This window comes from Diuraphis noxia, unplaced genomic scaffold, assembly GCF_037042655.1.
Source record: "Diuraphis noxia isolate RWA-SAM2 unplaced genomic scaffold, SU_Dnox_SAM2 contig0003, whole genome shotgun sequence".
Classification (NCBI taxonomy): Eukaryota; Metazoa; Arthropoda; class Insecta; order Hemiptera; family Aphididae; genus Diuraphis; species Diuraphis noxia.
Window position 1 is genome coordinate 34,579,066 of NW_028301713.1, and position 144,179 is coordinate 34,723,244.

At 28.5% G+C, this 144,179-nt stretch overlaps 10 protein-coding genes, 1 long non-coding RNA gene and 1 pseudogene across 31 annotated transcripts in view; 5 read left to right on the plus strand and 7 right to left on the minus strand.

Moving 5' to 3' along the window:
- Positions 1–17,110: 17,110 nt before the first annotated feature.
- Positions 17,111–19,439, plus strand: LOC107167844 (enhancer of split mgamma protein-like). Its single transcript, XM_089224215.1, has 2 exons — positions 17,111–17,435; positions 18,021–19,439. The coding sequence occupies exons 1-2, from the start codon at positions 17,376–17,378 to the stop codon at positions 18,660–18,662; spliced, it is 702 nt and encodes a 233-aa protein (XP_089080341.1). The 5' UTR covers positions 17,111–17,375; the 3' UTR covers positions 18,663–19,439.
- Positions 19,440–29,583: 10,144 nt separating this feature from the next.
- Rpn11 (regulatory particle non-ATPase 11) lies at positions 29,584–34,532 on the minus strand. The gene is made up of 6 exons (XM_015517067.2): positions 34,332–34,532; positions 33,984–34,228; positions 33,709–33,925; positions 31,063–31,175; positions 30,768–30,968; positions 29,584–30,694 (listed from the first exon to the last, which is right to left on the minus strand). The coding sequence occupies exons 2-6, from the start codon at positions 34,224–34,226 to the stop codon at positions 30,533–30,535; spliced, it is 936 nt and encodes a 311-aa protein (XP_015372553.1). The 5' UTR covers positions 34,227–34,228; positions 34,332–34,532; the 3' UTR covers positions 29,584–30,532.
- Positions 34,533–36,069: 1,537 nt separating this feature from the next.
- LOC107167843 (uncharacterized) lies at positions 36,070–41,492 on the minus strand. The gene is made up of 6 exons (XM_089224900.1): positions 41,111–41,492; positions 40,919–41,040; positions 40,667–40,778; positions 39,193–39,308; positions 36,805–36,999; positions 36,070–36,723 (listed from the first exon to the last, which is right to left on the minus strand). The coding sequence occupies exons 1-6, from the start codon at positions 41,232–41,234 to the stop codon at positions 36,598–36,600; spliced, it is 795 nt and encodes a 264-aa protein (XP_089081026.1). The 5' UTR covers positions 41,235–41,492; the 3' UTR covers positions 36,070–36,597.
- Positions 41,493–43,419: 1,927 nt separating this feature from the next.
- LOC107167848 (COX assembly mitochondrial protein homolog) lies at positions 43,420–44,400 on the plus strand. Its single transcript, XM_015517046.2, has 3 exons — positions 43,420–43,831; positions 43,903–44,007; positions 44,073–44,400. The coding sequence occupies exons 1-3, from the start codon at positions 43,756–43,758 to the stop codon at positions 44,276–44,278; spliced, it is 387 nt and encodes a 128-aa protein (XP_015372532.1). The 5' UTR covers positions 43,420–43,755; the 3' UTR covers positions 44,279–44,400.
- Positions 44,300–45,972, minus strand: Tsen2 (tRNA splicing endonuclease subunit 2). Its single transcript, XM_089224899.1, has 3 exons — positions 45,551–45,972; positions 44,731–45,235; positions 44,300–44,665 (listed from the first exon to the last, which is right to left on the minus strand). Exons 1-3 carry the CDS (start codon positions 45,734–45,736, stop codon positions 44,364–44,366), a joined length of 993 nt encoding a protein of 330 aa, XP_089081025.1. The 5' UTR covers positions 45,737–45,972; the 3' UTR covers positions 44,300–44,363.
- Positions 45,973–53,941: 7,969 nt separating this feature from the next.
- nSyb (neuronal Synaptobrevin) lies at positions 53,942–66,633 on the plus strand. Its single transcript, XM_015517066.2, has 6 exons — positions 53,942–54,438; positions 56,582–56,702; positions 56,768–56,846; positions 56,923–57,002; positions 59,744–59,795; positions 63,053–66,633. Coding segments are annotated over exons 1-6 (354 nt in total). The 5' UTR covers positions 53,942–54,436; the 3' UTR covers positions 63,073–66,633.
- A 960-nt stretch (positions 66,634–67,593) lies between these two features.
- LOC107167855 (facilitated trehalose transporter Tret1-like) lies at positions 67,594–77,110 on the minus strand (annotated as a pseudogene). Its single transcript, XR_016191243.1, has 6 exons — positions 76,987–77,110; positions 76,555–76,639; positions 76,250–76,367; positions 74,793–74,984; positions 73,583–73,878; positions 67,594–69,230 (listed from the first exon to the last, which is right to left on the minus strand). The product of XR_016191243.1 is annotated as a facilitated trehalose transporter Tret1-like (transcript).
- LOC107167852 (facilitated trehalose transporter Tret1-like) lies at positions 76,989–89,987 on the minus strand. 17 transcript variants are annotated; one of them, XR_016191242.1, is made up of 8 exons: positions 84,970–85,045; positions 84,823–84,910; positions 84,653–84,734; positions 84,449–84,566; positions 82,810–83,025; positions 82,431–82,726; positions 80,031–80,890; positions 76,989–77,110 (listed from the first exon to the last, which is right to left on the minus strand). XR_016191242.1 is itself a non-coding variant. In XM_089224887.1 (8 exons), the coding sequence occupies exons 2-8, from the start codon at positions 85,034–85,036 to the stop codon at positions 80,147–80,149; spliced, it is 1,611 nt and encodes a 536-aa protein (XP_089081013.1). In that variant the 5' UTR covers positions 85,037–85,045; positions 89,846–89,987; the 3' UTR covers positions 79,678–80,146. The 17 variants fall into 17 exon arrangements, 16 of the variants coding, with proteins under 16 accessions (XP_089081013.1, XP_089081019.1, XP_089081021.1 ...); XM_089224887.1 differs by lacking the exon at positions 76,989–77,110 and adding an exon at positions 89,846–89,987 and having other exon boundaries at positions 79,678–80,890; XM_089224893.1 differs by lacking the exon at positions 76,989–77,110 and adding an exon at positions 89,846–89,987 and having other exon boundaries at positions 79,678–80,890; positions 84,823–84,923.
- LOC107167853 (synaptobrevin-like) lies at positions 89,343–95,261 on the plus strand. The gene is made up of 6 exons (XM_089224901.1): positions 89,343–89,485; positions 89,908–89,996; positions 90,094–90,172; positions 93,357–93,436; positions 93,534–93,585; positions 94,728–95,261. The coding sequence occupies exons 2-6, from the start codon at positions 89,913–89,915 to the stop codon at positions 94,748–94,750; spliced, it is 318 nt and encodes a 105-aa protein (XP_089081027.1). The 5' UTR covers positions 89,343–89,485; positions 89,908–89,912; the 3' UTR covers positions 94,751–95,261.
- Positions 95,262–100,806: 5,545 nt separating this feature from the next.
- On the minus strand, positions 100,807–107,336 carry LOC149057261 (uncharacterized). Of its 2 annotated transcripts, none has more exons than XR_016191244.1 (3): positions 107,216–107,336; positions 104,262–104,376; positions 100,807–101,312 (listed from the first exon to the last, which is right to left on the minus strand). It is a non-coding gene; the product is annotated as an uncharacterized LOC149057261 (long non-coding RNA). The 2 variants fall into 2 exon arrangements; XR_016191245.1 differs by having other exon boundaries at positions 107,122–107,324.
- On the plus strand, positions 103,613–141,161 carry ClC-a (chloride channel protein 2). 3 transcript variants are annotated; one of them, XM_089224883.1, is made up of 18 exons: positions 103,613–103,836; positions 130,125–130,383; positions 132,936–133,064; positions 133,136–133,269; positions 135,476–135,758; positions 136,746–136,830; positions 136,969–137,070; positions 137,188–137,290; positions 137,355–137,486; positions 137,576–137,738; positions 137,827–137,942; positions 138,035–138,149; positions 138,231–138,368; positions 138,461–138,720; positions 139,074–139,213; positions 139,408–139,549; positions 139,657–139,884; positions 139,970–141,161. In XM_089224883.1, exons 1-18 carry the CDS (start codon positions 103,780–103,782, stop codon positions 140,096–140,098), a joined length of 2,715 nt encoding a protein of 904 aa, XP_089081009.1. In that variant the 5' UTR covers positions 103,613–103,779; the 3' UTR covers positions 140,099–141,161. The 3 variants fall into 3 exon arrangements, with proteins under 3 accessions (XP_089081009.1, XP_089081008.1, XP_089081010.1); XM_089224882.1 differs by lacking the exon at positions 103,613–103,836 and adding an exon at positions 121,588–122,065; XM_089224884.1 differs by lacking the exons at positions 103,613–103,836; positions 139,657–139,884; positions 139,970–141,161 and adding an exon at positions 121,588–122,065 and having other exon boundaries at positions 139,074–139,209.
- A 1,595-nt stretch (positions 141,162–142,756) lies between these two features.
- Positions 142,757–144,179, minus strand: part of RpL34a (Ribosomal protein L34a) — a 3,352-nt gene continuing 1,929 nt past the window's right edge. Inside the window, exon 4 of the mRNA XM_015517068.2 lies at positions 142,757–142,905. Coding sequence (XP_015372554.1) covers positions 142,809–142,905 — 97 coding nt within the window. The 3' untranslated portion in view covers positions 142,757–142,808. The remainder of the gene's footprint in view (positions 142,906–144,179) is intronic.

Sequence of the window (144,179 nt, forward strand, 5' to 3'; positions counted from 1 at the left end):
AAATCGTGGGAAGTATTTAAATTTTTAATATAGCTAGCTACTTATAAAACAAAATGGAAATATAAGTTAATGATATTTGTACATAGCCTATGTAACATAGGTAATGTAAGGTAGGTACTATATTGTTAAATAGTAGCGATTATAACACATTTAAATATTTATAAAATTATTAATAATATAATATCATTATCTTAGATGATATTATATACTATCATAAGTCGTAAAACTTCAAATAACGTTATAGCTTTATAATATTTAACAATTGATTATACATCAATATGGTAATAGATAATAAACGTACGACCAAAAACCATACGTGGGCATCAATAACATCAAAATATATTTTATGTCCATTATTATGATACTTTTGCTTTTTTTAGTGGTCTTAATTTGGTCTCTTATCGCATTCGAAATTCTTGGAATGTTGGGATGTTATCTACGTTTATTATATTTTTGTTTCATAAAATGGTTCTAAAAAACACACGAGCTGTGACGATAATAAAATACGTATATCACAACAGCAACTATAAACCAATATTATATGTGTGCCAAGGTATTGTGCCGTCAATGAAATTCGGGCAGGAAACCTTTCGGCGAATTTCACGACTGTAAAAAAAACCTCGGTTGTCCTTGACTATAAAAGAAAACGCGCGTGATGGCTAATGGTGTACCTACTGCAGCATTATTTCAGGCTCGAAAAATTTGAATTAGATTTTACCATTATATATTTTATTCGGACGGAAAAAAGCAAGATTCGGAATAAACAATCAGTTTTTTATTATCTATATACCTTATATATACCTATATGAAATGTTATGTCAGTGGCTTATAATTATTATTATCATAAAACCCCAATATATAAACACCACACGTGTACTACACGTTGTGAATATTATATAATAATATTGTATATATACACGTCGGCGGCGTTTATTTAATCGTTTGCGTTTTGTTTTCGTTCCGGAACATTTGGCGTCGGCTTATAAAAAAAATAATCGCCGACGGCCAACCCGTGCGCGTTTCTCTGGTGGGTCGAACGGATAAAATCAAAAACCTATTGTCTCTTCGCGGGTCTCTCAATACACCCGTGCACAATGAGTCGCCATTTATTACCTATAAGTATGTAGTATATATTATTATGCTCTGCAGTGATCGTTCTACATTATACACCTACTTGAAAATGTATTAAATTATATTATAATATTATCAGCGAGACAGAAAAAGAAGATATGCGTGCAATATCTGTATGTACTATACCTAGCTATACTGGCTATACTGTTATATACTATATACTAATACTATATTGTAATTGTTAAGTCACAGAGATCCGACAAGTTGAATATTAAGGGTAAAATATACGGTTTCAGTGGTTTCACGCACCAATCAAACAACTCTATAAATTCATAAAAAAATTTTTTCTTTGCAAATGCAAGATAAATTTTCGAGATTTAAAATTCTTATTTTTCATAGAGGTACTCTCTGCGTGTATAGAGATAAAAAATTGAAGAAAATCGTGAATAATAATTCATTTTACTTTTTCCACATTATAATATTACATAATATTATGATGGTGTATCCAGTGGTGGCGTGAACTATTTTATTTCATCATGAAGCAAGTTTAGATGCTCGATCACCGCCACCTAAATATTATCACACATACGTTTCATAACTCATATTTTATAATATATTAATAAATAATAACAATACAACTTTATAGTGTTTCCGGTTTCGTGCAGTTACCACGATACCACGTTATTGTACACACTACACATAGTATATTTCCAGTAACCGTGAGGTACAAATTATCCTAATTATTATATAATTAGTATAAATAGTATTAGTTGACCACTTGACCATATGTGTATTTTAATATTCATTCAAGGAGGTACCACCACATAATCGGTCGATAGCCAATTGCCTCATGAAACACCCTATCACGCTACCACTGGGTGTATCCTATATATAGATAGGTACTATTCACTTATGGCGGGGAGTGCTTTCGCATTTCTTCCGCTGCGTCGTCGGTTGAAAACCGAAAAAAAAAAAAAGGTACTATTCACTAATAATCAATATGTCCGTATTTATATAATATAATATAGTAAATAATTATACAGTAATATAAACTATATAATTATACATGACTTTTATAACTATTTACCACACAAAAGTAGTTCTCCAACCGGTAAATTTAATGATATTTTTTTATTTTTTCTATATTAGCTATGTTCAATTTTTTTTCTTAACACCGGTTTTCGGTATTGAGAACTGTGAATTAACTTTTTTTTCAGTTGATGCACTACATGCACCAATAGTTTATTATCTATTCTATAGCAAAGACGATCTATCGGAAATTCGTATAAAAACACACATTTCACACGACAATGTTCGTCAAAATAACGACTTGTATAGCTACACGTTTTATCAACATTTTCCTCTCAGTTATAAAGATGATTTTCAAAAACTTTATAATTTAACTAATAAGTCGGTGTTTTATAATATATCGCAACTTAATAGCTTAACTATTAGTACTGTTATAATGTAAATGTGTTATGTGTAATATGCTTAAACCTCAGATTTAATACATGGATGCATGCGAATATTACGGATGAGTGATAAGAATAAGAATAATAACGTTGATGCTTTTTTAACGAAATGTTTTTTATACTTAAAAAAAAAAAATTAAAAGTTGCTAAGCAGTCATGATGACTATGCTATAGTATTATGTGATCAAGGTGATATAAAAACAACTATAACTGACTTCATTTTAATCGAACAAAGTTAGGTCTTCGTTCCGTAAATATATAATATATAGACTTTCAACTTTTCGAGTTAAAAGTTTATTGTTTGTTAAACGCATTGACAACTATTAACGTTCTTATCGGACTTGATGTATTGGCGACTCGTGTCTAGTAGAACATAACCGACGACCTGCAGTTAATCCACTCATTGAACATCATAATATAATATATCAATCATAATATACATAATTTATTAGGTAGGTAGTGTAGTGTTGTTGCCACTGCATATCGCGATCGCGACGACGCGTAGGCGATATACCCGTGGAATAAATCGAGAACGTGCAGCGCCGAGCGGAAAAAAAATCCGAGAAAATAATAAAGTCACGGGGGGGATCGACGCGGACACGCGTGCCCTCCGGGGTGCTACGATAATCATTATCGTAACGCGTATACACAGAACAACAATAACAAACACACACACACACTCGCGATGTACATATTATGTGGAGTAACGGAGCAACGGAGAGGGAGAGAGATACATTTGCGGATAATACTGCAGAGAAGGAAACAGCTAGGTATATAGACAGATAATATGGACGGAAAGAGAGAGACAAAGACAGAGATAGAAGAGAAGCGAGAGGAGAGGAGAAATCACAGAGAAAATAATAACACACAACATTATGTATATATGTGGTGTGCGGTGTGCCGCCGGCTCGTTGTCGTCGTCGTCGTCGTGATCTCAGTGAAGGGCGGCGGCGAGAAGAGAGAAACGGCTGCTGTCTGTGTGTATGTGTGTGTGTGTGTGTGTGCTCCTGCTGTTGCTGCTGCTGGTGCTGCTGCTGCTCGTTGCTTCTGGTCGGCGGCAGCGTGGGAAACGTTTTCGGAAAGAGAACCGGTGCCCCGTGCCGTCGTCGTCGTGTAGTCGTTACCGTGGGAATGCAGCGGGCTCCTTATAATAATCGTACACCTTCCCGCCACTCCTCCCGGCCCGCATAGCCCGGTCGACCGACCGCGCGCGCGAGCGCGCGCAATCTCCTTCGCATAATATTATATTATACACATTATATTATTATTATTATTATTATTATTGTGTGTGTGCCAGATGTGCACGTACCTATATTACAGTATACACGTTAAGCGCGTGTGTGTACTCACACGAGTGAGACGAAGACAAGAGTTGTTTTTTTTGTTCAGCGCACGTACCGCGCGTGTATAATATATTACAATGTGTGTGTGTGTGTGTGTGATGTGTATACAACAAGCGCGTGCGAGACCGGCTAAGATTCACACGACCCGACGACGCCGACGGTCCTTTTAAGCCTTTTCACTTTTTTTCTCCATCACACATATATAGAGGATATATTATATTATTATATTATCATATTATATATTTATATATAGGCTTTTCTTCTTTCTTTTTTCCTACCATAGTTATATATAATATTATATTCCGTTCTTTATTTCGATTGTTTGCATATAATATACCTGTATAATATCGCGCGTGTGTAGGTTCTGTGTAATAACAATCCCCAAGTCTTATTCCTACAAGCCGAAAACACTATAATATTACGCATCACGTACCATTTCTTTATTTATGTACCTACCTGTTCAGTTTATTGCACTTTTGATGCAGCTGTGTTATGCATTTCTAACAAAACTCTGCGACCTAATCGATTATATTTTGCAGTACAATGGTGCTAATTAGACACTATAATGATGTAATATTTATATATGGATGAAAAACAACAGTTTTCAATTGTATCGTAATCCATTCTCTATAGAAGAACACGATACATAAGTGGCTTATTATCGTATCACACGGATTGGCAGATTTACTACAGCTCTACACAAGGATGCTGTGAGGGGGGATTCCTCAATTTTATTAAGATGAAAATGACCTATGACCATACATATGTTTTCGACCTGTAGCCTCATTGCTTACGTTTTTAAATAATTGAAATTACACGTATTACACATCGTTGTTAGAATTAATTATCTGGTAGTGCAGTGGTCTTCCATAACTCCGCGTGACTAATAAATTACTGTCGTCTATCATGGCCATCGAACAAACTTTAAAATATATTATCAAATATTATTTATGTTATTGAATTATCATATTTTAGTGATTTATTAAAATTATGCAGTGAATATTGTCTGCAGAAATAAATGTCTGCCACTATACACAATAAATTCGTTCTCTGCCCTTTTCGAACTATATACGAATATTACTCGCATAGAAATAAACACTGGTTAATAATATTTCTACGATATTTTAACATTTTATACGAAATATCGATTGTCGAGCATATTGTTGTCATATTTTTTACTCGTAAGATAATATTAAAGCCGAAATCCACTCTCGGGATCGTTTTACTTTTATATATTATTTTATTTTCACTGCTGCCGCTTTAGGATTTTTAATATCGCCGTGAAAAACCACACTATAGCCCGATGCTAGCCCAAAAATGCACGCGCGAGACGAGACACAGTGACTTGGTATTCTTGTCTGTACATATAGCTACTACACTCGATAATCGTTTGGTATATTATAATATATTGTACATTATTATGTGTGTGCGTATAAAACGTCCTGTCTAGCTGATATTTTTTTTTTTGGCCGTCACTCCACGACGACGGATGCGAAAACTACCACGGTTATTCGAACTACCATCGCTAATTATGATAATATTATACTGTATTCAGCGACGCGTGTATCTCGTTAAAATATTATTGCCGATTATGTTTCACGACATACAAACGACGTCTGAACGTATAGAACGGTTCGCCGCCAAATATAAATATCTAGTTTCGTGACTATATAAAAACGCGTTGTTCTCGTCGCCTTATACACATAGTAATATCACGTAGGGTATACGCGTCATGTACCTTATAGTAGGTACCTATTGTATACTCGTATATATTGTATATAGTATAATAATTTAACTGGGTCACGGTTGACGATATAATATATAGTGTCCGAGCCGCGATCTAACCGCAAAACCGCAGAAAAAGGAATTATACGTATCGTTGACATTTTTATAACACAGTAACATACATTAAATACAAAAATGTTTATATAGAATACATACGCTAATGGCGTAGATAGAATCTTCCTTTTTTTCAGGGGAGGGGGGGCGACGATTTGCTATACATGTGGGATGTTCAAGTTATATGCCACTAAACTAGGTCCCCAAAATCCCAAATAAGTTTATTAGTGTATGCTATGGGTAGTGGGGTACCTATAACAATTTAACATCCAAGACTTTTGCAGTAAACTTCAGTGGAATAAATACACTTTTTCAATGAGAGGTGTTAAATATTAATAAAATTATATTTTATACATTCTTATATTGGGTGTATAGAAAAATATATCATGAGGACCAGGTTCATACATCTCCATCCCCTGTGTGTACGGGGTTTACAATTTGATTAGGTACATGGTGTATTATGTTATACATGACCACAGAGCACTGAAGCATTTTTAAACTTTGCCGAAATTTCGGGACGTCTGTACAGGTTACGCTACTGAGTTATATACGCTTTACAAATGTTTAGTTATATGAATAATAATAGGTTTACGCCAGCGGTTCTCAGCGATCGCAATTCATTTAACTGTGACGTGGAAGATATATAGTTCGAGCTATAGTCTCTAGTCGTACGTGTAAATACAATATAATCAATCAAATTATTATTATTATTATTATTATTGTTATTTGTTATATATTATATATAGCATAACGATAGGTACAGTAGTCAATTATTATTGTAATATACCTTTAGGCAAAATTATACACAAAACTAATCGTCGTATATATTATATATTATAACTTATAACTTATAAGTATGGTAATAAATAATAATATAATAACAATGAAAACTCAATATTTCGATCATCGTAAAGATTCGAAAGTTTTATTTGTTTTCAAACTATCAAACAGTACAGGTACCGCATTATTATTATACAAGAAAAATTAACAACATTTTCGAGGGCGTCGCTTTTTTTCTATATACCTATATATAGTACCTACTGTTGGAATGTATTGACTCTAGGCTATCGTTTTATGATTCCCATATATTATATATAGTTATTACTAACAAAATATGGGCGCTGTGCCGCTGTTCAATATATAGTTCATCAAATCTATATGATATAAATTATTCGCAAGATATTATTGATTATCAGTGATGCTTATTAAGTAGATTTTCTGGAAAAAATTAATATTATCGATTAGATTGTGTAAACGTCAAATATATGTTAAAAAAATGCGTAGCTATGTAAATATTACAAAATAATAAAAAATATTTTGCGGTCAAGACTATTTCATAATCGATTTATTGATTATATTATATATTAATTTAAATACACATAATTAATTATATCTTGCGAACACCCACGAAACGTGCAAATTAAAACGCCCACCGCGGATATGTGCAAACTGTATATTATATAAATTGTGCTGCAACGATAATTCCTTAGTATAATGAGCAACACAGAAAAATTCCACTATTACGTATAAAATCGAAATTATGAGGTTTATGTTATATGTAACATTTTAACAGTTTAAACAGTAAACATCAATTATGTTATTACGGATTTTAAGAAGCGATTATTTTCGAGATAATGTCACATCCTTGTAAAATATTGCCTAACTTAAGTATATGCTGTATAGATAAGTTTACAGAGATTTACGTTTATTTTCATAATATGATATACTATTTTGACTACGGAATAGGATATTATGAATTTATGACCTTATCTCGAAATCATTAGGTTATTTCAGATACAATCACAAGCACGCCCGCAGGATAAAATCCCACCTGAGGCAAGATCAAAATAATTCTTAAACCAAATCAAAAAGATTATTTTAATTTTAATATATTTCTAGTGTCTTCATTCTAAAATATCGTATAACCTAAATAGAAAAAAAAAACAACATTATATCATCACATAAGTCCCTTATATGTGTAGGTTTACAATAAAATATTAATATTTTTTGAATACATGTTAATATAGAATGTAGATGTTACAAATTAAATATATTTATATTAATTATCAAATAAAAATTGTATGATGCGTTCCGGTTGCTTAAAAAATGATTCTATATAAAGTCTTCAATAATTTTTTGTTTTTGCTTTTTAACAATGTCTTTAATATGCGTGGCATTCATAGATTTTAAATATTCCCAGTATGGGTAATGGCCCCTTTGCCTCCTCTGCGGGCGCCCTTGTACGACCACCAATATGATTTATAAGTAGGTACGAAATGTGTTCTGATATAATATGTTCCGATGATATGATTGGTCTATATGTTTTAGTTTTAATCATAATATACTTGATCCTGGACATAGAATATATCATATTGAAATTATATTAATGTATAAGCTTAAGATTCTTATTTCTTTGATAGTTGAATTCATCTTGATCTTGAGATTGTCAAGGAACATTTAAAGCAAATAATATCTTTAGGTATAATATATAATCAATATTTATCGCCCTATTATTGAATATGTGACTGTCGTATTATACTCATACGATAAATATACTCAAATATATACAGTGCGAGACTGAATATTTGGCCATAAGCACGTTCACATACATTTTTAATACTCGCTGAATAAATGTCCAAATATTTATCATTTACCATGACCCAGTCGCTGCGAGAGACTTACACGATTGATTCATTGGCCGAAGATAAATGTGTTGAATTCTTAAATAATTTGTTATCTGCAGAGTGAACATTATAATCACCAATATCTATACTGGCTACTGCTTTACTTTCTCTCGTCAATTTAAAAAGTTCCCGGGTATGATACCCATTTCCAAGTCTCCTTACACACACACGCACCTCAAATAATTTGAAAAACGAGCCAGCTAGACATCTAAAGCGACTAAAGCTGTTGTAGATGACCGCATGATTATAAATTGATTGTAATATATTATAAGCCCCTATATAGTTCTTTTCCCATTTAACAATTAAACGGTTATTATAAATACAATTATTGTTCAATTTAACGAGAAATTTTATTATTTTTCCTGCAGAGGTTCGTTTCCGCTTATGGTATGATAATATTATTAATTATTATTAATATACCTACTGTTGTAATAGAAAAATAAAACATTCTGGTCATCGAGTATATGTGGCATTATTACGAGTTCAGCGTGTTAAAAAAAAACCTCTAAGCTCCGTACACGGCGGTTATTTTTATCATAGACCTTATACTAAGCATAAGTAAAAGTTAAGTATAGTTAAGTATAGTATAGTATAGTATAGTATAGTTAAGTTAAGTTAAGTTAAGTATAAGTACTTAGTATAAGGTTTATGATTATTATACATAAGGCTGAATGGTGCAGAACGTATATATATTATTACAGAGGATTCTTAAAATTATAGCCAATCGGAAGTACAGAGGAGCGCCGCGGCGATGTGCGCGGGGAGAGGCACTCGCGTCGAGTGTCCGTTGACGTCAAAACGGCCACGGAAACCCGAGTACCGGAGCGTGCTGGACACGTGCAGGACGCGCGTGAAGCAACAAGTATCGGTTTACGTCATACTTACTCCGCCGTCGAGTGCTCTTCGGTATATATATGTTATACATTATATACCAATCATTAAATTAATATTACTATTTTACTGCCGTGAAGACTGAAGAGTGATGCGTAAATTAACGGGCGCGCACATAATACTAATAATAATAATAATAATAATCATATATATCTATATGATCCTGCACGGCGTTGTCCGTGACGGATTGAATAATGAATTAATGACAGACGATTCACCCTGTCCCATGCCCATATTAAATGTATTAAATGTATGCTAATTTTCATTTTCTGCGCACAGATTTTTAACACTACAGCAGTTGTTTGCTGTTTGCAGAGTTGTTTTGGAAAAACAGGTCTAAAATAAAATTCAATAAAAATAACTATATTTCATTTTCTGTACCTTTGAACATACAATATTATCTGACTACAATATACAAATTTCAAAAAATATGTTTGTTTTTTTTTAAATCAAGAAATCAAGTATGTTATTCTACTCAAAATGTATGTGTTGAAAAGTTATAAGTAAGACCTATTAATAGAAAGTAGTTTATGGCGACACTACCAGGAATCGGTGGATTTCCATAAGACTTAATAGGCTCATCCGATTTCGATTTTAAAATGTACCTAGATATGTTTATTAATTAAATAGCTGATGTATCATAGCGTTGCCAGTGGCAATTTGAATGCAAAATTTTAAAAATAAGCTCCGAGGTGCTGAGGTGCACATGCTCGAGTATATAATAGAATTTTGGATAACCTAGGATCTACCAAATTTCAGGACCATGAATGCAATGGACTTGACTGTGGGTATACAGAACGCATAAACAAATATTTCCATTTATTAACTCCGATTATAAAATATATAGATAAATCATAATATAACGTTTATTAATATTAAGACAATGAATAATAATAATTATAACATCATCACGTTGTCATCACATGGACGTCTCCAGTTGACACAGTTCGCCGTACAAATAAGTAAACAACAACAATAATAATATTATATTATTGTAACGCACGTTTCCTTCGACTCGCGGTATTTGTAATACTCACACATTTTGGTGCGTATATTATACTGTATAACATACCATGTGCCATGCGTGGATGAATAATATTGTCAACGCTCCCATGATTCAGTTAATAATAAATGATAACTATAATATATAGGTACCTGCGAATATATTATTTTGCGAACCTATATAAACGATGTCATAATAAAATATCTAGTAGCAGAGGATTTATCGTCAAGCCAAGTAGATTGCTGCTTAGAGCGGCACATTTTTAGGGACGGCAATTTTATATTAAAATAATATTTTAAATTACAAGGTTAAGTCATGAATTTTCATAATTCAAAAGTATCTAATAATTTTATGATTTTATATGTAGATAGTTATGTGCCTACTATAAATACTAGCGTGAAATATCTATACGACTATACTTTCATGTTAGTTACATTTACATAACATATATTATCGTGCATAACTTATATGGGGTATTAATATTATAAATGCAGTTGCGTCAAAAAAATAAATATGTTTCTTCATTATGGAATATAGGCATGCCGTATAAACCTACTTATAAGTATAGTCTATAGGTACTCGTCTTCTCTGTGGTAAACTCGTAAGACGACACTTCTACCAGTATACTCTCCTAGCCCAAGCGCTGCCTACTACAAATCATGATTATTGAATTATTTTACGTATGTTTGCTTTCAGAATCGTAAATATGTTATCATCACAACTTGGAATACCATAGATCTTACACCTACAACTCTTATCGCGTGGAAAAATTCGTAAGACGCTCACTTCACAATATACAAAATGATGTGTCGTAGTTTAATAATTATTATATGTACTAATATATTCGTCTCCGTATAGATGCGGGTATCCGTCATATACTGACAACAGTTGAAATTCATTCAACAAATAAAGGGGCCAAACACATCGTTTGTAGTTTGTATACACTGAAATATTTCATAAACGCGTGTTGTTTGTTTGGTTTTCGTCCTAATATTCACTTGTAGAATTATATCATATTATTATGTATAGGTGCAGTCATCGTGTCAATATTTGTACCATTATAATATTATGTGTTATGGGTTATTACCGTTTTTTCGTACAGGTATAAATCTATTGGTTCTGGTGAAAATAATACATAGTTGCTTGAAGGTATTGTAAATGCTATTAATTATTATATTAAACAAAATATTAATAGTACCTACCTAACCTAACCTACCTATACACACTGAGATCATGACCAAACTTCCGTATTTCCATTTACCTACGCTCCATGTAAAACAAACATCACGCGAGTAAGATCACCGTGGGTTCCAAATAACTATATACCGACCCCGTCGACTATCTCTTGTACTGAAATACGAATAATGAATATTGTATACTATTTTTATTTTATCAAACGAGTCATTTCGATAAGACGGTATCTCAAATATTGTATAAAAATAATTTTGACTTGTGAAATCATGAGTCATATCATATTATATATAGTGCGAATAATATTATCAGATACATTTTCATGGGAAATGTGAAAAAAATTCAGTGATCGAGACGCGACTGTTAAATTATAATTTACTGTACCATGTATTTTTACATAACAATATTAATGCGTTATACGTAAATAAAAGAATAAAACAATTTATACAATAAATGACACAACGACATGTCACTGAATATAATAGACGACGTATCGCATGTGTGCGATGGTGACAAAGTGTAATAAAAATAAAAATATATATAGAGTAGCACGCGTATTATTAAACTCTTTTTTGTACTCGTTTTTTTTTTTGTTTCATTTCTAAAGAGAGGCGTGAACGTATACGGAAAAGAAAAGACAAAAAAAAAACGTGGTTAACATCCCCGTCGCCGTCGTCGCGCTCGGAGGGTTTGGTGTGAGAAATTTTTTCCTCGAAAACTAAGGTATGCTACGTATTATAATATATTATTATACGATGTACACGTGTGCGAGAGACGCGTATCTGTGCAGCCAGTATATAATATTATAAATTATATGTATATATTATACGTGTTATATAGTTTATGTTATACACACACACACACACACACACCACTCATATGTAATACGTAATCACATAATATGTATTCCTAATAGCCAATAGGACGTATATGGCCGTCGTACCCTTCAACGTGCAACACGTGCTCGTTTCTCGAAAATTATATTATGTGGCACATTAGGGGTCGTCGTCGGTGGTTATACTCGCTTTATTTTATTTTTTTTTCCGGGGAGGTTTTGACGGCCGAAAAAATATGTTTTAATGTATACACGAGCATATAGGAAATATAATAACCGTCGCCCCGTTAAACGCGTATACCTATGTATCACTATACTTACCATAATATATATTATTATACATATAATATTTGGTTTTTATTTTTCCGGCGGCACCGGCTGCTGTCCCACGTCACTCGTCGGGTCGCCGAGCATTGCAACACCATATTATTATTATTATTATGAATACCTAATATAATATACACTGCACAGTGCGCATATGTGTGTAGTGTGTGTGATGTGTGTGATGTGTCGACTCGTTAATAATTGAATTTACGAGTGTCGTCTCGTCGACCGCATTGGCACTTGGCAGACCATATACTCGACGTGGTGTATATACTTATATATATATGACACGCCGTACGCCATAACCTCCGTAAACAAATCGAAAACATATTTATTATAATAACTAATATAATATAACATATGATTCTGATGTGCACTGTGCACGCGTGCGGGCGTGACACCGATATTATTATTATTATTATTATCATCATTACAATATTGTTATTGTTCATGTTCAATATTCACTATCATTATTGCGACATTATACCGTGTGTCGTGTCGTGTGCATACTGCACGCGAGCACGATGTACTCGGCACAAACGTAATCTTCTCCTCAGCCACAACCACAATTTACTTTACTTAAGATAGTTATTATTATATAACTACTATATATTACGCTATCACTGTAGTCTACAAGGAGTATAATAGTAAATCTATGGCTTTATTTATATTATATCTCAGTCCTTAAATAATTATAACATATTATTATACTTAGTTTGCAATACTCGTGTAGGATCAATAGCTGCCACTGCCGTTTTCATTGCCTGTCTATCGCATTTATTCGGACACTCGAATGAGAGAACTAATTGTGCTTCGAACGGCAAACACCTCGTCGGTTTTAAAAAAATATGATTTGTTTGTTTTCGACATCATAATCGCCACTCATCAACTGCATAAGCGTTGGAAATTGCTTCGGCTTTTATTATACCATTACCGCGTCGCCAACTCGACTCCTTCGTCAATTTTTCCGCTGCCACCGTTTTAAACTCTTACAATAATATGAGTCTATAATATTAAACTGTTATCACTGAAAATAAATGTCGTGATACCGATTTCGGACGACAATTTATACTCACGCTTGCATTTTTGCGTTTTGCGTTTTAGTTTGACATAATTTCGACATCATAATTATCACATCGACCGCGAGACATGCTAAAATACAAACACGTGACTGCTTAGCACTATTATAGCAGTACACTACCAATACATTATATATTTATATATAATTATGTACAATATACATAGTACTAGGCGACAGGCGCAGATTTCATGCCACCCCATTATCAATTTAATTATTATCAGAATCTATCGAGAGAATCGTTCAGTATATGTGCCCCAGTGCCCCCCAAGGCTTAAACAAACCGTGAAAATCAGTAGTTGAATATTTCAACAGTTCAACACAGAGTGTTTATATCATTGCAAAGTCTAGACATTTTATACGTTATTGTACAAAAAATATTTTGACAACTAACTCATATTAATAAATCGATATTGTAATATACGAATATATAATATCGTCCCGTTCATTTTTAGGTGCATATACAGTTACAATATAATATTTGATAATACATGGACGCTGAAAAGGACTTAGATCGGAGCTAATATCGTGAATAATACTTGCGATATAAAATAAAATTTAAAAACTTAGGCCTTTATCCGTTAAAAAATATTTCACTTGCACTTATATAGTTATATATTATGAAATTATATATTATTAGTCATATTGCCTTGCCGTTATTTCGACGCCAATATTGACGATAATGTGTATCCGTTTAATAGTCTAATATTAATAATTATAATTGCTAAATTATATACACGATTGGCATAAAACGTCTGTGTACGTACAACGTACATTAAAACAATTATCGTGATACGCTGATCGACTTTTGCCTTCGTCTACGTTTTTTTCTCTTCTCGCTCATAACCTTGTGAAAATTGGTTTTTTTTCGCTCCACCGAGTAATTAATTATTTTTATCTATTTAATCGGTTTCTCAATTCACGCGCTGGGAAAACAAACCTATTATGCCGACGACATGCACGCATTTAATATATATAGGGCGTAAATTATTATTATTATCGATCGTTTGAACTCGACGATGCGTAGAAAACGAAAACGAGCCAATTTGTCGGCCGGTCGTGGTAACTCAGAACCACTCTACATACGTTGTACATGGGTTAGTAGTTGTATAATTTAATAAGTACCCATCACGCTACCCATCGTTGTCAAAAACACACCGCGCCAACGATCTCGTGTTCAGATAAAGATGTGTATGTTGTATGCCCCTATGGATGTACGGTAAAAATGACAAAATAATAATTATAAATAAAAAATATTTTACTTATGGACATCGAGCAGATTCATTCACGAAAACCGTAAAAAAAAAACCGAAAATCTTACCATAAAACAACAACAATAATGATGATATGAATAAATTGTTGTTAGCATTCAATAGGACATCACATGGCCACATGGGCATTAATTATTGTCTCTATCTTACAAACGTACAACATGACAAATTTTGAGTTCACTATAATACATTTTACTCGGTAATTTCTAAAATTAAAGTAAATTTACTTCTTTCTTATAAAATTTAAAAGCAATAATAATATTATCCAGAGATTCTCAAAAATAATAATACCAATACAATCATCCGAGATGCTCCAGATAACAATATGTTTGTCTTTAAGCTTTTAAAGAGGTAAATTTTAGAAATTATAGAATAAGATATATTATTGCGAACTTAAAATTTGCTTGGGTGTACGTTTATGAGACGGAGACAACAAATTCCCAAGTGGCGTCCTCTCTTATACCTAGTAATAATTATGAATTGTGTAACGGCGTAATAATAGTAGCGGAAAAAATCGAGAGTATCAGCTATTATAGAATATATTATTAAAATATTATAATCGGTGTAATTATAACTGTTATACGATAACGAACAATCCAAGTATTATGTTATTGTTATAATAATTTCATTATTTATTATGCTATTCTGAAAAATCATTGTCGTCGACGGTGTCGATGCATTGTAAAAACAATTACTGCGGTGTATTGTTACCATACAGTAATACAGTATGTATGATACGTATTATTATTGTTCTAATGTTATATCAAGAAGTATAGTGTGTGCCCATACAATAACATAATGTACAATAATTATTGTCGGCGTCGTATATTATACAATATCGTAACGCGCCTATGTAATATTATTGTGTACAACAGGTAGGGCGTTAAAATGATAATAATAATATCATACCAATGTACGATCAATTATTATTATTATAGTTTTGTCTTATTAAATTCTTAGCGACGATCGATGACGTGAGCACACTCAGTGGAGTATTTACCGGAGGCATAATATTATGCTGGATGTCCTTTCCTTCGTATGAGCTAGATAAAAATATATTGTAATACTTTTAGAATCGATTGGAAGAAGCTTCGATAAATTTTTGGTAATCGGCCGCCTGCTTAGGTCGAAAAACTACGATAAAATGTTATACAGAGATTATTATATCTATAATTTAAAAACGACGAATTGCAATAAATAAATGTTTATGGTTCTGCATTGATACAAAAATGTTCCACTATTCATATTGTTTTGTTTTGCTTCATTTGTATATTGACGATTGTACGATAGGTTTTCAATTAATTATTATTACAATTATGTCTCTATAGTGTTCCGTTTAGGTGTTGAAGAATTCATCTACCTAGATAATGCAATTTTATTTAAGTTTAACGAGTTATTACGGCACGGTCGTCCAGGAAATTGGGTGTAAATTTTGTGATATATCCCTGTATCACTCCCGCGAATATGAGGTGATCAGCCAACACCACTCGATGCATGACTAATAACCATGGTATTGAATATTCGAAAAAAATGATTAAAAACGCGATACCGATAATATTATTATAATATAATAAAAAAACGATTAATAAATCGTTGATTATCGTGATTATTATTTCAGTATTAAGTCGCAGGTAACGCATAGCTAATGATAATATTATTATTATTATTTACCGCCGAACGCGCGCGGTAGGTCGTTGGACAAGAAGGAGTGGCGGCGGCGGCGGCGGTAGTCGTGCGGTCGGCCAGAAGGAATGGTAGTGGCGGCGGCAGTGGTGTCCGTCGCACGTGCACACGTACCTGTACGTCCCTATTCCGCGCGCGCGAGAGTGTGTGTGTGTGTACACGAGGCGCGCGCAAACGCGTGTAAATTCGTGTGTGCGTGTGCGTGAGTACATTATACAATATACACGCGCGCGCGCACACGCACACAAACATGCGCGCGCGCGCCCGCCGCGTAATAATATAATACGGTTGAAAAATGCCTATGGCCTGGCAGCTGGCTGGCTGCATCGTCATCCGTGTCCGCCGCCGCCGCCGCGTGTGTGGGAACGTCGCGCTGTCCCGAGTTCCCACGGGCCGCGCGCCTATATAACGCCCCACCCGGTGCTCGGCACACCGCATTCCGACACTGTCCGCCGGCACGCACACGTCTCTCGCGCTCTCAGTCGCTGCGTACCGTTCTGTTGCTACTGCTGCTCTCGTCGTCAACGATAATAATAATATTATTTTTATTATTATAGTGATTATTAAACTTTTATTTTAACTTTTATACCGTTCGTGTTACGATCAGTGCGATTTTGTTTTGGATCTACGACAGTGGTTCATTACACTAATACATTATAATCTACATCCGTATCTCCGCCAACAGTCGTCATGTCTTCTGTCGCCACTGAAATGCAACAACCCGTCTCCAGGACTTACCAATACAGAAAGGTAATTACGATTTTCCTATATTATACTATTTTTTTATTGCTCTTCCGCAAAATCCAGCTTAAGATCTTTATATATATTTTTTTTTACTCGCTTCTCCTCACCGCCGGAAATTTAAATACCTCAAATAGAACATACTTATTTTTTTTATACAATTTTTATATAAATGTTTTTTCACAAAAAAAAAATCTAACTTTTCAATTTATAAACATTAAATATAAATAAAAAAAATCGAAAAAAGTATGCCGTTTTATTTTATTTTTAATTTGTAAAAAAAAATCAAATTCAGTACAATTACCGAGTGAAAAAAATCAGCACAAATTAATTTTATAAGTTAAAGAACGGGGTAAAACGGGGTAGGCGCGTAAAAAGGTATAAAAAATAAAATAACGTAAATTATTCAAAATAACCGTCATTTACGAGGAACCGTGTAGTGCCGAACGCAGAGGCGCACGTGTATAGGCAACACAACGCGCGGCCGGGTACTCCATTAAATCGTCCCAAAAAACTTATTAATATTGTATAATATCTTAATAATTTTATTCGAACATTTTAACTAACGGCAATTTTTTAATTTTTTTTAATCAGGTCATGAAACCAATGTTGGAACGCAAACGCCGTGCCCGCATCAATCGGTGCCTGGATGAGCTCAAAGAACTGATGGTGGTCGCCCTGCAGTCCGAAGGCGAGAACGTCAGCAAACTGGAAAAGGCTGACATACTCGAGCTGACTGTCCGGCATCTGCACAAGCTGCGCCGGCAACAACGGCTTTCCGGCAACCCGGTGACCGAGATGGACCGATTCCGCGCAGGTTACACGCGCTGCGCCTCCGAGGTGTCGCGTTGCCTAGCCGCCACGCCCGGCCTAGATGTCACTTTGGGCGCCAACCTCATGACCCACCTGGGCCACAGGCTCAACTCGATCCAACCGACTGGATCGGCAACAGCCACGGCCACATCACCAGCCACGCCATTGACGCTCAACACCGACACATCGTCGTCCTCGTCATCGGCGTCCTGTTCGTCTTCATCGTCGGCGTCGTCGTCCTGTTCGTCACCGCCACCACCCCAGTCGCCGACCGGCAGCACCACCTCCTCGTATCCGATGCCACTGACGCCCAACTCGATGGTCAGCACTGGATGCAGCGTGGACGGTACTTCCACCGGGCTCCTACAAGTGGTCGACATGTCCCTGAAAAACGACAACGCCTCCGTGTGGAGACCTTGGTAAAACGACTGTCGTGTAACCCATACACACCCACACACACACGCACGCGCGCTTGCTTGCGATATTACCAATTATTTTATTATATAAGTACATATTACGATATTATTATTTGACTCGATTTCAACTTTTTTTTTCTTGTTATTGCCTACACTTTATATTGTATCGTTTTTCTTGTTACGTTATACATTCTCTGGAAAAAAACAACCAAACTCCTGTATAACGGGACGCGGACGCAAACGGGTTTTATCGAACTTTTTACGCTTATATATGAACGAAAAGATTTTTACATACGTATAATATATCATTATAATATCATAATTGTCTATGTACGGTTTTTGATAAATAATTATTATAAAGCATTTTTTTATTCGCACGCGTTCATATATATATATATATATATTAATTACTATATTTGAATATATTTATAAACATGTTTAATTTTTTTTTAATTTTTTTAAAATATGATCCTGTGATATACCATCGTTTAGATATAGACTATAATATATTATTATATTATGACGACTGTATAAATGAAAAATAAATGGTATAAATATAAATATTGTAAACGGTAGTCATCCTACCTCATCATATCATTATAGATGTATTGTATTGTGTGATATCGAATGATATTATTCATTATTTTGATTTGTGACTAAATGCATTGTACACGCATTCATAATATTATAGCGAACGTGTATATAGTTATTATTTTTTTTTTATATAGACTGTGATATAATGATATAATATGTTTTAGTAAATACTATGATTATTTACCCATAACACCTGTTTGTTTTGATTTACCCATCAATATTCACCATACTCGCATGTAAAATATGATAAATAGTAAATACATATAAAGATTTAAGTAACAAGATGAGTTTTTCGAGGCGATGGTTAAGTATATTATAATAGAAATTGCACTCTGCGATGGTACTATAATATTACATAATATGCAATGGGCGAAAACACCTGCAGTGACTCTGTTTTGTAATTCTAAAAGTATGCAATTAATAAGTGTTCACTGCAATATTTACACATTTTCTGGGTATGAACATGCAAAATTAAGTGTCGTATGAATTCGTCTGCAGTGAATATGACGGATAAAATATTTGGTGAAGTCGGACAGTTCAATTTATTACAACAATGATATTATATTTTCTTCCTCGTCGTCTGCACTGTGTACGAATTAGGAATAATATTCCATTAAAATTTATATATTATGTAGACATAGAAAAATATTGCTCTATGATAGATGATAGTATGGATGTAATTCGATTTGGAATAATTTTAATCCGCTTATACGATTCCGCTACCGTCGTTGTAATAATTTGTTGGATTATAAAACTTATCGTATAGTTCTTACGATCAATAAATATACCTATAAATATTGAATCGAAATTAATTGCAAATAACTACGATATTGAATGATGGCTATAATATTGTTACTGTCGTCGTATGAGCTCGTTATTCAGACTTTGCGTATACCTTTATATTCATTTAAAATAAAACCAAAGAATAATTAAAATATGATGTAATATTATGTGTAGGTATGCACGATAACTAATATATTAATATAGTTAACGGTTTGCTTTGAACAGTTTTAAAAAAATGATGATATTATTATTATTTTCTCGATTCGATTCATTAAATTTATTAACAGAAAAAGACGTGTGATAAACACATTATATCTATGTGTACCTAATTTATCTACCGCCGAGAAGGCATTTCAAAGACGGCGAAATAATAGTGCTTACGATTTTTGTTGTGCGTTCGTATGAGGTATATTTGAATAATAATATTATTGTAAACAAAACAAAACATTTAAATACAATAAGACAAATTCTTACTCGTACATACTCGTTAAATTTTTACGCACATTTTATGAAAACAAAAAGTAATATTATTAATTGATTTTTGAAAATATGTATAATAAAACGAAATTAAGCTTTATTTTTAAGACAATTTGTTGCGTACAAATAATACATTCCGCTTTAGTGTATTATGATGGTATAATATAATACTCACACTTTTAATATTTTTAGGATAGCTGTCTCATGTATATGTGATTGCAAATTTTCTGCAATCCATAGCCATTGCTTTTGCTGGTGCAATCGACGGCTATTTTACGTTCTATGTAATAGAAATTGTATGAAAAACGCAATATATTACATTATATAATTATATTATATTTTTACATCCACGCTGACTGCTGAAAAGTAATCACAGGAAAAATGCTTACAAACATCAAAAAAAATGTTGCAATGTTATAACAATTGTTATAACATTGTCAATTGTTTTATTTTATTATTTTTTCACACAGTTGTACCTAATAATGTTAATAAAAAATACTGCTGACCGAAAGGGGGGCCGCTCAAATCGACAATATTTTTTAAAGGTACCTAGATACTAGTTCTCTCTAAAAGTGTTAAAATCTTAGGGAATATTTTTATAAATTTTTACTTAATAAGAATGATAAGAAACCAAATTTTTTTTAAATAATTGTATTTTTTACTCCGAAATATTGTTATCATATGAATAGTTTTTAATGACAATTAAACATGAATTTTAAACATGTTTAATATCACTTTTTCATTTTTCTTACAATTTCAATTCATACATTTATTTTGAACGAGGATTTTATTAGTTATATGTTATTCTAACTCAATTTAAGTTTTAATAAGTTGAGTGGAGTTGTGCAACGGACACAGTAAAATGTTTGTCCATTATACATCAATTCCACTCATCTAAAATTAAAATATACATATATCAATTGCTTTTAAATTACAGTCTAACATATTATGACTAATTCTCGATATTCGATGAAAAATCGATTTTATACATTCAATTTTTTGGGAAAATGTTCTACTTATGAATGTGAAATTTAAAAATGTGTGCTGTCTATCGAAAAATCAAATCAAATTATAAGCCATAGAAAATGATAGAATTTATATTTTTTACTACAATTTTGTTTTTTTTGACTTCAAACTAAGTATGTATGAAAATTAAAAAAAAAACAGATCGCCACAACTTATTTTCAGTAAACACAGATTATTAATGCAATACCTGAATATATATAATAAATGTAGGCATAATTATAAAAAACCGCTTATAATTTTATTGACAATATTTAATTGAAATTGAAATCAAAGAGATCTGACAAAAAGACCGACAAGATTTTCCGATACCGCAATTACAATAATAATATTAATAATATAATCGTTTTATTGTTACACTTCCCGCAAACCGCGTATTTTGTTATACGAGTGTGATATAATGACATATTAATATAGTATTAAGTATTTAATAGATTAGTATGTTATATATACTTAAGCGCGTACAAAGTGTTGTTTTATTATAGACTTAAAAAATGTGTTCCTGTTAGAAAACTGATAGTAATGTTTACTTACATTGTGACATATACCTACTAGAACATAATCGCGAGTATTAATAATTATTATTGTTAAAATCTACGACGGTAGTGCGTGCTCGCAGACACTAAATATGATTATGTACTTCGTAGACATCAAACGAGTGGGTATATATATATATATAGGATAGGTATATATTATATATAGGATATGTATATATTAAATATATAGATAAGAACTTATTTAAATATTGAAATACTCGTGTACCTACGTACGTTAAGAGTAGGTAGTTAGGTGTTGAATAAATTTACACTGGCAACACATTTTTATACAATGTGTGGACATTCAAAATTATCCTTAAACCTAAGTAAATTCGATTAATAACACCAGACGAAGACCGTCTACATTATAATATCGTATACCTATTATATATGCATGACATATTATGTAAATGAGTCCAATCTCAATTGCCGTTTGTCGTATGTATATACGCGTATACGTGACGCGCTTAACGTGTTTTATCGACACATATTATTTTATCCGTCTTTACCTATATTATGTATAAAACAAGTTACAACACAACACGTGCATGTACCTATGTAGGTACTGTTGTCGCGATTCGATTGGCCAAAACGTAAAACTAATACTTTAATAAAACATCGTTAAAACCAATCGACGTATTTTTCGACGAATCAAAAATAACCGATAAACCCAAACTTCAAGAAAATAATAAGTTAGGCAAACTACTTATGAAAATAATATATAGCTGCGGTATTTAGTCGCGCCACACGTCAACCCAATAATCAATATTTATAACCATAATTTCTTAATATACAATATTAATATACATACACAAATACGACTCTAATATGCAATAATACAATTTGAAGTATATGATCATTTTTTTTACACACGAGTAGTATATAATATGTATACTGTATAGGTTAGGTACCTGTTGCAGAACCAACACGTTTTATCAATAATATAGAACCTATATATGATTTTATAACTTAAATAATGCTGATATTTCAAAACGTGACAAACACATTAATATATGTAGGTATAAGGTATTATTATTCAATTTTATCCACTGCATTTTCTTACAAATAATTTTCTTATGTATGAATTAAACTTGGCTATTTCATGTAATAATAAACTTCACGTAAATATACTGTTTCTGGTTTAGGCGATATTTCTCCAATTATATTTAAACATATCCCCTCAAATGCCCTAGTTTCTCTATAGTTATTCTTAAAAATATATTAACAACTTAGCAAATACCTACCTATTGGATTATCTGACTTTATCCCATTTTTAAACTCTACCTATCTAATCTATGGTCTTCCTATTGGTATAACTTAACGGCTGACTCAAGATATAGATATACAACACCCAATGTCATTAAAATAACCTGGTTTAACAACCTAAACTTACAAAGATCACGTATTGATCAATTTAATTGTTTATGTATAGCACATTCCTTATTACCTCTTTCACTCTTTCAAACTTGGACTAAGCTACTCGCCGTTTAGTACAATTCATTTAAATGTGTGCATTTGTGCCCTCATATTTTATTTAACTGCCATGCCCAGCGGCTTAAATGACAAATTCTATTTAACACTTTTAACTCTCTTAATATTCCTCTCAATCTTTATTCTATATTTTAAACAACAAATCAGAAACAGCTGTAAAAATGATAAATCAAATTTATATTGGAAGCTGGCTTTATAGTATAGTATATAAGAATTAATATATTGTTAATCTAAATTCGCATTTTTTTTTTTATTTTTTTTTTTTTGTAACTGTTAGGTTATTATTGTACTAGTGGCTTTAAAATAATAATACAAAGGGAGTAAGTCGTAGATGTCACTTTGCTGTACAGTAGGTTATAAGTGGGTTACTATAATGGATGAAATTAAATTTGAATCCAATGATATTTGATATTTGATATCATTGTATACGAAAAACGATTCTGAGCGGAGCTTAGATCATATACTATGGATGTAGCCACTCGGTATATGCTTGTGTATCAGATTTGAAGCCAAAATGACTGAAAACGCTAGAGCCTTGGTTATTACTGCGCATGCGTAAATGACTGATAATAGTATAGTATATGCGTAGACATTGTTTTATATGTCTATGAGTATATGATATTATAATCATATTATTTTTTGTGATAATTTATTAACCAATCAGAATTACGTGCATGCGCACAAACAGTCGGGGCTCTGGGTTATTCTGGCTTCAAGAATTAGCTCGATGGCTTCGTCCATTGTATATATGATCTAAGGAGCAGATACGGTTTATCTGTCTAGGATATATTATACATTATTTAAAATTGTATCATATCTAGGCAAGGCTAATATAAGTAAACAACCCAAATTTCAAGTTTTTACGAATTTTTTTAACAACGAATTATAATAAAAAACTCCCAAAATTAAAATTTCTATAAATAGCTCAAAAATGGCTAAAATTTTCCGAACTTTAAACCGTAAGGAACGAAATCCAAAATACAATAAAAAAGATCTCTTGTTATTTTTCATTTGAAGCAATATTTCTGGAAGAAACATCGTCCGTAATTATTTAATATTATAAAATCGTGAAATCGTACGTTTATCTCCTTTAACCGCTTTTATTTCGAGTACCGTTTCTAAAATCTAAAAATTATCTGTTTAAAGTACCAGCTCAAAAATATTACCTTTCAGAAAAGATGCTACACTTGAACTTTTGAGCAAGTTTAGAGGGAGAAAAAATGTTTACAGAATAAAAAATAAAAATAAATAAACATCATCATTCGATCAGTTCCTCGCTCCGCTCAAATTCTTAATTCATATAACATAAGTATACAATCAGGAAAGCCTTGCGAAAAACACCGTATAAATATACGGTCGTTTGAATTTCATATATACATGTATTATTATGAAATTAAATATAACGGTACAAACTATTTAAGCGGACAAACCCATTTACTCCCCAAATCATTTAAAACAAGTCAAATTATGCAATGTTATTGTCATTTATTGGGTAGCTATAAAATCTAAATTGATGCTTTATCCTAGCTAGTTTTATGAAAAGTTCATGATCTTTTAATTTTTGTGTCAGTTGCATCATTACTTAGTAGTTAGTACCTACTTGTGACTCTGTGACTTTGTGAGTATCAGAATACTGTTTAGTTATAATAGAATTCAATATAACTATTTCAATTGTCAAGTTACAAAAAACCTTGATTAGTTTTTCGTAATTTTAAAAATGTTTAAAAGATTGAAACATAAGACCTTTATTATTTTTCATTGACGATAACTGACGGCAACGTTGCATACCATTATACATAATTCACGGTCTCTTATGTTTTTTATCTGCATTATTAATTTTTTGAACATTTAAAACACAAAAAAAAAAAAAAACGATAAATTGTCGATAAATTTTCGATTACAATTAAGAATTTATTGTAGGTATGTAGTTGTGGACTGTGTGTAATATTATGTGGGAATATAATATCCAAATAAAACCTGGATAAAATATTAAAATATTCAACTACGACCTAATAGAGTTAATCATCAAAAAATAATTTATAAAATCTTCCCTAAACTTCAAAAGTCAAAATTTAAATAAATGAAAATAATTTAAACTAAAATTGACTAATTATGCAAAATGGGGGCGCGAAGACTCTGAATCCACACCTTCATTTTCTAAAATGTATGATAAAATTTGGGTTTTGTAAAAGAGCTGATGAAAGTTTCATATGATTTAATATTATTATTATAATACATAATAGTAAGACGGCGCTTTGTATAGGCAATTTAGGGGCACAAATATATTTTATTTTGTGCAATATTATTTTTGTAAAAAAGAGAATGCCTACAGTGCAACAGCTACACCCGGATGTGTTGTCTCAGCCTTACTAATGTTTAACTTAGAAAAAACCGTTTTCCAGGAGATAGAACCGCTGAGTCTGTAGAGATAGTTATGATTCCTAATTGTTTTACAATATTTTTTCGAGAACATTGTCTGTGAAATAAAATTTTTATTTTTTTGGTATCGTTTATCATTTATACGAAAAAAGTTCTTATTGTTTCAAAAACCATTAATTTTGTATTTTTCATACTTGAATAACTTTTTTTTTTTAGTTTCGATATCGAAAAAATAAAAATCATATTTTACAGAAAAAGTTTTTATGTGGTGAAAATTTCGTTTCTTAGTTATAGCCTTCTCGGTTCTTTCCCGCACAAAACAATTATTACCACATTTACATATTTAGTAAAATGATGGAGATCACTTATGTAGGTGTAGCGTCTTCTTAATATACATATTTTTCAGTGAATAATAGAAGACCATTATGAATTTACCTACCTATGTTTTAATAAATATAAATTATTTAATTATATAAACCCATAAATGTGTTACCCGCGTTTCCATCTAAAATGTACCGATTTTCTCCACCATTGACCATATTTCTACTAAAAAAAATTTCTTTACAATTATAAATTTATAATAATAACATATAATTTACACAGGTCGGTTGGTGTGTAAAAAAAGTAAGTGTCGAAGTAATTTGTTGACCAGTAAAGCATAATATAATTTATATTCTCGTCCTGTTCAGCTGTTATAAATTAAGTTTATTAAAAAAACTTAATTTTTTAAAATATTGAAAACCGATATATTAGTGAAAATATAAATATAAAATTAAAATAACTTGTTTGACAACAACAAAAAAACTACTGTCTTGCACTTGCTCGTTGCCCGATACATGACATATTTATTAAAACTATATTTTTTTTTTCAAATTTGGCTTAATTAACTAGGTATATAACTTTATGAGTTCAAATTTCGAAATGTAGATAAGTTTGCACAACTATAGGCAATAGTCTTTATGATTAACTTAATAAAAAGTTAAAATAATAATTATATAGGTACTCGCACCATTGTTTTAGTTTCTGAGCAGAACGGTTTAATACATTTTACGATTATCTATTTGGTAAATTTAGAAGAGAGGAATCGAGAAACACCAATAAAAAACCGAAATCATTACACAAAACTAGTCTTTGTCAAAATCGATTTTCTTATTTAAATTTCTTTATCTAATATATTTTACCTCTTTTTGATCTATAAGATATTTAAAAATTGAACCTTTATTAGTTTCATTTCTATTAAAATCGATGGAAAAAAAGCATGCACACTAAAATAATTTATCCATGATTCACGATTTACACGATTCACATAAGCACGAATTTTATTTTTATTTTATTAGAATAAGCCTCGGCAGCAAAGGCCACTGACTGAAGTAAGATTTTTATTTTATATTTAAATCAAATAATTCTTAAACATGAAATATACAAGCTCAATGTTTTATAGTTAATAGATAATTTTTTTAATTTTAATTTTAATGAACTTAGGTTGGTGTTTATATTTATACTAAAACAAAAATATTTTACTTATTTTGTTATAAAAATAATTTTCTTTGGTATTTGAAACTTTAATGTATATTATTATATTTTAATATTTTATATAGGTAGGTACCTAACCTTTAAATATTCTGACATTTAGATTAATTTTATGTCAATACTTACCTATTTATATATTGAATTTATTTAAATTGTTCTTCGGTAAGTTGATACCTAAAGACTTTAAATTCAAAATAAATTACGATTTAAATAACTAGCTTTTATCAGTTGATTTAAAAATAATCTATTAAGTCAATGCAAATTTTAAATTTTTCGTCTTAATGGTTTTATATGCAAGTATTAATAATACAATTTATGCAAAATGAGTGGTTCTTTTGTTGAATATTTTTCTACACAAACAGTTTATAAGTAGATTTTTTTGTAATTTCCTTTTGACATTGCCAAGACGATGTATTACGTCATTTGGCCGGACTGCTTTCATCAATTTTTTATTTAAAAATATCTTTTAAGTTTTAATGATTTGCAACTTAATGCTTGAGCTGCAAGTTTTAATTTTTTTTTCTGTTTTTTTCAGCGCCTCCTTTTTTAAAAATATTATTGGTATCCATTTTAAAGAAAAAACTCGAGAACAGATTCTATTCAACAGGAACGATTCTTTACTCAATAAAAACTAAACTTCGATAAACGTCAAACGATAACTATTAAGTATTGACGGTCATCATCCACAGAGCACATTACTAAATCTTAGTTCAGCCACTACGGCGGCACCGGAATAGGTGGAAGTTTTGTGCACGCCGTTTGACGAAACTATGTAATGGTGAATAATAGCCAACTTAGCATATCATAAATTCATAACAATATGATTTCATCTGCTTTTATTTATTTATTTATTAGTATATAACGGCACAATGCCCAAATGCGCAATTACATTTTACATACATTTAAATACCTAATCTAATATATGGCTATGGCAACAGAAAGTAATTAAGTTAACTTGGGACAGTAAGGACTCCTTCCTCCTATCTTTTTTAGTAGTGACCATATCTATACTTGCGCCAATCATTGAGTATGCGTTTATTATAGGTGAACGACTCATAGTAAAATAGATAGACTTACATTTGTCAATGTTATATTGTAACCCAATAGATTATATTATATTATAGGTATAATTATAGTAGTTATTAGTTGTATTAGTGTGTAAAACACTAATTTAAAAGAGCAAATAAGCTTTTTTAAAACTTGATTAATTCTTATTTTTATCATATCAACTTTTAACTGTTAATTTCTAAAACTCTTACTTATCAATACATTATCTCTCAACTTCACTATTTTTATTAACTTATCCAACTTTTCAAACATAGTTGCTTCGTCATTTTATTTGATTAAAAAGAACTTGAAAATGAGGATTATTTAATATTTTACTTACTCACACAGCACAAGGATATTCACATCCATGATTAATTACAATTTAATTAGTTTGCGTGGGTATATTTTTTATTTACCATAATAAATTTATTATTATTGTATTATTTGAAATATCAACACCACCAATAATTGATCAGCCTATACCTAAATAATACGTAAAGTTGTATACATTATTTATGTTAATATAACAGATTTAGTGCATTGCGTTTTTACCGAAAAACATTATATTTTATTAACTAAATTACAAAAACTTTTGTGTCATAAGTTCAAAACATCATTCAGTATCAAACAGTATTCCTTTTCAAATACATAGTAATAAGTAGTAAAAACTATGAATGATATTGTACATGTATGATTTATTTGTACTATAAGTTTAAGTAGTCATTAATAACGGTCAAGATAACAAAAAAAAAAAAAAAAAATGTTTTTTTTTTTCTTAAATATTTAAATACTAATAATAGTATGCAAATTTCAAGTTTCATCAAAGCAATTATTACAAGATCTATTTCAGGAATTAAACAACTTAATTATTTTAATATCTATTCATTATGAAGAAACTGAAATACATATTTGTACAACAGGCGTTTAGAGGATTAATTTTAAACATTTCAAACAGAAGCAACTTTTAAAAAGATGAGCAAATAAATGAACAACAGCCAATAACCACTACCCAAAATTTTTAATGGAAATAGGAAATAGGAAATAGAATATAATATAAGAATAAGAATATTTAAGTCTTATACATAAGTATAATGATTCAAAAAGCTTTAAGAATGTTTGTACAACAAATTTTAAAGAACATAAATCATATAGAATTTAAAAAAAAATAAAACTAGATAATCAGAGTAAAAAACAAAACAAATTTTGACTGTACTGTTAGTTTACCAGTGCCATATACAGATATTTCCAATGGGAGGGGTTATAACAAATAGTATATTAAACCAAAATATTTTTTTATTTTGTTCATTTTTATATAACCACATGTATAGTAAAAAAATTACCAAGTGGCTTAAACACCCACACCATCATCTATATAGGTTTGTGTACGCCACTGAAGTTAAAGAGTATAAAAACTTTGAAACATTTATAAAGGTTCATATTTGAATTTAACAAATTACAAGGTCAATGATAACCTATTCATATTTGTGAAGCTGGCTTTCAGCTTTTTGTTATTGACCTATTATTTATAAAAGTATTTCAAAATATATTATTAAAGCTAGTTTTTTCTTATAAAACAATACATAAGCCACCACTGATTTTATAAATACATATGATAATGTGAGGACAATTCTTAAAAGACTTGTAACTAAAAGAAAAATGTGATTACAATTACTTATATGAAAACACTTGAATAGTTAGTCAACTATTAAATATTATAATTTATTACACTCATTATTCCTTTTTACTTTAATACCTTAAAATAAAATTGAAAATATTTATCTATTTTAAGTTAAGCCCTAATATTAAGAACAATGATATTAGCTTAAATTATATGAATAAAAATCTTTATTAATCAAGATTTATTTATAATTAAAAAAAGAAAATAAAGTTATAACTTATGTGTAATATTCTTAGAAATATTGGAACGGCAAACAAATATTAGCCATTTAATTCTGAAACATGGTTTAAAATAATTTATTTCTCTCCATATTTTTTTCCAGGATTGCATAATATAGTATTATTTAAATACGACAGTATCCAACATAGAACCCAAACACTGAACAATGTTTCCAGACATTAAATTATCAACTTTTTCTTCCAAATGCCTCTTAGGATCTTGTTTGCCAACATTTTTAATAGCCAATTGTTCTGGTGTCATTTTATCCTCGTCTTCTAAAGCCTTTAAAAATTACATGCAATAAATTTAATAATGAGTAAATAACTGTGTTATTTAGAATTAAATAGGTATTTACCTTATTGTAACTCTTAGCTAATTCTAGCATTTCTTTAACTGTAGTTCGATTAGTATCACAGTGCTTTTCATAATCTTCAAGTGCCATTCCATCCATCCATGATTTCTTGTGTAGATTCAATAACATTTTTTGTTCGAGTTCATTTTTCCTGTAGTTTATTGAGATGGAATAGTAATGACGATTAAGACCATGAATTAGAGCCTAAAATGAAAAATAAGATGTTACAACTAACCTTTACATTTTTTGCAATTTATAAATCAACAATTATTATCAAAAAAATCAAAATCATACTGACTTGAACTGAAGGTTTTTGTAAATGTCCCAAGTTGCTAGTAGTTTGTCTTGGCTCTTGGCCAAGTACCATCATATTAGGGTTGATTAAACGGAAGGCATCAATAACTACCTTACCTAAATAATATTAAACAGCAAGTTAAATTTTAATCTTAACAATTAAAAAAAACAAAAAATTGTAAATAATTAAAATTAGTGCACACATGCTATGTTTGATAAATATTTTAGACCAAATAATTATTTTTTATTTTTTCAAAAGAATTTAAATTCGTTTTTTATTGATTTGAAATTCATAGACATATGATTATTTTCTGTCTGGAAGAGTTTAATACGCTATTATACCCACATTTGAAGTCTCTGTCTCATCAACACAAAACATATCAAAATATACATCCAGCAATTCCTATTTTTAATTTATAAATATACAGTTATTTAAGTGAATTTACCTATACTCTATTTAAAATGAGAAAGGTCGGTCATCAGTGGAGCTTTTGTAAGCAATGTCAAGATGCGTCATAAAACCCTTTTACCATAGAGTTGACACAGTCTTCTTAGGGTTATGTGTGATATAATAAACAGGCCTATTCTTACAATGAATAGAGTATTACATTATACCATAATTTAGCGGTCACCAACCAGTCGATCTTTCTAGAAATTTAAGTTGGTTGTTTCAAAAATAAATTATACCATAATCGGTCAGGAAAATAAAATAAAACATGGTGATGTCTAGAATTTCCCTATGTTTCAAAAAACAATAATTATTTTGAAAATATTTATAATCAAACCACTGACATTATAATACAACATTTATGATACAAATTTAAAAGAAAATTAAACTTTAAAATATTCAAGCCAATTGTACAGTTTATTTTAAATCCATTTTCTGGTGACATTGAAAAATGAGCGAATGAAACAGGGAATTTGTTTAATCTAGATAAAACCGTTTTAGAAATGGAAATAATAACGTAACAGAATGATTAAGTATTCAAGATTAACTCGGAGTTTTGGAAACACTCAAGTCAGCAAAAGTATCCAAATTTACAGAAGAATGTTGTATTAATTCATTTTTTGGAACAATTTGGTTAAGCGAGTAAACATTTATGAGTATAAAATACTTAAAGAACAAATATCAGTCAATAATTACAAACAGTAGATTGGATTCAAGTTTACAAACCACTCTTTCTAATTATATACCAAAATTTTTTTTCTACATTTTTCATGTACTTCCTTAATACATAAATTATCCTGGATGTCACCAGAGACTTAAAATTAAGCTCAATTATTTGAAAAGGTTGGTGACTAATGGCATAGTACATATGATGTATACACCTTATAGATATTATGTGAATATACTTGGTTTCAGTATTAAGTTAAAAAATAATACTGTTGTAACATTAACATTTGAAAATCTACAAATTATATTTTTTTAACAATATAAAAATATCATTTTATATAATTAATAACTGTGGACACATTTATTTGTTTAAGACTTGAATTAATAAAATCACTTCAAGTGTACTATTACTAGTATGTTACTTTTAAATTTAGTTGTTACACTTTGAACATCACAATCTAGAGGAATTCTAACGGTGTATTCAAGAATCACTTTAAATTTTAAAACCACAGAACAGAATAGAAAGAAAATATAAGTATGATAATGAAGCTACTATAATTAAAATTATATTTATTCTTTATTTAACTTCAAATTTTGGTTATCTATGCATAGTTAATACATTATTTGTCTGATAATGGATGATCAAATAAATAATATTTTAATATCAGTTTATGTCCTTAAAAATTTGGAAATTACCTAAACTTTTTAATGAGCAAGAGTCGTGAGATGAAAAAGTTTTAATACTTCTTCCATGAAAATTCAAAATATATTTTTCATTAAAGTTAACAAAATATTTCAAATTTGGTTAATTTTTACTAAAATCTTTTAAAATAATCTCATTTAAATGATTAAAGATTATACCCAGTTTTATTTAACAATAAATTGAAACTATTAAAAAAAATTTCCTCATTCCATACCTATTAGATTTGATTGTTAATTTATTTTTTGCATACAGACAAAAATAACGCAAATTACTGCATCAAAATTACTTTGGCAATAGGTAATGCTGTAATAATTTCATTACATTTGATTTAAATCAACGCAATTAAAACAAAATTAGCTTTTAAAAGTAATTTCTATAGAGTATCATGGTATTTTCAGTCATTAAAATAATTTATGAATGTAGAAAGCATATGAAAAATCTAAGACCTAGGATATTCAAGAAAAATTAAAAACCAATAAAATATATTTACGATTTCAAAAGTTATGGATAATAAATAATAATTAACAACATTCATATAGATCCCAGGAATTAATTCTAATATATTTTATTTGTGTATAATATTTAGTCACTAACAATGTATTTTTTAGTTATTAGTCGTTATGGACTAGTTTAAAGATTCATTATTAAAGAAAGTACTATTATTTTTTAAACCTTATTTTGTGAATGAAAAAAAGCTACTTGATAAAAATAAGCTGAGTAAAGCCAATGTAATTTAAAAAAATATCTTTAATGTAACAAATAATGTGATTTAATTTATCTTCAACAGTAATCTACCTAAAATTTAAAATGATAAACACTATACAAAGTAATACCTTTAACACTTTGAATTGGGTCAACTACAACAGCAACAGCTCTTTCAGAGAGAGCTTCAAAACTTTGTTGTGTATTGATATCTACACCAGACAACCAACAGCCAAACCCTGGATGTGAATGATACCATCCTACAACCATTTCTGGCCTGCCTGTTTGCTTCAACATATCCAACATCTTTGCTTGGAATACAGGGTCTACAGCTTCAACACTCACACCCTGAAATAGTCAATTATTAACATCAAGTGAAGAACAAAATAATTGTACGCATTCTTACGGTTCCAGTTTGGGGCATAGCAAATACATCAATAACACGAACAGTGTAATCGTCCACAAATTCACCTAACATCAGACCCATAACTTCCATAGGTACTCCAGCACGTCCATGTTTCAACATTTTTAACAATGCCAATGACGACACATAAACTTGTTCGGCAGTGTCTACAACAGGAGTATCGGCAGCAGGAGCTGACCCTTGTCCCAAAGGAATACCACTGCCCAACCTCAATAGACGATCCATGACTTGTGAATTATCCGCAAAACAAAATCGAATAAGTTAAAGACAAAGGGATAATGTAATATGTTAGTATTTAAACTCTTACAAACTGGATGATATATAACATACCTGTTTTGTTGGTAACTGTTACGTTTTAAATTTACAAACTAATGTGAAATCATTAACAACTATATTGTTTGGAGAAACTCACTACTTTAAACATATAAGATACTCAATACAAAGTATTGTATTTGTTATAACTGAGTAGACGGTGACTAGCGTATAATGTATATTAGTATATTATGTTTTGTCTTCGAAAAATGATTAAGCGAATTTGAGTTTGACAACAAACTAATCACATAACCTAAAATAATATAAAGTTTACGATGAAGTTGAGGTTATACCACAGATATAAAACCATATACCATACACCGTTATCAAAGATACTATCACCACAACTTACTATATACTATATAGCCTTGATATCACAATTTAAGATTCTGCAAGATGGATTGATACCACGCAACCACGCCAGTCGCCACCACGGTCTTATATATTCTGTATTCTGTGGTGCAACCTTAGATCATATACATATTATAGTATATGATCTAAGGGTGCAACAGACTTAAATCTTAGTTATTTTAATAGGTCAATTCCAGTTAAATGCTACTGAATAGCGTCAGTCAGCAGTTCCACAGCTGATTTGGAGACTCGGTTTGACAGTCTTGCAAAATGAATATCATGACTAAATAATTTTAAAATTACTGAGGTACTACTAAATAATTTATTTAGTCTGGCATAATATTATAGGCCGATACCTGTATAATTATCTTAAATCGTGCATGATATTAATATCAAGAATTTCTAACCACAACGATACGAAATTACGATCAGAAGGACCCATAGTATTGGGGCCCAGCGTTCATGTAAATAATTAAAATAATTACTTCAAAATCTATTAGAAAAATGTTGGTGCTCGGATTTAGTTCTGTACCACAGCCAAAAATATGATGTGGAAGAGCATGTCTATCCACAACATGGTAGAACAGAACCACAGACTAAGATCTTGGACCTTGACCAGAACTAATCGAGTGTTGTAACTTGTAATATTGAGTGAATTCACCCATTATCAAGGTTTATCTAAGAAAATTACTATGTACCAATGTTAGCTTTTTAAAGATTTTTCAATTTCTCTAAAATGTATAAGCATTTTTAAATTGTAAAATTTCACTCTCTTATAACTTAATATAAAATAACTAATGTATGGAACTATGGACATAAGTAATGTTCTTAAAGTTTGATAATAGGTGAATTCATTCTAATATTTAAAGTAAAAACACAGGGTTGGTTCTGCTAACCATAAATTGTTGTTGCACAAGAGTCAAAGGGAGAAAACAAATAGTGCTATACTGCAATAACATCCTCTTAAGAGGATATTACACCCGCATGTGTTGTCTATCTTAATATGGGTGTAACAAGACAAATGTCCAGATTTAACTCTGTTATGATTAATATTGGAGCAAATACCTATTATCGAATTTAGATGCAATAATAATATTATCTAGTGAACCTCATATAGTTTTGTATGTTTTAAAATTAAAATTAAAATAATCCATAAGGTTCTCTAAATAAAAGTTTTGGCATTGTTTTAAGAAATAACTTTCATTATAAAGAATAAATGTGCAAACCATCTATATTATGACTATGAATAAAACAATAACACAATTTGTTTTAAGCAGTTTATCACTGTAATGTCACACTACAAAATCTAAAACTATTTTATCTTATTTAAGCTAAAAAAAATTATAGCCATTATTCAAATTTAAAACATTTTCCATGTTTCTATGCATTTTATTATAATTTAGTTTTATTTTACATAAGAAATTTATTAAGTCCTTTTTAAACTAATTTTTTTAAATTAATACAATTTTTACCTAAAATTACTCTAGTGAGCTAACTCATACTAGAAAACCGTTTTTATATAAATGTGCAGGTGTATATAGTTAAATAAACCTTTGCTAAAAAAAAAAAAAAAAAAAAAAAAAAAAACACAAGAACAAGATTTAACATAAAAAATAAACAGTACAGAAAAATTTAGTGTGTTTGTAATAATACAAGACTTAAAAATAATGAAGTGAATTTGTTTTTCACGTTTAACAGCATTTAAATTAATCTATATGTACATTCTTTTTCTGTCTGATATATTGTTAATAATAGATGTTATTTCATTTTTGGCTCAGGCAGAGCAAATTAATTAATAATTAAAACGTATATAAATATTGACGAATATAATATTAAAATATTAAATTATTATAGTCATTACATTGTATGATAATATCTTCTGTGATTTTTTCAGTGGAATCAGATCGGTAGAAAATATATTCTTATTGTATACTCACAAACCTCTATTCATTTTCAACAGCCCTTCAATGTTCCCCTTAAGAAGAAGAAGTTCACTTTTAGTCTGTTCATCAAATGATATGTCCATAGTAGCACCAGCTCTAGGTAATATTGAAAGAATCTAAAAAATAGAAATAAAAATATTGAGTCAACAATTTCTATGACAGATATTATGTTGATACTTTTTAAATTATATAATTACATTTCCATTGGCTAATGGTACACTGACTGTGGCCATATCATCCCTAGAAACAGACGAGACCATAAGTGGGCTTCCAGTCATTGATAGTGCAACCTCTCCTTGATTTGGACGCCGCATCATTGATATTGGTTCATGCATATTTACTTTTGGTGTAACTGTAGCGGAATTAAGTACAGGTAGTCGATTAACTGGAGTCTGAAATATATTTTTTTATTAATGATGTTAAAACATGTATATTATTTTATAAGAAAAAAAAAAGGCGGGTAAGTTATGGATGTCGCTCTGCTGTACAGTAGGTTACAAGTGGGTTACTGTAATGGATGGAATTAAATTTGAATCCAATGATTTTATATCATTGTATACGAAAAATGATTCTGAGCGAAGACGGTTTATATGTCAAGGATGTATTATAGATTATTAAAAATTTTCAAATCTTAGATTTAAAAAGAATTTTTTTTAATAATTTTCTAGTTTAAAATAATTTGCGAATTTTCGTGATTTTTACATATGTTGTTAAAATTCAAACTTTGAATGCTTGTAAAAAAAAATTGTGACTATGTTTTTTTTTAATTTTTCAACTGCTAGTGTGAAAATATGTTAGGAGCCTTGTATTAAATTTTCAAATCTTAGAATTAAAAAGAAAAACTTTTATGAATTTCTATCTAAGATCATTTGAACATTGCCGTAATTTTTACGTATTCTGTCAAAATTTGAACTTTAAATGCTTATAAAAAAAAAATTGTGACTATGAAATTCTTTTATTTTTCAACTGCTATTGTAACAATATGTTAACAGCCTTGTATTATATTTTCAAGCTTTTCTGCCTAACAAATAAATTTTTATCGATATTAATTTAAAAAAAACTAATAATGTTCGAAAATTTCAAATGCCTATGAATAGTTCAACTTAAGTCGAAAATTTTTGAAAATTACATGGTGGATAAAATATACTTATATAAACATTCGGTGAAAATTTTATGTATCTATGGTCATTTGTTTTAAAGTTACATCAAAAACCAAAATCGATTTTATCGAAAAATGAATGTGCGTAAAAATTCCCGTTTTTCCTTTAAATTTTAGTTTGTTTTTTTTCGATTATTTAGAAAAGTATTAAGAATTATTCACTTTTGACCTCCCAAAGTACCAACTAGATTCACTTTCTGATCGAACGAGGTACTGAAGTCAAAAATCGAAGCATTTTTACTGCCCCAAAACGTGATGAGACACGAAAAAAAAAACACATCATGGTAAAATCAATACATTCATCGCTCCGCTCAGAATCTAAAATACTAAGAAATCTACCTAAATATACATCTAAAAATGTAAAAATTTTAACAATAGTCAATCAATATACAAGTAAAGGCTATATGCTATACAAGTCATATGCTTTTTAAACTAAATATGTTCAAATTAAACATGGGTACCTACTTAAGTTAAGTAATAATGTTAAACATATTTTATTATTATTTTTTTTTTTTATATGTGGTAATAGTAAAAAGTAATAAAACATGATTATTTTAAGTTCAAGCCTAATTGTTTTTTTTTTTTTTTTTTTTGAGATATAAGATGATATTGTACTCATTCAATAGCATTACCAGGGGGAGCTGTTTAGGGGACTATAACACCCCACCCCAAGCCTTTTTATTTAGTGTGATTTTTTGGCTGCAAGCATGTTATGTTTTAGGTATATGTTTACTGAAACAATGTTATTTTGAATGAACACAATCAAAATTATAATTGGTATTATTGATTATAAAATAATTAAGCTCAGGGGTGAATCGAACAAACAGGAAGTGAGGTATTTTTTTGATGGACTAGTTCTTTAGTGAGTCACGTTAAAATATTATGATAAAAAAAGTTTTTTTTTCCTAAATTCCTAAATTTAATTGACTTTTACATATTACCTTATACTTGTGTAGTTGTGTAAAGTTTAATACATAATTTATTAAGTTAAGAACAGGTTTTAATAAATCTTATACAAATCAAGACAATTAAAAAAAAAAAAAAAAAACATATACTGTCTTATATAATTGGTAAGAGCATTATATATTCTGTTATTAAGACTTGATATAATTTTCTTATTTTGTGGCTTGGTGAGGCGCGGTCGTACGCTCAATCTGCGGAAACGCACTGAGCGTATGTACCGGCCGCAGTTGCTAGCTCCCGGATGGGTGACCACCCGGGATTTTTAGCAACATATCCTTGCCACACTTACACAAACACGTGTTACAATCCTACCCAATTAAAAAACCTACAAACAAACATACAAATATAATCCCTACCGTACCACCCCACACCCAATGGCCTATGTTGCCGCGGGTTCTCCTTACAAAAAAAAAAAAAAAAATTTCTTATTTATCTAAATAAATTATTAATATAATATATTTACTTTAAATTTAGATTCTATTGTTTCTGTTAATAGTGGCTTATTATCAACATTACGTGTTGCACTACGGTGTTTTGTTTCAATGACAGAACGTTTGGTCTTAGATGTTGAACTAGACACTGAAAAATAAACAATTTATTATTAGATATTATAGTTTAAACAAAATGCCTGAAACTTATCTGCTAGGAATACAGATATTGAAACTTTGTTTTGTACTATAACTACAAAATTTTTTTATAAAACCATTCCTTCTTCTTAGTATTTAATTGTTGTAAATAATTCCCTAATTATGCTAGATCATAGATTATATTATATGCATAATTATACATAACTTGATTATACTAGTGTTAGGTTTACTAAATTGATCTAAAAGACTTAGGTACAACATGTAATGGTTTCATGCTACATGATATAATATATATTAAATATTTTGTACCACAGTGAATCATGTTCATAAATATATCCGTGATTTTTAACTACAATATATCTGTTTTATTTTGATATATTTTTTTTTTGCGTGTATTATTATGTTTTATTCAATCTGTTTCAAAGGAAAACAATAAGAATAATTGATGATAGAAGCTAAGATAAAAAAATAATAATAATAATAATATATAAAATGGCAGATTTGACGGATTGTAGAGGCCTCCCAGTGAAGGTACTACGACATGAGTAAGATTTTCTTAGGCTAGGTTATTATTGTACATATATTCACTTAGGCTAGCAGGTCGCGACACCACTGTCTTTTTAATCTTATAGTTGGGTTACCTGGGATAGAAACAAATGATAGGTCAGAGATTAAAGGATTTGTATGGTGATTTTGATATTTTATACTTTAAAATACTGAGTGTAACAATAACTTAATTGATTTTGAAATGAAATATGTATTTTATTTAAAAAAATTTTTTGTGGGTCTAAAGACGCTTGACTTAGAGGGAAAATACCCTGATTATCAACTTTCAAGGATATTTCTTGTAGCAAATTAAATATGGTTCTTACTTTTCAGAAATGAAAATAATTGAAATAAACTAAACAAAAATATTAACATTTGTTAAAAATTTAAGAGTATTATAATATAAATAATTAATTTGTAAGCAAGGTTATCAAAAAATTAGACCATCTTTTCTTTGCAAACTTTTTAATTTGATATGATCTGTACAACCAAATTTAAAACATCATCAATTTAACTGTTCTTAATCATGAAAAACATTAGTCTTCTACTGTACAGCAGAACAATTTTCCTCTTTTAAAATTTAAACTATTACCAATGTGATATTAGAAATCAAATTCAATTCACATAGATTATTTAGAAATTTTTAAATCTATTTGTTGTTTATAGTATTTCATAAAGCTTAAATTACCGACCATAATAGATTGAATCAAAACAGATTGATATGAAAACTATTGAGTATTATGTCAATTAGAAAATTAAAAATCAAAAACAATTTCTGAAATTTAGTTTTAAATAGGAACTTACTACTTTTTTGTCTAGTTGTCCTATTTACTGTAGCTTTGGTAACTGGCCTTGAAGGTCGTTCCAGGTTTTTTTTAGTTCCACTATTGGATTTTAATGGATACTGTTTAAAAATCTGTAAAGGTAAATTATGATAACTTCTGTGTAATATGATTGATATTATTTGATTAAAATTCAACAGGTAACAGGTACCTATCTAAAATGTATTATGTTCCAAAATAAAATAGATTTAATAGATAATGTTATAAAACTCACAATTTCATAAAGATTACAATGAAGTGATTCACCCAAATTCATTTTTGTCATTAAAAATGAATTTTCGATCAAATTTCTTTGGGTATCAAATATATCAGAAAAATAATCTTCAATATTTTGTTCTGAAAAACGAAAAACAAATATAAATTAAACATACAAGTTGGATAATAGGCGCTATAGTATTCATATTACTTTCACAATCAAATTCGCTCAAAATTTCTTTCAGATTTTTCGATTGGTTGGCCATCGTTGCATTCACAGTAGTCATGTCGGCCACAGACGAACGCTTGACGGTTCTTCTCTTGGTACGTGGCATTTTAATTAAATCGTAAGTGGACTTACAGAGATTGATTACTCACGTCTCAGAGCGAGTCAGCTAAGAAAATTGTTATTACAACACGGAAGAGTACTGCGAAATTGATCGGAATTCGGAATTGACTTCACACGGACACGGGTTTGAATTGTTTGAAACTGTGATGAACCGTTGAGTTACCAAAGATAGTGGACGGTTTTTCAGACGACTTGTGATAAGAAACCTTGTATGCTCGATTGCCCCAGACTGCCAGAGACGGCAGGCACTCAACATTTATATTTTTGAAAACCACAAGATAGCGCCATGAAATCAATCCGTCGTCCCGTTCGGCCGTTTTGGTGCATTTTTATGAACTGTAGTTGGTCACCAAAGCCGTGAATTGCCAGCAAATTTGAAATTTTGCACCCAAAAAACAAACGTTACTGTTTTCCGTTGAAATAAATCAAGAATACACACGGCTTTCGGTAACATAGACATATAATAATAAGCGATTGACGGACACAGGTAATCGATTTTCATGTAATATGGTAGGTGGGCTACTAACTGGCTACTGGGCTCGCAGTTTTTAATTTATTCAGAGATATTCTGGGATAGATGGAGGTGTTGCATTGAATGTCTTAGCTAAAAAACCTAATGACAATCTATTTTATTATTTAAAAGTGCGGCCATTTTAAAATATTAAAAATGCTATATTTATTACAACGGTAAAAAAACTCATAATCTTAAGTATTACATTTTACTAAAATAATTTTATTATCTTAATTTAGTAGTACCTATTTAATATTATGTTCTATTTTATATAAGAGTATCGTTTACGATTCAATTAAATATTTTTAAAAATACCAAAAGTTAGAAAAGAGACACAGCGTCCTCTGGTTGTTCGCTTCAACTGACTTCGAGCACCGACGACTGACAAGTGACGACTAAATTACTAAATCACGAACTGATCTGTCACCGTCTACCCAGTCATATCATCGACATTACCTACTTAATATATAAGGAAGCCCAATCACAAATTTGAATCTCCTAACAGATACCGGATGAACCATTGTTATGACGCATCGGTCGCTCGAACTGTAGAAACCTCTTAAATTCTATTAGTATGATTCTTCTATGGAGTGTACGGTTCAAACCGAAGGCCCGACATCAATACACTTAATAAAATTACTGAATTCTTGAAACAATTAAAAATGGATCACGGTGATCCGTAAACTGTGAAAAACGGCCACAATTTATTTTGTTATAAGTCTTCACTGTACAGTGCACGGTCTTAAAGATATAAGGCTGTGAATTTTTACCAATTTAACAACGTTAAACGACTAGGTCGATCAGAGGACTTAAAGGAAGACATTAAATATTTAGAGTCAATTTTAGAGGCTATATATAAAATTTAAAATATTTTAACGGTAAACGAAAATTAAATAACATTTTGGTAATATGTTGACAACACGCTGTTTCAGGGCCAGTTAGGGAGGACACCGGTGATCAATTGCCCGAAGGCGGCAAAATTATCTCAGATAAAATAAACAAAAAATTAATTTTTCTTTGTAAAAAGGAAGATTTATCTCAAATATTATCATATATTTTATTATTCACATTTTTTGTTCTACCTATATTTTATAGTTGAAAAAAAAATGTTATTACCTATCTAACTTACTATGTACGATGTACCTATAAAAAATTACAAATAAATATTAAATATTAGTTGGTTTTAACTAGTATAACTAAAGTACAACACAGCATAGTTAGATGACCATCATAGACGTTAGTCAAAATTCAAAACATACATTTTCAATCATTGCAATCATTTATCAATTTGTTCAAAAATATAAAACATCCCTAACGAAGTAACGACGACATGTTCGAGGCTCGACCACTTTTTGTACCCGCTTGTCTAACTTTTTCTTTTTGTTTTACCTTGGTTTGTAAAGGGTAAAACTGTCATTTAATAAATTAATGATAAAAAAAACTATTTCTTTTTTAAATGTTTAATCACATAAATGACAAAATATGTTAAATATGTAGGGACGTCAAGCCAAATAGGGTATAAAGTTTATATTTAATATATTTTGTACTGATAAAGTGATAACTTATATCAAATAGCATCATGTTATCAATTATCATGTCGTATTGATAATCATATAAAAACCACAGCACTGACGTCCTTATTGTTTTGTTAATGCTTATACCACACAATACCGAAGTGAGACCATGAAAAATACAAATAATAAGAAAATCAAAATTTCTGATAGTGATTGATAAAGTTATATAAAATATTTTGTAATCCACTTCAAGAATCAGGATTAATAATATTTAGAAATAACAAGTTTGAACTTTCATAAGTGGTGATTTCGGAATCTTAAATCATAAAATATCTAGTTGTATAATATTATTTCAAGTTACTTTTGGATTTAAAATCTTTTCTCTTATTATTATATTATTTTTAAAATATATTTTTTATACTAGTTTTTATATAAACACTTTATTATTGTCATCAGCATAATAGGTACTATTGTATGTTGTAATGTTTGCATCAAATGCATCATCAGAAGTTAAGGAGGGACGTACTCCTCGATATGGAGGAGGACCACATGGGTTGGGTATGCATATTTTTAATGATACTTTCCTTGAATATTTATCTCTTTAAAAATTGTTTCAATTTTATTTTCAGGAGATCCTGATAATTTTAAATTGAGAAAGATTGAACAAAATGTAGTAATACCAAAAATTGTACGGGAAAGAGCAAAGTATGAAAAATGTTCTGAAGAAAATAAAGGTAATTTCACGAGATCTATGATTTTTATTTATTGGTAAATGCTAATTTTTTTAAACTTTGTTTAGTCTTTGGAGATTGTTGCTTGGATACCGGTTTTTGGATGTTCTATAAATGCAGAACAGAAGTAAAAAGATTAAATGATTGCATGGCCAAGTGGTTTGTTAATGAAGATTTTATCAAAGAATGTCGAGATCAATATTTACAAGAACGAAGACAATACAGACTAACAGGAATAAAGAAAATTCCAGAAGTACAGAAAATGAAAAGTTGAAGGAATAAAAAAATTCATAGATAAAAAAGAACTGACCTAAATAGTCATTTAATCTGTATAATTTTGTTATTAGTCATACAATATACTAATTGTTTGTGTACGGTTTACTCGTATTAACAACATTAGGTTTTTTTCTATTTTGAGATGGTACCCATCGTCTGACTATAGTGTCATTGACAGTGTATTGTGACAGATCGATCTGCATACCTTCTTCATATGCAGGACCAAGAACTGTGCATATAAGTAATTCTTTACTGGCAGCTTCTATTGCTCGACCACATCCATACCATGAGGGCCACGATGGTAACAATTCACTATTTTGGCCATTAACACTGATCACGACTACATATGAGGAATGATAATAAATTGGTGATGATTTGTAGAGGACTGAAAAATACATGAACCATTTAAAAAAAAAAAAAAAATATTGTAATTCAATATTTATAGCTTACCGTAATCTCCACCATACTGTTGTCCAGGTTTGACAACCCATCCTTTTGATCTATAATAATGAAAAGCTGCATAAAAATATGGAAAATTTTTCTTTAAACTATTAAATTGGTTCCAACAATCATTTACACTTATAAGCGAACCATTTTCATTTCGCACTTCTAAACATTCTAATGTGTAACATAAAAAAAAAGCTTCTTCTAAAAGTAAAAAATATGATAACTCATGTTGAACACCAGATAAAATTAACAATTGTTCATATTCTGTAGAACAACTTGATTTCAATTCTTTCCAATTATTATAAACTGGCTTATTAGCAAAATATGCTTCTTGGAGTTTGATGTGTAAGTTTTTCTCATCAGTCACATTTTGGGTATTATGAGGAAAATCAAAAGCCACTAATTCCATTGCTTGCCAATTCTTTTTTTGCCTTAACACTTGATTTTGTAGGGTTTTGTAGTCTATGAATTTGTCCTTGTCAATTATACCAAATTGTCCAAAACAACCCTATTATTAAATACAATTAGGTAATATTTCTGAAATTTAAATACTAGAATTTTAGGCATAAATCTAGTTTAGCGGCCACGCAAATTTTTTTATACGCGGACGTGCGTATATAGGCGATGTGCGCGGCATTAGTGTGACGCGTATGCGTATAAACGTAAAGTCACAAACCTTGGATGGCTATAATTTCCAAAATAATGGTTTCCGAACATTTATTTTTGCACCATCGTTCTTAACTCGGTGAAATACATAGTTTCCGAAAAAAAATCTAAAATTTCGCATGGCCGCTAAACTATAATTGTTCCGAATTTTACCAACCATATTGCAGAGACGTGATTTGTCATTTAAATTATTGATGATAATAATTTTGCCATTAAAAATTCCTTGATATTTTGGCCATGAATTTTGATCTAAAATTTCACCATTTTCGTCATAAATTGGAAAATCTATCAGTTTAATGTTCTTAACATTTTTTTTTAATGTTGGTGGTTTCAAAGGCAACATTTTTACAATAATCTTAATTTGTTTAAATAAAAATTATTAATAAAGACAATTAATTTGGATTCCAACGACAAAATAATTGAATTCAGATTTAGATAATTTTAAATATTGTGCTTTAATAAATTAAATTTACTTTTATCGAAAATAATATTGTATTAAAAATTATTTGATAATAAAGCACATCAATATTCAATAATTCTCAACGTTTTTATATTTCATAAACATAATTATTAATTAATCATAATATGATCATGGATTAAATATCCAAAAAATATTATTATCAAAACGATCATTTTTTATTATTTTCTTATCGTCTTCCGTTATGATTATGATAATATGTATCAGTGTAGCCAATTATAGACCTAAATAGATGAATGGATTTGACATAGATATATAATATTTATAAGCTATGGGATTTGAAAATCTGTGGTGAACTCGGGAAATAAACAAAAACCACAGATTATATGAAAACAGATTGTGCACGTCTTAGATGCACAGACTTCTATATAATATATATATATATATATATATATAATATATATTCTATAGTATAGAAGTCAGTGCTTAGATGCAAACAAAAATTGGCTTGATTAGGTCTCCGCCAGAATCAATGTGACCATTTCAACAGGTTAAAATTATTTGGAATATCTGGGCCGCGAATACCCGGCAAACCAAAAATATTTCGTTATCAACACTCTGATGTTTTGTTTTCACTTTTCAAGTGTTTTGCCTTCGGTGTTTTTTAAAGTGTTTAATATTTTCTGTCAAATTTTAGATTCTGAACGAAGTGATGAATGTATTGATTTTACAATGATGATGTGTTTTTATTTTTAGTTTTTGTGTCTGTGTACAGTATAACTAGTCGAGATAATGCTTCAATTTCAAACTTTGGGGGTGGTTTCCGATATAAAAGTGAACATTTTCCAACAGTTTTCAAAAAAATCGATTTATTTATATAGTTGTAATTCAAAAACTAATCACTGCAAATTCTTGAAATTTTCACCAAATGTTTATGTTAGTGTTATCTATATACAGTTTAATTTTCAAAACATTTTTGACTTTTTTAAGTTATTTATAGACCACTAAAATTTTCAATTTTTTTGAGAATTTTTTTTTGAAGTGTCGGTAAAAAATGTTGGACTATCAAAAAACTTAAAAATTTAATACAAGGTTCCTTATGAGTTGTTCTTATTGTAGCTAAAAAAAATGAAAAATCGTTAGTCACAAATTTTTTTTATTAGCCTTTATAGTTCAAATTTTTACGAAATCTGTCAAAAACGCGAAAATTTGCAAGTAATTTTGGAGTTGAAAAATCATTAAGTTTTTGTGTTTATAACTAAGGATTAAAAATACAACACTAAGTTTTCCGTAAGTTTTCCTTCAAGTAGCTATAAAGAAAACTCGAAGCATCATTATAAAAAATATTTTAAGTGTGTTTGAATTTTAAATTTTTACGAAATAACGTAACGATAACGATTTATCCTCAAACGATTTTAAATATTTGTTATTATTCAAAAAATATAAGTCGTAGATACTTGAAAATTTTACCAGTTATTTAGATTGGCATTTTCTTTACATGATTTAATTTTCACAATATTTTGACTTTTTTTGAGATGTCTATAGACAACTGAAATTTTCAATTTTTCTGAAAATTTTTTTTTTTGAAGTGTCGATAAAATTGTTTGACCCAATAAAAATACTTGAAAATTTAATACAAAGTTTCTCATAAGTTATTCTTATAGAAATTAAAAAAATTATAAGAATACATAGGCACAATTTTTTGTTATTAGCATTTGAAGTTCAAATATTGACAAAAATTCGTCAAAACCATGAATATTTGCAAATTATTTTGTAGTTCAAAATTCATAAAATTGTTTGTATTTATATCTAAGGTTATAAAATTCAACACTAAGTCATTATAGGAAAAGTGTTTTGAGCGTTTGAGTTTTAAATTTTTATGAAATCGCGTAACGATTACGGTTTATCCTCAAACCAGGTAAATGTATATCTATGATAAGGTATTATGAATTATGATAACTACATGCAATGTTTTTGGAAAAATTGATTAACCATGCCTTATGCAAAATGCTTCCTAATTGAAAAATAAAATATTTGTTTCAAAATAGAATATATGACAATATTTAAATATAATATATCCTAGACTGACAAAATATCATCTCCGTTCAGAATCGTTTTTCGTATACAATGATACCTATCATTGCATTCAAATCTAACTTACCCTAGTCAGAGGTACAGCAGAGCGACATCCACTTACCTGCTTTTTTAAATACAATTAAAAAAAAAATCTTGTGCAGTGAAATTTTGCAACGATAAAATGTCACTAACGAAAAACATTAGCTAAATTTATTTGGCACATTTCGCACCCAACATAATGGAAATAATATTAATCTAACCACAATACAATTTATCTGGTCATATAAACAAAAATTTTGTCTTAATTATTTTACTCATTCTGACAATGCGAATAGCATCGCAGACTTGGATGAAATTTTATCTAAAATTAATACAGATTCATTAAATGACGAAAAACATAAAAATAATATTTGATAACAAAAACCCATTTCAATTTAAAAAAAAAATTACTTGCAATAGACACCCCAGATTATAGGAATTTATCAATGCCAGAAAAAAATTGCTTTTGTTTATGTTTGTGGATTTCTAATGAAAAAATATATTGAAAAACACACTTGTGATGTTTGTATTCAATATGCGAAATCACAAAAAAATTTGGATGAATCTTTTTTACTTTGCTATTTCAAAGCATATGGAAATGCAGAAAAAACAATGTTTGGCAATTTAATGATGCCACAACATGCATTTTATGATTATATTGATGATTTGGAAAACATATTTATAAATAGATTTCCACATGTAGCTATTGAAAAAGAAGTAGGTGTTAAGGTAAAATTAAGCATGACAAATGTTGTATTTAGTCATCCATGTCCTCTATTTAATAAAGAGTATTTAATTAATAATTTTATTAGATTTAGAATTCATGCTGCTATTAAATTTTTAAGTAGGAATTTAATATCAGAAAAAAAAATAGAAAATTAAGTATATTAAACCATTAATGAATAAATTAGAAAGTAAGCCAATTGTATTAAAATTTTGTACTTCATCGATATTATGTTTATAATAAATGTATAATATGTATTTACTTTTAATTGCTAATGTATTGACTGGAATTGTGACAGTACCGTATTCATATTTTAAATTGCAGCATAGGAATTGCACAATCTGTTTTCATCATAGATAATATATAATATATATATATTATCTATGGTTTTCATATAATCTGTGCAAAAACTATGAATATTATTTCCGCGACATAGAGTAATATTACTCTATGTTCCGCGACGAAATCAGTGTGACCACAGTGCAGGTATGAAATTTCGTTTGGAAAATGACAAAAAAATTGTTCTGATTTCTACCTGGCACCAATATTGAAATTCATACTAACTACCCGGTTTCGCCTTGCGACGTGGGGGTTGCATTGCTTAGATTCTGACCTTTCACATCCCTTAAGAATTAGGTTATCTTGCCCTTTAATTGCTGTTTTTGTGATTTCCATGTGACTTGTTAGTTGACCAGTGTGTTTCAAAATATTTTTTTTTTTATATAAAATTAGGTGTTGTGCTCTTGTGTTACAAAATTTAAAAATGAAGAGTAAAAAAACAGGAATGCGTTGCTCTGTACAATTTTGCAAAAATAAAGCAAGTACTAGGAATATAAGTTTTTTCCAATATCCAAAAGACGATCGTCTAGCAACATGGATGAAAAATTGTTGTACAGAAAATCTGGCTGAAGAACTAAAAAAAAAAAATAGTTACAAAGTATGTGGTGATCACTTTGTAGACTCAATGTTTTTAAACTCCACAACAAAAAACAGACTAGTTTTTAATGCTATCCCATCTGTATTTAATGGTAAGTAAATAATAAAATTATTAAAACATGTTTAAAAATTATTTAAATTATTTCAAAAACTAATTTTTATATTAATAAACTAATACTTTGTTAGATAAATACATTTTAATTATTTTTTTAGATGAAATAATTTTTGAAAGATCAAAATTGGCTAAACTACAGTTGAAAACCCATGAAGATCATTAGGATTTTGATGAACGTCAGAGTAGCTGTTGTACTTCAATTCCAGACACTCAAGAATTAAAAAGTCATGTAAGTGGATTTATGAATACTTCTGGTGCTTCAAATGAATCTTGTAGTTCAGTAACAACTTCTGATTCTTCAAATCAAACTCCTGGATATTTATCGACAAATACACCAAAGAAACAAAAACTGGCTATGGAGATTAAATCTTGAAAACAAGAAATAAAAAATTTAAAGAAGAATATCGTAAGTCAACAATTATCTAGTTATGATACAGTTGAACATTTTTTGAGATTAAGTGAAAAATATTAGACATAACTAAAATGCTTTATTTTTTTAATTCTTATCCTGACAACTAGTAACTACTATAAAAAAGTGTATAATTGTAAACAGTATGTAACCATGTAAGTCTTAACTTCTAAGACCTTTTAAAAAATACAATTAATTATATCTAAACGTATACCTGTATGCCTGTATATTATATATAGGTACAGTGTACCTATCCCAGTAAACATAATAGTATAATACGCGTAGTAGGTAGGTATAATCAACGTTTAAAATAAGTGTAATATACAATATAACCAATATAAGTACATCTACTTGCTGTTGACTTAATGAAGGATGTCATAATTTTAAAGCAATATATCAATATTTAAAAAATTTAAAGTTAAACCTCCACAACTTGCTTTAACATTAAAATGTCAAACAAAATCTAATGTGCCCTAGATAGTAGATATTCTTACCAATTACCATTAAATGAAATAATAGGTCGATTCACTGATAATAAAAATAATATACCATGTTTCTACGTATAAATACACCGGCAATGCTTTGGAAAATCAATTTTTCTCTTTGTGATACAATCATAGAATTTTTTACCGAATAGTAATGTTTTTTGGATTCATATATTATGAAAAGTATACGTCGTTTGTATGGCTTATCCAAACAACATTAAACGAAGTTCCTTATCTGTTAAATACTCACCCTGATAGCACACAACATACCATAGACTAGACCACCAGGCCAGGGTTGTAAACTTTGATCATATACAAGTAGTATACTAGTACTAGTACCAGGTCAAAGTGACTTAAAAATTTCAGGCTATCCGAATTTGGTATCAAAAAAAACAAGTTGCGTTGTGCATGGCGCATGCGCGTAACGAGAGGGTTAAAAATTTGAAATATATCTGAAAATGTGTATTCATATACCACTAGCTTTTAAAAAAAATTCGAGTCCGAGAAATTCAGTGTTCCTTAAATAATTGGTGAACACACGGTATTTAATATTATCCAATAAATACTGAATAAAATGTAATACAATATATTCATTAAATTATTTGATTTATGTACATTTTACTATTTAAATATCAACGTTCAACTTTTTTATAGATAATAATACGATTAAACATAGGTAGGTTACTTATTACTTAGATATGCGCATGTTATGTATATTATGTTATCAAATATAAAAAATATATTATAACTATAACTCTAATAATTTATATTACATTCATTAGTTTGTTTATTGAATTCCATATTCCAGTATATCTGCAGTATTTAATAGATACTATTTTTAAATTATGTATTTTAAATTAGAAAATCACTCTAATAAAAGGCTGACATATCCCGTCACTTCCTGGAAATCTCCGTCGCAGGCTGAAAAGAAAATGGTGTAGGGATCATCTTACTTAATCCTAATAGGTTCAAAGTTGTAAGTAATCACATAATAAACAAGCTAAGTACTACTGATTGGTGGCTTCTTATTCACGTAACCCCATAATGTTTTGTTACCCTAATCTTACATATACTTATATTGTGCTTAATTGTATAGATTATATATATCTTGTAAAAATTAAAATTAAAAAATAAATTATGTATTTTGATTAAAGCTTTTAAATTATATTGTAATAATTATTGTATTATTAATTGTTGTACCTATATATAATACATATAATATATGTATGCGTATATAGCGTGATGGGCATAATACGATGCATTTGTTGGTACCTATATTACATTATATTATAATATATACCATAAATGAATATTTAGGGCTTCAGATTTAGATTAATTTATATTTTATTACCCAGCCACGTCGTTGGACGTGTTTTCTTTCCCGTTTTCCCCTTAATTTTTAATTTGTTTATCCCGATTATTTAGAAAAATATTGAGAATTTTGACTCACCAAAGTACTAACTAGATTCACTTTCTGATCGAACGAAGTACTGAAGTCGAAAATCGATGCACTTTTATTGCCCCAAAACGTGATGACAAAAAAAAAAATACACATCATGGTAAAATCAATACATTCCTCGCTCCGCTCAGAATCTAAAAGATGCTTTCAGGTTTCATCAACGTTTTATCAATATTTAATGTCTACATAATATAATATAGATTTATATAATATACATGTAGGTATAGGTACGATGAGAAAAACCAAACACGAACCAACCGAAAACCACTGTTTATTCTGTACAATCAGGTCATGGAAACCACGAACTATTATGTAGAACTGCATAATATTCAGCACAAGTTATTGGTATACCGTATACCTATCATTTACACTACAACACGCTGTATAGGTAATTATCTACAGTAAAAACGATATCATAAAAATGTTAGCATATAAAAATAACGAGGAAAAATGCCGAAAATCGTATGCTGTAATCTTATAAACGTATACCTACCTAAATGCCAAATGGCTATATGTACAAATTCGCGTAACATATATACCTATTACCTATATATACATAAACCCAATACAATAATTATATAAAACATCAAATGCTTGCTAAGGAGGACAGTCATCGTGTTGTTTTGAAGTTATATAGCGTGTTAACAATGTTAACATAAACATTAGGTACCTATATCACATGATATACCTGATACCTATATAATATACACGCACATCCGTATGCGTACTTCAATATAGCATGTGCGTGTGCATGTAATATAATATACGCGCCATGTGCATATATTACACCAGAATTCGGTCGCTGTCGCCTAAGAGCAATATAGAATAATAATAATATATATAATCGTTGGTGGAGGACGCCCACGGTCGAGGATCAGCGTTGCGCGCGACGAAATCGCATGCACCATATTATATACCTTATATGGGGTGATCCGTATTTAAGTGCAGGTCACAGTAATTTTAAATCTTATGTTCAATACACGCGATAATATTACTTTTTTAAGTGTATAAAATATTTATGACATATTATTTTTTTTTATACCATAAATAATTATAATCTATATATTATAATATTATGATTATATCTGCTTGCGATGTCTTAGGATATTTCCATATTGTTTTCAATTATCGCCTATATATATATATATATATATATATACTAATAATTTAACTACCTACACAACTTGCAGGAGCAGAAAGATTTTTTGAAAATGTTGACGTGTATCGATTATCTATTTTGAATGATGAAGAAAATGTGTTCTAAGATAATACAGCATAAATAATACAAAATTTACTCGCATGAAAAATGGACTTCATTTTCAAGATTTAAACTATAGCGGAGTATCGTATAAAAATGTAACATCCCGTATATACTATATATATATATATATAATGATACGTATCCGCGTATACGGGCGCTAAAGGTTTTCCTTGTTTTCCACGGTGCGTGGGCGGCGGTCGCAAGGCGTCTGCGGGGGTGTAGGTTTGGGGTGTCGGTGCGGGTCGGTAACGGCGGCGACGAGCGGTTCCGACGTGGGCGACTTTGCCACGTACAACTGTATGGGTTAATACGACCGTGCAGTCGGACGGCAGTGGTGGAGTCGATGGTGGATGTGGAGGCGGTGGTGGCGTTGTAGCGCCCTCGACGGGGGTTGCACGCGGTGTTCCATTCCCTTACGACGCGGCACTGCCGTGTATATAGAGTAGCCCGTTCCGAGGGACCCGATCGATCGTCAAGCGGACGCCGCTCACCCACACACCCACACACACACACGTACACACACGCGAAAACTTACGCACACCCCGACGCGAAAACATACACACTGACACTATGTATGACACTATATAACGTACGGTGGGACGACGCGCGCGCGCATACGCAGACGGACGGTACTGGTGGGCACTCACACGCGCGCGCGAAAGCTCACGGCAGCCAGTGCATTTCACAGTCGTCGTCGACGCCGCCGCCGCCGCTGGCAAAAACAAACTTAAATTTCGAACAAAAAAATCCGTGCTGTACCATCTCACATTGTCGTCGTCGCCGTCGTCGTCGTTATAGCATTTAACATATTATACCGCACATATCACGCCGGCCCTATATACGCCACCAGAATACCACATAACCACGCATTGGCGTCACCGAGATTCTATACCTGCGACCGAAGAGGAACTTTAAATATATTATATTTATTCGCCACGCAGCGCGAGTCCTAAGACACAACAGTCGAGTTACCATCACTGCTGCACTTGCGGCGCGCATAAACTATATAATATAATATATATTACATATTATATAGGCAGTCGTCGTCGTACGACTAGCACATTCACGTACAGCAGCGACCGTAGTCGAGTCGTTGTCATTCCGATCGCTTTACGGACAAAATGTAAGTATAACGTTATTATGCCCATAAGCATTGGCATACATTTTATTTTATTATTGCGTTCGTTTAAGAACATTATAATTTAATGCGTAAAATGTGTTTAATATACACTATGGATTATCGATTGTATTTCATCACATTGGTTTCGTATATACGCGCATCGAACCGTCTCCGCGTGAGCTTGAGGGTCAGGTCGTTTTCGAATTACTGCAAACTTTCCTCGGCGGTGGCAGTGGGAAATGGGATAGGCCGTTTTCGTTCAACGCCCAAACGCGGTCGAGTGTATATACAATATAGCTATATAGTGCTCTCCGCACGACACCCGCCACCACCCTCCACCCCAACTAACCCTTCCAGACCGTATCCGACAGGAATCCGCTTTCGGGGAAGTCCGCTCTAACACAACGACCGCCGCTGCCACCACCACGCCCGTGCGCACAAGATATATGTTACACTCGTAAAGTCGTAACACTCGTAACAACCCGCGCTGAATGAAACTTACGCGTGGTAAGATACTTTCGACAAATACCATTTTTTTTTTTGGATAGGCGTGTTATAATATATATCACGTTTTGAGGTCTATGTAAATTATACGTTTTAAATGTCATGATATTATGATGTGTACGACTTTTCATCTGGACTTTGCCACACGTAATCCCGTAGGCGGCCCTAGCCGTTTTTACCATCGATTTATCAGTGGGAGGCGGCGATGATGATGTGTTGTATTATTATAGGTATATAGCTATACGCAATTCCTGCCTATTTAGGTATAGGTCAATTTCAGCTGTATAGCTCTTCGTCGGAGTATTATATGCACGATATTATATTATTTACTCTGCAGGGTGCACTATATATGGACAGTTCCTATTTATTAGGTACGATATAATTATGAAAATTCAAATGTTCAATATCAAACATAGTATACAGTAAACAACATAAAGCGTTCAAATAGGATTTTTTTTAATTGGGACTAATACTAAGTGAAATAATACCTATAATATATATTTCTGACAATTGCTATACGATAGTATTACTGTAGTACCAACTATATCCAATTGAATATAAATTAATCAGTAATGGCAGTAAATAAACAATAAACTTATTTATATTTAAAAATATATTAAATTCATTCTACGAAAATGTATCATACATTTATAACGATATTACACAGAGTAAAAAATTATTGGCTGTAGCGGTCAAAATATGAATTAGTCAAAAATATATCTAAACTAAATATATAATAAACCTAACAATTTATTTACACACTAGGAAGTGTAATCTATATAATATTCACGATTCACGTGTCAACTATTCATATTTATTATTTTAGTTTCTAGCTTTTAAATTTAAAAACCTTATAATATAAATTTTTGGTTTTGAATAAACATTAAAGAACACTGTTAATTTTAAGTGTTATGATTATTAATCTTCATGAATTAAATATTATCCACTTGACTAGAATTACATTTTATTCTACACATTTCGGGAGCGTATTAAACTTTGTAAATAAAATTGTTAAAAAGCCTTATTTTTTAGCAATCAAAATCAATGCTTAAACACTTAATAATACCTTGCACGTAACGCCTTAGTATACTGTATTATACGTTTATTGTAATTATTGTTTCCATGTTTGTTTGCAAAATTTCAATGATTCATTGACAATGAATAATTTTATAAGTAAAGTTGAATATTAAAAAATAAATTATGAACAAAATTCATCGAAATTAATTTATATTGGAATAGGTACTCGATTTTTCCGATCTCCACACCCTAACAAACACCAGGAACGTAAGTCGGTCAAGTGAACTACACGTAATATATATGTAGCTACAAACACATACCTATTGTATACCGCTAACTATACTACGACGGCTATTGTGAAAACGCATGTCCTATACCCACCTCCAGAAATCGTATGTGCAAACATTGCCTCACCATAAACGCGTGATAAGTACGACAAACAGTATTCCGTGTAATTGAGCAAACAAACTAGGGTCGAAATAACTTATTGCAGTATATAACATAATACGCCCTTCTTCGTTTCTTTCGCTACCAAAGAATTTACTCGTAAAACGATTGATGATAATGATGACAATATGCATTATGCTTTTATACGCTTATTGTGAGTTGTGTATGTATACAACAGGGCCGATGGAACAGGCGCTGGACTTACCGCAGGAGATGACACAGTGGTCGGAGGCCCAAAGACACCACAGCAAATCGCGGCGCAAAAGCGATTGCAACAAACACAAGCACAAGTCGATGAGGTGTGTGCGAGCGCAAAAACGGTACAATTTGCTTTTTACTTACTCTATTACTCTATGTATTTTAGGTGGTGGATATTATGAAGACGAACGTGATGAAAGTACTGGACAGGGATCAAAAACTCTCCGAACTAGATGACAGAGCAGGTTAAAATTGTTTTAGCTCATTATTAATATCACTATTTTTTTATTGTTTAATATTTATATTCATTTTTTGTCACAGATGCATTGCAACAAGGGGCATCGCAATTTGAACAACAGGCTGGAAAACTAAAGAGGAAATTTTGGCTACAAAATTTAAAGGTATGTAGTTACTTTACCTATTTGATATTGAGAAACATTTAAAAATTATAAAAATTCATACTATAAGTTCAAGTACTTTGATCAATAACTCTAGAAAATGTAGCACTCCTTGGTTTGAGAGCACAAAGATTAATTTATAATTATTATTAAAGAATTGTTTTTTATTACATTTAAAAAAATAAATTGTTGAAAATCTTATTTATAAAGATTAGTATGTCTTTGATCTTAATAAAATGTTTCATATAAAAATCAAAATATATTATATGGATCTGAAACCAGTAAAGTTAATCAATTAAATCGAAAATTTCTTTGAAGTAAAACATAGAACCAATATGGTTATGGGTATACGGAATAAAATTGACGATTAATGGAAAAGCATTAACAAAATATTAAATTGAAACTTAAAACAATTGATTATAACATTAAAAAAGAACATCATGTAATGTAAGTTGCATTATGTAACATATAGGTACACGACTGTTATTAGTCATTTTGTGTATCCATTTGATGTACAATAAATTTTAAAATAGGTCAAAATGTCAAATGCCCAAAAATAACATGTTTATGAGGAGTATAGGGGCGCCTCCATACACTGATTCTTTCTAATCTATATGAACATAATATGAAATGTTTATTTTAATACAGTTAAACTTAGATTATACGCATTATTGTTATTAAAAATATATCTATCAATTTGAACATTTCTCAAATAAAATGTTATCTATGATCAAGTTTTTAAATTAAATTATAATATTTGTATGCCTATAATAAATGAATTAATTATTTTAAATACCAAGATTTAAAAAAAAAAAAGATATTTAAAAACATAATTTTTTTAATTTTTGCATATTTCGATAAAATTCTAGTTTATTTTAAAATGATTTTAAATTCTTAAGCGATAATAATGTTAATGGTTAAAGGGAAATTTATTGTAAATAGGTAAAACGATAAAAAAAAATCGGTATACCTAGGTATAATATATATCCTTAAGAAGTTAAATTGTAAATTTTTTCGTAATGTTAATATCGTAACACAACCAGAAATTTTCAGCAAGATAACTACCACAATAAATTTATATGCACATATTTATAATAAACGCTATACCTAAACAGTAATAGAAATATTTTCATTAAAAATTTGACACTATATTTTAAACATTAGTCGATAATATTTAGAAACAATATGATTCCACTTCTATAATTTGCTTTGAATCTTTGTATTTAATTTATATAGTTTACAAACTTGCGTTCTGAACTTGAAGTCTGGATACGTCATTCTCAGTTAGGTAGAGTAAGGTTAGGTTAGGTTAGTTAGGTTAGGTTGTTATGTAAAATTCACGATTACAAGAAAACATATTACCACTAATATATACATTTGTTCTATTCTCTATGAACTGTTATATGGTTTTAATAACTTTTTTAAAAATTAAGTGAAATATTAAAAGGTCAAATACAAAGCCTTTGGTAAAAAAAAAAAATGCAGCGTGAACCGCGTTATATTTCACAAATTTGAAAATAATTACCTCCTGTAATAACAAAATAGACAGTTACTAATTTATACTTTGTAGTTTGTAATTATTAGTATGAACTATGATACATTTTTAACATACAATAGTGCTTACTTCAATAAAAAAATTACTTTTTTAAAAATAACTCTTTAAGCTTGGAATTATTGTGTATACAAAATGGAGAAAACACGAGTTCTAGAGACCTATTGGAAGACAATTACACAATTTTTGGTTTTTGATTAATTTAACACTGCAGAGTATAGTGGTAACTCATGAATAAAGTCAATTAACTTTTTATTTTTATAATTTAACCAAATACGTTTTTTACTAATCCGATGAACGAAGATAACCTAATGCTTAATCATTGCCCACATCACCCACTTATAAATAAGTAAAACAAATTATCATGATAACAATTTATACTCTTATCAACATATACCTATCTTATTGTTTGTATTCTAACCACTTAAAAAGTAGGTTCATAACATGATTCATTCTAACAATCTGTATCAGAATACTAGTTTAGTATACCTAGTTATAAATTACCATACTAACATACTTCGTAAAAATAATTAGAAATTAAAAATTAAAATATATATATTATGCATACATATAATTTTTTTTTTTTGTACTTTATTTAGTTAAATAAATCTATGCATATTTTTGTATAATCAGCTTAAGTGATAAAAAAGGTTACAGCTGGAGGATATGATGGAGAAAATAGATGTATAAATTTGCATTTAGCATGCATTTAAAAATGCATAACATATTTACATTTAGGGTGGTTTTAAAATATATATATATATTTACATATCGTAATATCAAGCGATTGGAAGAAGTACCTATTCCAACAAATGTATTCCGTGTATTAATTTTTACTATTATATACTAATATACAGGTTTCAGCAGTAAAACAAAATTAAGCGTTTTGTAATATTTAGTTCATAACTTAATTTTTTTATTAAAATTCTAAAAAAAACATAAAAAGATCATTTTAATTAAATACAATTGGGATAACTAAATGGTCGATCGATATCTCCAACAAAAGAATCATAATAGTTATTTTGATATTTGAATAAATACTTAAAAATAGCTACACTACTTAATTATCAACATACATACATAACATTATATAGGCTAATTATTATATTTTATTAAATATTATAAAATTGGTTGATTTAAATAGGTTTAAAAAAAAATTGGAATTTTTAAATTTTAAATTTTTTTATTTCAGATGATGATCATAATGGGAGTTATTGGTCTCGCAATATTAGCCATTATAGTTGGTAAGTTCCAATAAAAACACTTTGATGGCTTAAGAATGTATAACATACCGGGAAATTATACAAATTTACCTATTCACAATAATAATTGTTTAAAAAACGAATAAAATATACAATAGAATTTAATTAAGCATTCCTCAAGTTTCAATTATATATGATATAACATTTCAGTTAGAAACACACAAAATTAACAAATATTGTTTTTAAAGCTTATTTTTTTATTCAAAATTCAACTTTGATTTATCCTTATAATACTAAAAACATTACTATGTATTATCTATATATTATATATATATTTTTTTTTTTTTAGTACTTATTTGATTACCAATATAATATATAATAGCATATATACAAATATATATGTATACATTATAAATAAATATATATATATATATACATTTAAATATATAAATATATATGTATGTATTATGTATATAAATGATTGATGTGTTCAGCTTGAAATATTGTTGTTTAGCTGAATTTAGGACATTCGTTGTACTATAATATAAGGTCATATATAATATCAATAATATTTCCTAAATATTACTCGTTTATAATGTTTGAATAACACAGTATTATCCATTTTTAGAATAATTTAATTTAGGTAAAAAGTTAATGAAATAAAACATAATTTTATTGTGCTATTATTAATAACGTGTCTTGTATTTGACGATGTATATTATATATGGGATATAATATGCATTATATACCTACCTAATAGTATACATATTTTAACCCTCTCAACATATAATTCTCTATACTTACACGATAAACAAGAGAAAGACATTAAACAAAGCAATAGAATATTTTTTAAAAAAAGGAGAGAAACACATACATAATATATTATATTATACATTAATACATTATAGTATTATACTTACACAATGGATAATCATGCTTTGTTTTGTGTGCTTTAAATTTTTGTGTGCTGTTTATTTATTTTTATAATTTTTTCGTTCCGATAACGTCATGTGTTTTATGCATTTTGTTTCGACAACCGTTGATACTTAAATGCTTGAACATAATTCTTGTTGAAACAATCTAACTCGAACACACTATTCTCTTCGGTATGTAATCTATTTTTAGGTAATTTGTTTTTAAATTGTAAATTATTTAATACTTTTATATTTATTCCGTTTTTTGCACTAGTATTGCTACATATTATCACGAATTTAATTTCAGCATTAATAACTCCTAAATATATATGAAAAATAGAATTTAAAACAAATGTTATGCCTTAAAAACCTTTAAATATTGTAGTTCTTCCATTATTCAATTATTTAGTACCCATACAATTAGGCTGGCCAACAGCAACACACGACCCCGGACGTGTGAACTAAAACAGTATGCAGAGAATATAGATTTATACTATATATTTATACATTATGTAATTGAATGATGCCAATAATTCTTTGACTTATATCAATGACTATCTGCAGTCATTTCATTCAGTCATTTATACCAAACATGTAGCTATCATTTCAAATATTTATGTATGTACATTTGCATGGCTTATTATTATTTATATTTTATACTAACACAAAATTGCGAACCATGGTATTTTAATAATAATTGTTGTTGCAGTTCAATTAGTTAATATAATGATGAATTATTTTTTTATCAACTTATTAATAATATATTAATATATCATGAATCACTCAAAAGTTAACTTTTATACTTATTGTAGTCTTAAAAAATTTATTCTGCACTTTAAAAAATTGTTCAAAATATTGTAAAGCGTATTATAATTAAATTTAGTATATTAATACAACAATGCAACTAATTTATATAAATTTACAATACACACGTTTATACTACCAATGATATGGTCATAACTGTATAGTTAGTAAGAATTTAGTTTGTAGGTTTACATAGTTATTCACTGTAATAATATTGTAATGCCTATACACTATTAACAGTATACAGTACCTATACTTCATAAAATAATGATGATTCTTTTAAATTTTTTTTTTTTCTATGGTATCGAGGACCGGAGAAGGAACTATGTTGCCAATACTTCTCCTATGATTCTTTTAAATTATGCGTTATAGTATTATATGAAGTTTATAAATTCATTTTAAAATACATATCTAATTCATCTAAATAATAATAATAAAAAAACCGTTATGTATATTTAATTATTGGAATAATAATTATATTACATTAATACATTTATATAACATCCTATTATAAAGAAAGTAGGTATCTCCTACATTATAAAATTTAATATCACCTGTAACTTTTATGTGCTATTTAAATATAACTGTTAATATAAGTATGAAAGCCACTTTCTTTTAGGTTATATCTTTTTTGAAAATTTAATTAAAAATTAGAACTTTCTAGTATTAGGTATATGTAACAACCAACGAGAATTTTCCTTTAAAAATTATATTTATTAACCAGTCATCTGCGTATTTTCAACGTATAAAATATGATTTTTATAATTGAAGTAAGTCAATAAATTAAATAAAAAATAATTATATTCAAATTATAGATACCTACTATTTATTACAATTCTTTTAAATACTTATACATAACTTTAAAACTGTAAGAAACCGCTTAATATTTAGTCCACTTAAAATATAAAATATGACTTATATGGAATGGTAAATTATTCGATTTACTATAGAAAACTAAATATTTACAGGATTTGTTTTATTTTAAATGTGGAAAACACTATTAGGCGAGCAAAAACTGTATTAGGAATAAGGGAAGATGTGTTTTTTTTTATAAAAATTACATTTTTTCTGGGTTTTTAGAGGTAACGATTTTGAATAGTTTTAAAATGTAAAAAATTGGAAGGTTAGAGACTATATACCAACTGGAGTAAGGGATAAAGAGTATTTTTGATTCACGTTGATTAAATCTGGTAGTATATACCAACATTCGGTTCTAATCCATAGATCATCAATATTATCTATGATTTGATGAATTATACAGTTGTAGATCACATACTTATCACGGTCAAAAAATATTATTTACTTTATATTACGAATTAAATGTTTACAATTTTGAATTAAATACCTACTTGATATATTATAATTTCAATATTGCTTTTAGTTACATTGGAATACGAGTATCAATATAATTGTTGGTACTTTGTAGTTACTATATTACCTATTTATATATTATTAAGTACTATTATTTTTATAGAGCAATTTTATTTAAATTATTACCTTTATTATTAAATAGATTTCATTATTTTTCATAGTTATTCCATCTGATTGAATGTGTTAAAATATATGTATTTTTTTTTACAGCTTGGTTTTCGGACGAATAAATCATAAGTAACAAACTTCGATGCGGCCACCACATACAGTGACAACCGATACAACCGTCAAAGTCGTGACTCTTTAAATGATAAAGAAACTGAAGGTGCATTAAAATTAAAATAAAAACTTATAGGTATATATATACATATTATACATATATAAATATATATGCTAAAAATACATAAATATCGCTTTGAAAAACTGCCCCCTGCCCAAAAAAAAAAAATACTATCGTAATGCTCGAATAAAATGATTTTTGTTATACAAACACACACATTTACATGCCATACACTTATTTCTCTATACGGCTGTTTCTATAATAAAATAAATAAAAAATAACTTCATGTACTTATCCGTATACATAACGTTTATGTATTTGTATAACTGTATAAAAGTGTGTGTATACTTTCTTTAATACAAAATTACCAAAGTATACGAATTCTTAATGATCCAAATAACAAATACGAATATCTATAAAGCTATTTACGATAGAGTATCCTTTTGTAAATATTACTTACAACTATTTTATACAATGTACACGTCTATCATCACATATTATAGGACTATAACGGAGTTTGTATTCCTTCACTATATATAATATATTTTATTGAATCATAAAAATTGGGTAGGATTCTCAATATATTACCTACGCTATACAATAATATTATACTCATACGTATATTATTGTTATTATTATTATTATTATATGTATGAAAACCTATGCATTGTTATTTTATAGAGTACTTATATATTTATATAAGTATTGTTTGTACTTATGGAATTTATATTCGCTTATTTAATTTTGAATAGTTTATGTTATGTGTGGGAAAAACAACAGCTAAGCATACGATCTATTAAATTGTGATAAACAATGTGGAAAATAAATTGATTTTCAGATAATTTATAATCATAATACACGTAATATTGGGTCAAATATTGAAGGGTTGTTCAATATATTTTTTTCCAAAAATAAACTTTTTATGAACATTTAAAATAAAATGAAGTCCCTCGTTTTTTAAGCAAATTAATATTTTAATAAAATAGCAGCAACACAGAAAATAAAACAACTTAATCGTAATGTTGTAAGTTCTATACAAGAAATATTTTCTTATTTAAAATAATAATCATGTATACAAGCATTACAAGCCCATTTTTAATATCAAATAATGATTTGTATCCAAAAATTTAATACGTCTGAAAAAGACAGCAAAAAGGATATTTAAATCAAAAGTAGATAAATAAATAGGTGAATTTTCAACAAATATTTTTATTTAAGTATTTGTGATGATGTTATTACAAATTATTATGCAACTGTTTTTTACTTTTGTTTATTCAATGAGTGGCCATAGTTTAGGTAGGTACCTATGATAATAATATACATGCATTGTGCATAATATAGAATAACATTAAATTTTAAAATGTACCTACACAGGATAGCGCCTATTTATATAGGTAATCATGATGAGTTTAAGCTTAGTTTATGAAATGCAGAGCAATATACCTACATGCTACATGCATAATATTACTAATAAATAAATAAATAAATTGTATATCACTTGTTATAGCCGTAGTAATTTCGGCGCAGCGGGTACAGCCATCCATTACTTTTTGACTCTTTTGTGTTTTTAAGTAATAATATACTAATAACATTGTGCTTAAGTGACTATCAATCTGTTTAAATTTTAATTATTAATCGTATTCATACAAATCTAGGTAATATTATAAACCTGCAAGCAAAAAATTCCAAAAATCGCTTTAGTTCATAGTTACTAGTTAGTACCTATTGTTAAATTAACAAAAACAAATCTTAGAAATCTATTCAAGTCTACCTTATATATAATATATACTATAATAACCTATTATAGCGACTTGTGTCATATATAAGTTGTAGCATTGAGATTTCTTTATGTGGCGTGGTGGAAGGAGTAATGAATGATTTTAAGGTAGAATGCAGCAGATGACAAATAAATAACTATGATCAATATATGTTAATAGTTGTCTCCTTAACCTTATTTACTTTTACATAATATCAAAAAATGTCTAAAGTTGACAATAAGGCACATATACATATATAATTACTAGATAATATGAAATACTAATAATTTACCTAGGTATTACAGATGATGTCGTTGATTGAGAATTAGACCCATAAGTAATTAAGGGTTTTTTAAGACTGTTAACTTTCATAAAACTATTTTTAACGTAATCAAGAAAAACTGAGAAGAAGAATATTATGTAGAAAGTAAAAATTGCTGAGAAAAAAAAAGCTTTACCAAAAATTTGTTTTTAGATTGTATCATCATTCATTTTTAAATTTAATATTTTTTTTTTTTAATGTGATCATTGATCACCACGTCAAGGAATAATGAAAGTTAATATTTTTTTGTGATAAATATAAAGAATTTTGTTCAAATAAAACTGAAACAATACCTAAAAATCAGGTAGTATATTGTTGTATAGTGCATATATAATATTATGTTATACCTACTAACTAAAATCAATTGTTCACTGGTTCAGTGGTGCGGTTATACCTTTATATACACTCCGCACGGTATCGGCGGCTTTACTGCTTACATGATTGCATTATACTGAACATTTTTGTAATTAATCTCGTTACCTATCCGTTAATCGATGGTTTAAGTTTTAAACCGAAAATTGAAAGTGTCTGTATTTAAAGATTTAAACCCTTTTTCGATATAATAAGTCGCGTAACACTTGTATAATTTACTATTTTATTTATTGTAAACCGATGAGGTATCAATTGCCATATCGGTAAAACCTGTCCAGAAAAGTTATTTATTATAATCATACATTTAATATAAGATAAAGCAATTTGTGCCTATTTGACTATTACATAAATAATATATTAACACCTCTTAATTAATTAATAATAATTGTTGTATCGATATCGAAACGTTAATATAGAGATTTATAAGTGTATATATATTTTGTCTCCCACATTGTTATAGTATAATATTAAAACATGATATTTATTGTGTAATTAGAAAGGTAACCATTTTTCACTTTTTATTATACATTATTATATCTATCTCTATCATCGACCAATATTGTCAAAATGCCAAGCTTAGTGATTTGGAAATTAGTTCTTTTATTTTCCAACATATTATGCGTATATAGAATTTTTATTGTAATAAGTTGAAATACTCATACACTCAGCGGTATTTACACAACACCAATTTAATTGCGCAACGAGCGTATATTAGATAGCATTACTTATTTATAAATAAATTATATAAATAATTATAGTTTGTAAGAATTTGGTCTACGAAAATGTATAATGAACAAAAGAAATTGTATGCTCGTATATACCTATAGATATATTATAACTGGGTTGTCGTTTTCCGGATGTAATATTATTTATACGATAAAATTATCATAGTAACATATTACACATGTACGATTTTATCGAGTAGAAAACCTTTTTTGTGGCATCTACTAAATTTTTATCGAATATAATATTATTAATTATTATACACTTATATAAGTTATATGACGTATGTGTGTGTGCGCGCATATATTATAAAATACATGAATATTATGGTCTTATACTTATATATAATATAATATTTATATAATATTTGTTATGAAAATGTTCCTAGCGAGTTAAATGTATAATATTATAATATATGTCAGTAGCTTAGCCAAGAGGTTGCAAAGCCAAAGAGCTGCATCCTTCAGTGAGATTTCGAAACATTTAAAAATACTTTCAGTTACGGAACCATATTGTATCGACAATGTTATTTCAATATAATGCTGTTGGTTGATAAGGACTAAAATGTTATGCACCTTTACCGCATCAGCGTACAAAACTTATGACTTATGAGTTATGAAAGACCTGCAAGATAGTGCAACAAATTATCAGCTCATCTCTCAACCCCGAGCAAAACCCTGGTGTTGACTGTATACCTACTGATATACAAGCTATATCGGCATATCCATATTCGTATTACACCTATTACCTATACCTTAGGTTTAATATATTTTCATTTATCCCTGTCTACAATGACTCGTGAGCAGTGGCGCCCAGACAGGTTAGAAAGGAATGCAACTGCATGTGTTCTCGAGGGGGGTGGGTGTGTACTACTGCGGGTTCCACAGGGAAATTAAAAAATTTATAACATAATCTATAGTCTATACTAATTGATTTCTTTGAATTACAGTGAATAATAAGTGAAAATATTTGTTATAAATAAAAAATTGGGTGGCTAACTTTTTTTAACTGCATGTGCTCTTAAAATACCTCTGTGCGCCACTGCTCATGATGAGTTCTATTATAGTAAATATTTAAACTACCTACAACATAATATTGGGTATAACACAGAATCACTGAACACGCGTATATAACATTATATTGTATGTGGGATGATTTCGGAAACATCTTTTTGGGGAGTTCGGTGGATTTATACACGTTAAATAGTGTTGCTATCGTGTCACCACCCAACAATGTGGGAGGAGTGTAGTCTGATATGGTAAAACAGACGGTATTTAATTTTTTTTACACAACACAATATCGTATTATTTTCCGAAGTCTATCGAAAAAAACAGTGGGATAACATTTATTTTTTACTTAAAAGTTAAAAGTCTTTGATTTACACATCAATATATCATAAAGTTTTGAAGTCATATCAATAAAAAAAATAATAGATATAAATACAAATAAAAAACACACGAACGAAAAATATGACATTGAACATATAAAAAAAAATGCACGTCGAATTAACAATAACGAATAACAATTTATATATATAATATATTACACACCTCACTACCTCAGTAATACTGTAATAGTATTCCATCGACCCTACTTCAACTTTGTAGAAGCGAATATACACATTGACCCCTCACTGCACCCTTAAACGACGAATAGGTACGATAATAAATAATAATATTATATTATTATGCTAATAATATTTATGACACAGTTTTCGTATGGCCGGGCGCACATAAAATCAGACAGTTTCATGACCATGAGTAGGTATATACGAGGAAATATAATAATATGTCACCTTATTATATAAATTAAATCATAAATTTCATTAATTGTCTAAAAATGTTTACCAATTCACACAGACCTAATTTGAGATGAGAAAAATTACAAAAACAAAAAATTTCGGTTAGTCAAAACCTGCACGGGTAGGTACTCAAAAAATGTGTTTTTTTCACATAACTACACGGTTCTCGGTCAAATGACCAATCCACAACACAATATTATAATGTCTCCATCGTTTAGCTCGCGCGCCGTCCATTATAAACATAATAATATAATACACATAAGTAACTGCAGTAACGATTATCGCCCGTTACGACGCGACGCAGCAGCGTAGGTATATGCCGAATTCACGGCGATTTCATCAAATAGCTCGTCTTGCAACGACGCTGCCACGTGTTTGTCATCGGCGAAGTGTGCTTCGATCTCGTCGAATCGCTTGCCCATCGTCTCGGGCAGGCGGGCGTGCACGTACACGGCCATGGCCAGCGATACGGCTGCGAATGCGGCGAACGTCGTGGCCACGGAACCGCTGCCGTCGTCGGCCACAGCGTATGGGAACGCTTTGAGCACGATGAACATGAGTGTGTAAGTGTACGCCACAAGCGAAGCGCCGGCCGCAGCCCGGACCGACACGGGCAACAGCTCGCCGATCAGCGTCCACGGGAACACGAGTACGCCGGCCGACCCACTGCAAGCAAACACCGAAACGCCTATCAGCGGCCACAGCGGCGCCGCCGTTTGACCGTGGGTTAGCGCCACTAGGGCGCCAGAGAACGCCATGGCTAACGACGACGCGATCAGCAACGGCCGGCGTCCGATGTACGCGGACAGCACACACGCCAACACGCTGGTCAACAGACGGACAACGCCCAGCGCCACCATCACGTCCATTTCCGAGTACGGTCCGCCGAGGGCGGTGGTGCCGGCCACCGACCGCAGCACTGGCACTGCGTAGAATATCACCGGGTAACAGCCGCTCAGCTGCTGCAACAAGAATACGGTGGCTAGCACGCGCACCGGCCTGGTCACAGTCTGCGGCTGCGATGAATGCCACCAGCACAATCCCTTCCGTCTCCGCTGATGCACCACCGTGCTATCTCCGGTTACCGTCGTTGTTGCGTTGCAGTACAGACGATCCATTTGCTCTGCAAACACCTGCAAAACAACAACAAATCACCATTATCCTGACGTTGTCGTCAACGTCCAATTTTTCAGCTTGTGTGAGTGAGGGGCAACCGATTTTTCACAAATTTGTACCTTTTTAATATTATGATTTTTTTTTAGATAAATGTATATTTATATTAATAAGCTAACAGAAAATAACTTTGAAATTTGAAATACACTCGAGTTATTTATACTCAACTATATAACCTATTATCTATACTTACTTATGTCCCAATACTGTATTGAATTGTAAGACACTAGTAATTTACAACCTTGTTAAAACTTAAAATAGTGTTACATAGTTCAAATAAAAAAATATCATTAAATGATTAGAAATTAGATCGTATAAGTAATATAACTATACTTATTTATATAACTATGTATTTGTATTAGTTATTTTATATTCTTATAAATAATAAGATACAGTAAAATGTACTGTATTAAAAATAAATATTATTTTTTCACGATCAAGATCATGAATGATCTCAAGATAAAGTTATTATTTTAAGCATGAATTTAGCTATTCATTTTTTTCCTGATTAATCGACAGCAGAACAGGCTCTGTGTGAATAATTACACAACTCCCCACTGGTTATTCGTTTTATGTACAGAAATTATAGTGTTAATTAATTATGAGTTTATCTTTGAAAATCAGCATCGGCATTACAAATAGTTTAAAAAAAATATATATACATAACATAATAATGATGTAAAATACTAAAATTTGTATTGTCTACAATTGTAAACATAATATTTAATTATTGGTGTTTGGTAACTAAATAAATTAACTGAATCATCATAACTTTCATATTAAATATTGATTGCGGTTTTTATTATTATTTTTAGGTATTATTGATTTATTATCCCTGCAGTTACCAAGTAGACATTTGAGAATATGTCAGCGCACAGTTTGTTTTATCTTACCCAAGCGCAAAATTATCTATTACAAAAATCATAAAGAATAATATGTATGAGAGTTTAGATGTATCGATTTATCTAAATATTGTTTAACAACAGTTTAATCTTATTGGTGTTTATAATATATAATATATTTTTAAGTCTAATATAAATCCTAATAATAATACAATATGTTAACCATAAACATAATTCTCTATAATAATGGTGATTTTGTTCTAAAATTACTCAAAAAATCATAAAACCCGATTTCACGAGAATGCATTTCACGCGTGATAAAATAGATAGGTATTATCACAGTTTTTATAGTTTTTTTCAATATGCACATCTACTTCACTTCCGGTCCATATCGTAGTTTTTAACTTTTGATTGGTTAATTTGTCCGTGTTATATAATATATTATGTATATATCTGACTGACCACCAATAAGAAGGGGAGAAGTTCTCCAGGAGAACTACGATATAGGTGAAGAAAAGCACGGGGGATGCGTATCAATAAACTGTGTTGATATATAATTATTTTGTCATGGTTTTTTGTATGCTGATCATGGATTTAAGAGAGACAACAAATATTGCGCTAACAAGCTTTACATTCTCAGAGAATCTCTTAAAGAGAATGATTCTCTTAATGTAGGCATATTATTACCATGGTTATTTACTCAGAGTAGATAACTGTAATTATTACGCATAATTTATATTTAAGCTACAGTTGTTAATTATATTATATCTAATGCAAATCTTGAGTGTTTGTAGGTATATACGTATAAATATCTAATCATTAATGTGTATCTGGTATTTTATCACGCACGTGCACATAAACATGTTTGCATCGAGTGTTGTACTGTTGTGAAAATCATGATTTATATATTTGATGCTACGAAACTACGAAACTATTTTTATGTTAGTTAACACCTAATACGTATAACAATAATAAGTTAGTTACTTCCATAAAGTAAATATCTACTATTAAATATCAAAACATTAAATTATATTGTTATTTTTTTATCCTTATATAATTATATAATACTATAATAGATGTACATTGTACGTTAATAAAACGGATTTAATAATTTTATCAATGAAAATTAAAAGGTTTGGTATATTATGCTATTTTTAGCTATTACATGCTTGTTATATTTAATTATAATTAAAGCTCAAAGGGGATTCAAAACAAATCTAGACCGTATCACACATTCATGTAACACGTTTCTGTACTTTGAACATCATATACTTAAAATATCGGATTTGAGATTATTGAACTGCATATAAAATAATGTGTTAACATAATAAACAAAAAAAACATTGGATCATATAAACACGTAAAGATAGGACAACATATTTTCTCCATAGTTGTAACATGAATAAAACCTCTTCAGAATATTTTATGCTAAATTAGATGATTTTTGTTAAAAAATTAGTAATTAACAGATTTATAGTAGCTACTTAATAAACACATTTTTTTGAAATTTCGCTTGACAGTTTGTTATTTAAATATGTATGTAAGTATAATTTAAGACATGTATGAAGAAGGGAACAAAAGGGTTTTAGCCTTGTTGATGAAACTGAGGAGTTTAGGGTTTGGAGTTGGAGTTCATCTAGGTTCAGCTTTGAGTCCTTACTTGTTGTCTTTAGTAATAGACGAAATTACAAAAAGTATACAAGCCTTGTATTACAAGGTGAGGTACCATGGTGCATCTTGTTTGGGGATGATGTAATGTTGGTTGGAGAGTCTGGAGGAGGTGAACTATAGATTGGAAGAATGAACGGAAGCACTTAAGAGCCGGGCTTAAATCAAAAATAATAATACCGTTTACCGTTATATGGATATTAAACGTTATGATCGAATGACTGTTTAACGTTATAAACAATTTAAACGTTTTTCAATTTATGCGTTTAACCGTTATACAATTTTAAACGTTATTCAACTTATGCGTTTAAACGGTATTCATTAAAATATTTATTGCTATTTTAAACTTCCTTTTACATTTATTTTTATTGATTAGGTAGGTGCCCAGTATTTCGAGTCACAGTTTTACAAAAATAACCATAATATTATATTATACTTTACTGATAATTATAATTTATAAATAATTTTTTTTCCTGGCATTGATATTATTATTATTATATTTTTCAATCATTAATCGTTTTCTGTTAAGTTATTTGATATTATTTTTACGAGTATTTATAATCGTTTATCGTTTTCCGATATGTTATCCGTTATCGATTTCAATCGTTTTTTGAATCGTTTAACTTTATACTCGTAACGTTATAAAAACGTTTTGAAGCCCTGCTTAAGAGTAAATGGTTAAAAATAATAGAAGTAAAACTGTGTATATCGAATTTAATATTCATCTTGGAGATAGAGTCCAAAGAGTAAATTAGAATAGGCATGTAGAGAATATGGTGGGCGAGGTAGTGGACGAAGTTGATAGTTTCAAGTACTTAGGATCTGTATTACAAAAGGATGGTGGTTTTGACGAAGATATTATGCATAGGATTAAGTTTGGACGGATTAAGAGGAGAGAAGCATCAGGTGTTTTATGCGATAGAAGAATCTCAATCAGGTTAAAAGTTAAATTTTATAAGACAGTAATAAGGCCGACGATGATGTATGGATCGGAATGTTGGGTTATAGATAAAACCATAAAACAATAGAGAGGAAAATGAGGATTGCGGAGATGAGAATATTAAGGTGATGAGAGAGGATAGGATAAGAAATGCGTATATAAGAGGTAGAGGTATATAGTATAGGAGTGGCTTCAATAGTCGACAAATTGCGTGAGAATAGGTTGAGATGGCTAAGAAATGTTTTAAGAAAAGAAAAAACTGAGGCAGTTTCATTGACAAAGAACATGGGGTGTGGATGGAAAGAAAGAGAAAGAAAGACCGAAAAAGAGATGGTTATTGAAGTTATAGAGTGCGATATAGGAATGAAAAGTGTTTGTGAGGAGGATGCTACGGATCATAGTAAGTGGAAATTGAGTACGAAAGTAGCCGACCACAAATAGTTGTGATAGAAGGCGAAGGAAAAGAAGAAGACATTTTATTTTTGTTTTATTTAACCCCATTTACAAAGAGGTTTTGATGTTTCGCATTTTTAAATAAAAGTACTAACAAATGCAAATTATATCAAATGAAAACAGATATGATTTAAATGTAAAAAACTTATCTTTACGAGTATTTTATAATGTAGTTCCAAAAATTAAATAGTCCTTTATTCCCCGGGTTCTTTCTCTTACATATCGGTAATAGGTACATAATATTTTTATGTTTTTAGTATCATCAGTTCTGCACTCCTACATATAGAAAATACTAGTGTATAGGTACCATATCTCAAGCGTTTTTTTTCAGTGATTAAAAATCTGTAGGAATACGGCATTGTATCAGCAAACCGGATTTGGAAAGTTTGATAAAAAATTTTAAACGAACTTGGTCATTCTTTGGGTATATTCTCCTCATCGAACACCTAGTGTCGTAGGTTTGGTCAGTCCGGAACTTGGCTAGCCAAACCGGACTCTCCGGCAGGAAGATGACAAGGAGCACCGTCGTGACGGCCGTGAATATGAAAAATATCACGTTGACTGTCTGCCACTGGAACATCGATCCGACGGTGGTGGCGAACAGTACTCCTAACGAAAAGAACACGCTGTTCAACGACAACAATACTTGTCTGTGCGAGGGATGAACTATTTCCGAGACGTAAACGACAACCATAGACGTCATGCCTGCAAATCGGAAAAGGTTCTAAAATCTGTAGTTATAATTACCTATACTTATATAACTTATTGTATTCAACATGCATACTCATCTTCTAATTTTTGAATTTTAATGTATGCTTAGTGTAAACCATATATATTTTAAAATGTATATGTACTTCAATTTTGTATACCATTTAAGCATTACGAATAATTGTTATGTGGTGACACAAACTTTTTTATGAAATTAAATCACCTTTATTCCTATAAATCGTTAAACAGATGACTTATTTGTTTTGATTAGAGATTTACTTTACTTAAAAAATGTATAATTTCTGTTCTATGAGTTATGACTGAACTTACTAATTGAGAGATAGAAATTAATCTTGCACTCATCATTATACGTTTATATAGCTACAAGGTAATTTATAATTTAAGTTTTTAGTCAGTAATCAGTAAAAAGGTATTGAATTATACGGCTAAGGCTTAAAAACATTGATAAATCAGCATGTAAAATTAAGTTATATTATGACAGTTAAGTTTAAAAAAAGCAAGTGAACGATCATTACAATAGAACAAACCAGTAAACTTTATAAATAAAGTGATGTAAACATAATAATTGATATAATATATGATCATTAAGTATAGATACTCAACAATTCTAAATATATGAATTTAAATAAATGCATTTTTAAAAGAAGAAAAATCTAGGATGATCAGCAAGATCAGTGAAGCTTAATTTTTTGTTTAGTTTTTAGTTGACAATGATTAAAATCGTATACGTACATCATTGATATCGGAGAATATCGTTAATATTAATTTGTTTTGTTCGTAACGACTTTGCACGGCTAAGGAGAGCTGTACTATGGTTAATATTATATTATTTACAAGACGGTATTCATCATAGATCGACCGTATATCAAATATAAATGATCGAGTCTTACCTCCACCGATGCCGGCGAAAAATCGGCACGCGTAGATTAGATGTATGTTTTCGGGCCGTGCAATCGAAGCGATCGACCAGGATGCCAAAAGTGGAACGGATGTTAGTAAAAACGCGTTCTTCCTGCCGATCCGGTCCATTATGACACCAATTGCGATCACCCCGATTGGTGTACACATCACCAGAATGCTAGCTGAAAATACATTAATACGCTTGTTATAATGTTGTATTAAAAATTGTCATAGGCTGTTGCAGTATAATCGTAAATTGGTACCGCAGCTGGACGGCGCCAGACTGACTGATTTTAAGATCCAAGTAAGAGTAACGCATCGGTTTAATTGGGCCTATAGGGCTGCAGGACGCTGCGAATGGTATTTAAAATGTTGATACAACAATGCGAGAATTTTTCATCAACGATGTTTTCGGTGACTCTTAAGTCGTAACTATAGTTAAGTATTGATGATATATCATCGTGGAGATTACTAAATCATGGTATACCAAAAATACCGCTTGCCCTAATTCAGGGACCCTCAAACTTTTATGAAAACTATACTCCTTTTTACTAATACAGTAGAAACTCGATTATCCGAACCTCCGTTATACGAACCCTCTATTATCCGAACTATAATTAGCGTATCCGAACGTTCTGTTATCCGAACATGAAAATTCATTTGGCTGCAGAAAAGCGCGTTGCAGCTCATCGTCAAATTAAAATTGATAATTTTGTCAAAAAAATATTATACATACATAATACATATGTAAATAAAATAAATGTAATGTACCTATTTCTTATAATGTATGATAATGTTTCTGATAATGTAATGTATGTAATTCTAATAAAATATTAATAACAATAATAAATATTTAATTATAAAAATAATAAATAGTTAATACATACGTAATTCTAATTTTTTTTTTTAAATTTCCAATATCCGAACTTTTGCGTATCCGAACTAGGTGCGGTCCCAATAAGTTCGGATAATCGAGGTTCTACTGTACATTTTTTTGGATACCCCTTTTTAGCTACTAAACTAAAATATATGTATAAAAAATTTAAAAACTTACATTCTTATTTCATTCAGGTTTGTTGGTCAAACTTTTACCCCTTAAACAATTTCGAGTAACCCCAAGGGGCACGCGTATCACAGTTTGAGAATCCCTGGCCTAATTGATGCCATTTACTAAACATGAATCTAATTATGCCCGCACGGTTAATTAGAAGATAGATATAATGCTTAAAGTCCGATCGCAATACATGACAATTATATTATAGTAGTTGTAGGTAAGTATGTTGTTGTGGCTCTGATTTGAGTACATTATCTGGATAAACAGCAACTTCCAAACGATTAAGACTTTCGTATTTTTAATTGCAATTTGTATCTATAATGACTCGCCACTAATCAAAAAGTAAACTATTATCTAACGAATTTGTGATTTGTAATTTAGGTATACTCTTACTTAGCCAAGATAACTCCGAAGCATCTGTAAATTCGTAGTAATTCAGAAATATGTTCGAGTAAACCATATTGATTCCGGGCTGAGTGACCAATAAAAAAGCAACTACACTTGCTAATATCTAGATAGAAATACGCTATTAGTGTCAAACATAATAATATTTAAAATAAACCTTTGTAATCTGGTATTTAAGACTTAAGTGTATAATATTTTCTAATATATATGAAATTCGACTACGTTCGACTAAATTTTCATAGAATATCAAGAACCAACTGGTAATGATAATAAAATATTGTAGTCATATTAACCTGAGGGAAAAGATCTCCCCAACACAGTTTGTCCGCGGTGGCATTTTGTTCGACATATTGTGTTATAGTATCATTTGATTTGAATCTATGAAAATAATGAAAAAATATTTTAAATACTAAAAGGTAGAAAATCATTAATTATAGATCATCATAATATATTACATGCAATTATATATACGTAAAGCTCTAAATTAAAAATTAGCTTACGAAATACAAAAAAAAAAACAACTTATACCATAAATCAAGGTCACTTTTTATAATATATTTTAGATTATATACGTATAAGAAATACTATGAATAAACTAACGTTTTAAAACGCACAAGAGTAATAATGAGCTAATATATACAAGTGATAAAAAAATAATATAATCAGAATATTAAGTGCGTATTTCACAGTATTATAATCCTTTGTATTTATTGTTTTTTACTCACTGTATTCCATTCGAAAAAGTTTGCTGATTTTTCCAGACACACGGATTTCTGGAAATAAGTGGTGTTGTAAACGTACAATACGCCATAGTATATCATATGATGAATGAACAACAAAATATATGTGCTGCAACATTATAACGTATCTAACGTTTGTGGTGGATACATTGATCCGATGTACGAATTCAATTCTTTTTAGCGTACTTTGGTATTAGGTATACAGCAATACCTTATCTCACAATTGTAATTATTATACGCTTCACCTCGTGAAATGTATGGATTCAGTTTAATACCTACCTACCTATATGAAGCTACACGCATTGTATAGAAACGGAATACAACTAAAACGTTATCTGAATATTATTAAGCAATCGCATAATAATAATACTAGACCCTACCCAATTAACGAAAAAATAAATACCTATCTGTTATTGTCTATATAGATTCAATATATCCATTAGGTACAGAGTATGCAATAATATCAAACACACTAATTTGTTAAAGAACACCACAACCATTACTCGTCTATTTGACAATACTTTAGACTTCCTGGTTTCTATACGAGTTATACATGAGCATTGAATTATTAATACAAAAATATTATACCATAATAATTATTATCAGGTAGCCAATTCAATCTCGGCGGAAAGCTCGAATTTAATCGGCAAGTTACTGACAAAAACAGTGGACCGCGTAAAAATTAGGCTAGTAGCCAAAAAAAATAAAAATAAATGGGTATTTATTATTTTCAGGCAAATATTGTTTGGTATTTCTATATAATAGCATAATATAGAATGATAATATAATATAAATCTAAATTATTATTATATTTAACGTGCACAAGTGAGATGCGAAACCGCTTTTATATTACTCAAGTATTATATAGGTACCTACTTTATAACCTCTTTTTAGAAACTAAAATTACTTATTTAAATACCATTGCAGTTGAAAATACTCATTTCAAAATATTTATTATGAAGTTGTTGAAAAGTTATTGAAAAAATAAAATATTATGATTTAAATTTAAGAATTTTACTAGGTGCTAATGTTAATATTTTTAACATTGTTTACAATAAATTCAGTCGGTATCGGTATTAGTTATTAAGTTAAAAATAAAATTATTCAAATGTTTAATGTAGTAATTATAATTTGTAATATAACAATTTGATTATATTATTTTTAGCTAATTGATTCATTATAGTTGTAAGTTAGGTAAAATTATAAATTATTTACCCACAAGCCAAAATCGTTTTATTTAATTATCTATTTTATGTGGTAATCTCATTTTTTTTTTATTTTACATTTTGAATTTCTATTTTTTTTTTAAGTATATAGCCGTATAGGTATAATATAATTAACTAATACTTTGTTGTTATCCTAATTTGGTAAGATGGATTATCAGTATTACATCAAAATCTGATGTGAACTAGAATTTCTTAGTAGAAGTTATTTAAAAAATAATTGTATGTATTTTGAAATGTACAATTTTAACTGATTTTGATCATTATTAAGCTTAAACACTTTTATTTTAAAACAATAAATATATTGAGCATTAAAATATAATATCTACATTTTACACACATATTCAAAAAAAAGCAAAAATGTAGTTTTAAGCTTGTAAAGTTATTAAAAAATGGTTGTACTAAGGCCATGAGTGCTGCAAGATGAAATCGGTAAAAATTTCTTACATCTTGCTGCTAGCTTTAAATTTATATTTTGCGTTTTTCAACAGGTATTCCTATTCGCGGTACTTTTTATATGTGTAGTCTGCATAGTAATTAAAATTGTCTTTGATAAAGTATAGATGTTAAGTAATTTAATACAATGCTTAATTTACAAAAATGTTCTTAAGAGATATAATTACGAATTAATGCACACCTATTAATAGGCAACTCATCAAAAAATCAATACATCCTTTCAATTTTTATTGAATGGAGTGCAGATAAAATAAGAAATAAAAGGTAAGTAAAATATATTATAAAAAGGCTGATAGAAACTTAAATTTTTGGTTGGGTGAAAAGTTTCAGACTGACACTTATAATTTCAATCTGTTCAAATTATATTTCGGAAAACATATTAAAACTAAACGTTTTAGAGTAAATTGCAGATACTAATTAATAATTGGTTTGTGATAATTCAGTGGGTTGTTATGTGTGTAGAAACACCTCACATTAGCCGTATTTAAGTGAAAAATATATGAAATTTATGATTCAGATTTCTAAAAAATATTATGCGTTCAAATGGTTCTATTTCATGTTTAATATTATATTAATTTGAAAATCAATGATTAAAATTATTACATGTTATAATTAAATATAAAAATAAAACACTTCTCTGAAAAAAAATCTTGACTACACACATGTACTTACTAATATATTTGTGCGTCAAATAAAGTTTAAAATAAATAAACTGAACATCATGATAGAGATTAGAGAAATAATGACGTATGTGCTTCAAAGTAGTTTATAGGCCGAAAATATCACTAAATAGTAAATAATAATATTTTTTTATAAAATCGACAGTGTTGTTACACTGTACAGATAAAGAAAATCATAAAGAACAGGATTATTAGTTACCTATTATTATAATAATTATAATCTAATCTATACGTAAATTAACCTCTAAATTCGAATAGTTATAGCTTAAAACTCATATAATATATTATAATGAATAAACTGTACCAGAACATAATAATTTGTATGTAAACGGCTTAATATATTTGTAAATATTCAGAGTACCTACACTTGAAACGAAGATTTACAAAACATGACGCATGTTATATTTATACATACACACTTTATGCTTAAATTATTTAAAAAAAAAATCTGTCGTATACAATAATAAGCTAACACTCAGAATTAAGATTGTTCGTATTGATTAATGTTAGATTACATACGGAAACATTTCAATTTATAGGTATACATAATATGATTAATGTTTTATTAGTGTAAATGAGACCGGAAAAGCTTTGGTGTCATTACAAAAACAGATGTTTACGGAAGAATTATTATATAAATTATGTATGTATAAAATATAAGTATAAAGACCTGTAGAACCACTTTTCCTGATTACATGGGTTCACCCCTCATAATTCCACATGCATGTATATGCATTATGCAAGGAAGTGTGGAGCTGATGCAAATGTGTTATTGACGAACGAGCTTTATGTTGGTTTACTTGATTGCGTGAAGTAATCCTCTATTTCTTGGAAGCTCTTGCCCAACGTCTCGGGAACGACAAGGTACACGTAGACGGCCATCAACAAGGACACGGCACCGAACATGAGGAAAACGTGTGGCAAGGATACTACGGCCATCACGTACGGGAACGCCTTAAGCACGGTAAACATGATCAGGTAAGCGTACGATATCAATATACTGCCGCCGACTGCCCGGACGGGCGTGGACAGCAGTTCACATGTCATCGTCCACGGGAACACAAGGACGCCGACGGAACTGCTGATCACGTACAGCATGACGCCGCACAGGGACCACGGGATGGTGGTCGTGTCCCGTTGACTATGGGTGGCCGCCACCAGAGTGGACGACAGCGCCATGGCTACGCACGAGAACACCAGCAGAGGTTTCCGGCCCACGCGCAACGACAACACACACGCCAGCAGGCCGGAAGCGAACCTGACGGCACCCAGTACAGCCAGTGATTGGATATCGGTGGACGGCCAGTAGGCGGCGGGCGTCACCGACTTGATTATGGGAAGCGCGTACGATATGGTCGGGTAGGCGCCGGTCAGTTGCTGGAGGAGTAGCAGCAGTGCCAATATGACCATCGGCTTGTACGCCGCGGGACTGGATCGGACTGACTCGATGAATGACGATTGCTGGACGTCCGTGACGGCAGTAGCATCTGACGCGGATTTCAATCGTCTCCACTCGGCTTCGAACACCTGCTAGGCACGTGCGTCGTTTACTTTATTTTAGGACGGGCATGACGAATTAGTTCCCGTGAATTTCAGTCCCACCAGACAATTTACAAACCCACCTCCACTTTGTCCTATCTACTTCAAAATACCACCAAATAATTTTAAATCTAATTTCACTAATTTCAAAACTATTTTTATACTTTTTATATTTTTACGATTTTTAATGTCTAAAATTTTTTTAAGAAATTTTTAGCATTCCCCATCTCATTTTACCCAATTGACTACGCATATACATTACCAGAAACCTGTCTTCAAAATTGTTCACAGTTGGTTTATTGTTTTTTTAAACACAATTTATTGAAGTCATCACAACACAATGGCAGTTTCCGAATTGGCGTCCGTTTAAATTTGAAATATACCTATATTATACTTAAACATCTTTACTGGTTGGGTCGATTTACGTATTTCGCAAAAAGATATAGGTAGGTACAAAAAATTTAGTCAACTACACACATTTTTTCCCCTAATTAAATATTAAGAATTTATTAACACTAATTTCAATTTTATGTCAAATAATTCATTTAAAATTTATATATTATATTATTTATTATAAAAGTAGGTATGAGTACCTAAATATTAAATAATATGCATTATGTGTTTGTATAAATTTGTTTAAGTATACAACTGTGAACTGTCATTGGCTTATACTCAGATATTATAAAAAATAATACTAATTGCATAGGTAATTCTATAGAATATAGTTATATTAGCATGTTAATTATTAGTATATTATGTCGATACGGATTATATAATATGTGATTTTATATTACTAATATTGCTTTACATCGAACTGAAATTTAACTTTATAAAAACATACCTAAAAATTGCAACCAAATATTCAAGCAGAAATAAAGTATGAAAACCAATTTCAAACACGTATGAAAAAAATGCGATAGAAACAATACAGTAAAAACTCGAAAACTAATTTGGTAACATTTAATAAATTTTTAAGCAAATCATATTTTGTATGACTTATTTTATCGACATCAGGTTTTTAAGTTTTAAATTTATAAATGATGGGTATAACACATATTTTAAATTTAATATTCCAATTAAGTAATTATTAGATTATTATCTATCTATGAATAAATTAACGATTACAAAATCGAAAAATGATTGTTTACTGATAGAAGAATCGCAAGATTTTCATTAATATTGCCTGTCACCCCTGTTATCACTGAATTTCGGTCTTGTTTTCGGGAAACATCATTATTTTACGTTCTATGTATAACGAAAATTATTTTATATATTTTGTTAAACTTATCTAAAAGACTTACAAATAATGATATGTTTTTAGTACAGAAAATCTCATTGGGAACCAATCCGGACGTCCATCACATATTTACATAAGACATCGAAAACCAATTAGGATTATAATAATATAATATTAATAATAATTATAATAATAATTATTATTATATAAGCATTATAAGCCATAAGGTCAGTTGAAGAATATGATATACGTTTAACGCTAGACTAATATAATTATTTTATGGGTTATAGTTACCTGATTATTATTCGGATAAATCTGTTTCACCGCCATTTTGGCTGTATCAACGTGCTCGGAACTTTTAAATTTCAGTATCCAGATCGGACTCTCCGGCAAATAAATCATTATGAGCAACATGTTGACAACCGTGAAGACGACAAATGAGAAGTTTATGGCATTCCAGTCCAGATCAGCCAAACAGGTTGAAAGCAGTATACCACCAGAAAAGAAAACACTGTTCAGAGACAACAATATCTGCTTGTACGACGAGTGACTGATTTCCGACACGTACACTATGGCCACCATAGTCATTCCTGAACAAATTGTTAAATATAAGCCACAGAATAATATAATTTGTGTGTTGTTATTTTGCCCAGCAAATTTGTTACATTTGTACCTGCACCGATCCCAGCCAACAGCCTAAATACATAAAACGTGTAGATGTTGTCAGAACTTGAAATGGTCACTATTGTCCACGAAACGAGTAATGGTAAGCAAGTTAAGAGACAAGCTTTTTTCCGGCCAATCTTATCCATCAATAGACCGACAAGGAACGCTCCAACGGGTGTGCACAAAACCGAAATACTTGCTTTCATAATGAAAAATATCAAAACTTTGCTTTAACTATAATTACCTATACTTAAACACATCCATACTATTTTATTTTATTCTTAATAATACAATACGGGCCCAATTTATAATTTGTAAATTTAATTAAGATTATACCCAAATTACTGCAGTGTACAAATATCTTAAGAATAAAATAAGAATTAAAGGGGGATTAAGTATTTTCTATAATGTGTGGCTGGTATGAGTTTCAGTCATAGTAAACGAACAATTGATTTTTCTATATTATATATTTTATTGATTTCTTTTTTTATTTGCAGCATAATAGGTAAACATTAAAACCACAGGTTATATTCTAAAATATACATAAAATATAATCTGTGCTAATAAATAGTATCTATTATTAAGTGTCAGTAGTTGAAGCGCATTTTTAAACATGAATCTTATCATAGGTTAGGTCTATCTTATCTTAAAGATACGAATTTTGATAGGTCAATATCAAATATTTTAAATTATAATTTAAAACTCATCAAACCGTAAAGATGAAGTAGTTATCAGTAGACTACGTATAGGTCACTCAAAGATGTCCTATGGACATCTTATGCGCAGAGAAGAACCTGTAATGTGCCTAACCTGCGGAGAACCTCTCACAGTCAAGCATCTCCTTATCCACTGCCGTATTTATATAGATACCAGAAAAAATCTAAAATTGCCCGACAACCTCTTTGAAGCCCTCAGTCCTACCTATGACAACACCAACAAAATAATTACATTTTTAAAACAAATTGATATGTATAATCTAATTTAAGAACCTATTGTATAACCATATTTTACTATGTACTAAATACTAATTTTGTTACAAGCTAATAACAGTAATAACCTTAGCAGTTGAAGCTGTACCATGAATAAAAAAAAAAAATTTAAACTTTTAGCAAACTGTTTTGAAACATAACAAACCATCATGATCTACATTCTTCATATATTAAATTATACAATTTTGATTGAACTAATTATCAGCTAATGACGTTTTTGTTATTTTTTTCATTTATTTAATAATTAAATGTTTCAGCATATTAATCATGCTTTTACAAGTTTAGATTACGGTTTTTGTTCAATATTGTTTTAAACACACCAGTGATGGTCACTATCATTTTCCAAAAAAATTATTTTAATAATAATGATAACGGATCAACGTCACGATAAACAAAATAGTAATGTTAATTTTAATGAATCATATATATAATCATTGATGCATGATTTTTACAATAATTACAATTTATACAATCAAAGGCGATTTATTGATGTCTTGAAATTTAAATGGTAAATAATTAATTGGATTTAATTTTAGTCATATTATCATATGTTTTTCAAATAGGATTATTAATAATTATTTTTCAACAGAAGTCCTTATAAATAAGTTTATGTTTGCAATTATTATTTTGAAGTTTAAATATGTTAATGATTATTACTTATCCACGAAAATTGATCTTTATTTATTGACGGCATATGATGTAACATATTATTTGAATAAGCTAAATGTATTCCCGGTTGAATCACCATTAAAAAGGATATACAACTAGCCAACACCTTAAAAAAAAATAATCTTATAAGTTATATAAAATTAAAATAATTATTTTAATCAATTTATTCAATTGGATGAATTAAAAACCTACTTGAGGATATAAATCTCTCCATAAAAGATTCGAAACTGAATATTTTTCAACCTCGACATCTATGGTTATATTTTCTGTTTTCCTGTGGAAAAATTAATTATTTCGAACGCATCATAATTTAATGTATATAACATCTATAAATCAAACATGTCCATAGCTTTAATACGTACCTATTGTTTTCAATCGATTTATTTTGACCATCATCGTCAGCTCCACATTTGTCTATACTAATTATAGTTTTAGTGTTTATATTGCAGTCTGAAATAAAAGTCTTAAATTTAAAACTATTTAAAATATGATATAATTTAATTACGAACTATTATTCTCGGGCGAGGTGATTTTATCCGCTGTAATTTTTTCATTCTGGTCTATGATATTGCTCATTATGCTGCTCTAAAAGTTAAATTATTAAATAAGTATTAAATTTTTTTAATCAATAACATTAATGTACATTATATAGGTAAAATTTATTGCAGAACTGTATACATTGAGAACATTTTAAAAGTATAGAAAATAGAATATGAGCAAATGTTTGAAATAAATAGTAAATATATATAAAATTATAGTATCATATTACTATACGATTCGGAAAATGTTTAACAAATTATATCAACAGTATCATTTAAGGTCATGGAGATAGACCTGCGCATTGATATAATATTATTATTAACAATATTTAAATATTAAATAATACACTAAACTAAAATCAGATGAATATTGCAATGATGTAATATGTCTGGCATGTATATGTGTATGTATTGTCATATCGATTGACTTAGGCAACAGTTTTACGACACTAAACTTGTTACTACGAACCATTGTAATCATAAATAATTATAAAAAAATTAGTAATAACACAGACAGATACAAGTAGCTTATCCAGTTTTAACGAGCTTCATAATTATTTATTAAAGATTGGCCTAAGACGAAATACCAATACAATTTTACGGGTTTAGAACATTTTACATTGGTTGAATATTTTGAAAAAAAAAATATCTATATATAATGTGTATGATTTTACGGTCATTTAAAATTATTACAATTTTTAAATAATTTAGATAACTATTAACTAGTAACAAATTTGCAATATTATAAGTCATTGCTAGGGCTTGAATTTAAATGTCCTTTTTTTTTCTCGTTAGTATCGAGAACCGGAAGAGGAACCATGGTGGTGCCAGTACTTCTCCTCCGGCCACCATCGTTTATTGATAAAAATAACCAATTACACATTGAAGTAGCTGCGACGAAATTTAAATGCCCTAAAAATATCATAAACATCTCTTTCGAAAAATGCATTTAACATGTAAAATTGTATATAAGTACGTTTATAAATACAGAAAAATGAGTAAATAATTCAATTTTAAAAATTATATTTGCTCAATTGTATTACACTGTGCAATGAGAGCTTCTTTAATATTTTTAAATCTAAATAATCAATAAAAATAATTTAATTTAAGTAGAAGTATGTTTATATTTCAATGAAGTCAATTTTTTTAGTTATAATACGAGAAATAGGTTAAAAATGAAATTAAAATATTCATTAAAAACATAAAAAATGACTCAAAAAGTATAAAATCCGATAAATAAATGCAAAAAATACTACAAAAAATTTGTAATTACCACATACCACATGGACTATGGAGTACTTGAACACATTTGTAGCTTAGAAATTATTGAGTAAGATATTCAAAAAAAAAAAAAAATGTAATTACATTAGAATTCTAGCCCTATAGTTATTAGTTATTACTTATTAGTAATTAACCATTTGAGAGATGAATATAGAGTTATACATTTATTGCGACTTTTAGACTACCCATACAGTTGGTTTTGGTCAGTTAATCAAAAAGCAAAAACGTATACACTGTAGTATATTCTGTAGAATGTAGATACATAGGTATCATATTCCTATTGACTATTTCATAAAATATTTATTTAACTTTTAGACACAAACTTCTATACTAACTATATAAGGTACTGTTATATTATTTACATTGTTATCAATGAAGCTCGCACGAGGGCGATAGCTATTTTGTTGATTGGCAAAACATTGATTAGCATGCACAAAATTTAGGTACAAGGAATAAATGAAATTATATTTTTTTAAAGATGAAATAATATAATTATAACAAAATGATCAATAAAAAATAATTTTGTTTTTTTGTTACAAACAATTAATCTAGAAATAATAATATACGATACAACATCAATTGACATTTACCATAAATATATAATATATGACATAGCATAATATTTACCAACAAAGAAGATGGCGGAACCAGGCTTCAACTAATGCACGGAGTTACTTGTTTGGTTATTATAGAAGTCTGTGCTTATGGATTTTCAGGTTAATTTAATGTATGTTATATTACGATTAATTTATTATCTTGTGTTTTATAACGGAACAATACCTATCTTCGTACAATAAATTGGACATAAGCTGGATATAAATTACTGAAACTCAATCACATAATAAAATAATATTAATAAGAAAACTTGATAACATGAACAAAAACGATTGTTAAATCCTACTTATCATTTACTCTTTTACCTATTATGATAAGTTTGCTAGAATATAGAATTACATGGTTATTAGTGTTATTACCTACTTGCTACTTGTTCGTACGTATGGTTATTTTTATTAATTCATAACATTAGTTAGATGAAATAGAATACGTTTAAAAGTTATAAAAAGTTATAAATAAAATATGTAAACCTACAATTTAAAATTGTACATTAACATAAACATTGAAAATTAATATTTGAATGAAATCTTATAAATAAATTATTATAAACATTATTTGATTCTTTTCAACATAATTTGGAGAAGACTAAATAATATTTTATTTTTAGTTTCAAATTATCTATACTTACTATCATTGTTTGAATGGTATGCAATAGTAAATGTGCATTCAATATAAATGAAAAAAAATTTCATTGCTATAATACATGTCAAGTCGCGATAACTTGAAAAACTTGACAACTAGAATTTTTTTTTATTCCCCTAGAAAATTCTTCTCTTATTAATTATTTAGATAACTCGAGGTGAATTTTTATCCCTTTTCAACTTCGAGTTATTGTGGCTCGACTGTAGTCGGTAGACGTCTTACATATTTTATACATATTTTTGGGTAAAATTGAGCATGGCAGTCTGCAATACCTTATTTGATATTCCAATACATTTCTAACAAAACTTTTAATGCAGTAGATAACCTTCCATAATTAGTCGAGATGAGTCTACTTCCATTGTTTGCAGCAAAGCATAATTACCTAAGTTAAATTTAACTATTGAATATCCCTTGTTTCATATTTGTTAGTTTAGAGGAATAAACTATGAAACTTTGTTATACATTTTACAGCTGGACCAGCTGGTTAACTTCAGCGAGTGCGGCGGTCGTGAATCAATAACGACGTGTCACGTATGTACCTTATTGCTACTATATGAACAGTGAGCGATGGTCAGTTGAGGCAATCATATTATTATATACAGTCATAAGAAATTCGAACATATCATTAGCAACAATACATGCGATTAACTTGATTCACATTTTGAGTGGTTGTTATTAATTTACACGCGTCCGGCCTGCCAGCCTTAAACGCGTCTACATGACATTGTTACTATTTATTATTTAATTTAATACATTATATACTACGACCTACCTATCACAATCATGTGCCCCTTCCTTAAAGTATATTATACACGTATCTAGTATAATATGATATAAAATTACCATCCGTCGTTGGAAAACAAAACCATGATAGGTATGTTTACCACAAAGTAATATTTTAGAATATAATATTACTATAATTTAATCAAGTTGAGCGGAGTATCTCAAGAAAAATAAATAACTTGAGTAAGTTAAGTCAAACTCAATAACGTTAAGTAATTATTTATTACAATAATGGTCGCATAAAATAAATAAAATAGTTAGAAAGTTAGCTGAATTAGTCGAATTAAAAATATTAAGAAAAATTTAACTTGTCAACTATTTAACAATAATGTACTAACTGCTATTGGATCTCAGTATACTTATGTAGTTATGTGTTAAAAACAAAACAGGCAAGTCGTGTATAGTTTTGTGCACATAAAAATATTAATCACATCGTTAAGTAGTAGTGAACAGCACATTTAAGTTAAATTGACATATCACTGTTTAATAAAAAGAAGGGTTAAATATTAAATATAAAAGTAAATTAAAAGATATTTCAAACACTTGGACACCTAATAACAATTTACAGCGTAATTTATAATTTATCCACTATCAATCAAATTCCTATCATCGAGTACAATAAATGATTATCATTATATTATATTTTTCGAATATTAATAAATTGAACATTTTAAATATTTGAATTTTAAGATAAAAATACCTAAAAATTCGATTCCGAGATCGCGTGTGTAACCTGTTGAATTTTAGCTCGCGCTACCGTAGGACATATGCCAAAGATATTCCGAACCACAAGGCGTTTGCAACGTCACCGCACAGGTACCGTATCAATCATTATGACGTCATTTTATGATTACATCACCATCCAATCACTATTCATCTATTCTGTAAGTTGTATTTAGTTTCAATTAATAATAATTATTATTCTTTAATTTCCTAATCTCCTTCAATAGTCTAATAATTACGATACGCGAGTCAGAGAATCGGCCAGAGCTGCAGACATTTGTACGGTAGTCACCTAATTGTTGTCGATATCACCGAAGACCGTCAGTGTGTCTCGTCAAGCAGTCATTGAATTTCGACCGTCGTAGTTCCGCCCTTGACCAGTTGTCAAGTCGTCGTCCATTTTACCGCATCAACGAACAGGCCAATAGATCCAAAAACTCCGGTAAGTCAATCTCCTACGATAAATATTTCGTCCCAGTGCCGTAGTGTAACATTTTCGATTTTTCGGACACTTTGAAACTACGATGACGTTACGTTGAGTTTATAAGACACTGTTTCGCGTTTCGATGTCTTGTTTTTGCTCAGCTTTCGACTGTGGCGCGTTAAAAACTTACAATATTGGGTTTTTAGGCAGGTGTACAAAACACTATATTAGCTCACACAACTAACATACCCTATGGCATCAGTCTGATAAACGTGACGGTTTCTGTTTTCCGATAAAATTGTCAGTCTCCAAAATATATTTTGTCCCAATGAATGACGATAATATACTTAATATTAAATATAACTCTACGTCACATACCTATTAGACATTTAGTTTCTAAATTTCCATAGCATTGAAATTGGTTCCATTTACTCTTGCAGGCACAATGGCTGACAACAAAGCACAAAGCACAAAAAAGCCAACTGACTCCCAAAAGAAACTCCAAGAGTCTCAAGCTCAGGTTGATGAGGTCAGTATGAGCACTGTACAATAAATATGTTTTTAGGAGTGCATTATCATATTTGTGTGTATTCAATGAAATTATCTAATCATATAAATATTTCAAGGTCGTTGGAATTATGAGAGTCAATGTAGAAAAAGTATTAGAACGAGATCAAAAATTATCAGAGTTAGACAATCGTGCAGGTAAATAAAGTATTAAGTATAAATTATAATTATTCTTTATTTATTAATCAGCTATAATAAATATTAACTAAATATTTTAACCTTTGTAACTGTAAAAAATTTAATATTAAATTTATGTACTCCGTAATTAGTAAACTTATGTTATATTTTAAAAGTTATGCAAGTTAATAATGGGGCAGCTTGCAGGTTAGATGGAACAATTCAATAAACATTAATTTTCTGAGAATAAATAAATAAACTAATTTCTATATCACCAACTAGTTGGTAATAACTACCTAGTTTTAATATTAACTAAAGAACACTTTTTTTTCCTAGAAAATGTGATAATGGACAAATTTTAATCATCCTCTTAGAATGAAGAGTCATTTTTATCTAAGAATATCCAATTTTTTAAAGTTAAATTTAAGAAACTTAGCTATGAAAAATATTTAATAATTTTACTAGATAGAAATAAACAAATATTAAGGTATTATATTTATATAGTGCTAAATTATGGTTACATTTTTTGTAATGGTTGTAATGGTTATTTTTACGTTTTTAATAAATATTTCTCATACTTAAATATATTTAATATTTACAACCAACAAATGTAATTTACTTAAAAGAAAAAAATATAATAATAATATAAACAAAAATACAGCTATTACTCAAGATTAATAAATTCAAGTTTCAAAAAATAATAATTTAGGTTATTAAACATAGGTACCTAATAAGTTACTAAACATTAAGAAATTAAGTTATATTAATGTAAAGCATTGTATAAACAAATGTAATTCATTTTTAGATATTTGACTTAAAATACATTTTTTTTAGTCATTCATAATAATTAAAAACACAAATAAACACTTACACTTTCTTATAATATACTTAGCTTAAGTAGCCGGTAAACAAACCTATTAAACAAATAATATTTTATACAATAATCTGTTAATATTCAAAAATAACTACCATATTATGTCTTTCTACAAGAATGTAATATAATTAATTTTTGTTTATGCTTACCAAACATTCAGTAGGAAGGTAAGTTTGGTTAAATAACCATAAATAGTAGATAGCATTTTCAGTGAAAGAGTTGTATTTTCTGTAGTAAAAACTTACCATGTTTGTTCATAAGTGGTGTCATTTGTGGGATGCATTTATAACGTGCATCATTGCGATACAAAACTTTTTTTTTCCATATAGGCTTCTCATATTATTTAAAAATTCAAAAGTCTTGTCATTTTATTATAGCAATATTGAATGATAATAAATGACACCACTGTCAATATGGTTTTATAACAATTGCCTTTTTAAATAAATAAAGATTTATTCAAAGTCCTTTGATTTATTTATTAGTATTGAAACAGTTTATTAGTAGATGCACGTGTAATATAAATTTAAATTATTAATTAGTTGTATGTAGTTTAGTGCCATTTAATATAAATACTTCATGAGTATTTGATCTTATCCAGCAACACACCAGAGTTTACATCATCTACATGGTGATTCACCAAGCTCGCCAAGTTTAATCTTAACTTACCAAATACCACCGATTTTTCCTTTAATATTGAATTTATTTAAATCCTGATCTTTGTTATTATTAATTATTCATAAAAGGTTATTATTTTTAAATATTTATAATTCTTTTACCATTAAAGTAATCTATTGTGGCATGACAAATTTATTTTCTCAAATAAAATCACCTCTTTTTTCTATACATTTTTAAGATGTTTATTTTTTAAATCTAAATAAAAATTTGAATGTTTACCAAGTATTCTAAAGTGGTTTTACTAAGATATAAAATACTTGTTATGTAGGATTTAGAACTATTAAGTAAATTATATTTACTATATTTTGTGAATCATCGTAGTTCTCAAACTAATTATCATAAACCTATCCTTAGTACACCAAATTAAATAATTGGAGGTAACTCACTCTTTCAAATGTTGATTAAAAATTTAAAGGTTAAAGAATTGTCTCCTCACTTGAAAAAAAAATTAGGGTATTCGTTTAGTATGTGACCTATCGATCGAAAATCGAATTTAGTATGAGACCTACCTGAATTACCGGGTTTAGTGTGTGACCTACGACCAAGACAATTATCTATATCGTAGGTATGGACAACCTATGTTTGCTTATTTTTATAATTAAATTATATTATATATTTACTGATTTTTACTAATAGAAATTTCGTCATTCTAACATTATCGACAATATTGTCAGTACGACCAGTACATGTTCTTCCGTTATCGCGTGTTTAAAACTTTAAAATGTTGGCAGTCAAATTGTATACGATTATTTCTTTTGAAAAACAGTATTAGAATTTTTATAAACATTTTTTTTTATACTGATATTGAATATAATCTGTCATCTGTAATAATAAAATAACCTAATTATATAATTAATTTGACTGTTTATAAATTAATTATCGGTCCGGTAGCCTTTAGGTCACGCATACAAAACGAATACCCTATACGGTAGGTCACATACTAAATGAATACCAAAATTAGTATCCCCATAGGATTACTAACTAAATGGTATAGAAAATCTATGTATTTGAAAATAAAGCCTTAAAATTTAAAAAATTTGATTAAATTTACAGTTAAACAAATAAAATGAATAACCATGTTTGGTGATTCACTGACTCACTGTATACATAGATTTTCCATCACTCTTTAATTTCCATAATAATTATAACATTATTTTTTTTTTATCCTATAGGCTATTAGTCTTATGAACTTTCATTACATACTGCATACTCTAATAAATGAAGATATTTAATTTAATATGGGTATCAGTTTCAGAACCATAATTAGGAATTTTATGTGAAGAGGGTCCATACCTACCTCTTTCATACTGTCTCTTAAAGGAATTTCTTGGTAAACACAAAGTGTAGTTACATAGTAAAATTAATTCAATTTAACCACCTAAACCCTCCCCGTGGCTACGGCCCTGATCAGTTTTATAGGGTTAGTTAAGTAATTATAATAGTACCTATAGTGCAAATTTGCTCTATTACACAATAATAAATATGTTGTAAGGCTTTAATAAATAATTAGAATAGAAAGATTTTTTGGACTGTAATGATTTTCATTTATTAGTGTAAATCTAACTTGTCTGTTAAAAGCCACTATTTCAAAATGTTTTTAAATTTCAAAAATTTAAATTATATTTTTGGGAAATATAACATATATTTTTGTTCCAGATGTTTTGCAACAAGGTGCATCTCAATTTGAACAACATGCTACAAAACTTAAAAGAAAGATGTGGTGGAAAAATTTAAAGGTTTGTACTTTAAAGTATTAAAAAAATTTTTACCCAACTTACATTACGATATAATATATCTACATTTAATATTATTAATTTATTTTTATTTTACTAGATGATGATTCTTTTGGGAGTTATCGTAGCAATACTTTTGATTCTTATTGTCGGTAAGTTGTTTAGAAAATTTAATTTAAATATAATATAGATGATATTAATAGAATTTCTGTTCACTATTTTCTTTACCTGACTCACCTGGATCATACCAACTTCTGTTAAGTAGAATCAACCTTGTGTAAAATAGACTAAAATATTTTAGAGAATTAATTTTAAGAGGATGCTACACAACCATTTGCTGTCTCTGTCTTACAAGTGCATAACATAGCAAATGTATGCTCAGCAGATCAGCAGTTTAGCTCTGTTAGTTTAGAAATTAGAGTAAATTAACCTTGATGGTATGAACATTATCTGTGTTTGTATCTGAGATGTCTTCAATAACTTAGTTTTTAAGTGAGTTATGAGTATGAGTTACTATTGTAAAAAAACCTTCTTACAAACACAGATAATGTTTTTAACATCAAGTTTCTTAATAGGTCGATTCTCTCTAATTTTTAAACTAATGGAGCTAAATGTGATCTTCTAAGCAAAAATTTGCATTGTTATGCACTTGTAAGACAGAGACAACAAATGGTTGTGTAGCGTCCTTTTAAGAGGACACTACATCCACATACAATGTCATTATCCTATAAATTCAAAACATTAAATTAGACATTTTAAATATTCCATTAAATTACCTATTATATTTAAGTAGACCGAATTGCTATATCATCAAATTTAAAAATAAGAATATTATCTAGTGAATATCAAAGATTGTTTTTTCAATTTAACTTTAAACCGAGTTATAAGCTTATTTGTTTTACAATATTTATTTTTCTCTGCAGTATATGAATGTTTTAAATTTTTCTAATCTTTTACTTACTCAACTTGCATAAACATTGAAGTATTTTGAAAAATCAAACATACAAACATATAATAATCTTAAATATAATTTTGTTCACTCTATTCATTGTCATATAAAATATTAATGGTGAAAACTTCGGCTAAATTCAAATAAGTCATGTTGTGCCTGAGTGGCTGAGTCCTAGAGAGAAAACAAATAGTGAGTTTGCAATTTTGCATCATTCCTCTCGAATGAAAAAGTAAATTATTAATTTATATCATAAAAAATTATACCCAATAATTCCCAAGAGAAAAAGTATCTGTTATTGATATTAATATTTTAAAAATTAATTTAATAATATTTTAATTACAGGGTCATTCTTTGGTTCCAATTAAGTGATGCTGTTTATGAACAGAAAAAATCGGAATTGTCATTTTACATCCCGAAAGCATTAACTTAACATTATTATTATTAATATAATTGTGATAAATAATAAAATGATGTGTCACAAAATTGTATTTTTAATAGATTGCAATATTGCATTATATACATATTTGAATTTTTTGTCTGTTGCTAGAAATATTTTATTTAATCTAAGAAATTTATTTAATTTTTTAATACCCCAATAACTATAGACAGATTTGTTTTCGTTATTCATACAATATTCAACACTGTACAGTAAACTAAATTCTAATATTTAATCATTAATCATTCTTAATTTATTCCTTTATTATTATTGATTATTATTACTTTTAATTTAATTTGAGATTTAATTGGCTATGGTAATAAAATATTTGTATTGAATATAATATTATTTTATGTATTTTATTTTATTTTTTTATATCAAACAAATTATTTTTATAATGTAGGCTGATTGAATATAAAATATAATATAATTCTTGTAAATCTTGTCAACATTTATTTTTGTTAATAATCACTTTATATTTATTGTTAAAATGTTAAAGCTTTAGGAGATTAAGTATGTAAACATAAATTTAAATAATTAAATAATAATTTACGGTCAATTTTTAATATTACCCTACACTAAAGTTTTAGGTATTTTACTAAGTATAACATTACCTGTACTAAATTTTTTAAATACTGGAAAAGTAAAGTAATTATATAAATAAATACTTATATTAATAGATACTTAAATGCCTTTAAATTTTAAGCTAATGCTTATATTAGGGCTTACTGATTAGTCAATTGATTGGTATTTTAAACAAAACAATATGAACACGATGATTCTATAATATAATTAAATAAATTCAGATCCACAATTTTGAAATATGGCTGCAGTCATTTATCAAATGTTGAAAAATTTAAGAATGAAAGCAAGATTTAGTGAAATCATTCAATAAAATATGTCATCATACACATATACAATATATAATATATTATGTATTATAATATGTATATTTTTGTTATATTTTACTTGAAAATCTTAGTTATGAAATTGAACGTTTAAACTTAAAATATTTTTCCAGGATAAAAAAAATGTTTAAATTAGTATTGGTCAACGTAATAGATTTGTTAAATTTTAATTACTTTTTTTAAATTCATTGTGTATAAAAGAAATGTTTGATAGGAGATTGGATTTTGAGAAAATTTGTCAACATTTTAAATTTTAATGATAGGCAATTCTTTTTCACTTAGTGAAATATGTTTGAAGGGAAATACTTATAGGGAAATAAACTTCAGATTTAAGTATGTAAATACAAAAAGAGTCAAAATTTAAAAAAAATGTTAGTTCTTATAGAATATAATAAAACTAACTGTTTGTGAATATTTCAAATATATAGATATTCATTTTTTAATTACAATAAAATAAAATAATGGTTCCATAAGGTTAGGTTAGGTCGTATAAATGTACGAAATATTTTTTTTTTTTTTTTTTTTTTTTTTAATCTAGAATTTATACAATCTATACTACAAAAAAGTACAATAAGCATAATGTATGTTTAATTAAGTGCAATAGCTTGAATGTCTTGAGAGAAGAAACCGTCCAGTGAAGGTACTTCGAAGAAATATTATTAAAATATAATTGTATATGCTACACATTAAATAACGGTTTTAGAGTAAATTCAAAACCACTTTGGGGGGGGGGGTAGTGAAAATGTGTCAGCAAGCCCTCTAAATATATAACATTTACTTCTCAGCATTTTTATTTTGTAAAAAAAAATAGTATGCTATTAGTGTGAATTTAAGCGACCTAAATGGAAATTTGGCACCACTGTTGTCTGTTACACTCAATTTCCGTTCAACACTTTTTGTTATTTCTCTGGCCACCGTTTCCCTAAAGTAAACAAATTGACATTTCAGCACAAATTCATTCTAATTCATTCAATGTCATATTCCTAAGTCTTGACTCAAAATGCTATTCCATTTCTATAATGTTACAGGCATGCTAGTATAGACAGTAGGCACTCTAAGCGAGTAGGTACTCAAAGTACATCTGAACACTTCGACATGCACTTGAGCGGCGGTTCCCGAGTTTCCATTCCTTAAAAATCAACGGACAAAATATACCATGGTGTCATGACATACAATTTTGGACAAAAAACTTAGGTACCTGGAACGGCTGGAACCCACATATATATCCTCCAAAATACAACAAGGTTACCAACGATTAAAAATTGTATACCCATTATAATAAATCGGCAAACATTAGTGAACTGGAAGTGTTCATTACTACTATACAAACAAATCATTCGTTCTCTATTGCTATACGCTGTCCCTGTCTGGGGCCAATGTGCTTCAACTCATATAAATAAAATCCAAGTTCTTCAATCCAAAGTCCTCCGTGTGATTTCAAATGCTCCATAGTTTGTTTGAAACGATGCGCTGCACACCGACAGTAATTAAGAATGACATAAAGGATCTATCGGCAAGCTTCTTCTTTCATCTACGCAAAACAAGCGGTCCACAACATTTCGGGTTAAATGTCGGCCCCATGAATCGAAGACTAAAACGTGGTCGTCTTCATGACGTCCTAAATTAGATTATCTTCAATGAAAATTCTATTGTATATCGTTCATTGCTTGTAACACTATCTTAAATCTATTAAATTTTGTACATTATACCTAAGTTTAGATGACTTTGTCAGGAAAACTTTATAAATAATAAAAAATAAATCCCAAGTTTCCGAATAGCCATTCGTTTTTAGTATATATATGAGATACTTGGTTACACTATAGGCAGAGATATAGTTTTTTATTGACTCAAATTCTTTTTCAGATGAATATTTATAAGAAACCCAAATCTTTTGGTACTCAACTTTAGGTATCTATAAACATTCTTCTTTTTCATCGCTTTTCACTCCCAGAGTATCAGTCTATATATTATGTAGTGATCTTTTCTTTCCACCGGTTTTTACTTTCACGAAATGTAACCCATTGAACCGTGAAGAGAACCGTAGCAGGTCAGATCCCCGTCTCTGTTTCCCCGTCGGACATTTCCCCGTCACCGTTTCACCGTCAGACATATTCCAGTTCAATTCAATTTGATTTAGTTATCACAATGTCAGACAATCAGACGTCGAAAAAATGCTCCTCCATCAAATCCTTCAACTCTAGCAGAATTGATTCTTATTGAGCCATATGATCCATTCATTCTTTATGAACTATGACAGTGGTGTTGGTAATGATAATCGGGTTCTATTATTTTTCACGGACGAAAATTTGAAAATAATATCATCCGAACAATGTCACTGGTTTATTGATGATACATTTAAATCATCCCCTCACCTGTTTAGGTATACTCAGCTTCTTACCGTAGATGCTATAAAATTCAACACAGTTTTTCCGTTGGTGTTTGCGCTTCTTCCAAATAAAACAAAAGATAATAATTATGATCGAGTAGCAAGAGAACTTTCAAATTTAAATAAAAACTTACTACCAGCAACTATTATGATCGACTTTGAACAAGCATTATTTGGTGCATTTACTGATGTTTATACAAACACCCAAAATTAGAGGCTGTTATTTTTCACTTTGGGCAGTGTATATGGCGAAAAATACAGACTATTTCTGATATTCGTGAAAAATATATTTCAGATGCAGATTTTGCTTTAAACATAAAGCAATCAATGGCATTAGCTTTAATTTTAGTATCTGATGTACATCTGATGTCGTAGATACATTTTACGAATTAATGTCACAAAGTTTTTTTGTAGAACACGAAGAGCTTTGGTGTCCACTAACTGATTACTTTGAAGATACGTGGATTGGTAAACCAACAAGACGAAGAATCCGTCGCGGCCACCTACATTTAGTCTACATTTATGGAACCAATATGACGCGATACTTGAAGGATCACCCAAAACAAATAACTCAGGCGAAGGTTGGCATAAAGCTTTTTCATCTTTGTAGGCCACAACTCATCCAACTATATGGCGAATAATTGATATCCTTAAAAAAGAACAAGGATTAACTGAAATAAAAATTAACCAGTTGATAATTGGTCAAGAACTACCAGCTAAAAGAAAAATATCGAGAAGTAGCCACATGGATAAAAAATATTGTAACTACTTACAATGATCGCAATAAAAAAAATATTTAATTGGAATAACATATAATTTAGAGATTCAAAAAAGAAAATAATATTTCACATCAGCTCAATAGTAGTGATCACTCGTAAGTTTTAGTTTTTTAATTTTAATATGTTAAATATATATAAACAGACATCATTTTTTCAAGTTTTATTACGTATTAAGTATGAGTTGCCAGTCCCAAGACTGGGAATAAGTGTGAGGGCGCTTACCTTATACTAATTATATTATAAATTTGATAGTGAGATTAATTAGGGAAAACGAGGATTCACTTAAAAAAGTGAATTGGATGGGGATGTGACCATAAACCGTAGAGAACTGGTCTATAATTAGTAAAAGGTTTATGTTTGAATGGACATTTAGTAAAATATCAACTGGGTTATTTTTTTAAAATTAAATTAAGTAAAATAGGTTAAATTATGTAAAATTAGCTGTTTAATGCTGTGCATGTTATCTATTTTGAAAGATGTTACATGTACTTGTTCATATTTACCATCCCCTAATAATTTTATTTTATTTTAATCCTTCAAACCATATGGTTGTCAAATTATTAAATTATTACACAGCTAGTATGAGCAACGATAAAGGTACATAACACGAAATATTTTGAACGCATAGCCTTCAATTTCATTTGGAATTTTTTCTGCAGGAATGAATTACATATTTCACCTACTTATAAAAATTTCCAGGCATGCACAAAAAAATTTTATATTGTATTACTGTAATAGCGTTTTTTGATTTCGAATTTGAATAACTAATTTTTTAAGCAACTTTGAATTTGAAAGGTTTTTTCTATACCTAGTAAAAATTGTCTCACCGAAATGGACCCAAAGTTTTGATTTATACATGTTATATTCAACTCTATTTTTAACAACCTATCAATAATTTAGATAAAATAATGTAAAAGTGCTTTAATTACACACTTGAACTGTTAAAACAATATGATGAATAAAACATATGCATAAATCAAAACTTTAGCTCACTTTCAGTTAGTCAATTTTTAAGAGGGATTGAAATTGTATGATTTAAAGCTGCTTAAAACTTTAAAGTTACCTAGTAATTGAAATAATTCAAAATGAAGGGTTACAGTAAAAATAAATTGTTTTGTTTAGCATGAGCGGTTTTTTTTTTTAAATTTAAATTTTTTCTAGTATAGGTGTACTATTTAGCATAATTAATTTTACTTTATGGCTTATGCAATGAAAAAACCTATGTGAAATTCAAGGTCATTCCTCATGCGTTCAAAATTTTTGGTTTTACCTTAATCGTCGAACACACAGTGACTTTATATGACAAAGTATTATGTTGTTTCCCGGTTTACAGTGTAGAAACGGAAAAAAAGACAGTGGTTCACTTCTTGTTCATGTAGGAGGTTTTTAATTTATCGATGGCATCTATTTCTTAGATAGTATTCTTACCTTTAGATTTAATAACATTTAATTCAAAAAATAATAAAATAATTGCAGAGTAAAATGAATCGTTTTGAATATAAGACATAAAATATGTTTGTTATAAGTTTATAACCTATGAGGCTATGCGTTAGTATGGCGGATATGACGTCCTCTTTTAAGCGTTTGTGTTTAAGTTAATTTAATCAGTTTTTATAGCTATCGATAATAGCCAATAATAAGTATACCGTGCTTTAATTCAGTCTAAACATGTGTTGGTATCTACGTTTAAGGTTTATCATGATGACCTTTCGGAATATTGGGTATGGCACGGTTCAACTGCACTGTCTGCACTTACTTATATTACTACACTATTGTAGACTTTAGTGTAGACATTAGTTAGGTAAATTAGTTGTTTTATTTACATAGACCATGATTATGAAACACAATAATTAATTTTTTTACCAACGAGTTTTTAAGTATAAAATTAATTTTTTCAATAAATAGTGAATCATAAACTCATTAAAATATATATTGAATATCAATTATATTACAATATTAGTTTAAATATGTTATAATTTCGTACAGAGGGGTTTGTCCCGTATTTTCAGCCTATCAGTTATCACCTAGGACCTAGGTGAATAAACTTGGCCGTTTTTTTTAAATAGTAATTTGATATATTTACTGATATGTAGGTACCTACCTACATACATTTCTTGTTCATTATGTAATCGTCAACTGAAAATACTTACATATTTTAGTACTAGTTATTAAAGTTATTTGTATCTAAGTATTTTTTTCTAATACAATAGGTACAACTAATATTCTAACCAACAAAAAATCCACCACTGACGTTATTGTGGGCTCACAAGTCACAACATGAAAACTTTTAAAATACGTATTACTACTACCTAGGTAGTATACAACTTTTCAATAAATTACTGTTGAAAGATCACAGTGAAATGATGGTAGGCATATAATTTCAAAAGTTGGTCTCAAATAATAAATGTGGTAGGATATCTGAAACAAAGAAAACAACAGAAGATAATTACTACTAAAGTATTACAATAAAATCGTGAATATAATATGTGTCAAATGTGTGTGTTTGTGTGTCAATTAATTTAAATAAATATTTATTATATAATATATATTAATTATGAATTTATGAGTAATATCATTGAGTATAGATATTAGTATAGGTACTATATATTATACTCAAAAGACAACATACATTTTGGATTAATTCAGCTACCTACGTAGTTTATGATGTGTATACCTATATAATGTATTAAATCTGAGACATTAAACTGCGGTTTAACTTAATTCAGCTTATAATATTATTTAGTTTAATGTCAGCCTATTTATTAAGATAAAGTGTAAAATTTCTTATTGCAATGTATTAAGTATACACCTACGCAGTTCGCAATAGTAGAATTTATTTATAATTTATTATTGTTATTGTACATGCCTACCTTATGTTAGTCATATGTAACGCACTAACTTTTTTTAAATAAACCACTAACAGAGTAATCTTTTGCTATGTTCGTAAAAATAAAAAGCGAATTGGAGTAAAAACAAATTTCAGCAGCAACATATTCTATTTTATAGGCAACATAAAACTAACATTTATTATCATTTAGTAGATGGTTGGCATTAGCCAACAAATAATAAAAACGAACTAAATAATTTTTTAGGTTTTATACTTTTTTATTTTAAAACACTTCGTTAAATATGTTTATTTAAAAATTTAAACTAATGAATTATCTGATATTTATTTTTTGGCTAGGTTAAAGGAATAATAATGATATTTATACGATATATTTAATATAAAATACATACTAATAGTTCAACAGTTCAAGATAAATTTAAGATAATAAATATTATTTATCCAAAGCAGTATAAAATCTATCATGATATATTTTTCTGTCATGTTTACTAAAAAGTAAAAACATGACTCAAATTAGACTTTACCTAAGTCACATCTCCCATGTATTAGAAATAGTTTTCGATTCGGCAATAAGTATGGTAGGTACCTAATACTATAAAAGTCACCCTTAAAAAATTAAAATTAATTTAGAATGATGTTAATTTAAAACAATAAATCGTATATTTGTTTTTAATTTGTTATTCATTTGTATTAAGTCCTGTATAATACATATTTGTACTTATCTACCTGCAATGCCCCATAATTATGTTCCTAATTCTATGTCATATCTTATTAAACATCTAAATGTTTATTATCATCGGTCCACAACTTCCACAAACAAATGTTTTATATGTTTTCAGGTCTTTTTATTGCTTTTAAACATTTGAAAGAAATTGAACAGTGACTTTATATACCACAATTCACAATATTATAGTGCCTATGCATAGCAGACAGCAGTTGTTGAAGTTTGTAGGATTAACACTTGTAAGATAACTTAACAAGGACATAATGCCAGGGGGTTGCCACTATATTGTTCGCTAACAATCAGAACCTTGATTAGAAGATTTACTCATAAACAAACTGAACGTATGAACATTATATGCGATTAGGTAAAAATACTTTCTGGTAGGTATTACTATTTATATATTATATTTACAGTTTACTTAAAAATGTATTTAAATATAGGATAAATATAAGGTTACCTATGTATAGAATATTATGGTTTTTAGATGACTTCTTCCAAAATAGTAAAAATAATATATACTTTTTGTGTCATATGTCATGATTGAGTAATGCGGTGTTAAAAATATGAAGCATTTATTTTTGTTGTTATTAAAAACATTGAAATGCTGACTAAATTATCATCAAATATGTCATTAAGTAGTTATGTTATAATTTTATACAATGTTCGCATACGTAATAATACTTAGTGTTTACTACTGAAAATTACTTGCTTATTGAAGGGTTGCAAACTATCATAATATTAATCTGTATAGTTATATAACTTACAACTTATAAGTTATGTTATTGTTAAAGTATTAGTTAAAGTACCTATTTGAACAACAAACAAACATTAGCATTGTATTAAATACGATTTTCATATTAGATATATTCATCAAGTGATAAATATTCAACTCAAAATTAATTCATTTCATTTCATCTTTTTTTAGATATGGTTTAACATTTATATAATATGTTAAGGAAATATATCACTGGTAAGATTTTATAAATTAAAAATCTATACTTAATTATTGCTACAATAAATTTAATAGTACCTAAGTTCATTATTTAAGGTAACTATTTGAAATGCGATACATTCCCTTAGGTTTTGTAACGGTATTACAACTATAGATAATGTATTCTGCGGATTACCAACAGTCATGTGGTCATCGTTGTGAAGAACTGTCGTGTATGCTCTCCCTGATTATTACTGCTTATAATTTATTAACGTAAAACAATTATTAGGCATTTTAAATGTTTAGTTTAAATTTAAAATAATAAATATTTCGATTTATTTTAAATAATTATTAACGTTATTGTAAGTTATTAAAACTAGGAATTATGGATAACGAAAACGTACAGATTACTCCGGACTCACACGAATACCATCATACTTTGGTAAGTCAATTTTATTATATACAATTAAATTGTATTTTTTATTTAAGAAGGTTAAAAGTAACAAAGGGCGATATTTATTGTGTTATAAATGTAATCATATCTTACATAAAAACCAAAGTACCTAAATACCTTAATGTTTTATTTAAAAAGATAATTATGATCCATTCATTTTTATTACCAACATTTATTATTTTTATTTAAAATTACAACTTATTAAACCTATTCTGTATGGTGTTTAATAATCGTTCAATATTTATAGCGTGTATTGAACTTATCCATTTTAATTTACAAATAAACTATTATTTTCTATACCTAATAAATTAAAATAATTGTAACAGCTTATACTTGAAACAAACTATATATTTTCTTTATTACCTAATAAATAATAATACTAAGTAGGTACTAACTAATTTTGATATACTCACATATTTCTAAGAGTCAGCAGTTAGTAATCAAATTATCTGTCAAATAAAATAACGATTCCCGTGTTACATCAGCTATAAATCCGTTTGTGGTTCATTTCGGATGAAAATTGACGGACTTTATCAAAATAAAATATTATAAATAATTAATATGATTTTATAACTTAAAATTTCAAATGAAAAATTTATATTTATTCAAAAACAATAAAATAAATAGGTAAAATGGTAAAAACTCCCGTAAAGGTCCATTATTTGACTAATTTGTTTAAAAAGTTTTTAGAGTTCATTATAATTTATTTTGTGGAAAACAATTATTAAAACATCGTAGCATAGTTATTTACTTATTCGTTGGTGTTTGTATGTTGATAATTTATATCATTAGGAATGATTAGATATAATTCGGTACAAGAAACATTGTATCATATAAAGTAGTTAATATATCTACACATTATGCGTGCATATCGTTCAAATTATTTTAAATCATGAATATTTATTATTTAATACATTTTTATAAGTAGTTCAATTTACGATTGTAAATCATACAATTTATTTATAAGTTTAATAATATTTATCTACGTTACATAGTTTGTGCTATTTGACATTAGATTACGCACTCGTAATTTAATCCTAAAAATTAAAATAGTAAATTTTTTGATTGTTGAATGAATTTGATTTTATATCACAAAAATATAATTTATAACTATGTATGTATAACATTTATTTATCATTGCATACGTTTGAAAAAAATTGAAAATATAAATGGAGAAAATATTATACTATAATGTTTATCAAGTTTAAGTGTATATACCTACTACTTATGTTCTAGTATAAAGCTATTAGTTTTAGATTAAAACAGAGTATTAATCATTTATACTTACATGAAAAGATAATGAAAACAATAATAGTTTTAGTAATTGCTTTTTAATTTCATACTTTTATTTTTATTGAAATAAAATTAAAAAAAAAAAAAAGCGGTTAAGTCGTGGATGTCGCTCTGCTGTACAGTAGGTTACAAGTGGGTTACTGTAGTCTGTAATGGATGGAATTAAATTTGAATCCAATGATATATTATATCATTTTGGAGACAGTTTATCTGTCTAGGATATATTATAGATTATCAAAAATTTTCAAATCTTAGATTTGAACAGAAATTCTTTTATGAATTTCTAGCTTAAAATAATTTGCGAATTTTCGTGATTTTTACGTATTTTGTCAAAATTCAAACTTTGAATGCTTATAAAAAAAATTGTGATTATGAATTTATTTTATTTTTCAATGCTATTGTAAGAATATGTTAGGAACCTTGTATTAAATTTTCAAGCTTATCTACCCTAAAAATAAATTTTTATCGATATTAATTTTAAAAAACCTAATGATGATCGAAAATTTCATATACCTATGAATAGTTCAACTTAAGTCGAAAATTTTTGAAAATTGCATGGTGGATAGAATATACTTATATAAACATTCGGGGTGAAAAATTCATGTATCTATTGGTATGGTAATTTGTTTTAAAGCTACATCAAAAACCAAAATCGATTTTGTCGAAAACTGATTGTGCGTAAAATTTCCCGTTTTTCCTTTAATTTTTAGTTTGTTTATCCCGATATTCAGATAAATATTTTTTACTTTTGTTATCCCAAAGTACCAACTAGATTCACTTTCTGATCAAACGAGATACTGAAGTCAAAAGTCGAAGCACTTTTACTGCCACAAAAGTGATGATAGACACAAAAAAAAACACACACACACACATCATTGTAAAATGATCCGCTCAGAATCTAAAAAGTTTACAAATTTGATATTTATTGTAATTAATATAGTTCGAACTACAAACTAAAATTTATGTTTTGTATTTATAATAGTCTCTTAAATTTCTTAAATAATTAATAATTTACAAAATTTATATTAATTAGTATAATTTAAAGTTCATTAGTTATAATTTTTTGTTAATATTTGACTATTATTTGATATTTTTTTCATGAGTGTTGAATGAGGAAAAGTTTTTAATATATCGATTAAAATCTTTTAGGCTTAAATGCTTAATCATATCTAGTGAACATTTGTAAATCACGGCTATAGTTTTTAATTATGATTAAAATTTTTTTAACGATTTAAATTCTTATTAAACTGTGTTATGCATGATAATATGATTTAGTAAATGATGGGTTCATATAATATTATAGTAAATTGATACCTATCTTATGCTATTATAGGTATCTTGAATTACAGAATTATATTGAATTGTGAGTTCAATTTTATATGTTTATAAATCATTTACCAGTTAATATTAATACCTATATTCTATATTAAAACTTAGATAAAAAGAGTGGAGCAGGCAGTGAAGAATTTTTATCTCCATTATGCATATTTAATTAATTAATTTTTTTCTAATAAACTTTAAATTATTGAAACTGATAATTTACTTATCATTACTTTATTGGAAATATATTCGCTATTACTCACTTTCAAAAACATGTTGTATAAATTAATCGATTTATTTTAACCAAAATAATTGGTAGTTATGTTTATCCAAACATTTAATTTTTTAATAGTCGGACAATCTCTTGAACTCTGTGTAAGTATAATTTTTCTTTTTTAAATGCCTAAAAATAAAGTCATAATGGAGTAATATTTTGAAAATATACAAAAATAAATAACTGAACATTTTCAATGCTATAATGGTCATATATGCTTATGGTTTCACTTTTAAAACGAATTCATTGTGCAAAAATGACTGTCTTATGACTGAAAATTAGTATTAATTTTCCATTCTCCACAAGAATATGCGCTAATCTGATCAAAGATTTTCACCACAAAATAAATTAATGATATCAAACTAAAAGTCATGGATCATACTCACATGAACATTGGCTAAAATGTTTTTCAGAGAAGAAATTTATACAAAAAATATTGCGGTAATTGTAATTTTAAATATTAAAATAATGTAATCATACCATGGTATAGTTAAACAAGAATTACGATAGCGGACGAAATTGAATGATGATGTACATAATTAACTGTGACCGACTGACTTAGACATCTGAAAAGAATGAACAGAAGCCGACTAGACTAAATATTGTTATACTACTGCAGAGTACCGGCAGCCTTAATGTATAATACATAGGAGTAATAGGTACATATATATGTATGACAAAATAGTACCTACACGTACATATTGCAAATGAACTTATTTATGAAAATCAATCGTAAGACTAGTCGTCTAAAAAGTTAATACAATGACAAACAATACATTTAAATTTTAAACAGTTTTTACCCTGAAGATATATTACTTTAGAAATATTAACAAATTTTAAAACACAATTATTTACGAGTACTTATTAGTTTTTATCAAATGACTATTATTTCCTTATTTTATACTTGTTACATAGTCACATAAAGATATTTTAATAAAACTTTTTTTATGAGGTAACATATTATAAACACCTTCTAAAATTTTAAAGAATAATCTTACATACCTATTAAGTTTTAATATTTGTTCACTGTATGTGCTTAAATACTACAAGTATCCAATGAATACTGCATGATAGGTAATGCATATATATTATATAAATAATAAATGTTAAAACACAGTACATTGTTTAAATTTAAGAGTGAATTTATTCCAAAATCATCAAATAAATTTAAATGTGGGAATAACGATACAGTTATTGTTGTAATAAATAAGACATTATACATTTTTATGAGTAATGGGTTCTAGTGTGAGTGTTTTATCATAAAATATTGCAGTAAAACATAAAGTTTAATTCAGATAGGTACTCAGAAAATGTCAAATCTTTTTTCAATACAGACACAAAATTACTAAGTATCACTTCCAATTTCTAATTTTCTCAATCATAATTATGAAGTGAAAAATTGGATGTTGAACAAATGCAAATGGTATTGAAGTTTAAAATTTTTCTATCCTCTTGACCTATTTTTTATATATCGTTATATATTTATAGTTATCGTATTTCAAGGAAGTATCTCACTACCCAATGACGCAACTAAGGGGGTGCAAAAAGGTCTTTAGCACCCCCTGTTTTTTATATCTAACTATTATTATTTTAGTGAAATACTACGATTTTTATGTTTTTAAATGATGGACAATTTCCTGAAAATATGTATAACTATTTGGTCATATAATATAATTCGTCTTTGTTGAATATTGAAAAAAATGTATTCAATCAGATAAACACCGAAACTATTTTGAATAAAATATTGCATGAAACCCAGAAAAATTATACTGATTTAAAATTTATAAATTATTATTTATTTAACAAGATTATATGAAATTAAAATGTTTCAATATGTTACTGCAGATATTATATTTAAAAAATAGTATTATAAATGTTGTTCATTTTTTTATTTTTGTAAAATGTTTTAATATGTGTTTTAAAGTATCGATGTATCGATTAATGTTGGTCTATGTGTAGGGTGTGTGGGTGTGTGTGTGGGGGGGGGGGGTGCGATTCGCCCCCCACGGCTTGATGCATTCACAGATTTAGCACCCCACATTTTAGAGATCTAGTTGCGCCTATGTCACTGCCAAGAATCAAAAAATTATTAAAGGCAATTGCCAAAAAGTATTTAATTTAATTGTTGCATACGATTTTAAAATTAATGAAAGTATGTCATATAAATAAAATAATTTACTAAAAATGTCAAGGTAAACAGATTATACATTATAAGTAATAAGCATTTCTACTCTAGCCAGTTGTGATATTTAGTATAATAAAATATAAGTTAGGTGTTTAATGATAGGTAATAGGTACTAAAAATGTATAACCTATATATTAAGGTTACTTGAATTTTATTTTTAATTTGTAACATTTTTATATCTTGTATATCCGGTTACGGGTTACGAAAACTTAAAAGTAAAAATATGTTTCAACTTATCTTGGTAAAAAAATTGTATTTTTATAACGTTTTGTGCACATAATGCACAAATCAAAAAATCTAAAATCCACAAAATCTTTAACTAATAATTATTTTCAAATGGTTTTAAATTATAACGATAAATGCAAAAATTATAAAAGATCTGATTAAGCGTGGTGTTTGATCGCATTCGATAATGTACGTACCCGTCAATCGTCATCCGGCGTCACTGCTTCTGGATGCGCCACATGTCACAGATGCTTACCATACTACAAAAACCAACCGCAAAAATAAACCATAACCCTCACAAAATTCTAATGGACATAGTTGCCAATGCTTCAAAAGCTAATGACAAAAAAATATACAATAGGTACCTTTAAAAGTTTAACTTTTAAGTATATTAAGGATTTACAAATAATGAATAATACCAATCAAATTAAATATAGTGAAAATTAAAAAAGATGGCGCCCCGCTCATGTCAGTGTTACAAAATATAATACTCCATTATTATTAGTCTAGACGTCGAGTTGTACATTTTTTCACTAAATAGTAAAAAGTAAATTGTAATATTTGTTCAATCATACCGACTTATCTAATAGTAATGAGATGAGAAATATGAAAATCGATTTAATTTTCGTCATGAACTCAATGCTTGCTTGATCTTGTTACTTTTTTTTTCAATTTCATAAAACCACAATTTAAAAATTCTTAAATTACCTATATTCAAATTTGTATATTTGTATATCTAAATTTAGGGGAGGATAAAAACTGAATTTGTAAAAGTGGGGTGATTATTTTCAACAAGGTTTATATTGATTTAAAAATGTTATCATACTACTATAGTTTGATTGGCATATAATTGATTAATTACGTGCATATTTTTGATATCTTTACTAAGGTGGCTGGCTGAGAGCAACCAATATTTTTCATGTATTAAATGCATTTTTTTTTTTAACAAGGAGCGGTTAACGTTAATTCTTGCCTTCCTGGCCCTATTTTAATTTAAGAAAAAAAATGTTTGCTGGTATTATTAAGTAACCCTTTTTTCTTTTAATCGTAGCTTTTTTAAAATAAAACATGATTTTATTTTAGTTCTTTCTATTTTAAGCATATTAAATTTTATATAGGTAGGTAGTAAAACTATTTATTAAAATTCATAGAAAAATCCACAATATGTTTCCACTGCCTTTTGTTTTACTTCATTATATTTAAATATTTTAAGTAATTTCAAGGAATCCTCAGGAATTATATATGTTCCTAGATAAAATATAACTTACTGTATGATGAGCAATGAGTTGATTGAAATGGAAAAGGATTCTGGACTGGAATCTTCAATAAAAAACTTCTTCTGGTATTAATTTTAAGATTTGAATGGAGGGTTAGATAAATGATAATATCAGAGGATATTTGGTGGTATATTGGTAATTTTATGAAGAATAATGTTTTGATAACATTTGATTTTTAGGTAATAGGTATCTAATTTATCCACACAGACATAACTTCAAAGCTATTACGAAGATTTAAAGATGCAGTTAACATGTAACTAAAAATTGTTAGCGATTCTGTGTTATCTACTTACTGGAGAGATGATGACACCCCAGAGGACTCACTATAGCATGGGACAAACAAATAATTTGTCGAGATGTCGGTGAGACGTGCATGTGTTATGCAAAAGTGAATATTATTAGAATAGCACTGAACGACAATAATAATTACGGTAATGCGGTGCAACAATAATAGACTCACATTATATAATATTAATTGACTTATCACGCATTTTTACGGTCTTAAAACGCATTCCATAAAATGTCTATATAGTTAAACCCCCATAAAATAAGTTACGTTCCAGTTCAGAGAATGAAATATAAAATATTTGTAAAGAACATCCAATCTCAATCTGATATTTATTTTGCTGATACATTTTTCCGGTTAAGAGTAATTCGTCATTGGGATTACCTATTAGTAAGTTATTCATTAGTTTCTAAAAAATAAAACGCGTGTTCTCAAACACCGCGCACCTACTATATCTCATCCGAGCTAAAAATCAGTGATCAGTGATCACGTATACTAAGAACACGCGTAGTCACGTCATCTATATAATTTGTATATGATTTTTGAATGATATTACTCATTGATGAGTAGATAATAAAAAATAACTTAAAATAACTTAAAATAAAATAAGAATTTTTACTGAACCATATTTTATAATCAAATTCATAATTTTAATATTGAATATCGCTTCAATAACTCTTTGGATATAAATTAGGATATGGTAACTCTTATAATTGTCTCTTACTGCCAGCCTATAGCTAAGTCGTAAAGGTCGTAAGTCCAAAATGGTAAATTTTACAGGAGAAATAACAAAAATTTCAAAAATTGTATCCGTCTAATTCTCTAATTTATAAAGGTTATATCTTATATCTAAATAATTTGTTACCATGCGATAATATGGAGATACGGCTTTTTTGATAGGTATAGCCGGTATAGGTGTTAAAAATCATTGCATCGGAGATACGACGATTTCTAATCATTAATTCAATGGAGTACAAAATTATGAAGTTGGAATTTCGACTTTATCATACGATAAGTTTTTTCTTCATTTTAATCACAAACGACACAAACAATCCCTAAGTACGACTTACGACTTAATTCGACGTTATGACGTTTTGCCACTAATATAATAAGCACCCTATAAATATAAGAAGATATATTATCAGTATTAATTTCGTTAATATTTAATCAGCTACTTAATATCACTATATTATATTATTATAACTAAAAATTCTGATAGGTATCTATAATAAAAATATTAAATGATGTTGATTAAAATAGATACGTTTAATTTTTAAAATTTTAACTTACGTTTTAGAGCGTACCTATAACATTATTTTTAGTATTCTTTAATTTAATAACAATAAATACTTAATATATTTTTAGTATTATTCAGTAGGTAACAAACTTATACATCGGTACCTATTACAACTCTCCTAATAACTTGACATATACAGGGTTTAATGGCGTTTCTGGATTATCTGGTTATCCAAATGTAATTTCACTGTAAAATTGTCAGCAATCGTCTTTATATACACCCTGTGCTATCACTAATATTATGGTATTATAAATTATACTATTTAGTATTTATAATATACATATTCTTGTCATAGACAACTGACAGGGCATGGACCAGTTTCGCCTAAAACAATACGAGTATTTGTAGTTTAGGTCAGTATACCAATTGTGCCGCTTAAATTTTAGGTCAGTACACCAATTGCGCTACTTATATTTTAGGTTCCTTATTTTTGCATGGACATATGTAAGTTACTACACGGTGGAAAAAGTTACATATTATGTATATTATATATACACAATTAAATATAGCTAACTAATATACATTCAAATATACTTAATTTAAAGTAAAACGTATACGAAATTACGGTAAAATACGACAAGCTACAAGCTGATAATAGTACCTACCCGACTCGACGTAGGCGAAATATAAAATATTTTATTTATTATTATTAACGAGCATATTATTATAAGGGTGGCTACTAGTTGCGTCCCGCGGTAAAAATTTCTTCCGAATTGCGGCCCGAGTTTTTTTGGGATGCATACGAATTGCGGTCCGAGTTTTTTTGAGTTACCTATGAATTGCGTCCCGGAATTTAAAATTAAATTAATTATATGTATGTAATTATATTTTATTATGTTATAATATGCATTGATTTTCATTCAAATATGCAAAAATATGCTAACAAAAATGCATGTTAATTAAATTTATTTAATTTAAAAATGACAAATATATATAATTCATTAAATGAGTAATATGGACAAAAAAATGTATTAAATATATATCTATTTGAAATAATTGATGTATACATAATGTAGATATTTAGCTATGTATTTTGTATAAAGTAGGATTTAGTTAGGATTTTTGTTGCATTTTGAACATTCACTCATCTAAATAAAAAGTCATGAATAATAATAAATTAAAATAAATTAAGTATATTTTTTAATATTTCAAAGTTACCTGAAGAGTTACAGTTGCAGACTACTAAAGACTCAAATTTTCAGTAAATATACTCTAAAATCGAGAAAAACTTCGTTCTACATCCGTTGAAGATGTCAGGACGTACTTATAAAGTATACCAAGTCACTGCATGATAGGTCTTTCGGTTAAGATTAAATTATCTAGAATTGAAAAAACCCGGGCCGCAACTCGTCTGTACCCAAAATAAACTCGGGCCGCAATTCGGATTAGACCTTTTTTCGTAAATATTTTCGGGACGCAACTAGTATGCAGCCTATACTATACCTAGCCTATATTATACTATTGTTTATAATAATAAAGTATGAATTTAAGAGATAGATTACTCATCGTATAACAAGTTTTCATTATCATTAATGATCGTTATTCACCTATTTATCTGCCTAATTTATACGTTCCACACACCAGGCGCGTAGCTAGAAATTTCTAAGGGGGGGGGGGTATTATTCAAAATTAATAGAAAAAATTATAAACACAAAATTGATAACTTTACGTAGGTATACGATAGTTCATAATGATAATCAAATAGTCAATAATTAAGAAGTTGTAAACGTTTTCTTACACGCTGCATAAAAAGATACCTATATTAAATCGTTCATGAAACGAGTAATCGATAAAACGTCACAGAACGGTCTAAAATAGTAATTAATACCGGATCCCGGCTTTAGTGCTTTACATTATTGTTATCGTAATATAAACTAGCATAGGTACTTCATTTTGATAAATAAGTGTAAATCACGATTTAAGATAATTCGTGCTTATGATGCATCTTTATCTTGATAAAAAAATATTAAGTATACCACGACTGAGGGGGGGGGGGTGTTATTACACCTGGCTACGCGCCTGCCACACACTGTCTAATAGGTACTAATGTACTATTATACAGATTACAGACATTTACTATGTTATATGGAATAACACAAATCACAATGGTATGACATTTATACGAATATACGATATTATAATTTGTTTATGATTCACCCTGTATATTTACAGAAATTTAACGATCAAAAAGTGTACTAATAAAAACATAGATAGTAGATATAGGTACCTTGTCAGCAGTTTAGTATATTTTGAGTGTTTGAAGTTACAATATGGACCTCTTAAAACAAGTTCTGAGTAAAAAAGGCAAACCGTTATTGATTATCAATGAATTTAAATTTCGAAAAATTGGCAAATCAAAAGATGGAATTAAATATAGGTGTACCGTCAAATCATGTGCCTCAAGTGTATTTTCTGATGAAAGTTTTACTACGCTTTTAACTTCCAACTTAAATCATAATCACGAAAAAAGTGCAAATATTAACAGGCAAATTGTTGCTAATTCTTTAAAAAGAAAAGCAATAGATCAAATTACAACACGGCCACCGAAATTAATTCAAAAAGAAGTGCAATTCAAGTGCAGTTGATTTAACGTTGAACGATGTGAATTCCATAAGACGAAGTGTTTATCGTTCACGCAGAAAAACGTTATACTACCACTACCAAAAAACTTACCAGAAGTACATACAGCTTTAACTAACTTGAATATAAGTACAATAAGTACATACAAGGGTAAGAATATATTGTAAATAAACGATAGTATTTTAAATACAATATGTTTTTCAACAAAAACAAATCTAGAATTTTTATGTACTCGTGAAAAAATATTTGTTGATAGAACTTTTGAATTTTGTTCCAAATATTTTTATCAGCTATTCACGATACATGGCTTAAAAAACAATCACTATATAAACCATTAGTCTTTACTTTGCTGCCAAATAAGTTATCTAGTACCTACGAATATTTATTTCAAATTTTGACTAGTAAATGTGCAACTTTTAATCTTAATTTTACTCCAAAAACAGTCGTTGCCGATTTTGAACAAGCGATTCATTTTGCTGTTAAAAAAGTTTGGCCTTCAATAACTCTGGTAGGTTGTAGGTTTCATTTAACACAAGCTTGGTGGAGGAATATCCAAAGATGTGGACTACAAACTGAGTATAAAAACACAGATTCTGAAATAGGAAAATGGCTACATTTAATATTTGGTTTGTCACTTTTTCCACACTATGAAGTGGAGGATGTTTTTATAAATGAATTAATGACAATTCAGTCAACGAATTCAAATGTTACTAAATTCACTGACTATATCGTTGAAAATTACATATCATCAACCTCTACATTTCCTCCCATACTGTGGGCATCGAATACTGAGCGCGATAGGTCTATCGACCCAAAAAAGACAGAGCGCAATTGGTATATTAAAAGGTCATTTTAAGCGCAATTGGTAAACTCCCAACTGACAGTGTTGGCGACTGCTACCTTGTGGCAATAGGCAAACATTTTTTTAGAAATGGTATAATATAGATACGTTAAATTATAACACGTATTTCAATATAGGCAAATCGTATTATATGCTGTTCAGCCAATAGAAATTATACGGCCGGAAACAATTACATTTGGTAGTACATCTGCCGGCAAGATCTAAAACTGCATATATAAATAAATAATATGATCGTTAGTTTTTGTTAAAAGTTAGGAGCCTACTATAATAGCCTGCAGGTACAATAGGTAGATAATATATATATATATGTATGTAGAATAATAAGTCTAATAATTGGTACTAGCTAATAATTAAAAATAAATTATAAACATAATATTACTGTGGTGATTAAAAAAATCGATTTTCATTTCATCTTTGTATAGATATATAGGTAATTTGGATATTAATTATATTTTATGGATCTACTATTTGTTGATAGCTGATATAGATAATTTTATAACTATAATTTCAATTTTAGAATTAATAATCAATGTCTATACTATACGTAAATTTTTACAATTTTAAATTTAAGAATTATCATTTGCTACACTATACCCAGTAATATACATTTTTCAATAGATTTTTGCATAAATATTTATATTTTTACTATTTAGTGTCTATTCATTATACTTAACAATACATTATAAACTATTTCAATAATATTAGCATGAGTAACCTTGTTAAAATTCGTAGGTATATTATAGTATATTAAATACCCAACAACTAAAACTAAAATATGTACCTACTTGATTTTGTATGACAATCGCGCAATTCGGTAGTTGATTACTTACTTCAAAAAGATTTACTGGTAGACACAAAATAAAGTTTAATTGCGAACAAATATATTGTTTGTTTAAAACATCTTGCCATCTTGGTGACCATAATTGTGCTTACCAATCGACAACACAAGGACGAGCAACTCATTAGTCAGTACTTACCAAGAATTATAATCTGTGTTCAACTTTAATTGACAATAAATAAAATAAATTTTGACGTAATTTTCAGAGGTAAAATTGTAGATTTCAAATCATATTATGTGAAAACAAAATGTTAAAAATGAATAAAAACTTATTGATACAGGAATTACATCTGGTAGAATTTGTGTTAATTTAATGAACAATGCCTTCATAACAATTAAATAAAAATTTTATTGTGGCATCTGATTTTGAATTTTATTTACTTTTTAAAAATCAGGAAACTAGAAATGGAAAAATAATATTTTGAAGCTTTATAGATTCTACTTTTATGCTAGTAGTAAATTGCATTCAAATGTATTTTAACTATTAATTATTATATTATTATATCATTGATTTAAAACCTTATATAAATGTTTAACTTAATTGAAATAAACCGAATAAAATATTTAAATATGGTTAGTCTTAGTAATCTAAACAATTTTAATATTTAGATATCTTCAGCCTTCGATGGCATCACGATCAACAGAATATAATGAACTGAATTTTAGCACACGATAAGACACTAGCATTTAATCTTTTTTGTTTAATATGCAAACATAACATGAAATGATTACAGGGCACTGGTTATTTGATTTTTTATTTAAAGTTTTATTTTGCTCCAGCCGAATAATAGGTAAACCGGATATAGTGTAGTATTTTTTTATCCATGGTATTGTTGGTACCCGTGGTTAATGACCGAACATTATAGATGTATGACAACATTGTAATCATGGTTATCTTTAAAGTAATTTACTTTATAAGCAGTTAATTACTTGGTGTAATCGAGTACCTATAATATGCTTATTTAAATTTTTTTAGAAATGGTGGCTTATTCAATAACAATGAAATATATATAATTATTTATTTATTTTTAAATTGTACATTTAGGTAAGTATTCTACAAACTTAATTTTCACATTTATCAAATGATTTTCTTTATTCTTCGGTAATCGTGTGTCTGTATCTAAACCTAAAGTAAATACTGTCCAACTGCAGATTACTCCAATTATAAGAATATTTAATAATATTTGTTTAGATCGCATACAATTTACATCATTGCATTTAAATAGTATAGTTGTACATTTTTATTTGAATAAAATTATTTTTAAATGTTTTAATTATGTGTTTTGACTGCTATATATATTTGTAGGTACTTTTAGTTCTTATACAGATTACAAGCCTACGCAACTTAACGATTTGCAATTTAATGAAATTCATATGTAATAAATTTATAGGTACATTAAGTATAACTGCAGGCTCCTTTTTTAATTTTAAATGATTAATTACTCACGTGTAATATAATACATACATATTAAATTTACATACGGAATCTGCCTTAAAAATTGAGTAGACAAGCCTAGATAAGAGTGTTAGTCCTCATAGTTGCAGGTTCGATAAAACTTGTTCTTGAAATTGTTTTTATTTCCTGATTGGTTTCTGATTTACAATTATAATTATATCTTTGTTCTAGAATCTCGAAATATTTATATATTTTTAATACTGCATTAAAATGGTTTTTATTATACAGTATGAAATGAATACAATGTATTATTAATAACCCGGCATTCAACCCAAAAATGTGACAAGTAAATATTTTGTATGTTCTCGAATTTTTTTTATACATCATAAATACGTACATTTAAAGCCCTTAACAAATTTAATATTTTTCTCATTATCAACCCAATAATTTATAAAATACATTTATTTGATATTTGAATAAAAACCAAATCAATCATAATACCTATTTATATAATTTTAAATTATCATTCAAATTACGAAAAAGTAATACATATTGAAAGTAAGATATTTGTTTTTATTAAATCATTAGGTATTTGTTTGAACACTTTAAACACTATATGAGTACTGGTTTTCCACAAAAATAACATCCCACCAAATTAAACGAATCGAAAATGTTACCAACAATACCAACCTTAAAGTGTCATCATTGCTAACTGAGAAATATCGATAGTAGATCCATAATACAATTTCAACTTGGAGTATTACTTAAATCTGATACAATCGCATGATAAATTATTTATATTTAAAAGTCCTACCTATAAACATGTTATTAGTCATACTATGTATATACATATAATGGAAAATTATAGTTGACCTTGAGTTTTTATGTCTGTATGATCTGAATCGGTAAAAATCAATAGACAAAAACAAATAATCGTGAGAATAATATTACTTACATCTATAATTACAAACGTATTAGCACGATTTTTACGTGTTAAGTTATTGTTGCAATCATTAAAATATGGAGGAAAACATAAGTTTATTCAAATGTTTAAGCTACTCCACTATTGGTTAAGTTAATCAGAGACTTTTTATATTTATACTTCAGTATTTTAGATTTGTAAATAAAAATAAAAGTTAGAATAAATGTGTAGTTATGTTTTTTTTTTCAACTCAACTAGATAAAAAACAGTTACATTTCGAATCAAGTCGATTGAAATTAACATAGTAAGTGTTATAAAATATTATGATAACACAAAATAATCCAAATTATAATACTACGTGATAATACTATGTGATTTGATATTGGTGAACAAAACATTATGCTACTTTTAGTATGCACGTAATATAAATATTAGCAACAATTTTTTTTTTTTAACAATAACATTTATAAACAGATAATTATTTGATAATTATTATTAATTTATTCCATACATTTAATTCTTAAAATTCCAAACCAAATGTTTGTTATAAACGTTAATATAGGAAATTAATATTGCTACTAATATTGTGTACCTAGTTATTACACTGAACTTGAAGCCAATAATTAACCGTTAATTTTCAAATTACTTTAATTCAAAATTAATTACAATAAATTATGATAAAAATAGAATTTGATGTATCAATACCTTAATTTAAACAAATTATTGTTTAGTTAATAAGTGATTAAAGTTTAGAACCTTGTGTAAATTTAAAAATTGAGCAAGATTTTAAATTGAATCCCCTTGCAATTACACTTTTCCACTGCACTAAACTTTAAACTAGGTACTAACTATTAAATTTCAATAATTGAAACATTTATTCGTCACAGTTATATACATAAGTACCAAATTTGGTAAATTTGAAACCAAATTATATGAAAGGAGGATCATAATTTTGAAAGTATCTTGAACAAATAATAAATATATAGAATCATAAAATTCAAAAATCTTGAAAAAAAAATGTATAATAAGCGCGCCTCATTGTACACGAACGCATACACATAGACGTCCATGTAGTAAAATGTGTGTAATTAAAATAAATAATAATATTACCTACTGTTCAGTTGTTGATAGCATACATTTTTGTGTGTTTGTCTATAATTATATATTAATTTTAAGTGTAATAAATGTTGAAGAATAATTTTCAACTATACTCAATATTATACATCATACAAAAAAAATTATTTTGTAATACATATTTTCATTATTTTTAAATTTAAATTAACTTTTATTGGTTATATTAATAATATTTATATGTAAGTAGTTAATATCTCATATTAATTATACATTATAGATATATGTTGGTAATATGTGATTTTTAAATTATATTTTTTATACATAAATATGGAATAAAATTTGTTTACATAAATATATAAAATTGCAAACAACCTTTTATTAAATCTGTTTTTCCCCTTAAATATTTTATTTTTATTAAGTCATATTTTAAACTACTAAATTAATTTTAATCAAAGTAGGGTGCATTAACTAATTAAAAACAACTTAATTATTTTTAACATTTTAACTTAACGAGTTTGTTAAATTCACTTAGTTTGAACCTAGTTCTAACCTAGTTTGAACATCACTAGTTTAATTGACAGTTGAAATAAACTAGCTTTTCTCAGTTGATTTAAAAATAATCAATCAGGTAAAAAACATTTAAAAATTTTTTGTATATACGTAAATATTAATACAAAATAAAAATAATTCAATACTATAAGAACACAAACATTTCTGATCTTTTTCTTAGAAAAATAATTTCGTTTATTGATATATGTATTTTATAAAATAAGATAGATACAGCCACTCTTTATGTAATTTACATAGGTACTAATTTAAAAATATAGATTAATTTTTTTTTAACTGAGTTAAGTTAATATTTTTTCCCATATTATCTTTTAACTTATCGAGTTAAATTTATTATTTGTTAACTGTTAACTTTTAACTTTACGATCACGTGCCCTCTTAACTTAGCTTAACTTGAATTATTTTCATTAACTTGGCCACCTTTGTTTTTAATGAAAATTACAATAAAAGTTTACTATTCAGCTTAACTAATTAAAATCACAAATTGCATTATTGTCGTGTGTTTAAATAATACTGCAACAATAAATAAATAATCAGGACATATTTGTATGACGTAGATACTCAAACCACTATTAAATAAATGTAATATACCTTAATAGATTTATTTGAATTATATCATAAAAATGTTTATGTATATTAAAACAGTCTCAAATAACAAGGTTATATTATTTAATGTTTTCTATATAATGTACAGAGTATAATGTACAGAGTATAATATCGCTACTATCCTTACTAAATTAATCGTATCCACGTACAGATTTTAGATCACGTTTTAAGATTATAATCCTACGGGATGTCGTAATCTTGACGACAATTTAATTTAGTTCATGCAAAGATAATCATGCTTCAGATAATCGAATATTTTTTTTTTATGATTACAATACGATTTAGATATAAATAACAAAATATAAATGAACCTTATTAAAATGAAAAAATAAAAATATAATAAAAATATATTATGACTTCATGAATATTGCATATATTATATTTTAATGTATTAATAATCACAATACTATTATTAATCATTATATACTAATCAACAATAACCTCAATTTGAATGTGTACTAAAAAAGTAGGTACCTTAGTATACCTATATATCAAATAAGTAACATAACATGCGTTAATTAGTTTATTATTCTGTTTTCTAATTCATATTATGTTTGCTAAAGATTTAGTTTGATTTTCAAACAAAGATCACTAAATACCGGTTCAGAATCAATTTTTTATTACCCATAATCGTTATTATCAGAGAAGATAAAACACAGTGACGTTGTTTAAAGAAACAGAGTAGTTATAGAGTAGGTGCTATTATATTTATTAGTTATATAGTATTTTGCGTGTAAGCCAAGCGTAACCAGCTATATAACATTTATTTATCTAGACGATTGTGACGTTTAATATATTTTAATGGCAGACTTTGTATATCCTTCTTACAGCTTATCCTGTAAAGTAACGGGCGTAGGTTTCATCATTGCTTCAGTGTAGTCCAATTTAAGGTTATTATTCAATTTGTACTCCCTTTTTTGTGCACAGTGTATTCATGCCAAATAGTCGCACGCACAGTCATCAGTACTTATATGTGGACACAGTGTTATCAAAAATTAATAAAATTGTCTTGTGAACTAAAAATAAAAATAAAAACTAAATAATTTAAAAAAATAGACATCAAACATGACTGTAGGGAAAACTGCGAAAATTTCATCACCCTCTATGAGGAGACGGAAATCTGCTTTAGGCGAAGACGACGATTTGGAACGAGAAACAAAAGCATTAGCTTCATTTTATCCCAGTCCACCACCCGTGGACTTTGTTCAGAGTACAGTAAGTTAATAATAAATAAGCGTTAAAATTATAGCTTATAATATAAATGACTTCAAAATGTTGAGAAAATTAAATATAATAACAAACTGAAAAATCCTATTTTCAATAACAGTGTGAACTTATAAATAAATGCCAAATTATTATTTGTTTTATAATTTAGACTTATATTTTAGGGAGGGATAACTACGTCAGTTAACTTAATTAAAAAAATATAAAATAGGTTTTATAATAATAATCTTATTGACTTATTGAATTAATTTTGTGAACATTTAAATACGACGTATTAAAAGAAAGTTATACCCGTATATGTGTGGTATTTGTCTTACAAGTACGTAATATAACAAATTTTACGCTCAGCAGATCTTGTTTAGCTTCGTTAGCTTAAAAATTAGAATTAATTTACATCTTATACAATTTAAAGGTTAGAGTATTATTAAGACGACCTCGTGGGCTTTTTATTATTTTTTAATTTCGAAGTAAATTTTAAGTATTTTAAGATATACAAACAATTTACAATTTTAAAATACTTTATAACTCGCTTGAAAATTAAAATGTAATAAAAAGCCCATGAATTCGTTTAAATAATAATCTTACTTATAAATCTTATAAGTGGTTAATTTACTTTTATTTTTAAAATAACGGAGCTAAACGTAATCTGTTGAGCATACAATTTACTCATTACGCACTTGTAAGATAGAGACAACACAATTCGAATATAACGTCCTCATAAATTTATTTTTTAATTAATATATATACTAATAAAAAAAAATTAAAGTAAATACTATAAAATATTTATATTTTTAAGGTGCTTAATATGTATACAAGATTGTTTTCTATGAAAATGAATCAGTAAAACAAATAAGACATTGATCCATATTAAAACACAAATTATTAAATGATTTTATCAAAATGAACAACTTAGAAAAAAAATATATATACTTAAATACTTGATGCTAGTGGTGGTGATCATTCCACAGCGTAAAGGTGTAATTTGTTTGATACTCGTTAAATTTAGTGGTTGTAGATAATACTCTATGCTGATTAGAACAAAAATACAAAAAACATGTTATATGAGCAAGTAAAAATTTAGATTTAGTTTTTTGTTGCGATTTGTGGAGCTTATTGGATGTTCACTTTAAAAATATTATTTTTATACCAAAAGTCAAAACAACAACTACTAACACAAGGGATGGTGCAATATTTTAATAATTTTTCGATACTACACTGCAAGTTTTTAGACAGGCTGCTTGAAAAAATGAAGTTTATTCATTATTATTAGAGCGTGGATTTTTATGCACTTATAAGTATCGAATTATGCCATATAATATGCAGTTAAAATCATGAAAATATGCAAAAAATATGCAGTTAAAATCATGAAAATATGTAAAAAATATGCAGTCAAAATCATGAAAATATGTAAAAAAAATATGCAAACATTTTTATTTATTTAAAATTTATAGTAAAACTTATAATAATTAATTATTGAAATACTTAATTAAAAAAATTAAGGGAATTTTTTGAAAACCTTAATTTATTTTTAAAATTGTATTCATTATTAAAATGAATAATCATATGCATTTCAAGTTTTTCTTCTGTGAAGCTGTGTCGTTTATCGGTTAACATATTTTTAAAGACTAAGAACGAACGTTCGACGTCAAACGAAGTTATTGTGGCATATTTAAAGCAACTTAGTATTGTTGGGTCTTGATAAAGATCTTCGAGCTACCTAACCGATGTAACTGAATGTCGAGTGGTATGTCGATAACCGACTGACACAGCATTACTTTACGTCGTAATCGATTATTTATCTTATAAAGGTTTAAATAAATATATACATAAATTATTATTTAGTGACTATGAAATTTAGTTTTAATTTTTCTATTGACAAAATATTATTTTATACATATTTTTAAATTTTCGCTTCAATATGCAATAAATTTTGAATTTTGCCAAAATATACAATAACCTTAAAATATGCAGAATATGCAAAAAAAAAATTCACCATTCGCTTCAAATTATGATGATTCGTAGACATAACTGACAACAATCCAAAAATATTAAAAGGAAAAAAATATGCAATTGCATAGAAATCCGCGCTCTAATTATTATTAATTGTGATGTGCTTAAGTCACTTTAAAGTAAACAATTCTATAGACATATAATGTTTAGGTATAATAATTTACGGTATTCTTTCCACCTTGACCCAGTTAATTGAAATTCAGATCATTTCCGTGTTTAATTTATTTTAACAATCTAAGAAATCAAAATCAGCGTCAGATAAAACCTATTATTATGGGTCCTTCACCGACCGCAACATTCCTATAAAACATCTCCAATATAGAAAGCAACTAGTTAAAAAAATCCCAGTTTAATAATTTAATACAAATAATACTTACGTGCATTGAAATAATATAACGAAAAGAAAAAGTTTTAGATTAATAAAAAAAATTCAACCAGTAGATTTGTTCGCTTATAAAAATATATAATATTCATAATAATATAATAATATAATAATATAATATACAATATTTATTAAACATGATATACAATGCTGTTGAATATGATGGCCTCTGAAATATTTTTTTGGGAGGCGTTACGTGTTCTTTCTCATTGTACCTATGGTGTCATTAAAAATTTACCCCTGTATATAAATTTAATAAAAAAATATGTAAATTGTATAATATAATATAATATATATATAAGTACAGATTAATTATTTTGATAGTAAACATTCATTATCTAAAAAAAAATATACAAACCTTTTTGAAAAAAAAAATTTACGTAACACTAAGTGAGAACAAACCAACATTTAATTCAAAACATTGAATTTTAATCAAGTACCTAATCTATAAGTTATTAGAAATTCAAGAAACAAAATCATAGTTAAAATAAAGATAGGTTATCTGAGTTTATATAAATAAGATTTTTTTTCTACTATTGGCTCAAAAATTAATTGACCAAAAGTTTTCAACAAAAATTATGTCAATAGATTCTAATAGCTTATTTTTCAACCCTTACCGGCTGCATAGGATCTTGCACATAATTTTAGTTTTGATTTTGAATCACAAAAATTGAATATTTTTTTGTCTATTTCAATGATTGATATTGGTTTTACAATATTAGTATTTTCATAATTTTGATTTTTAATAAGTTAGTAGTAATATGGCGTATACAAATTTAGATTCTTAACTAGTGGAGCGATGAATGCATGGATTTAACAACGACGTACGATTTATTTGTAATAAAACTTTTGATTTGATTTTAAAATTCAATATATTTTATGCTAGTTATAAAAACTAATCTAATTGATATTTTTGAGGAAGCAAACTTTAAATTTCCAAGTACTTTTAACAGAAAAATTGAAGTTCTTTTTTAAATATTTTAGAAAACCTAACAAAACAGCAGTAAATCGGGAATTTTTCGCAACACAAATTTTACATAATATTTAGTTTTTTATTTCGTTGCATCTTATTCAGAAAGGAATAAAACCACAATTTTCAAAATAACAACCTTCTTAAAGCTGTTATAAACATTTTAAATCTATTTTTTCTTAAGGTTGTGTACCTCATATATTATTATTATTACTATGTTATTATGTACATAATTAACTTAAATGTCATACGTATGCAATATTTTTGACAAAAAATTGTTCAACCTACTGTTTATAAGAAATTTAAAATATTAATATCTAATTATTCAAATATAATATAAAACATACTATTCTTGGAAATAAATGGTCCACTCCACATGTTTTCTTTCCTAAAATATAGCATTTTTCGTATACAATGAATTGAGGTTCTATCGACTCCGCCGTTTTAATATCAATTCCGCCGGCTATCAATTACGCCAAATAATTTTTTATGTTGACTCCGTCGGCTGTTTATTAAACAATAACTGATAGAAACATTTCAAAAAACAATTCAAACATTTTCGTCTAAAAAGGACAATATTTATTAAAATAATAAAATAATATGACTCAAATACCTCATATTTTTAAATAGATTTATATAATAAAATATTCAAATAATAAAAAATACAATAACCACAGCCATGGCAGTGACCTACTCAATCACGATATACACTCGTTAAAACCTATACAATACAGCAGGAACTAGTTATTTGGATTTTTTATTTTGGTACTTACCGGCATTACATTATATTACATCATAAAACATTTATTGTTCATTCGGATTATAGGTAAAAGTATTTTTTAATATAGACAATTTAAAATTTAATTATATAGGTATGTCACGTGTCGATTAAATTATTGAAATTTAAATTACATGTTTTAACTTATTTTTGAATCCAATCTATATGAGGATGGGGCTGCAATTACCTCATAGTCACTAAAGTCTGAATTGATAACTTTATCTTTCATAAACATATTTACATCCAAATTTCTTTATTATGATCTTATTGTTTTTGCATTTTGATTAAGCCTAGTCTATTAAATAATTTTCTCGTGTTATGATTTTATCATCATAATTGTAGGTACGGCAGATCAAATGATGGTGTTAGGTCATGAAAATGCTTATGTGGCAAGTCCATAAATCCATAATTTTAATTAAAATTACATTTTTTATTAATAATTTAAAATCTAAATGAAATTGTGTTGACTTTTTGGTGAATGTACTCTTCGCTCTAAAGGGCTAAAGCTCATTTTATGAATCAATTCAATAGTGAATTAAGTGGTAGTTATTAGATATGATAGATAACCGTGTTTATATTTAAATTAATTCTGATGTCTGATACCTGTAATGTAAACTGTTATGTTATAGCAGCTAGCTTTAAAATCGTATTGTTCACACAAAAAAGAAAATGCATATAAATTACTTAAGTATAACTAATAATAACATTGTTTTAGTATGTTTTATTTATTTGAAAAGAATAATTTTTGTATACCTACTTACGATATACTCAGGAAAATTAAATGCGGGTAAGTTGTGGATGTCACTCTAATGTACAGTAGGTTACAAGTGGGTAACTGTAATGGATGGAATTAAATTTGAATCCAATGATATTATATCATTGTATACGGCAAACGATTTTGAGTGGAGACGGTTTATCTATCTAGAATATATTATAGATTATTGTAAATTTTCAAATCTTAGATTTAAAAAGACATTTTTTTATGAATTTATATCTTAAAATAATTTGCCAAGTTTTTTGATTTATGTATTTTGTCAAAATTCAAACTTTGAATGCTTATAAAAAAAAAATCGTGCCTATATGCATTTTAATATTTTTCAACTGCTATTGTAAAAATATTTAGGAGCCTTGTATTAAATTTTCAAGTCAAATGGCTGATTTTTAACAAAAAAATATAAATATAAATATTCTCGTTTAATAAATTACGATCTAGTTTATATTAGAAACATTATAATTTCAAAAAATATAAATTTTAGGTATTTACCTAAAAATGTTCAAAGAAAATATTTTTAAAAATTATAAAAATCAGCTACTTGACTTAAATACATTTGTTTACTATATAAATTTTTCTCAAAATTAGATTTACAAATTAGCTATATTGAATGTTTCGGAAATTTTTTTCATCAATTTTAAATTTTTTATTTTCAATATTAAAAAATAAAAATGTATGTAAAATTGTATCGCAGGTGTCTATGAATTATATTTAAAAAAAATGTTTTAAAAATATTGATTAGAACAAAAGTTATTTCATTTGTCAGATCTCCGTGGTACATTTTGTATAAGTTTTTTTAATTCTATCAGAATGAAACGTAAATATCAGTGGAAGATATAATAATATATATTTAATGGTTTTTTTTTTAACTTTTAAATAAAGAAAATAGATACTAAATATAATTTATTAATTTATTACCTGATAAATACTATACAACAAATAAATTATCATAATAATATTATAAACGTATCTAATGGTGAAGTACTGAAGTATCTATATAAATTTTATTTAAATTCATCATGTTGTTATTAACAAATTGAATAGGTCGGTAGGTAATATATGAAAACCCAATTTAAAAATGTTGTAAAGTCATTATTATATGACAGAACAATATAGTTTAACTTCAGATGAATCACCTAGAATCTGCCAGTAATATAAATGAATATTGTATTAAATTATAGGTATTTTAAAATGTAAGATGTTTTATTTAATATTTATTTATATTTATTGATTATTTAAATAAAAATAAACAAAATACTTATCATAATAACTACATGGGAATCCGATATTTCTTTAACAAGTCATATTTTTTATTTTGAGTGTAAGAATATCACAATTCAAAACAATTTTAAATGTTTTTCCAAACTTTTTGGTAAACTTGACAACAGTTTTTTTTTTTAAGTTCATATATTGTTATTAACAAATAGTGTGAGGTTTTTGGTCCAAACAAATTAAAATTATTTGCAAATGCAACTGTCTTTTTTACTTTTTAGAAAATAAAAAATACACAAAACATACGTATCTACTATAGACATATCATGAACAAAAATTGAATCCAATTTATTTATAATATTATTATTAGATATTAGATACAATATATACACATATAGAGGTTTCAAATTATTGTTCTAACAATGCGTCATGCCACTCATAGATTATATTATAAGAGTAGATAAATCAAAAGTTAAGTTATTATTTATATAATTAACTTCTAAAAATATAATATGTTTATTCGATTTAATAGTAGGTATATAGGCACAATACAGTATGTCACCATTATTGGGAATTCGAAATTTTGATTAGGAAAATGATTAATTATAATTTATTGATATTATTTAATAAAATTTACATTTAATAATTTTAAATTTATAAATTTATATACAATTAATATTTTTTAATACTACGTTAAATAAATAATTGGAGGTAATATTTCAGAAAATGAAAACAAATATATGCATCCCTCAACTCACTATGTACCAATTAAACATCGAATTTTCGTAATATAATGTGAAATATATGACTTTACATATCTACTATATAGTATTATTTTAAACTACTTTATCATTTTATTTCTATACTAATTAATAATTGAACTTCATATGTTTTTTCAATTTTAAAATTAACATTTTCATTTGAAATTGAGGAATTTTTACTTGTTTAATAATTATACAGAATACATCTCAAATCATTGACATGTTGGAAATGTATTATATTTACAAAAGCCATATCACTGATACACTGTTTATAATGTATATCTTCGCTAAATAGTGACGTCTTTAAGTAGGTACTTCTTACAATACATTCATATACACATGATCATATGGAAACATTCAAATGTTTTTTAATAATTATTAAGAAACACATCGTTCAGATGTGTTAATAGATATTAATTTTATTAAACATAATTCAAATTTTATTTTTATTTTTTATCAAAATCAAATTATCATGCAAACAATAAAACTTCAGTACCTAAGTGGTATTTGTTTTACCAATAAATATTAATAATTTATTATATAGTTCGTTAAAATAAAAAATGATAAAAATGCATCCAAACAAAACGTTTATTATAATTGAACTAAAATTGAATAATATTTTCATTATTTTTTTAAATGCCAATTGCTACTTACATAATATCGTTCATTTTAAAAAATATTATGGTATTTTTTGTGTTAAATTCTTATCGGCTTTTAATACATTGCAATTGGAATGCATAGTAAAAAACTAAAAAACAACACTTTTATAATAGGTAACATAGAATTATTATCTATTAAATATTGCAATAAAATGCCGATAAGAAGTGCACAGTCCATACTTCATATACATATATGTATATTGTATATATATTTACTATTCAATTCGCTGTTGCCTACTTGATACTAGAATTGATAAAAACAGTTTTTAGTAGGTACGCATCTTTCGACACTAATTTAAGTCTTGGGTTTCCATATAATAATTGATCTTCTTGTTTGGCAACTCATCTATGTAGTCACATGGTCTGATGAACCTAGATAACTTACACTGCAAAAATAACGTACATCAGCGATATAGAAATCGAATTAGAGTTTAATTTAATATCCTCGTTAATTTGATTCTTTTAATCATTCAATAAAGTGCTTTATTATTATTGTTATGGAACAGATGTATGGACGTTACACAAAAGAATTGGGTGACTATGTCAAAGAGACCCAACAGAACATACCAGCATCACCTGTTATACACGGTGGTGCTAACGAAGAATTCAGCAAGTACGGCGGAAAAATAAGTTCCACTTTGGAAGTTGTTTGGCGCCATTCATTCGCCAAGCTCAGCGAAGATTGGGTGTTTCTCACGTTACTGGGTCTCGTCATGGCCATATTAAGTTTTGCCATGGATTACGGTATAGACTTCACCAACGAAGGTCAGTATAGTTCCTGCTATATCTATGGGTACTGTACAAAATGTTTGATTAGTATATAGCCAATGGGTATAAATGTTGTATATCATTCTTAATCATAGGATTATTAAAAATTGAATAATGTATATACAATACTATATGTTGTTCGTACAGTACATTTAAAAAGAATTGGCATATTATACAATAGTATCTATGCTTACGACGATTGAATAGCTTCCTAAATATAAAATAAAATTACCGTGGTCCTACCCTCTCTAGTTCCTAAACTCTTCCTCAATCATCATTAATCATTTTTTTTTTTAAATAAATTGACATTTTATGTTTCTTTTACATAACTGCTTGCCTGCATTTAATCATGTAAACTACATCTGCGAATATATATAAATAGTGTAGCTACATTGATTACTAATATATTTTGGTTATTATTTGCATTTTAAACGCTGATATAATATTTTTCTTCAAGTGAACCACATGCCACAGGATGATGAATATCTTATAAACTATTCTCAAAGCGACTACTTTTATATATTTTCTATGACGTCGATTTATATTGCTATGAAATTAATACGTTTTCGTTTTTTTTCTTACTTCGTCGAAGGAATGGAGTTCGGAAAAATATGGTTTACAGTGCTAGAACTTTTATAGCTAGTGTATATACGTTAAAATTTATTTTGTAATTCGTAGTTTTATAGTTTCTTTAGTTTCTTAGACAAACTATCGAGTGTGATACTGTAAATAGTTATAATATCTACTGATTAGCATCTGCGAATTTTTTAAACGTTAATTATTCAAATAGCAATTTCACTATAATGACCATAGATAAATTATTTTTTAAATTGTACTTGTCCATAGCTCAATCATTGTCGACAAAAAAAATATCGATGAACAAAACAATACATACCTCCAACCAACCTTGCTATTAATTGTTACACATATATCTAAAACAGAACAAAAGCCAATTGTTATCATATAAATAATGATAATAATATAAAAAGGTTCTAGACAAAGGTTAATTTTTATATTTCAGTCAAATTATATTGTTAATCCAAATTTAAATTAACGCAACACAAAAAATTTTCATGGAATTACTCGCATTAAGAAAAAACAATATATTAACATTAGATTATTTTCGGTAATGATCATTATATTTATATAGTGCGCATTCTATAAGTTAGAAGATGGTAAATAGACGGCATTGTTATAATTTATCTGTTATAATAATAATGAATAATAATAAATGGGACCAGGATTGGCGCGGTGGTTGACCACAGTTAATAACTTGTTCTGCGAGGTCAATCATCCGTCGTCAATAGTTCCCGAATGGGTGACCATCCCTGTTCTACAGAGTTTAATAAAGTCGAATCCTTGCTCAGCTAATAATCATCGCTCAATGGCCTATGTTTCCACGAATTAAATCAAAAAATAAATTAAAATAAATAATAATGTAATGTCATAATGATTAGAAATTACTGTAATAACATCTATAATTTATCAAGTACATATTTGTATCAGTTTAAGAATCTCATTATAATGGTTAAACAAACAATAAAGGATACAAATATTATTATTATATGTTTCTCTTATAATATTAATTACTTGTGTAAAAATACTTGGCCATGTGCTGCATAGGTACCATCTACTTAAATCTTTGTTTACATGTTGTTTTCCTTTATTTATAATTGTTAGAATTTTCAATTAATTTTAATTGTTAAAATTAGATTACAATAAATTGAATTGCCGATGAAGTAAAATTGATAAGAAATTGATAATAATTATTCAATAATGCAAATGAGTTATTGTAAAAAGAATATCATCAATTACGAACATATAAGACATATAACATTTCTCAAAATACATAGTTACTTAGTATAGTAGACTGAAGATATCTGCACAAAAAGAAAAATATCATTTAAATTTTAAATAAAACTGTATACAAAGATCATAAAATAAAATACATTTCAGAAAAGTATATGTTATTATTTGTTATTACTTATTAATTGGGTATATTATGTAACCTTAAGGCCAGACTTTCTTGTCAAGTGTTGCTAAAATGCTACAAAAGTTAAATAGTTACAAAAAAATGTTACAAAAATTAAAAATTGTATTTAATTAATTGTTTATTTTATCAATTACATATTTTTACAGAGTAGTAAATGGTAATTTATATATTTCTTACATTATAACTAATTAATAATATTAAATAAACTAATTATATCAAACATACAAAAAGTTATAAATTATACATTAAAAATATAAAATAATACAATATTACAATATCAAACGTCTGTTGTGAGAAATAATATTTTTGAACTTATTAATTATATTATCATAGTCGAGTTTTGATAATAGTTCTTGTTCGACAAACATCAGTAATAACGCTTCAAAAGTCTATTTTATATTATAGTATTGCGAAGTTTTGACTTGACAATAGATAGTTTAGAAAATGACTTTTCACAAGAACATGACGTAACTGGAATTTCCCACCTTTATAAACCAATAAGTGGTCATAAAATGATGAAAAAAAAATAATAATTAATGAAATATTTTGTGATCAGGAAGAATATGGCTATTCAAAGATATGGCATTCAATCAGTATTTGCAGTACATTGCTTGGGTTCTGTTACCAGTCTGTTTGATAACATTCGCAGCAGGATTCGTACACTTAGTTGCACCTCAATCAATTGGTACTTAATTGCAAATCTGTAAGTTATCCACTTATAAAATCTTAAAATGGTCGAAATTTTGTTTTTTATAGGTTCTGGAATACCAGAGATGAAAACAATATTAAGAGGTGTCGCGTTAAAAGAATTCCTCACCTTAAGGACGTTGATCGCCAAAGTTGTCGGCGTTACAGCAACCTTAGGTTCTGGTTTACCTCTCGGCAAAGAGGTTTGTGCTCTTAAATATTATATAGGTATTACCATTAGAGCGTATACATGTGTGTGATATTACTTTGTGATTTTATCTAGTATGTTATGTGGATTATTAACAAAGACATTCTTAAGCATCGAACTATTGTTATCACCTAACTTAAAATTTTAATAATTTAATTATCACGTTAAACACGCCAAATTGTATTACCTTTCCCCTTTCCTACATCTCTAGGTATAGATAGCGAAAGTTAGGAGTACCTTATTGTAAATTAAAATTTAAAAAAATTAACAAAAACAAGCTAACCTATCGTGATTTGAGCGAAAATGAAAAGTGTGTTAGGTGTCTAAGTGTGTGTTAGGTACCTTAGAACAGTGGCGTATTTGTGGGAGGGGGGGGTGTCCTCCATGTCTTAACACCCCCCGACATTTAAAAAAAAAGTCCTAGTATATTGGATATTAGTGTTGTCACTTATTTTATAGTAGGGGAGAATGGGGGAATGATGGTCAAGGGGTAATCGTGGTCACCTTGATAATCACGAAACTATGATAACTAAAAATCAGCTGACTACGTGGAATGATTAATTTTGTTATCAAAACCTTAAAATTTAAATATGGTAGTTATCAGTTAAGTTTTACCGCCAAAAAATTGTTATAAATGTTTTTTTCCCATTATCCTGTTAAAAATTGTGTTCGAAAAACGCTTTTCAAGGCAAGTTTATTTTATTATATTTTCCTTTGGATGTAACTTACATAACAAGTAATTTGTGAGGATTACGAATCTGTAATCGCAAATTTAATTAAACTAATCACCAATAAAAAAAATATTATTTTGTTAAAAATTGCAAAATGGGGTATTCGCAGTCAGTACTTATGGAGTAATGAGAGTCATTTATAAAATGACTACCATTACCCCAGATTGTCATGGTAATCTAACATGCAAAATTAACAAACTAACTTTGAATCTTAAATATAAATAAAAGTATTTTCATGTTTTTTTATGAAATTATGAGTAAAATAAAAAAATTATTATTTTCCCTATTAATTTGCATGGGGTTTTGAGTGACTATCATTACCCCTACATAGGGGGAATGGTGGTCATTTTCACTTTTTTTTAAAAAATTAAAAAAAAATATTTACATTTGTTTTAAAAATCTGAAATGTAAGTATGTTGTACCTAACAAGTTAATACTTCTTTTAATATTATTTAATAGTGTTTTTGACCAACCATTTGCCAGAAATTGAAGATCTTGCTTAGGTGACTGCCATTCCCCCATTCTCCCCTATACTATTTTTATCAAATGTAAAACTTCTTGTCAATTCCTAACATATTAATTTGTTAAAAAATTAATTCAATCTCTTTTTACATTAGTAAATAATACTAAAACTTTTGTTTTTGAGGTTCAATAAATGTTGACAACCCGACGAGAAATCAACCAAAATACGCCACTGCCTTAGAATGTAATTTATATACGAATACGAGCAATTATAAAATGATGTGTGTATTATGTTACAAGATAATATATTAATTCAGGGCTTGTAAGTTCGTGGCCTCAAAAATGCCTAGATAAGCAAGCATTTATGCACTCGAAATTGGCACAATTTGCATTGAAATATACCTTCAAAAGTTAAAAAATAAACATTTATACATGCACTAAATATCTAAAATTATGCACTTAAAAATGCTTACTTAAAAAAATTATAAACAAGTTTTGAAATATAACATGCATTATCCATTCGTTTTTATAATTATATTATTTTTTTATGTCACAATTAAAATGAAAAATTTTAAGCGATCGGGTTACTATTTTTCGACAAATTTTGATTCTATCATAGAATTTTCATAAAAAAGTGTATATAGATGTAATAAAATGAATAGGAATAAATCATATATACTTAATTATATGCCCGATAAAATAGAAATTTAATATGCATATAAATATGGAAAATATAGGCAAAAAACCTCCAGATATGCAAAAACATGCAAAATAAGACTTTATAGGTATTTAACCGTGGCACCTCAAAATGGGTTTCTATGTCATCTAGCATTAAATAAAACTTAGCAAAATTGATATGCAATATGCAAATGCCTGAATTTACGAGCCCTATATATATTATATAACATAAAGATGTGCTGAACACGCCACTGGGATGGTACCAGCCGGCTACCATATACTTATATAGGTATTGGTAATCTATTGAACTTTATATGCGACAAATTTCAGGGCCCGTTCGTGCACATCGCCAGCATAACGGCCACGCTTTTGACGAAAGTGATAACCTCGTTCAAAGGAATCTACGAGAACGAATCTCGGAACACTGAAATGCTGGCTGCGGCGTGTGCTGTCGGAGTGGCGAGCTGTTTCGGTGCACCCATTGGCGGCGTGCTATTCAGCATCGAAGTAACGACCGTGTACTTCGCCGTAAGAAACTACTGGAGAGGTTTCTTTTCCGCAGTCTGTAGCGCGACCGTATTTCGATTGCTTGCCGTATGGTTCAACAAAGCCGGTGCGTATATTATACAGGGTGTCCTGCGGAAATTTTACATTCTGACAAATGAATTCAACTTTTGTTCTTATCAGTATTTAAAAAAAAATTTTTAGATATAATTCATAGACACTTGCACTACGTTTTTATAATACAATTTTTAATTTTTATAACTTTTTTAAATATCAATATTGATATTCTCGTTATAAGTAATTTACGATCATTTGTTAGAAACATTTAAATTTTAAAAAATATAATTTTTTTTTAATATTTTATATGAACATTTTTAAACACCATATTATATAACCTAGGTAAATTTATATTTTTTGAAATTTTAATGTTTCTAACATAAACTAGATCGTAATTTACTTAACGATAGAATATTGGTATTTAAAATCATCAGCCATTTGACTTAAATAAATTTTTTTTTATGAGCGGGGAGATTCATAATATGAAAAAGTTTAGAGGAGAATGGTGAGCCCTTCCTCATCTAAACCAATGATGGTTCTTAACATGTGGTCCGCGATACTCATTCCGAAGTCCGCGGCAGCATTGACACTTAGGGCCAATTGTACCGTCTCTGATTAAAGTTAACCGTAGTTAAATCGGCCGAATTTGCACGGTTAAATATCAGCTGTTATCAGCTGATTAACCGTAATCGAAGTTTAACCGTAGACGGTACAACTGGCCCTTATACTATAAGTCAATAATAACATGAATGTATTAATACAATATGTTTGGATTATTATTTTTATTTTTCATATAAAATATTGTAAGAGTTAAGCCTATATCCACTTACTATAATTTTATGATAATATAAAATGAGATATTTTGTAAAAAAAAAGTATTCGACAAAAAATTGGAAGGGTGTCCGCGATTTCTAAAAATCTTCCATAGGGGGTCCGTGTTCTACAAAAGGTTAAGAACCGCTGCTCTAAACTTTTTTTCTGTATATACATATTACCTGTTATCATGTGCAATAAATAATAAGTGTGTAAATTTATTTAGAAACTGTAAAAGCTTTTTTCCCGACCCATTTCACTATGGAATATCCATTTGATCCTCAAGAGTTGACCGTTTTCGCTTTACTTGGGTGAGTATCTATAATATTATAGTCTATACATATATGTCTGCGCGGCGTTACGGTTTATATTACGTCTAACCGTGTGTGCATGCGCCTCGCATAATATAATATGAATAAAATGCATAACGACATAGTGTCGCGTTGTAGGGTAGCCTGTGGAATCGTCGGAGCCGGTTACGTTTGGGCGCACAGGCAATACGTTTTGTTCATGAGACAGAGTAAAAGTATGAATTCTTTCCTACAGAAGAAGTAAGTGAGTATCATAACACGATCGTATTGTAAAATAAATTTGATATTTCAAGCCATACTAAATAGATAAATTTATTTTGATATTTACATTCGCCTGTTTATACATTATGTTTAAAGCCGTTTTTTATATCCGAGTCTCATCACATTTCTTACGTTGACGATCACATTCCCTTTAGGCACCGGTAAATACATTGCTGGTGAACTGAATGTACACGACCAAGTAAGAAGGACGAATAATAATAATAATAATAATATAACCTAAAGTTTCCTGATTTTTTTCTTAGTTAACCGGGCTGTTTAGTAATTTTACATGGACAAAAAATGAGTTCACCATTGAGGAGGCAGAAATGATGAACCATTGGCGAACAGAAAACACCAATGTTTTCATATGTTTATCGGCTTACGCGGCTTACAATGTAATAATTTGAAAACATACGTAATTACTTTTAACTTACTATGAGTAGTAATGATTTTCCTACGGTTACTCAAGCAAGTTTGTTTTCAGTTTGTGTTCTCTATAATAGCATCGACCATCCCAATACCATCTGGTAGTTTCATTCCAGTGTTCAAAACCGGGGCCGCATTCGGTCGAATAGTTGGTGAGCTCATGCACTTGTGGTTCCCGTACGGCGTTAGACATGGAAAATTTATCACGCCTATTATACCAGGTGAAAATCAATGAGATAATTTGAAATTTACATTGATAAACACCTTCCTAAGTCAATAATATATGTCTGTGAATCATAATATATTTAGGAGGTTATGCCGTAGTCGGAGCAGCAGCTTTTGCTGGGGCTGTTACACATTCCATATCAGTTTCTGTTATCGCTTTCGAAATGACTGGACAAATCACTCACATTGTACCAGTCATGGTATATTTTATCTTTAAAAATTGTATTAATTAATTGATTATTATTACTATTGCATATATTTAACTGATTATAATTCGTGATCAATTGATTAGATCGCTGTGTTAATATCAAACGCTGTAGCAGTATTATTACAACCATCGCTATACGACAGTATTATACTTATAAAGAATCTACCCTACTTGCCAGATCTTCTACCGTCCATATCAGGTGCAACTATTTATTTTGATTTACCTTGTGAAATCGATACTGTTTACTTAATAGTTAATAATATTTAACTTGTGTTTATAGGTATTTACAGTGTGTATGTAGAAGATTTTATGGTCAGAGATGTCAAGTACATTTGGTATAATATGAGTTACAGGGACCTGAAAAAAGTTCTGAGAGAAAACAAGGTTCTTAGAGTGTTCCCTTTAGTTGACAAACCAGGTAAAATCAATCTGTTGCTGTAAATAATCGCAGTACAACAAATTAAGTATTAGTTGTAGGTAGGTAATTCAATGTAATGTATTATATTTTAGACTCAATGATTTTATTGGGTTCGGTGCCTCGGATTGAATTAATAAAACTGATCGATAGACAAGTGGGTAAAGAAAGGCGGATGCAGGTAGTCGCTAAATGGCAGAAAGAAGCACAGGAGAAACTCGACGAGGTAGAGAGAAGAAGAAGGGAAAACAAAGAAAGAAGACCTTCTAGATTCGAAGTCACGCCGGCCCCAGATACTCTACAGAGAAAACATTCAATTAGTTCTCAATCACTTACTACAAATCACACGATTAAAGTATGTAATAAGTAATAACTTTTGCATTGAACATAATAAATAATTTTTTGAATCATAAACACGTCATAACCTGCAGAATCATACCTATATTGACATATTAGTAGTTATATATTACCAAACAACACATTACCTAACAAATACCACCGACCTTATACTCTAATACCATAGCATTACTGTACAGCTAGTGTACCTAAGTACCTATATAATATATTATTATATCTAAATCTAATTTACAAAATATATTATAATGTATATGTTTCGATAATTAATATGATCGCATAATATCCAGTAAAAATTTTATTTATTTGTCCATTAACACCCAATATGATACCCAATACAACATTTTGTTTCAGGTGCAATGCAGTTCTTCATTGAAAGGACATCCGAAAAAATCTATTTTAAAAAAGACAAATTCATTCACTCTGCATAACCTAACACCAATGATGACTCCTTCTGCGACACCGTATTCGACGATAACTGGAGCCGAGAGTCGGTAATTTATAATGATTATATAATAACGACTATATTACATTTTATATTACATAAACATGAATATTTTGTAAGCTGGCATTGTAAATGTCTATACACTCTACAATATAAAATTACTATAGTTCCTTAGATTTTTAATTATTTATCAAAAATTTAATTTGCCTATATTACATTTTAATTTAAACGTTTATTTTACAGCATACGACTAGCGTTTGAAGCTATATTTCACAAATCTGCTACACTTCGAGATGCAAACCCAGAACAGCAGAGCTTGACAGATATTACGGACAAGGATAGATGTTCGTCACAAATCATACAAGTGTCCAAGAAAGTTCAACTGGTACCTACAAACATACCTAATACATTAAAACATAAATTAAGCCCTTATTGTCGTTTTCGAGATTCAGTGTGCCTCACGCAATGTTTTATTTGTTCGTTTTCTTGCAGCCCAAGGAGAGGGTCATTGATATGTCACCGGAAGAGCAAAGCGAATGGGAACAAACGGAAATGGACAAGATTTTAGATTTTGGTTCTTGTCATATTGATCCGGCTCCGTTTCAGTTGGTTGAGAGGACGTCATTACTTAAAGTCCATTCGGTATTCTCTTTGGTCGGTGTCAATCACGCTTACGTCACTGCCATTGGCCGACTGGTCGGCGTTGTCGGCTTAAAAGAAGTTAGTATTCAAAATGCTCAAAACTATGGCAATACGTTTTTACATGAAATCAGAATTTAAAAAATATATTATAATTTTGTAATAGTTAAGAAAAGCCATAGAAGACACCAATTCAGGAACCAAACTTGGACACCACAAGACATCAGGTTATCGAAGCGCTGCAATGGAATCACTTTTAAGTAATCGACAGATGGATGACGACTTTGACGTGTAGATTGTATATAGGAACATTTTATTAAGATGATTCAATACTGACCGTGTTTTTTTTTTTACGAACACTTGAGAAGTACCTTTCTTTTGATAAACTCTAGGGTGACCGCCAAAAGACAAAAAATATTTTTATTCGTATTTTATTTTATAAAAAACCTTATCATAATAATTTAATATAATACACAAGTTATTTCATGTTATAGAATACGATAGATTAGTAGGTAATGTTGCCGCGCCATCTCTCACCTTCTTAGGTTTTTTTTTTAATTTATCATACTTATATAAAACTAAAATTATTAAATATATTAGCGGCCCTCTACTGTATATATGTCATCTAAAGAGGGCCATAAGATAAGGCTTGGAGGGCCCCATTTGGCCCGCGGGTTAGACCACCCTGATGTAAGGTATTGTAACTATCAGTAATTTAAAAGTTAAAACCGTTTTACCGGTGTTATGATGTTTTTTTTTTTTTTTTTTAATATTATTTATTAATTATTATAAATGTCTATTGTTATATAATGAATACTTATAAATATAGGTACGTTGTAACTCTGTAAAATTATAAAATAGTTTTTTATAATATGTTTAACACACTAGCACACTATTTAAATAGGTATCTGTATGGGTTGTACCGTTAATTTAATTCATTTTAGCCTTCAGGTTGTATAAAATTTTAAATATTAATCCTTCATTTAAGGAGACGCAACTCCAACATTTGTTTTATCTGCCTAATTGGCGCACAATACACCAACGATAATGTTTCATGTATTTCCACGAATTTGACTCAATGATTCAGCTTGAGAAAAATGAACTTATTATACGTTCTATTCAGAACACTTTTTATCAATTGGCAGTGATATATATATATATATATATATATATATATATATACGTACTAATATATTATACAGTATACACACATGTGAGATTATTATTAATTTTATTTCAAAAATAAGATTATGGTATCACGGCGTTTGGGATAGGCAATATGGCTACATTACTGTTGTTTGTTCATTTTCTTGTAAAATCTATAATAATATTATGTAAATAAATTAAATATTACAGTATACTGTTGCATACTAATCAAAGTATAGTTAATATTTAAAATAGAAAAATGGTAAAAAAAAGTATTTCAATTACATCCCTTCAATATAATAACAAATATTATAATTCATCATAGGTAGTCTCATCCTCATAGGCCATTTAATAATTCTTTATCACTGTTTTCTCAACAATTACCGAACACAAAATAACTATAATAGTTTTAGTTCAATGTTGTCTTGAACTATCAATACTTTCCGCTTCTTTTCTATAAAATTTTATACTTTTTTCAAGATGACATCTAAAAATAGTTAGTCGAGTAACATAAACGGCATTTGTGTTTAATGTTTATAGTAAATAATGTGCATGGTGTTAGTTGCTATAGGTACTGTTTATTTAGTGTAAATATATTGAATCGTCCTGCAGTTAGTCATATTGAATGTACTCAGTGGCAATGTATCTAACACATAGTCGATCGCGATTGACTGGTAGATCTTTAGACGAATATTAGTCGATCGTATTAAAATTTAATTTTACCGTTATCGATTGATCGCGTAGTCTTAATTTTTACATTTAATATACTAATTAAAGTATTTACCAATCAATGGACAAAAATAAAATTGTTCTTAGTAGAAATAATAAAAGAAGAATATCATTTATCATTATGTATGTGTAAAGTGTAATACACTGTTTAGGTACAATATAACAATATACATTAAGAGTTTTAAGATGTATGAATGTATGATGTATCCATGAATAATACTTTAAATTGCAAAAAAATAGCTAAAATAATACAATAATGAACTGGAGTGCACAAGGTACAACCTACCAGGTGTTAATCTATTATTTAACAATATTGATAGTAATAAAGGATTAATTATAGGATTTTTTTAAATATAATAAAAAATTTTTTGAAAGATATACACATGCACACATATGAATACGTAATTTTACAAACTATAAAATTTATAATGGGTCATGGTTTGAAATAATGCATATACTTTACAAAAAAAAAGTGAATTTGTATACTATGCAAGTTAAAGTAGCAACCTTGACATACACAGCATCATCAATGGCCATTTAATTGTGCGACTAATTTTAGTACTTTCATTGCACTGGGTGCAAAAAACTGGCTAGTGCATTGAGGTAAAACATAGAAGTAAACTCAATACACAGTAATCTTGACGATGGAATATAAAAATCAGCATTGATGTAGTCGTTGCAGTGTGGTGGAAAATGCTACTAGTTGACACCTAATGTGTTAACTAACAGATGTTATTCCTAAACAATTACTGTAGCTAGAGATTAGCTTTTAATTTAATAGAAATAGTAATCTGCATTTAAAAGATAAAAATGTAACTATTATTTATACATCAGTTGCAAAAACTCCTATCCATGTTCTAGGTGATAGTTAAAACCAATGAATTAACTATATTTGGTGAAAAAATAACTATTTATTTCATATTAGCTATACATTTTTTAGTTAACATATTGTTTGTTAACTATACCCCATATAACTCGACATTTTTTTATTTTTGAATGCCCTTATGTTTCTGCTCAATGGCATATAATCAGAATAGAGCATAGGAGAAAAACAATTCAATAGATAAAAATTAAAATATAGTCTGTTATAAAATTAACATTTATTTTGAAAATTGGTTAAGTAAAACTACTCATTTAGTCTTCAACTTGTTTTTAGTTGAACTCTTCTGGGATCGTAAAACTTTAACAACAATTTTCTGTTCTTCAACCAAAAATGCTCTGAGGATCCTGAAAAATAAAAAAATTTACATTTAAAATACCATTAAATCATTCATATAGTAGGATGGTATGTATATATATAGGAAAGTATAGTTAAGTGTTTCCCAACCTATGGTTCAGAGGAAATTTAAGTATTCTAACAATATACATATTACTATTTTTTTTCAGATTTTTATTATAAATCTAGCTCAACAATTACAATATATTACTATATTTATTGGTCATTAATTCATTATATAAGATATAAATACAAAAAATCTAAATAATTTTAAAAGAAATGTAGTATAATATACTAACAAATTGATCTTGAGCTAAAATTGGATCAGGCCACCAATTATAAAATGGAAAAGAGGTTTCCCTTTTATATTATGATTATGACTGAAATTAATGATAATTATTACTTAAGTATTAATATTTTGTGAAATAAAAATATAAAACAATTAGAAAAGCTAAGACTATTTTTAATATAAAATTATGAATTTTTTTACATCAAAGATACAAAACTCATTTATGAAATGTAATATAATATTAAACTATAGAAAATTAATTAACTATATGACATAACAATTTAATAATTAAATGTACAGCAACATGTAGCCTTAGATTAAAACTTATAAGTTCTAAGAGTGTTCAATGCTGCAATTACTTTAGGGAGTTTGTATCGATTAAATCACTAATTCTTTCATGATGCAACCTTCTTTACTCCCTTATGTTAGCACATTCTATGTTTCCTCTCTCTGGCCCACATTTGACATAGACACACCACATTCACGATTTTAATTAAAAATTTGTTGTAAATGCATTACATTGTGCATGGGTTAGAAAGAGAACACAAGTATTTCACACATCCTTTTTTCTAAATAATTACCTACCTTAAGAGGATGGCACCCTCACATGTGTAGTCTCAGTCTTAAAACATACAACATAGCAAAACCTGTGCATAGGATGTTTATTTCTTCTTTATATATAGTAGAATTATAACAATCCATAAGGAAGAACTTTATCTGTGATTTAGTCTTTATTATTTTGATGGCACTGACCAGTAATTTTTAATAATTAAAGTAAGTCATAATATTCTGAAAACTGGTAAATTAATTGTATTTAAATTATTAAAAAAAAATTAAATAAATATGCTACAACACACATTAAGTTCTTCCCTATGCTTGGTGGAATTTTAGTGATTCTAATATAAAATATGAATACAGAGAGAGTTAAGTTACTCCACGCTAAACAGTTTTCACTAGCTTGTAGGTTTATAAGAATAAGACAGCAACAAAACATGT

Coding starts and splice junctions, on each gene's coding strand:
- LOC107167844 (XM_089224215.1), top strand. CDS start 17,376: ATGTCTTCTGTCGCCACTGAAATGCAACAACCCGTCTCCAGGACTTAC. Junction 17,436..18,020: donor GGACTTACCAATACAGAAAG/GTAATTACGATT, acceptor TTTTTTAATCAG/GTCATGAAACCAATGTTGGA.
- Rpn11 (XM_015517067.2), bottom strand. CDS start 34,226: ATGGATCGTCTATTGAGGTTGGGCAGTGGTATTCCTTTGGGACAAGGG. Junction 31,176..33,708: donor CCCAATTCAAAGTGTTAAAG/GTATTACTTTGT, acceptor AATATTATTTAG/GTAAGGTAGTTATTGATGCC. Junction 30,695..30,767: donor TAGCTAAGAGTTACAATAAG/GTAAATACCTAT, acceptor TAATTTTTAAAG/GCTTTAGAAGACGAGGATAA.
- LOC107167843 (XM_089224900.1), bottom strand. CDS start 41,234: ATGCCACGTACCAAGAGAAGAACCGTCAAGCGTTCGTCTGTGGCCGAC. Junction 37,000..39,192: donor CAATAGAATCTAAATTTAAA/GTAAATATATTA, acceptor AATATATTTCAG/ACTCCAGTTAATCGACTACC. Junction 36,724..36,804: donor TACCATTAGCCAATGGAAAT/GTAATTATATAA, acceptor TCTATTTTTTAG/ATTCTTTCAATATTACCTAG.
- LOC107167848 (XM_015517046.2), top strand. CDS start 43,756: ATGTTTGCATCAAATGCATCATCAGAAGTTAAGGAGGGACGTACTCCT. Junction 43,832..43,902: donor AGGAGGACCACATGGGTTGG/GTATGCATATTT, acceptor TTTTATTTTCAG/GAGATCCTGATAATTTTAAA. Junction 44,008..44,072: donor ATGTTCTGAAGAAAATAAAG/GTAATTTCACGA, acceptor AACTTTGTTTAG/TCTTTGGAGATTGTTGCTTG.
- Tsen2 (XM_089224899.1), bottom strand. CDS start 45,736: ATGTTGCCTTTGAAACCACCAACATTAAAAAAAAATGTTAAGAACATT. Junction 45,236..45,550: donor AATCACGTCTCTGCAATATG/GTTGGTAAAATT, acceptor ATTTAATAATAG/GGTTGTTTTGGACAATTTGG. Junction 44,666..44,730: donor ACAGTATGGTGGAGATTACG/GTAAGCTATAAA, acceptor TGTATTTTTCAG/TCCTCTACAAATCATCACCA.
- nSyb (XM_015517066.2), top strand. Junction 57,003..59,743: donor TTTGGCTACAAAATTTAAAG/GTATGTAGTTAC, acceptor TTTTTATTTCAG/ATGATGATCATAATGGGAGT. Junction 59,796..63,052: donor AATATTAGCCATTATAGTTG/GTAAGTTCCAAT, acceptor TTTTTTTTACAG/CTTGGTTTTCGGACGAATAA.
- LOC107167852 (XM_089224887.1), bottom strand. CDS start 85,036: ATGAGCAATATCATAGACCAGAATGAAAAAATTACAGCGGATAAAATC. Junction 83,026..84,448: donor AGATCAATTTTCGTGGATAA/GTAATAATCATT, acceptor GTTAAAGCAAAG/TTTTGATATTTTTCATTATG. Junction 82,727..82,809: donor GTTGGCTGGGATCGGTGCAG/GTACAAATGTAA, acceptor CAATTTGTTCAG/GAATGACTATGGTGGCCATA.
- LOC107167853 (XM_089224901.1), top strand. CDS start 89,913: ATGGCTGACAACAAAGCACAAAGCACAAAAAAGCCAACTGACTCCCAA. Junction 90,173..93,356: donor AGAGTTAGACAATCGTGCAG/GTAAATAAAGTA, acceptor TTTTTGTTCCAG/ATGTTTTGCAACAAGGTGCA. Junction 93,437..93,533: donor TGTGGTGGAAAAATTTAAAG/GTTTGTACTTTA, acceptor TTATTTTACTAG/ATGATGATTCTTTTGGGAGT.
- ClC-a (XM_089224882.1), top strand. CDS start 121,916: ATGACTGTAGGGAAAACTGCGAAAATTTCATCACCCTCTATGAGGAGA. Junction 122,066..130,124: donor TGGACTTTGTTCAGAGTACA/GTAAGTTAATAA, acceptor GTTATGGAACAG/ATGTATGGACGTTACACAAA. Junction 139,885..139,969: donor GCGTTGTCGGCTTAAAAGAA/GTTAGTATTCAA, acceptor ATTTTGTAATAG/TTAAGAAAAGCCATAGAAGA.